The sequence below is a fragment of the Thunnus maccoyii genome, chromosome 15 (genome assembly GCF_910596095.1).
Source record: "Thunnus maccoyii chromosome 15, fThuMac1.1, whole genome shotgun sequence".
Classification (NCBI taxonomy): Eukaryota; Metazoa; Chordata; class Actinopteri; order Scombriformes; family Scombridae; genus Thunnus; species Thunnus maccoyii.
The window spans coordinates 27,513,313-27,619,926 of NC_056547.1; the positions used below are offsets into that span (position 1 = coordinate 27,513,313).

At 40.1% G+C, this 106,614-nt stretch overlaps 4 protein-coding genes across 10 annotated transcripts; 3 read left to right on the forward strand and 1 right to left on the reverse strand.

The window, feature by feature from the left end:
- Positions 1-735: 735 nt before the first annotated feature.
- LOC121912815 (ubiquitin-conjugating enzyme E2 E2-like) lies at positions 736-67,812 on the forward strand. Its single transcript, XM_042435263.1, has 6 exons — positions 736-970; positions 3,774-3,971; positions 11,831-11,881; positions 53,485-53,617; positions 60,839-60,986; positions 67,572-67,812. The coding sequence occupies exons 2-6, from the start codon at positions 3,781-3,783 to the stop codon at positions 67,667-67,669; spliced, it is 621 nt and encodes a 206-aa protein (XP_042291197.1). The 5' UTR covers positions 736-970; positions 3,774-3,780; the 3' UTR covers positions 67,670-67,812.
- Positions 67,813-74,319: 6,507 nt separating this feature from the next.
- Positions 74,320-94,241, forward strand: ube2e1 (ubiquitin-conjugating enzyme E2E 1). 6 transcript variants are annotated; one of them, XM_042434767.1, is made up of 7 exons: positions 74,475-74,748; positions 74,946-74,995; positions 75,671-75,841; positions 76,348-76,398; positions 88,644-88,776; positions 89,313-89,460; positions 93,621-94,241. In XM_042434767.1, the coding sequence occupies exons 1-7, from the start codon at positions 74,509-74,511 to the stop codon at positions 93,716-93,718; spliced, it is 891 nt and encodes a 296-aa protein (XP_042290701.1). In that variant the 5' UTR covers positions 74,475-74,508; the 3' UTR covers positions 93,719-94,241. The 6 variants fall into 6 exon arrangements, with proteins under 6 accessions (XP_042290706.1, XP_042290701.1, XP_042290707.1 ...); XM_042434768.1 differs by lacking the exon at positions 74,475-74,748 and adding an exon at positions 74,781-74,825; XM_042434772.1 differs by lacking the exons at positions 74,475-74,748; positions 74,946-74,995 and adding an exon at positions 74,320-74,425.
- A 137-nt stretch (positions 94,242-94,378) lies between these two features.
- On the reverse strand, positions 94,379-101,489 carry nkiras1 (NFKB inhibitor interacting Ras-like 1). 2 transcript variants are annotated; one of them, XM_042434775.1, is made up of 4 exons: positions 101,400-101,489; positions 98,819-98,919; positions 98,342-98,583; positions 94,379-96,460 (listed from the first exon to the last, which is right to left on the reverse strand). In XM_042434775.1, coding segments are annotated over exons 1-4 (588 nt in total). In that variant the 5' UTR covers positions 101,402-101,489; the 3' UTR covers positions 94,379-96,217. The 2 variants fall into 2 exon arrangements, with proteins under 2 accessions (XP_042290709.1, XP_042290710.1); XM_042434776.1 differs by lacking the exon at positions 101,400-101,489 and adding an exon at positions 99,187-99,296.
- Positions 100,283-104,739, forward strand: rpl15 (ribosomal protein L15). The gene is made up of 4 exons (XM_042434774.1): positions 100,283-100,364; positions 101,424-101,605; positions 101,865-102,001; positions 104,377-104,739. Exons 2-4 carry the CDS (start codon positions 101,434-101,436, stop codon positions 104,680-104,682), a joined length of 615 nt encoding a protein of 204 aa, XP_042290708.1. The 5' UTR covers positions 100,283-100,364; positions 101,424-101,433; the 3' UTR covers positions 104,683-104,739.
- Positions 104,740-106,614: the final 1,875 nt, after the last annotated feature.

A 106,614-nucleotide genomic window follows, 5' to 3' on the forward strand; every position in this document is an offset into this window, starting at 1 on the left:
TATGATAATGTGTTCTTTTGTGGCAAAAAGATTGGATTAAAATGGCACTGTTTGTATATTCATTGGTACAGATTGAATCTTGAATGTGAGTTGTTTTTAATTTCATGAGAATTAAGGCAAGGTGTGCAACTTTTGAGTCCAAATTTGATGCAGTTGTTCTTGTCTCTTCAGGAGCAAAACCTAAAACAAGCAGGAGGTGAACTAGGTTTATTGATAGTTTTCTATTCGCACTGTCAAAAGACTGTCACTTAACAGTCATCGCCATATTATGTTCAATAACAGCTAAAATACTGGTAACCACCATTTTAAATTTTGGTTGCAATAAAGGTTAGGTTATCTGGTGAAATTACTTCCTGTACAATAAACAACATGTTATTTAAGATAAGATGATTGATCCCAAAAGGGGAAATTCACTTGTTACCACAGTACTTAACAGCCTAAAGATGTAGGAAACAGATAAAGAACTATTTAAAAGAACAAATACAACAAAATCAGATATAAATAAAATTGTCAATGACATTCATAAGCTATATTTATAATGTATATTCGCCTTAGCATTGCACTGTATATACACAATGCAAAAATTAGGCCATACACATGATTTTTGCATTGAGCGAATTGCTGTGCAACTATATATAAGCAGAAGTAATGAGTCTGGAGGTGCAACTCCACAGAAGACGCAGTCTTTGACTTTATGTGCAAGGTGTCACCCTGTCTCGTGTCTCTCTTGTCTCGTGCCTCACTCGAAACACGCGGGAGACGACCGTGCTCCCTTCTGCTTGTATTTTGCCAGCTAACATCGGAAGCAGTGCTCGTAGCTTCTGCGGAGCTTGACGGTCTCGGTTCGGCACATTCTCCAGCAGTCAGTCAAAGCCGCGGACAGCCAGCCAGCGTACGGATTACGGAATATACTGCGGAGGACATTCTCACACATTTCTCCTGCCGCCGCGCGTCCAGCCCGCTTAGGAAGGTGAGTCGTTCGTATTATTGTCTAAAAACATTCAACTCCACAGATAGCAGAGAGGTTTGTTATCGCTGTCTCCTCTGAGAGAGAGAGAGAGAGAGGGGCGGTGGGTGGAGGGGTGGCTGGGGGGAGAGTGAGAGAGCGAGAGAGAGAGAGAGAAGAGGGGGGCATCCGCTCCGTCTTTTGTGCTGGAGCTGATTTGGCAGTGGTCAGTGCTTCAGTTTCATCTCGTTCTGCCCTACTGTATGAAGATGTCTCCTAACCGAGGCTGCCTTTCAAACCTACCCCTCACTAAACGTGTGAACACAGCTCACAAGGAGGCCGTAAAATACCATTGAATAGTCGTTAGCAGCCACCGTTTAATTCAGCCACTGCTCAAAACAGCACTCAAGTCCAATAAATGTCAACTTCTATCAACCGAAATACGCGAGCTTAGCTAACAGCGCCAAACAAATAGAAAAGTTGATATTTCATCCCTCACGTAGCTGGTTTGTTTACTAGCAAATAATTAAATTGTGATAAGGTTGTGTCGGAATGTATGTGGCTTCTCTCTCTGGGATGTGATTTTTCTCTGGGCCTGCTCAATAACATACATGTTAGAAAAAGCTTCATGAAGGTATGGCTGAGGTGTTCTGACAGCTTCACACCTGAAGGAGGGGGGGAAAAAACCCCAATCTCTAATGGCAAGAACCTACAGTGATCTGCTGCTCAGTCTACAACTTGAACTTCCAATGTGTTTGTGCTCACCTGACAGCTGGAAACACATCATTTTCTACATTGTGTCAACTCTACCCTGAGAGGCCTCCATTCACCAGAGCATGTACATGTTATAACCCGTGAAATGTTGCCCCTCTGCATTATCCTAACCCATATAATCCCCCAATTATCTCCCGCATCAGCTCACCACAAAATGCAGTTAATTGCATCAGATAGCCTGTGTGTGCACTGGCTGTTTGTCTAATGTCAAATGCCAAGTCAGCTTGCCAAACCCGCTGTCATGTTTATTGAACAATCTGCCCTTACTTCTGTCCAATTTGATATTCATTTCAGCTCTACAGCACGCAGAGAAAGAGCCCTCACACTCATTCATCTGTATCATACATTTTTCATACCAGAACTGGGAATGTAAATAGAGGCATTCACCTTGAGGTTCACACACACACACACACACACACACACACATGCAGGCAGACTGATGGGGGAATTGGATTTAGTGAACATGACCTTGTAGGTGTCTTTTTATTATTGAGACTCGAGGCTTGTGACCAGCAGACGTTCAGCTCGACTGATTCTGAGGATGAGTGTTAAAAGATCTGAGGTCTGTATTTCACTTTTTATCCTCTGCTGCTGCAAATACTCCTCTACAGGGGACCACGGGATAACCTTAGAGGAGGAATAACCTCAGTAAGGATACAACCAAAGATTATTTTCCTTATGGGTTTATTTGCAGACGTTTTTAAATGTCTTGTTTTGTCGGATCATGGAATAGCCTGATCCCCAATCTTTCAGGAATCTCACAATTGGATTTGATTCCCGATTCTCGGCTGTGTGATTGGATTCAGGATGCAGCTAATTTCACAGTTATCCAGTAGTTTTAAAGTAAAGATATAGACTCAAAGATGACCAAAGTCAGTAGGTTATATCGCTACCTAGCATGGCTAAAAAAATCCAACAATACACTGTCAACAGAAAAAAAGACAAACAGTAAATTAAGGACAAAAATGATGATGGTTGATGGTAATCATATTAAGCTTTATTATCCTTTCTTGATGTCGGAAATAGCAGTTTGGAAAAACCTTCTCAACAGAAGGTTCACTTACTTGTTGTTTCCGAAGCTTTAAGCCACAACAGACACTTAAGTCAAAGAACTAGTAGGAAATGTTAGGTCAATAAGAACCACTGCTCATCATTTAATGAAGTCTTTTCCATCAATGGAATAAACACACATCATCCAATGAATGTAGAAATGAATGTTAGATGTGGTTGTAATGCCCCAACTAGAGACTACTACACTAAGTACCTGAGTTTGCTCTAAACCCTGAATATCAGACCAAAGTTGACACTAGTGCTGAAACGATTAGTCAGAACAAAACGACAGAGATGAATTGTTTTAAGTCATGTATCAAGACAAAGTGCCAAACACTCACTAGTTCAGGCTGTTCAAATTGAAAGCTTTGCTGTTCATTCATCATTGTAAATGGAATATTCTCATCCTCTGACAAAACAAGTCATTTGAAGAGGCTAAATTTTGGCTCTGAGAAAATGTGATGGACATTTTTAACACTAAACAATGAGTTGATGAAGCAATCACAGTTCAGTCTTGACACTGGAAATAGTAGTTTGACAGAACAATTCCAGCTCAAGGTCAAATTATGAGCTTTTTCTGGACCCTGGATGAGCCCACTGGACTTTTTTGAAATACTTGTTCTTAGTCTATGCACAATGTTTTTTGTGTTTTGTTGTCTGTGTAAATAAATAAACTGAACTAAAAAATGTAACTCAAAAGTTTTTCATAAAATAGGAACAATAGTCAACAGACTAATAATGGATAATCAAGAAAAATTGTTATTTGCAGCCATATTTGAAATTCATACATCAGGTAGTTGACATCATCCTGCTTTATTACAGTGGATTTGACTGATTACATATTTATTCCATAACCGCAATTCAGAAATAGCAGCATTACAGCATTGGCTGCAGCAAAACCTATTACGTGTGTGTGTGTCTTTGTGTACTCAGTAAGTATGCGTAACAGTGTCTGTGTGTGTGTGTGTGTGTGTGTGTGTGTGTGCGCGCAACCATCCGGCAGTGTCAGCATGTCCAGTGAGGTGCAGCCGAGGCCGGACGACAGCCCCAACACCAGTGGGGGAAGCTCAGATGCTGAGCAGAGGGAGGCGGCTCCTCCGGAGCAGCCGGGCCCCGAGCAGCGGGACCAGACCCAGCCCAAGAAGAAGGAGGCCAAAATCTCCAGCAAGACCGCTGCCAAGCTCTCCACCAGCGCCAAGAGGTAGATCAGTCTCTTTTACTTTGTGTCCCTGGCTGGGTCTTTGCCCACTCTGCCCCGATGGCTCTCTTTAGCTGCTGAAGTGCTCATCTGTCACTCCTTCTATGGTTTTCTCTTTGCTGCTAAGTACTCACTGATATGTTGTTTCCTGACTTTCCACAGATCATCTGTCAGTGAAAACAGCTGGTGACACTTATGTGATTGATCGGTAAAAGTTGAGATGTAATGAAAAATACCTTTTAACACTTTTAGATCACATCCTTGATCATAATGTGCACCTATTTAACAATATATGCCAATGCCTACGTAGGCTTGAGTTTCAACCAATAATATCATGACATCCACCCATCAATCAATCTTCAACTTTTAGCGGCACAGAGCTGTGATTCATTATGACACGCCCACTTTTAAACAGTCAAATCAGATTTCTAACGTTCCGTCCCGCCTGTCTATCCTGAAATATGTCACCACATGGAAGTTAGATACTCTTGAAATGCTGTTTAACAGAAACAACTCCAATAGCCGGTTAATCATTTGAGTCACTTATTAAACAAAAACACCAAACATTCACAGCTTTCAGCCTCTGAAATCTGAGGATTTGCTGTTCATAAACACACAAGAGACAAAGTTCGCAAAATTAAACAGCCTCTCCAGTTTTTGATCATCTTCGGGGTTTTGTCGAACCATTTCATGGAAAATTAGTTTTGTGAAATCATCATCATTTGCACAGAATGAGAGAAAATGGGACTTTCCACTTCACCCTTGTCATGCAGCTCGCACAACTGCTTTTCCTCTCGTTGGTCGGAAGAAAAGCAATATGAGATGTGTTGTGATTAGCATTTGTCATTTTAAGAACAAAACAAAAAATGGTTGAGAGATCGATCAATAATGAAAATAATCACTTGTTACCACCCTAATGAGGCTTGATTTTCTGTGAGTGGTGCTGTTCTCCTTATCTGCTAACTTGTACTTTGTACATTGTTCCTCTATTTATTGAAAACACATCACTAGAGCATCACTTCCCTCCGCTTCCAGAGAAATTCTCAGCAGATACCTAAACTGCCAACTTATGGCTATTTTAGTCATTTCCTGTTGTCCAATTTTAGTACTAGATGATTCACAACAACTCTTCCTTCTTACTGTTGTAACCTGAATGTCTTTAGGTGACATCTGGTGACTTGTGATGGGCATTTGTCACAATTTAATGACACTTTACAGACCAAAACAGAGTTCTGGGTGTCCTCTCTGAGTTACTGACAGGGACTTGTTTAAATATGTGCTCCATGACGTGTTGATAGCTGTTTGGCACTCTGGTTGGGTCACTTCTCTGTTGGGTTTTTATCACCAACATAATGGCTCGAGCCCCTCTGCACACATCCAATCCCATCTTAAAGGCTGCTGGGAAACGATGTGCACAGTTGGGAGTAAACACATCATTCAACAGAAAGGAATGTATTTATGTCAAAGGTCACCACTGTGAAGACCACTTGCAATTGGTCAACTGCACAAATCTGTGTGTCCAAGTTTACTGATCACGGCTATTTCATTGAAATCATTTGAATTGGGTTAGAACTAATAAAAGCTGGACCCTAAGGTTTGTATTGGGGAGAAAAATAAGTTTCTTTATCCCCTTTATTTCAGGAAAAAAAAAAATCAAGGTGTGTTTCCGTGGCGCAAAGCTACATCTAAACTATTGGTTGACAAATTGTTTCAAAGATCAAGAACAAACCCTCAATCTCAACATGGAAGCCAACATGGACAAGGAGTCCTTCAATCTGCATTTATTATTTTTGTGATTAATTTGTGAATCATTTTGTCTGTAAAATGTAAGTTCATGTGGAAAAATGGCTGTTATAATTTTCCACAGCCCAGGGTGACATCCACCAACAAAAAACCTCCAAATATTCAGTTCACTATCATGTATGATAAAGAAAACCAGCAAATTCTTACATTTGAGAAGCTGTAACCAGCAAATGTTTGCCATTTTTGCTATCATCAAGCACATATTGCAGCTTTAATGGTGAAACACCAGTTTATTTACACATCCAGCAGAGCAACATTAGCATTCATTTGGAATTGTATTTCTGGCCACTAAATTTACTCTCCTTTTAGATCTATTTTGGCCTCCACCAACTCCCAATAGAAATATCTGCATCTTAAGCTGCCGAATGTTCACCACAATGTTCACCAGCTAGTTGACTGACAGACTGAAGCGAACAGTAATGCTTTGGGCCCTGAAACGCTCCTTTGGGCTGAGGGGGAACTGCTGAGTTGGAGATAATTGGCTTCATCACTACAGGAAACCATTTTCACATTACACATAGTCATTTGATCCATTGTTAATATAAAAATATTGATTAGTGCAGCTTTAACATGCTCTGCAAAATTAAATATCTGCAATTCAGAGATAACTGAGCAATCTCCGTGCGCTGAGGAAGATTGTGTAATGCGATGAAAAGCTTCCCAATGCATCCCAATCTGGTAACAACTACCATGCCATAACCCCCTGGGATCTATATCTAACTGAAACTGAGAGCCTCCACATGTACGCTCGCAAACAGTCTGGCACCAGGTATTTCCTGGGAAAAACATCCTCTAGCACAAAGGAAGTGAGCACTGTATGCCTGTGACTTCAGCCACCACAGGCAGTTTGAAATAAATCCAGCGATGACTTCTTATCACCAGAGATGGCTACAACATAAAAAATAAGGACCTGGAGGGTTACCACTTTATAGGATGTTTGGCAGGCACCAAGTTTAGTTGCTCTACAGTGATAGTTCTTGTAATAAATCGTCAGTTTGCTGCACACAAGCCAAAGCCGGTGTTTTTCATCATAAAAAGTATGCTCAGATGTTATTGACTTATTTGTGTTTGTTGAGGATGCAGAATGTAATAGTTTAGAGCTCGCAGGGTCTCAAGGGATTATCAAATGCAATGAGCTGTGGAACATTAGAGAAAGTGTTTGCTTTAAAGAGGCCGAGCACGAGCGTGAGGAACTGGCAGTATAATCAGTGTTTTTCCCTTCGGATTGCCCCATCCTTGTTCATTGCACCACTCTCTCACAGGTCCCCAGCTTCAGCCGTCAAAATGTGCCACCTCAGGAAATACTGCAGATAAAATTACACAGCATGCACTCAAGCTGAGAATGAATCCATAACCGTGGAGATTGTATTACAGGCTTCTTTGCAAATATATGTCTTTTTTTTTTTTCCCTCTTTCCCCCGAGTGAGTCGTGTGCAGTCATTTCCCCTCTGAGGAGAGTTTAAAGGAAAATCCCCCCCTTGGATACTCTACCCGGTTATGTATCATCAACCTGTGATGCATAAGCCATTCCAGGAGTTCTTTTATGATTAAGTGTTGACTTCTTTGTACCTTCTTTGTAGCTGACCTCAGACAAAACCCCGCAGAAGAAAATACCAAGTAAACAACAGTTTGTACTGTTTCTATTTTGTGCTGGAGACGACATATGTTTCAAACACTATATACAGTGTCCCGTCACCTCATTCTCACACCCTGTGGCCTTTAATAGCCTGTGACCTCAATTTGGTTAGTAGTGTTGGCCACAGTAGTTCACCAACTAGAGCAACTCATGCTGGGTGTTTGAGGGCAATTCTGGTGTTGATGTTTAAGAGGTTTGATAATCATATACCATATACTTTTCATATACAATCATATACTTTTTTTTTTAGAATTGTTACAAAGATATGTACCAAGTGGGACATTTTCCAGTTGAAAGATAAACTACGTAGTGACAACTCTGATTCTAAATGACCTCAAACATATCTTGATACTCTTGTACAAAGACGTCTTCTTTTTCATCCTCAAGTTCTCACATTTTTTTTCATTCATCAACATACACAGTAATACGATATATCTGCAATAAGCTAATATCTGCCAATATACTGACCTGGACAATTTATCAGTCTCGCTTTTTAGTCACTACATCACTATAAGCTTCCAGCACCATATATTTCGTGAGCATGTCTGACCAGGCCTTGTGAATTCCAGCAGTAGACAGCTCCATCATCTCAACGCCATGCAAAAATCATAACAATTGTCCAAGAAGAAGCTTATGTGGCGAAATCCATCGATGAATAATTCATTTATTCACTGCTGTCAAGCCAGCCAACAAGTTACATTACATTGCATTTGACTCTATGCAAGAATCATCATTAAGTCATAAAATGTTGGCTACAAAGATAGTTTTTCATAATAACTTTTGGCTTTTCAAAATGTGTAGACAGAAGGACCGTCCCAAACCATATGCTTGTAAGTGCTGAGTTCCTTGGGAACACAGATCACAATTTGGATTTGAAAGTCACTACTGTATATTGTGTCTGAAAATGAGGAACCAAAAGATTCCATGGCCAAATTTGACGTGAATTATTTGGTGATTTGGAGAAAGTCTGCACATTGTCTTACATGCAATTGACAGAAATAAAAGAATAAACTCACAAGTGCAGCATGTCATTATCCATAAACGTTAGACCCTTTTATCCTGCAGAGAAATACAGTAGATATTATCTCAGTTGTACAGTAAAGTAGCATTTTAACATGTTTGACAAAGTACATCTCTCAAGCTGAAAAAGAGTTTTAGTGTAATGTAAGTGAGCCTCACGTTGCATCATTTATAGTGTGATTTTGCACATCCATTTATTGCCATGTCATCATGAAATGAATGTTAATTTCGTTCATGAAAACTATGACTAAATATGTTCATCAACAACCTTTTTTTCCATGACTAAGACGAGACAATGATGGGAAGGCCCCAACGTCATTAAACACTGACTGTTGACAAAAAAAGGCAAAACTAAAATGTAGTTTAAACATAAAAACTTTGCCAAAATAAGAAAAAAAGAGAAGACAAAATATTATAGAATCACAGGAGCTGTAGCCTGAGCAGCACGTTAGCAGAGCAGCACATTAGCAGAGCAGCACGTTAGCAGAGCAGCACGCTAGCAGAGCAGCACATTAGCAGAGCAGCACGTTAGCAGAGCAGCACGCTAGCAGAGCAGCACATTAGCAGAGCAGCACGCTAGCAGAGCAGCAGCAGTGAGTGCTCTGTCTCTGTGTCTACAGTGGAGGCGTTCAGGTACAGTGTTGAGTGTAGGTCACCCACGTGTTGGAAACACTCAGGGCCCAATACACTGACTGTAGTTACACACATAAAACAGAGGAAAATAGACTTCAGGTCACGTTTACGTGTATATAGTGTGAGTGAAACGTGAGCCATTATGCAGCCTGTGTAGACAGCTGTATTGATTAAAGTAGCAGTGTATAACGTTACCTTTCCTTATCATGGTTGTTGTTACTCTAGAAAACCTTACCTTGTTTAACCTTTAATACTGATGCCATGTGAACTAGCTTACCAGACAGTTATTTTGTTAACCTTATGTCATTATTAAGTCCATGGGGCACATGTTTCTTTTCTCATTAACACCGACCTCAGATCTATTTAATTTTTTTATTGCAAGCAGATTGCAGTTGGTGTGTGTACAGTATTCTTCTCAATTTTATTAGGTTAACTACTTTTATTTCCGTTGTTCAGAACAGAAAGGTAAGTTTATACATTGGGCAACCAAAACATTGGTTTCAAAACATTTCATTGTCTGAACAGCTCTCCTTGTTTTATAATAGTTTTAAAGAAAGTATCGGGCCCCAGTTGCTGAATCATGCTGGTTCAAAATAAATATGCAAAACAGAGCACGTTCCATGACTGGATGTATTCCTTATATTGATACCATCAGACCAGACACTTCCTGCAAAACTGCATTCTTAATCATTCAACCTGTGTTTTTCATCAGATAACGATAAGATTAAATCTTATGTGAAATAAGTTTGACTTCAGTAAAATGACAAAAAAATTAATGGTTTTGGCTGGACTTTCTTTGATGAAGATAAGACTAGAATGCCCAGACTTTTAGTCAACTAAAACTTGACTATAAAAAATAGGATGAGGTTTGCTAAATATGATAAAAAACTAACACAAACATTTGACACAACACACCAAAAGTTCCAGGTACTTTGGACCCAGAGGAACTAATCTCAAGGACTAAACTTGGAACTTTAAGTCCCTGTTGTGCATCCTGTTTGTGTTTCCACTCTATCTGAGGAACCAGGTAGATCATGCAAATTAGACCCATGAGGAATTAAAAAATGATGGCAGCATTTAGAGACGCAGTATTAACACGAGGAAACAACAACACAGATTTGCCCTTTGTATTTACTGCTGCAGGAGTTGGATGTAATGAATGAATGAAAAGGAGAAATGCAGAGGAGGAGAATGAAACTATGCGTGGCTGTCTTCACTGTAAATCATCTGTTGAGTGTTTGATGGTTATTTATTTCTCCTTCAGAACATAACCGCTGTGAAACAATCAGAAAATAACATTTTATTTCTCTCATTTACTGCTTTGTTCTCACTACCGCCGCTCCCTCTCCCCCGCTCAACCACCACCACGCTGTCTCTCTCTCCCTCTCACTCACTCCTGCTCTCAGCTCGCTCATGCTATCTCTCTCTTTTTCTCTCATCTTTTTTAAAATGAGTCGGGACGCCGACAACAATGCCTTACTTTACTTTTAATATTAAAAAATGAAGAGAAATGTCCTTCCCTTGTCCTAAAAAGTTCCTAAATCGATACTAAAGTACTTCCTTGTTTTATGTGTATGTTTGACCAATCAGCGATGGTCACCTCTGCAAACCCCGCCCCCAAAGTTTACTTTGGAAAGTAACCCCACCCCCCAAAGCAGAGACTTTTTTTGGGGGTTGAGCAATCTCCCTGGAACTTAATTTAGACCCTGATCCCTGTGGTGGAAATGCAGGAAAAGGTTCCTCAAAAGGTTCTTAGTCACTGTGTAAAGTTCCTGCGTTTGAGAGCATTATGTAGAGCAAAATTTCTCAAAGCAAAATAAGATGGCAGGGCATGTCATGCACTATCTAGTAAATATTGAGTGATTTTGGACAAAGCTCAGGTCATTGAATTTCTAGAATATTGCAAAATTTGACAAAACAGACAATAGAAGATGCAGATGTTTCACATATTTAATGCTTTTTGTTGTAGTTGTCAACTAAACTGCATCAGAAAGAGAATATTCAACCCAAAAGAAAGAAAATAAATATTTAATGTCATGGAAGCACATTTACTTACAGTCTGTGGAAAGTCATGGAAAAAGCAAACTGTAGATACATCAACACCTTGGTGGAAAAACCTGGTTTGAAACATTTTCGAGTGTCTCGCATTTAACAAAAGCAGAAATGTAAATGAGGCAGAGGTGGTCTCCTCTGCACAAGAGGGAATAACTGCAGCATTTACAGCTGAGTGAATGACTGTAAAATATAACACCTGGCTGCTGGATCCTTTTAGGCAAATCACTGGCGTAGTTATGTCATGAATACTTAACCAGGGAGAAATCTGACCCCTCTACGGTCTATTCATCAAACCTTTTTTTTTTAATGTGCCCTATGAGGGAAATGCTCCCACCAGCCTCCTGAAAGCGTGAGGGGTGAGACAGGACCATGATCAGCAGCCAAATTAATTTGCTCACATATATCAGATGATGATTCCCTCATCCGACATGGCCTTGTGACATCAATATCAATTTATGCACGCGCAGTTAAAAAAAAAAACGGCAAATATTCAGCCATGCATCCCCGTGTTGATCTTGTGTGACAGGACTTATTCCTGTGTTCAGTCACAGCTCTCAGGAGCTCATTAGAAAATCAATGAGGTATTCAGTGTGTACACTTACAGATTGATTTTTACAGGCAGGATTTATATAACTGTCTGTGTTTTGTGCGTGTGTGTGTGTGTGTGTGTGTTTTCAGAGTGTGATTGTAACACAGATCTTCATCTCGTTTTTAGGATCCAGAAAGAGCTAGCAGAGATAACCTTGGACCCGCCGCCAAATTGCAGGTAGGAGCCTGTTGATTGTGTGTTTTTAAAAGGGCTATCTGCTCTGACACCTGAGGCACTTTTGTGTGTGTGTGTGTGTGTGTGTGTGTGTGTGTGTGAGCCTGCACTGTGTGAGCTGTGTGAATGGATTGTGCCGGCTCAATGAGTCACATGAATTGGTAGATTATTGTGCCGTGTTTGCGCCACTGTTTGCTCTGGCTGAACCGTCGTGAATGGACCTTGTAAGCAGTCTGAGGCATGAATCAGAGTCGCGGGTAAAGAAATAGAATAAATAAATATCTGTACGATTGACCTGATTGGCAGTGTTTACCATGAGGATCACTGTAGCAACACTGTTGTGTTTGCTCACACTCCCAAAGGGTTGGGAAAGGCACTCTGCTGTGGCTCAACTGGATTGCATGGTTTATTTTCCTCCAGAGTCAGAGCGCGGTGAAAGGCAGAGGTACCACGCGTTCCTGCCAATCAAGATCTGCGTAAGAGCTTTCATTGTGTGGGGTTTTGTGAGTCAGCATTCTTCTCAAAACTTTTTGGGAGCAGCGTTTAGAGGGCGAAGGGAAGGTGGAGGTGCAGCCTGTGAGCAACGCAGGCAAGCAAGTCACTGAAGTCCAGGCATTTCCTGTAGGGCTGAAAAACCAGAGAAACTCAACGATGCGAGGACACACTCAGGGTTGTGGGCTGAGAAAACGTTGGCCACAGCTGAGTTTAGACACTCCAAATAACCCGACCTAAAAAGTAGGTATGCACCACTCTGACTCAGAGTGTCTACCAACATCTACAGATGTGGTACCAGTGCTGTCTTTCACTCACATTAACAATCTATAAACCTCACAGAGTGTAATTTATTGGAATACTTCTCATGTAAGCGAACATGAGGCCGTGACAGCCAACTCCACATAGAAGGCATTTGTAGGAGCGTTCCTGACGTCCGTCACTCGCGTGTCTCACGGAACAGATACGCTCCCATTTTTATTAACTGTATCAATCCACACTGAGTCCCAGACAGTCTTATGGAAGACCGCTCGCATTTTTTTACGCTCCCAGTCTATTTCCGTCATGTTTAGTGCAGCGCAATCTGAGCAAGCAGCTGTTTAAATCACACAAATATCCCGCTGTATATGTGTTTTGAACGTATTATCCGTATCTATATTGATTGATCAAGGCTCCCGGTCTTGTCTGTGAGCTGGCTTGTTTCACTGCGGGCAGATTCCCTCTCGCCTGCTACGGTGGTGGGAAATAAAATCACTGAATCAATAAAATACAAACACTGTAGATTTCTTCCCGCGGAGCCGACATGAAAACTGTTTTGGTTCAGTAAATTTGTGCCGTCAGTCAGCCCGGTGAAGGCAGTTTGTCCCCGCAGCCTGTCCTCTCTCGGCTCCACACGAGCTGCAGCTGAGAGATGAACGCGGGTCAGAGTCGCTGTCGGTGTGGATTGAAGAGAACGGTCTCGTTTCACATCTCCTATTTAGATTCCCAGTTAGACATTCATACACCATCATTCTTTTCAGGCTTGTGCATAACTTGATTATATTGTTCTAGACAGTTCAAATAATAATAATAAACTTTATTTATACAGCACTTTTCTTAACACTGTTACAAAGTGCTTCACAAAAAAATAAAATAAATAAAAGCCTGATCAGCCTTAGTCACCAAGCGGACAGTGTACAGCAGAGCAGCTGATCCAGTGCTGTCAGAAGAAGAGAACAGCCACATCCATTGTTTGCATGGAACATAGACTCTGAAGTCATGTTAGTGATTTTATTCTCTGTTGCTGCTCTTGTAACTTTTTAACAAACGCTCAGCACTTTCCGTCTCACTATGTTAACTCATCAAAAAAAAAACATTTTGAAAGGTTTTGAAAAAGCCACTTCTCCGTTCAAACCTTTGTGTCTGAACAATTCATCCACCACCTTGCTTGCGGTGTAAATGCACACTCACAGAGCCGTTTAGCAGGTGAGGAATGATAGAAAATAAGCTCTCTTCATGAAGAGACTATCCGTCAGAGTCGGAGAGATCTCCCCCGCACGTCGCGGTTTGTTTGTCGGCTCTCCGATCTCAAAGACAAGGCTAATCTGGTTGAAGTAAGCCATTATGTTTCCTGACAAAGGGCCAAACAGCAGAGGGGGGAAAAAGAAATTTCATGGGCAGCCATTTGTATAGAAAATTACATTTTTTTTTTCTAAGGGAGGCTTCCTTGAAGAACGTCCTCACTGAAAAGGAGCTCTTGTGACAAATGGATTCAGCACCGGCTGCGGTCGGACTCCTCAGTCATAAGTGAAAAATTAGGCTCAGGCTGCTGGAGCGTAGTTCAGCGGCAGGTAGAGAAATAGGAGCCAGCGGAGGTGCGGCGGCACTACTTGAAATGTAGATTTCTGTATTCATATGCCCCTTGGGGTATTTGCCTCACTCTTAACAGCTCCCAATTCCCCCACAAGGCTGTCACATCCCACGCCGTTTGATTTAGCCTACACCTTTCACCACAACAATCCCCATTCAGGCTGTTCTTTTGTGCGATAAGCGAAGCACAATCGCACATTGTGAACATTAAAACCTTTTTTTTTTTTTTTGCCGGGATAAAATTCTCTTAAAGCGTACTGTACCTCCGCTCACACCGTGTCTTTTTTTTGTGGAACAAAAGGCTCCACATCTCCACAGCCTTTCTTCACCTGCTAATTGATGTGACAGTGTTAAATAGGCTGCGTTCACTGAAAGACATCAGATGTGAGGGGTTATGAACGGACGCTGTGATGCAGCTCATTACCCTACAGGCTTCAGCTCCTTTTTTTTTTTTTTTTTTTTTTTTTCCTCCCTGCCAGAATAAAAGCGCAGCTCATGATCACAGCCACTCCTACAAACATCCTCTCTGGCTCATTTTCTGCATTCCCTTCTGCAATAGCAGGAACGGTACTGTAATCCCTCTGGGGGGAACGAATAGAAAAACACCTTTAAGTTTTCTAAAGACAGCATGCCTTGTTTTAGATATCATTTGGCTTCATTTAAAAGGACTTAGCTGATTTTTTTTTTTTTTTTTTTTTTTTTTTGGGGAGGGATATGAGGAAATATTTTTTCATCATTCTTTTTAATCATCTTTGTCACACTGCCAGAGAGTAATTAATTGAATGTGACAAGCGCTCTGGAAGGGTATGTAAATAGCCCCCACACCAGACACATTATATTAGCCCAGTGCTTGCTCGGCCTTTCTGCCTCTCTCTCTCTCTCTCTCTGTGTGTGTGTGTGTGTGTGTGTGTGTGTGTGTGTTTTCCATAATTACCATATCCTTTCATGATCGTCCTGGCAGCGTTTTGATAAGAATCCCCCATCGGCTGAGGGAAAACAATGTGTGGATTCCAAGGGGGAATTGGCCATGCTCTCTCTCTCTCTCTCTCTCTCTCTCTCTCTCTCTCTCTCTCTCTCTCTCTCTCTTTCTTAATCCCAGTAAGACTGTGCGTTCCAGAGGAATAACAGCGGATATCAGCGAAAGATCTTAAGAAATGAAAGCAATAAGGCAGAAGAAAGTATCAGTGCAGAATGGGTTTGAATGAGAGAAATGTGAATTCATCCATGACTATCAGGCTGGAGATATGATTGACTCAAACATAATTCAGCTTTCACCAAGAGCTGGTTCACTTTCTCAAAGGAAGATAATAGACACTGAGCTCAGCTTTACTCTGACAAAATACTGCCTTTCCATTCAGCTGTCAAAAAAAAAAAACCTCCACCATGTGAATGATGTTTATGTCATTTAGGTTCTGCAAATGATTTGCTTTGTTCACTTTCATAATGATAAGGCTGCACTTCTCCTTCAACAAGTGATGAATGTTGAGTATTGCTGTTTTTCAGTGACATATTCCAACTTAGTATCCAAAGTTGAAAACAAAGAAATGCATAACTGATCTCATCCTAATAATATCATTCACCCTTAGATCAGTCTGTCTACAAGCTAGGTTTCAGCTTTTCCTCCTTGATGAGAGTTCTAGGTGATCATCACAGTCACATTTCCCAAAATAGTGAAAAATGTCAGTCAGCATTATTTGCAGTCCATGGTGATGTCTTCAGATGTCTTCCAAAAGATATTCACTTCACTATCATTTAAGAGCAGAGAAAGCAGCAAATAATCTTTTTTTTTTTTCAAAATTGAATCTTGAACAGCATCAGATTGACCCTGATAAGCCTTCATCAGTCACCCTGATGTGGTGAATAAAGCGTGGTGTTCAGGAGAAGAGGTGAAGCTACACACTGGTCTGAACCTCACTGTTGAAAGTTGCAAATTGCAGCATCAAAGTTGCAACATTTCAGTCTGGGCAATCCATGCAAGCACCAGCTTGTGGTGCTGCGTCAGCATCGATTCTTCCTCTCTGGTGACCTGTGCAGACTTTCCCACAGTGTTTTATGGTGGAGTTTGTCCACCTCCCCTAAAACACAGGCCATCATAAATAATAAATACACATCTATGAACTGAAACATGAACCTTCAGGGGAAAGTGTGCAGATGTGTTTAAAACATCATCTACTTATTAAATTGATAATGAGATGAAATGTGTCAGAATCCAGGGGACTTACCACCTCTGCTAATCATGCACAGGCGCAAATTACCGACCAGGCAAAAGAGGCAACAAGTACTGTATTTCTGCAACGGAGAGCACGATGCAGAGAGAGAGAGAGGAAGGTCTGATGTGATGTTTTCAACAGAGACCCAACAGCAGACTTCTGCCCTGAGGACTCCATGTCTTCATGAAAACAACTGCTGCATTATTTACTGTGACCATCCAGTGATGTCAATACAAACATGCAGCAGCAACAAGAGAATCACATGTCAGTCCAACATTAGCATGAAGCAATGTAAGAGAGTTCAGCGTTACATGCACGTTAATCACACTCCAGTGAGCTATGAAGATGAGGAAATACATTTCCACAATTTAACCAACTCGCATGGTGGTGTCTTTTTGCGTTGTGTGCAGTTTTATTGTGTTAAGAATGGAGGCGGTCAATAACACATGATGCTTCCTGTGGTGAGGGCAGAATCACAAGGAGAAAAATCAATATTTGTCAACTAAATCCCCTGACAGCTGGTATATTTACATTGAACCCTTTTCATATGAAAACAAAAACCAATGTAAATATTAAATCATTTCCAAAAAGGCACATCTGGGTTAGTGCAGCATGTGGTTTTCCTGGTCCTGGTCTGGCCAGCTGGACAGTAGGAAAGTAGTTTGAGTCAAGGATTCCATATCTTTTTTTTTTTTTTTTTTTTTTTTTTCAGGATCAAGCCCATAACAGACTTTTGAGTCAGTAAAAGGAAGAAAAGATGTTTTACTGGCAAGTGTTTCTAGCAATGACTCTTCTCATACATCTGTCTCATAACTCTGTGTTTTACGAGGTATCGGCAGCTGTTACAGTTACAGTATGAGGACTGTAATACACGCATATCAAAGTCAGAAATAACTTCTATATCTTCAGGGCTTTCTAGTCCCCTCAAGTATCTGATGCAAGCACAAGACAGAGTTTAAAGATGTCAGTAAAACGTACATACGACCGAAATCCCCCCACAGCAGTTTCACAATGATTGACAGACAGGAAATTAGTGTTATGTTGCTATTCAGCTCTTTACCAGCCATAGTAAACCAACATAAATGGAGCTTTTACCACAGAGATGATAAATCTACAAACCAACAAAGTGAACATGTCAGAACCAAAGGAGAAACATTTACACACACACTCTGAGACGTCTTCTAACAAACAGCATTTGAAATGATTTTTAAATGGGAACCTAATGGATTATACAACGCCGTAAGCCCAGTCTTTTCAAAAAAAATGTACCTTCACGTTCAACTTGTCTTGGCTGCTGTAAGGATTACCGGTGTCGCGAGCAGATAGAGACCTTACAGACGACGCCAAGCAGCTGCGATCGGAGCCGACGCCGCGCTCGCCGTCCTCGCCGTGTCCACGGGACAGCTGAGGTAAAACGTAGCGTTCAGCTTTATTACACACTTCATCTCCGTTTTTCTTCACCACTAAAACCAAACACCATCTGCCACAACATAGTCTGTCAACAGTAAGGTGTAAATCAGCCCTTGTTTTCTGAGCCATTCTCTATATATCAGGCTTTGTTAAACATGTAGTAGAACTTATTTTCTCCATGCTATTAATCAATCAGATCAACGGAAAAATGAATCTGCGTTGTTTGTGCTATTTTTAGACTAATCAAGGAAAAATGCAGAACATGTGCTGGTTCCAGGATTTGCTGCTTGTCTTTGTCTAATATAGTAAAGTGAATGTCTTTGGGTTTTGTAATGTTCATCAGACAAAACAAGACATTTAAGGAAGTTGCCTTTGGTTCTGGGAAATTGTGATGTACTCTATTACATCACTATGTCTGTCGTTTTAAGTAGTAAAATGACTAATTGAGAATAAAATCATCACATTACTTGATAATGAAAAGAATGAAACAATGTGCTATGTTCAAAAACATCTTTCAGACAAAAAGAGCACTAAATGTTCGAAACAAATTTTTTTGAAAAAACCATATGGAGTTAACTTTTATCCAAACACGGATGCCACTATCACCACTTCTGGTTTTACACAAACGTTATGATGATGTACATGAAGGAAGTGATTTGTAGCATCAGCACATTCTTTACACATCAACATTACCTCAAAGCAGCACATGAACCGAGCCGAACAGAAGACTGTATTTAATGTAGATTGGTCACTTATCTGGTTAAAAGGGTCAGTCTCTGCTGACCCGACAGATCAGATCAGTGGATCCCTATTTCATGTACATTAATGTTGTATTACTGAGGGGAACACGGAATTCAGCAGCCCACCTCTGTTTAATTGGACAACCTCCACAGTCACCATTAAAAATGAGTACATGATATAAAACCTTATTTTAGAGAGGACCTCAGGGCCAATGTTCTCTCCATCTGTCTCACGAAACATCCTGTGTTTGTCTGGGCTCCCCAGCTTGTCATGCAGGGATTATTTTTTTTACTTTTTTACTAGATCCTTTAATATCAGACTCTGAAGAACATACAGGGTGAGGATAAATTGAAAAATGCTTGAGAGACCCTTTAGTTTTTTTCTTCATATGGCCCAATAATTGAATGAGAAAATAGTGCACCCTGAGTCTTTATTTAGAAGGTACATTTGTCAGAGAGCGGTCTAGCCAAGTTCAATATATGAAAGTAGGCGTTTAGATACTAGCGATGAGTCGATTAATCGATTAGTCTATTGACAAAATGAATCAGCATCTATCTTGAGAAGCGATTAATCATTTCAGTCATATTTCAAGAAAAAAAATACAAACACTCAATAGTTCCAGACTCTAAAATGTGAAACTTTCCTTCATCTTCTATGATAATAAACTGAATACAAGGTTGTTTTAGACTGTTGGTTTAATAAAACAAGACATCTAGAGATGCCACCTTATAACTGATAATGAAAACAATGCTATAGAAGTGGATTGGGCGTCAGATACTCTCCAGAACTGCAGCTTCTTTCCTGTGGTAGAGTCCCTTTTCCTCTGGCATGTTCAGGGGGAGGTTGAAACATATGTGTGAAGCGGTCTGGTCTGTAGTTGAGGTCTGCATTTCAGCCCTGCAGCATCTCAGCCAGCTACTGTAGCTGTAGATGTGGTCTTGTCAGATAAATGGGAGGAGGTCCGGTTTGTTATTAGGAAACATCCCGCAGTGAAACAGCCGGCTTGTGGGCACACCAGCTGTTCAGCCAGCAACTCGCTGCTCAGACAAAAAGCTGCATTTGTTCATACAAGAACAGAGACCGAGGGAGGGCGGGACGATACAGTCTAAATGTGATTACAACAACAACTAAAATGATTATTACTATGAACTAACAGCTGTATAAAAAAACAGTATGTATGAAGCAGAATGCTGTGGTGTTGGTGATGACTGTGTAGTTTTGTGTTTTGGTTGATAGGGAACAGTGCTGAGCTTGTGGTTTGCTGTTGAGAAATGAGTGTGTATTTACCATGCCAGTTCACTGGTTATGGGGGAGGATAATGATAATAATAATAGGCTGTTTCATCATTACAGTCTGAAATGATGAAAGAAGATTGCTATATTACTCTACCTCATAGCCATGAATCTTTGTCAATGTATACTGCAATCTTCTTCCTTTCAAATACTTAAAATAGCTGAAATATTTCCACAACACCACTGCCCTATCAGAGATGTCTTCCTCATTCGAGCTCAAGGACTCTCAAGCCCTCGCCTTTGTAATGTTAGAAAGCAGTAGCATGTCACGCTGTGGTTAGTAGTTACAGTTTACTTTGAAACCACACAGTTGACTGTGTGTCACTTGATAGGCTGGTGTCAAAGCAAAAAAAAAAGGACTGTTGATAAGGATTATTATATTTTTTTAAAGAAAAAATCAATATAGCTTGCAATATGTGGACAAAAGTACTTGTCCATATAGATTTTTTTAATCTTTTAGTGGCTTTTGATGAAGGAGAATCTTCAGGCTACAACGTACTATGAGATTTTAGACATAGTCTGATTCCAATTTAACATCAAAACGTTTGTCCCTTCCCTGTTTCAACATGACACTACCTCCCATGCTTAAAGCCAGCTCCATAAAAAAAAAATGCTTCTCTCAGTTTGCTGTGGAACAACTTGACTGGTTTCCACAGAGCCCTGACATCAACCCCACCCAGCACCTTTGAGATGAACTGGACTTAATCACCCAACATCAGTGTCGGACCTCACTAATGGATTGGAGCAAATCCCTGCAGCCAGGTTCCAACATCTGGTAGAAAGACTGAAAGCAGAAGACCGGAGGCTGTTATAGCAGCGGATTAATGTCCATGCTGTCAGATATACATTTGGCCCCAGACTTACTTAGACCTTTTTGTGTATGAACTAAATTGGCTCCCTGAAGGCTAAGGCCATCTGAGACAGCCTGCGCTGTTCTGAAGGACTAATTAAAAGTTGCCAATATGGTGTTATAATTAAACCACCAGTTCATAAGTTGTAACCGTCTCATTTACACCTGTTAATGAGGTAATAGTTCATTGTTCACTTGTACACCTGATGTGAACACATAGCACTGTACATAACACAGTCAGTGATTTATTTAATTGAATGCTGAAATAATGGTACATACCTGCAATACCTGTCTCTATGTCTTATGATCTCTGTAGGGTTTCATAACATTTTACTGAATCCAAATCCACTTTCAAATCTGTGTATCCAAATCCTTTCAAATCCCTTATCAAATCTAATTAGGGGTTTTTTCCCTTCAACACCAGCATGTAACTGAAGTTATGAATAACTAAAAGAGATTCAATTTAGATCTGTGATCATTTTTCTTGGCAGGGAAGGAAGAACCATATGTTCACAACCTGTAACTACAGCCTGAGAACAAGATAAGCAGCAGAAGATATATGCAGTGCTGATTAAATGACACCATGAAATAACAGGTGTAGCGCACTTACATCGCACACCTCATTTTACACAAGCTATTCACTCCAAATACTGAAAGCCCCAATAACAATTAACTTAATGAATATTGACATATGAATGAATGAATTCTCCAAAAAAATGACATGAGGCGATCAGCTGGATCATTTTTGAAAAGTCACCAATCTTTTGGTCTTTTAGATTGATTGTAGAGTGATGATACAATCCAAGCTTGCATCCAAAATTTGCACTCATTTGACATGAAAATCAGCAAAAGTAAATGCGAATTAATGTGCGTTTAGAAGTTTGGTCATTAAGATAAACAGTTGGTGGCACTAAATCTGCAGCCGGTGACAAACTATTGCAGAAGACAAGATGACATCATTAAAAGAAAAGCAGCCAAAGCTCAGTCTGTGTCCACTGCACATTTTCTTTCTATCGATACTCCCCCTCAGCCAAGTGTAAAAAACATAAAAATGCGCATAGAAACAGGTGGATGGAAACACCTGCAGTTATTTTCTTTCCGCTCACTAACAATCTTTGGCTGTGCACAGACACCAGCTTGCAGAGAGCACGATATCATCACGCAACAGCCAAAGGGTTATGGAAATAAAGCTAATTAACTACAGCTGATATCATCTGCTGCGTGTGATGTTTGTCATTTAGCAAAAGGGATGGTCAGTCCTGGCTGAAAATGAGATGCTGATACCTGAATCTTTCCTATATTTGTCTAAAAAAAAGATTTGTTGCTGTCAGAGTTTCACAAATCAGGTATTTTGTCAGCTGGGAAACTGATTGTGAAATGTTTGGATCTCAACCTTAAATCTCTGTAACAAGTGCGAGTTCATGGGAAAGCATGCAGTGTTGTCTTTCACTGATGTTGTGTGCATCTCATTTACTCAATTTAGTTACGTATCCTAAAGTTTCTGGCTCCAATTTGGGGGGTCTAGAAAACCTGAGGTTGAGTAAATCAATGCCATTTGTTGTAACAACAACTAAAAGTGAAATAAAGTGAGTTGGACTTAAGAAATATCCTCAATTCACGTGACCACTGTGATCTCTAGATCTCTTAAACTGAGACTATCTCAATTTTAGTTCCAGTGCAGAATCAGAGTGATACAGACAGCAGACATGCACACAAGCACACACAACTGCTCTATTTATTCCAGTGAGTTTTTCAGAGATTATGTGCTTGTATGTCTAATGGAACATTTGCTACAGTTAAGGAGCTGCTTAAGACCACTTTGTTCTCCTGTAAAAAGATTTCAAGCAAGCTGGAGAAGTCCTGATCTGTCAGATCACTCCAGATCTGTGCAGCGATGCCTGCAAAATGGGTAGAATCCCTGAGAATTCACAAAAAATGTAAAGTTCACTGTTTTAAGGAGGAAAAACAGAGGATAAAGTAGGAAGTTGAGCTGAGAATGACAGAGAGAAATGCACCCATCTGCTCGACAGAGGAGGGAGGAGGAAGATTTGTGCAGCCCCTGCAGAGAGATGGAACTATGGAAATACTGATTTTTCACTTTCTCTTTACCCAGTCCTGCTCTCCCTCCGGCTTCCTGTGAAAGCCTTTTTGACTTTCACACTTTGTACATGTCTTCATCAGCTCTCAGCTGCTTCACACCGCAAAAAAAGCTACTTCTGCTTAACACCAGTCTTTACCCTGTATTTTATCTTCTCATTTAAATAGTATTGATTTTGTTTTTCTGTTTCAGTTTCAGAGGTCAAAGTGACATGCAGCTGAGTGTGAGAAGGTCATTTATCTTTACATATTTACAATGATATCTAAGAATCCTGTGTACATTATGACTTTTTTTTATGAGTGACATATTGTTTGTTCCTGGATACTGTGTAGTTAAAAGATAAAGTGCTGTGTATCAGAGGCAACAAGGCAAGCGATTTCAACCTCAAAGAAAAGCTTTAATATTAAACTTTTCAGATATAATTAAATAGTAAGTGTAGCTACAGACAGGAAACATGGAGAGAGAGAGAGAGAGAGAGAGAGAGAGAGAGAGAGAGAGAGAGAGAGAGAGAGAGAGAGAGAGAGAGAGAGAGAAAGAGTTATGACATGTAACAAATGTCTCTGGCAAGTAGGAGTGGAAATCTTTGGGAATCTCACAATTTGATTTGTTTCCAATTCTTGGTGCATGATTGAATTCAGATTTGATTCTTGATTCCATAAACAGAAAGGGGGGCTGTTGTGCAGCACTGTATCCCAAACTGTTCACTCCTGTCCTTTGTCCACTGAACTGCAACTAACTGGAACTAACTGTTCTTGATGAAGGTCCCCGTCTGACGGGAGGCATTAATTCACCAAACCTGAAGGCAGAACACTGAGCAACAGAAAAAAAAAGCAGAGAAAAGAGTGTGAGAGTGTAACTGAACCGTATTCATTAGGAAGCATCTTTCAGTCGTCTGCCTGTATGAGAATAATGAAACAAAAGTGTCGTTTACTGACCAACATCATTGACTCAATGGTTTTTGTAAGCATTTTCTGTCCATTGAGAGAAAATTAATCTTTTGATAATCAATTAATTGTTACTGTTTCCAGCTTCTTAAATGTGACTATTTTCTGTTTTTTTTAGTTCTCTGACATTTAACTGAATATCTTTGAGTTGTGGACTGTTGGTCAGGACACAACAAGACATTTGTGGTTGCACCTTGGTCTGTGGTGAAAAAGTGGTTGACATTTTTTTTTTTTTTTACCATTTTCTGACATTTTCTATCTTTGTACTTGTGTGTCGAGTAGGATGAGGAGAGTTCTTCCAAAGTGCACCGCAGCAGCAAACACGCTCAGTTTGTGAACTGTTTGGTAAAATCCTCCGTTATTCTTATGATCTGACATTTCAGGTAGTAATAATCATGAGAAAGACAAAGTATTCATTGACTGTTCAGAAAGGAACCTCTCACCTCTTTTCCCTCAACTGCTTCTGCTTCTCCATCCTCATTCATTTCCTCCTTTCTCTTGACTGCAGTTTGCTACAGCTGACTAAGCCTGTCTCTGCAGTGTGTGTGTGTGTGTGTGTGTGTGTGTGTGTGTGTGTGTGTGTGTGTGTGTGTGTGTGTGTGTGTGTGTGTGAATGAGGTCATCATCAGTGTGCGTGTATCAGCTATGCACATCATGTCTCTGTGTTGGATGAATGATTAGCCTCTCATTAGATATGCTGTCCTGTTCTGTAGAGGAAGGACTGCAGTATCCTCTTAGTCTCTTACAGAAATGCACACAGGCAGTTCTCTCTATCCACACACACACACACACACACACACTCACAGTCAGATGCACTATTCAAACAGAAACACAATTGCGCTCACACATAATTGTACCACTTCCTCTCCTGCGCTTAAAGAGGAAACTTCATTCATATCGGATACACAGACACACACTCTCACTTCCTGAGCATTACCCATTAGAACTAGACTGATACATCCAGCCATCAGTGGGCTTTTATTAGAGTATCATCCAGACATGTCCACCATCTCTGATGTGATGGTTCCTCACCGACTGCAGCTATGTACCCACAGTCTGAAAGAACTTAAGAGTCATTCATTTCATTGTTCAGTAATGTTTCTTTAAAATTAAGTCTCATTTGAAGGCTGAAAAGGCTTTTCTAGTCATCAGTCTAGGTTTAAGTGAAGAGCTGAAGTGTCTCTGGATGGTGTGAAAGCTGTTTGAGAGGTTTTTACAGCTTGCAATAATAAATCTACTGTCAGTGAAACTGAAAAGACTTGTATGTGTGAAAATGTTGATATTAAATATGATAATTTGTGACACAGAAATGATTCAGATATAGAAAAACCACACTGGTTGAACCCTGTGCTCTTAGAAATAAAGGTGCTGACTAGAACCATATAGGGTTCTTCGGCTTGTCCCCATAGGAAAAGCCTTTTTGGTTCCTTTTATAAAGGTTCCACCTGGAACCCTTTCAGAGGGTTCTACCAAAACCCAGCATAAAGGGTTCTACCCAGAACTGTCTGTGAAAGGAGACTCTCTGAGGATAAGGCAACAGAAGAGGAGAGGCTGTGTATGTCCCTGAGGTAACAGGTCAAAAGTGAGCATAGGACCAGTGGAATCACTAACACGACAGATAGGACACAAGCCAGGCACATTAGGCTGTTCTCAGCAGGTAAATTCATATAATCTCCAGCAATGGTGACATAGCAGAGAGGGAAGAGCAGCAATCCAAGGCACACTTACTACGCCAGATGAAGCTGTAAGCCATCTACAAACAAAATAACGCATGGTCCAATGAGAGCAATCAGAGTATGGGCACATAATAAGCTCCCAGGCCCCACACACCAAACCCCAGCCTTCCCCTGGGAGACTAGGGTTCAATTCCCGGCTCCAACACCCCTCCACACTGTAGCCTTCCATCCCCCCAGCCCTGCCTCCATCTATAATGAAGGAAAAATAAATGAAGAGGGTCAACTGTCCACTCTCCAAAAAGAAAATAAATTTGGGGTAATTTTTTGGCTCCAGAGCTCCTCCCTCCAGAGGTTGTAGTTACAGTGGTCAAAACAAAACTAACATGGTGACTCAGTAGGTGAGAGCACAGCAGTGTTATTTTGAAGATTGAGGGTTCAAAACATGATCTTCCCAGCAGACAGCACATCATGTAGCTACATTATATATACGCACTGGACTCACTCTTAAAAGCACCAGTTAAGTATTGTACATCATGAATTAGAAGTGATAAAAAAAAATATATCAGAAAAGATGTTCAACAGACAAATGCCCCTCAACTCAACTGTTGTCTCTATGGTCTCTCCACAGCCTACAACACCTATGTTATAGAATACAAGTAAATACAAGTAAAATGAATTAATTAAAGGGATTCCAGATACATCTACATTTAAAAATGCTATTTGAAACATGGGTAAATATTTGAATATATGAGGGTGAGGATCTTCTAACACCCATGCTTTCAACAATCCTCTCAAGAATTGAAGAACTCTTTCTTCCAAAAGGGGTTCTTTGGATCGAAAGGGTTCTTACTGGAACCCTTAGTCTTACAAAGAACCCTTGGAGAACCCTTTGTTCAAAAAAAGGTTTTTCAAAAGCAAATGTTTCTAGTTAGAACCTCAGCCCTTCAAGAAGAACCCTTTTGGAACCGTTACTTCTAAGAGTGAGGTAGCATCATGGTCAAACCACAATACTACTACAAATAACATTCTTACTATATGTAAGCTACTTATAGTGTGTGAACAGTTTTATGTGGGTGCTTTTTCTAGCTCATTGTTGCACTCTTAAATTTCTTCTTTGTTTCTTTCTTCGTTTGACACTAACTTCTTCAAAGTTATTGTAGCCACTTTCCTGGCTTTCTGCAGTAACTAGAGTTCTTAAACATTGTAAACAAGAAACTGGGTTTCCATAATCAGGCTTGGGGAATAGAGAAAGCTGATTTCTACAGCGAGAATTCTCCTGGAGAAAGCCATTTTTTGGTTCAAATTGAGTTTTATACATGTGCATGACAAAGAAAAATTATCTCTGTGGTGAAAGAAACAGACAGAAATTGACACTAAATGGCCTCTGTTCACCTCTGTCATTTCCATTAGAGGTGAAGTGATTACTCAATTGACGAAAAAATTATTTGCAAACTACTTTGATAAGTTCGATTAATTTTTTAAGTAAAAAGGCCAAGCTTTTCAAATGTGAGGATTTGCTGCTTTTCTCTGTTAAAATGGCTAAATCGAGTATCTTTGTTTCCTTATCTGTTTTGTTCAGTTATTTGAAGACATTGTTGTGTTGTATTATTATTATCTGACATTTTGTAGACTAAACGACGAATCGCTTTATCAAAAAAATAATCAGTTGGGTAAACAATAAGGAAAGTAATTAGCGGCAGCCTTAGTTTCTACTGCTGTAGATCTAAATAAACTGAGCTCTTACCACAGAGCCTGTCCTCACACAAAAGAAAAAAATAATCAGGAAGCAGCGTGCCATAGCCTGTATCACTAATATAACGCACTATGAGAATGCTTCACGCTGTTTATACTCAGATGTTGAACTATGTCATTCACTCTGTAAAGGGTTAGGGTTAGGGTTCAAGCTCCCAGTCCCCCTCCCCCTTCCTCTCTGTTGATGTTCGGCTAACGTTGACTGAGCCCACATTGATACACTCTTGCTAGGTTCATTGTTACTGTTACTAATGTTAGCTGGCAGGTGAAACAGTCACCATCCCGTCACATATTTCCAAAGGTGGAAAAAAGCATTTTGACAAACTAAATATTTAAGGTGGTTGTAAAACAGCATGATTCTTCTATTAACCTATGTAACTTGAGTCCACCTTAAACCGCTGCAAGTATCCATCAACAGTGTATGAAAAGCAGAGTCTCTCTCGCTGCTAGTTTACTTTAACATTAGACTCACACAACACGGGTTCAATAGGAGAACTCAACTCTTCTTTCATATCAGAGAGCAGATGAGGTGTAGGTGCTTATGGAAGATGGAGAAGCAGGTAGGTTTTATGTGACCGTTGTTCCTAAATGTACATGGAGGAAATGGGATTTAAATTGTTTTTTTTTCTTGGAGGGAGGACCCCCAGGCTCACCATTTTTATTATGTTGCCCCCACCTCTCACACCAAAGTTACACTCTTGCTGAGGAGCCTGTGTAGCTCACCATCCCCACCTTAGCCAGCCTTCTGCAAACATAATTAAGAAAGCAAGTAAATGTCAGTAAATGAACATCGGCTTCTCTGATCTGCGGAGGAACGGCTGAGTCATATGTGTGTGTGTGTGTGTGTGTGTGTGTGTGTGGCTGGTTAGTAGCCAGGGTCCCCTGTCATCACAGAGATAAAGCGGACAGCTGACAGAAACAGTCCTGGGCGTCTCTTTATCTGCCTGTGTTGTTACAGCTTAACTTGACCAACCAGTTGTGAGAGAGGGAAGATAAGGTGAAGCAGCTCTGCACTGACACCAGTCATCGTGCATACCTGAGGCCCATACTGCTGCAGAAATGTGTGGCCTCAGGAAAGCCTGGCAGATAAGCTGCACAGTCCGTAGCCTGTTTCGTCTCTGGTCAGGTCAATTATTGATGTATTAAAGACAGAGAAAAGAAGAAATGACAAAGAAAGACAAAGAAATGCATAGATGGACATTCAGGTTCCCTTGGCATCTTGTCCACAACAAAGATGATTTGTGTAATTTCTTTCTGTTTGATAGTGATAGTTTCAAGTAACGGACATTTTTACACTGTGTCCATTTATTATTTTCAACCCATTTTCAGCTTAATCTGTCGGGGCTGATGATGTGTCTTCTGATTTACACCTGCATTAACGTGCATTGCACATTCTGCAAATACAAATAGCATGTTAATACCAGCTGTAAATGGGGTGCAGTATAAGTCCAGCTCCGAAACTCGCTGCCAGATAAATGCTCATGTATCAAACTCCCACCACTAGCTTATAACACAGGCTTTCTATTAAAAACTAACCCGGGACTACTCACGTGAAATCAGTATTTTTTTCTCAGACTTGACAAAGCTTCTCCAGTGCCATAGAAGACATTATACAACTGTTTTCACAGGCTCAATAGAGCTCCACATGACTAGCAAATTGGCTCTGACATTTAAAATCAATGGAGTTCCCTTTTCACAATCCAAAACAAACTAAAAGACAGAATCGTTTCAGGCTTTTTGTCCATTTTCTGACAGATATAAGTGCCCTGTCAGGTGTTCTGTTTGGTTTTTAAAGTGAGAGTGTATGAGTCTGTGTGTGGTAACAAAATTGTTTTTAAACTGCAGTACAAAGTGTAACAGTTAATTAAAGGACTTGAACATTTGAAAATGAGAGCTTAGAAAGTGTTTTTTTTTTTCTAAATTAGACTGAATGTTTCTGTAAATAGCTTTTGGACTGCAACCATGAATCTGTATTCTTTAACTGGCTCTTCAATTTCTGTTGCTCTGCTCCCATCGAGCTCCCACAGCTCCCACTCGGTTCTCTCTGTTTATTTTCCATTTCTCATATCCAGCCAATGCTTCTCTAAACTGCAGTGCTGCTGAATCAATAGTGCAGCGAAAGCCAGGCTGCACCCACAGACTCCATTGTAGACTACACCTTAAAATCAGCCTATCATATGTTTCAGTCAGCAGACAACAGCGTTTTCTCCTCTTTGGCGACTTTGATCCCTCTCCGTTCCCTATCTGAAAAGTATCTGTACCCCTTATCATCAACCACGAAGGAGTATTTTCATTCACTGAGTCGCCTCAGCTGTCCTCACGGCACACACGTCTGCCCTTGATAAGATTAATTAACCGCTCAGTGCAAAGATAGTTGAGTTTCAAGGTAGTTGTGCTGCGGTGGGCCGACTGTAGGTCACCTGCACGCCAGATGCAGCACTATGGAGCCTGTGGGAGCCATTCACACTACTATCCTTCCCCATCCTGATACCAGTCACTGCACTGGCAATGCCCAGAGCTACCATTAATCAAAGAGTGTATTACATAGGAGAATGTACAGGAGGAAGCATCAGATTCCACATACCTCGCAGGATCATCCTCCACACAGTAAATCTCTGGTTAATTGTCTGAATGCATGCCTCAGTTGGTTTTCCAGTTGATGTGGCTGCGCTAGCTGTTGAATTCTTAATGTGCCCTTTTGTGGTTGGCTTTCAACAGCTATCACCTTCAAGCCTCAGCCCTTAATGGGGGGTGTCTCCCCTTTTAGTTTTCATGGCAGTTCAGGAGAAAAAAAGGCATTAATGCTGTTTTAAGAGGAGCTAATGGATGAGCGTAAATCATCGCTGGGTGGATCCGTCCTTGCTGAAAGAGCTTCCACTGCACCGTGAGGAGAAGCAACTCTCCTGCAGGGGTGAGAGGTTAGCTCCTACCCGAGGGCTTGTGTGGGTAAATAGTGAAATCTTGGCACCAGGACAAATAACTCCAATGCAGAGCGAGGCCACGGTGAGATTCCATTACTGTTTTGGCAGGGAGCTCAACAGAGACAGCCAGGACGAGCCCCCGGCCTCAGCAGCTACCACCACACACACACACCGAGGATCAGCTTCCCACCAGGGCTTTTCATTTCATTCAGGTGATGAATCCCCAGCAGCTGGCAGTGTGGGGGGGATCTGCAGGACACCACAGTCATGGACACCAACCATGTTGAAGATGGTCTGAAAAAACAAAGTGGGATGTTGATGCCATGATTCAATGATTCAACATCCCCTCAACTGCTGTTGTTTTGACAGTGAACTCAGTATACTATGAATGTAGTTGCTTCAGTTTGGTGCATCATAACCATCATTTTCATTTTATTCTAGGCCTAATTTAAAACTGTTTGTAAGCAACCTAATTAACATATGTCCACAATGTAATGAAATGTTTATGTACATTGACATTGATTGTCTTTGTTGGAATTAGCTTAACTGAGTTATTTAGTTTGATTACCCAAATATTCTTTTAAATGAAGATGTAATTCAGTGAAGCTGCATTTAAATATAATTGCGAAAGATTTGTTTATACAATTTGCAGTCAAGTGAAAACATAAAACATGATTTATTAAGGTGTTTCCAGCTGACAACGCTGTAATGCACAACATCAATAAGAAAGCATTGACAAAGATGTTGAGTGCTAATGGACTCTATCGTCCTCAGTATATAACCTTTATTTGGTATACATTAGACTGTATTTAATTTTTACTACATAGTACTTCGACTAAATAGTTTTGCCTGTTTTGTTTTGGAGGAAACATAATGTCTGCATGTAACACACAAGTGGTATGGAGGTGCTTTGGGAGACTGGGGTTCATGTCTTGCGTCCAGCGTGTGGTTAGATTGAGGCCACAAAAATACTTTGGTCAAGGTTAGTGTAAAGTCATGGTTTTTATTTAGTGCGAGAAATGTCAACACGTCCCATCTGTTGTCACTATTGACTTATTCAATATATAACCAAGACTATGATCTGTTCCCAACCTAAACCAAGAGTTTTGAGTTGATGGTGGTTTTAATGTGGTTTTTAACGTGTTTGCAATTATAAATCAGTAGCATATAATTGTAATTGTCAGGAGACTAGAGATGTGCCGGTATACCGTTTCTACTATATATATATAGAGTACAGTCTAGACCTGCTCAGTGTGAAAAGTGCCCTGATATAACTTGTCTTGTTTTCAGAGTAAACCATGAACACAGAGCAGTGCTCCTGCCTTCATCAAAAGTTTTACTTTGTTTCGCCACAAGTGGCCTGTAAGAGCCCAGTATAACTTTTACACTTACTGTTCTATGTGCGTTTAAACATTTCTCTGCCTTTTAAAGATGTATTTAACTGTTAACATGTTCATGTGGTGTTTTTCACATGCTACAAGACATATCAGGAGTGAAATAAGCAGTCAACACCATGGCTGAGCTTTTCCGCTTTGAAACCGCAGTGTACCAAGGACAGTCTCTAAAACACAGATTCAGTCAGTCAGGATTTCCTACGTAACATATCTAAGGAGCCAATCATTTGTGATTATAGATAATTATATGCAGAGTCTTCCTTCTCGGGTTTTCCCCGACAGCTGATTCCAATCTGCGCAGAAGAGTAGAACCGGTTGAGTTGAAATGCCGAGTCTGGCATATTGCAGTTACTCATCTCCTGGTGAACGCTCAGTCTCAGCCGGATGAGATCCATTTTGTTATCCATTGAGCGAACGTTGACAAGCGAACTCTTGCCTCTGAGCCGTCGTAGTCTACTACACCAGTCTACTGCCGCAGGGCATGGTGTCCTCAGGAGCTGCAGTCTGCTGAGCATTACTCTAAGCCTCAGTGGAAGTGAGGTGGGCGAGTTACTGATAATGTTCAGAAGTTCGGTTGGGCTGAATCTTCTTGACCTAGTTGCACTGGTCGTGTTATCTGCACACTTACTCACGTTAAGAGAAGAGTCCCTAACACTCTTCACACCATAACTGGGAGCAAGAGAAGCCACTGATGAATATATTTGCATATTCATAGATCCTGGAATTTATAATGGAGGAGAAGGAGTAGATGTCTTTTTAAGGATTTTAAAGTGGTAGTTAATACTTTTTTGTAGAAAAACCATATCAGACACATATTACTGTTCCAAGCAGAGTATCGTTATACATCTTAATACATGTCTGGAGAGGATATTCAACACCCAGCAGATAACATTTACTGAAAAGTTCTTGCACTTGATAAATAGATCGACTAATTTCATGAAATTCATGAATTTCCAAAATATGAATGGTAGCATAGAATCTAACACAGACACTGTATTTAAATGTTTTTGATGTTATTTCTTATGCTGAGTCTAACAAAACTGCAATATACTGCACTGTTCAGTGAATAAAATCCAAGGTGAAGTCATTTAACTATAGTTTAGCGCTAATAGTAAGATTTCAGGAAATGTGATTATCGTGATAATACCGTTTACCGTGATATTTGATACTGACACACCCCTACAGGGTTGCTGACAAATGATGAAAATGATTTTGGGATCCACTTGTGAGAAACTGGGGCGAGCTTTCCTTACTTCACAATGTCATTAATTAAGAATTCATCTGCACAATAAGTTTAAAAATCCATCCCTGATGCAGCCTGTGAGAGAACTGAGAACACCTCTTGCATACCAGATGTCAAATATTGCACAAGCTACGTGGTTCTTTCTTTAACAGTCCTGCCATATTTGAACTGAGGCATTAGGGAACATTTATGTAAGCCCCAAAAGCCTTTACTTTCACAGATAGATGAAGCCAGCATTGTTAAAACTTGCATCTCTAAGAAGGGCTTTACACTCTATATCATACCTTGTGTATCTATGTAAATAACCAACCAGAAGAAAAGTCTCCCAAAAACATGCTCCCTTTATATTCAGCACAAAATAGTGTATTTGTATACGTGCTGGCTGGTGACAGATCAGGGGATGAAGGACAGAGTGAATTATAGATAGACTGAATGCTTCTGGTTGTGAGTGATTGCAGTCCATGAGAGCGCATCTCAATAGAAGAGTGACGTGAAATCAATGTTCTGAGTGCAACCTAATCAATGTTGCCATGATGACTATGGGGAGGGCACTGAGAGATTGTTTTATTTGTTTAGCCTAGGGAGGTCACCCTGCGTTTCTTTGATACACCCACACCCTCTCTTTTCACAATAAGCTTGGCAAGGTTTTGTACTTGCTAATGAAATGGTCCTGCAATTTTGACAGCATTGTGTTTGCGCACCCAGACTCCTCATGTTTCTTTTTTTTTTTTTTTTTACAGTAACTTGGCAATTTTCCTCAGTCACTTAATTTTGTCCCCACAGAGAATGTGTTCATTTCTGTGAGAGTGAGCCGCCATCAGCTCTGCATACGATAATGAGAGAGCAGCTAACGGGTAGCTTAGGACATTCACTCACAATAGGGAGCTGAGTCAGCAGGTCTCTGTGACCTTCGTGTGTGTGTGTGTGTGTGTGTGTATGCCTCTTGAGGGCTATGTAATGGCACAGCCAGGTCCTGTAGAGAGGCCAGGGGGAGCGACTATTGAAACAGTATTTTACTTCATCCTAGACTTCATCCTGTAAAGATAATAATTGCTACACTTTACTTAAAGTGGTGCTTACAAGGCATCAGAAGCATATTACACTGTGAGCAAGAAGAAAGTGTGTGGTTATTAATAAAATCAGCATAGTATAAAGCACAGAATCTGCCAAAAGTGAGGTATGGCGGGGGAGTCAGAGTACTTTATGAAGTCTCTTGGGTCACTTTCACACCTATAGTTTAATAGTTTGCAGACTTTCATAGTTCAGCTCTTCAACATCTCTCAACATCTAACTTACTCCCACAGTGCCCATACTTCATAGGCCATTTATGCATCAAAACATTGACACACACTTCCTTTTCTTACACACAACCACATTTTTAACAATAGGACTTTTCAGTGCCTCTGTTTCATCTGAAATTTCAACTACTTTCACCACTCACAGTAGGTGTTAGCTGGCATTTCAGATGCATTCAAATCTTTAAAAAAAAAAAAGAGTTGAATGTTACACTTCAACCGAAATTTCAAGCGCTTTAATCGGTTACATAATGACACTTCAACTATTTTCACCATGTACATTTTGGCTGGCATTTAAACTCAATTGTCTCCTACTCTTCAACCGACAGTTCAACTGCTTTCAGAGCTTCCACTTCATCTGAAATTTCAAGTCCTTTAAACACTTAGAATGACTCACACTTCAACTGCTTTTGCAACCACACGTCAGCTACACAGATTATTATTCTTCACCTGACAGTTCAACTACTTCCATATCTTAAAACTTACATTCACACTGACATTTAAAACTTGACATTCTAATTTCCATTAGTGCACACACACATTTCAACTGCTTACACTGCACACACTTGAAATCTCTTCAACGCTTTCACATTTCAGCTACTTTCACCACTCACATGTCAGCTGGCATGTTTCAACTGCAGTCGTCTCTTTCTCTTCAACGGTGACCTGATTGACATTTCAGCTCCTTTCAGAGTTCACTCTTCAACTGACATTTCAAGCGCTTTCATCACATACACTTCAACTGACATTTGAACTGCTTTCACCTGTTACATGTCAGCTGACATTTCAACTGTTTTCATCTTTCAGTCTTCAACTGCCATTTCAACTACTTTCAGTCGTCACATTTCAACTGACATTTCACCGACAGTTTCACACCTATCATTAGGTTTGGCAAAGACACAAGCACATCACACCTCTGTTTTCACTTCCTGATGGATGAGGGAAAATCCCAGCACTCATCTGCTAAAGCTCATTACAGGTTACCAAAGTAACAACATGATCTTGCATGATTATATTAACCCTTTTTATAGATTGCCTAGGAGATTCCTGTACAGGTCCTACCATTAGCGCATGAATCCAGTAAATGTAATAGTACTTTGAATTCATGCTAAAATTATATACCCATTATCACACAATCTTGTGGTTGGTCCAGCTTGTGTTCACACCACAAACGAACCAGTATTGGTGCGAGACCTTCCTTTTCACACTTGCTTGCTTTCAGTTTTGCATCATCCTAAGTGAATCAAACCAAACTGGCAAACGCACCAAATTTCATTTGAACTGCACCAGGTTAGAGATGTGGTTCAGACAGAACAGATGTGAAAGTACTCTTAAGGCCAGACCCTTAAGCCAATACAACTTGAGGTTGGGATGTTTTATCGCTGTCTTGTGTCGGTTCTATATTCTGCTGTGACACTGTCAGCATTTTGATTGGCTGGCTGTCTATCCTGGATGCACTAGTTGTCAATCACTTTGACATGTTGTCACAGGTAGATTATGTCACCACCTGTCAGATGTTTCAGCAGCATTTTCAACAACAACCTTGTAAAACCAACATTAAGTTTCAAGTTCATGTTAACTTCTTCAACCCTGGTGGACTCACTGCTCGGACCATTATTACAAATAGTAAAAGACAGAAAAAAATAAGACAATAAGCTATTCTTACCATAGATATTATAGTTTTGACTCCATAAAGAAGTGCTGGAGCAGGCAGATACAGAATAAATACACAACATTGTCATACATTATGGATACATTTAATGATGCATTAGGGGAAATTCCAAGTTCTAGAGGTTAATATATTATTAGACTTTATGAAATTACAAAGCCCACCCTGTTCTTAATAGGTCACACTGTTTGTTGGTTTTCACTCTAATGTCTGAATGGTGAACAGGGACTTAAAGATACACCCCACCAATTTTTCAAGTCATGATCTGTTTACTTGTCATTGGGAGTACTACTCAGCTTGTGAAAACAGTTGTGAAACGTCTTCTGTGGTCTGACACAATAACCCTGCAGATGCCACAGTTATGTCATCGGTAGGGGTGGGAATCTCTTTGGTAATGTCTGACTTGAACCAATTTCCAATTCAGACTGATTCTCAGTTCAATAAATAGAAAAAGGGGCACTATTTTCAGCATGTGGTTTGAAAGACCATGTGTCTACCAGGCAGGGAGGGTCTAAGGAAAGACGCTATGGAGCTGCATTGTAGGAGGATTTTTAGAAGTTAAAACCATTCATTTTTAATCTGTCTTTCGCAAGGCCTCCAACTTTATGGAAGTGCAATGTTAGATCTTTGAGTACTTCCTCTAACACAACCGACAATGGAAGAGGTTCTGCTTTATGGGGCAAAGATATGGTTAATGGCATTGTATTGAATAATTGAAGTGTCAGAAGAGAATATATGTTTTCATCTGTCCTATTTGTATGATCAACCTCACCAAAACATTTTTCTCCTCTCATATCTATGGCTGGAATTGGATTATACAGTGTACAAAGAGACCTTAGCAATGACTTAATGAATCAGGTCATCCTCCCGCACAAAATACACTTTGAGTGTCAGATACTATTTTGGCTGAACAGAAGGAGAAAGCTTCATTTGTGTTCAGAAGGATTTCTTGTCACTCCTCGACTTCTCCAGAATTATTTAAAGTGTGAGCGCTCTCACCTCGAGCTCTGTCACAACATTGTCAGTGAAAGCATTCATTGCTTGCAGCATGAAGCTTGAAAGGTGGTGGCAGCGCTGAATTAATTCTGAACAGAAGCTACACCTCCGTTGTGATGCCACTGCTGGATTTACTTACCTTTTCAACAAGAGTAGACACTGCAGACTGCACACGCACACCACCGGCAAATCTCCATCCTCTGCCAGTGTGGAGTTTTATGCCCTCAGTTTTTTTCTTTTTTTTTTTTTTTTTTGAAGAGGATGAAAGAACTTTGACTTAAGACATTTTACAAAAGATGAAAGAGGCCTTTTAGATAAAAGAGCTGCTTTTCTGGGAAAGGCACATCACACTGGCACTGGTCTGATTTTCTAAAGACCACAACTGAGGCCATAAGAAGTGACCTAAAATTCTCTCAGGGGTGATTTCATTTCATAGCTTGTTACTTTTGAAGATTTCATTAGAACCAGATTCAGCAAAAGTTTGGGTGCTAAAGTATATCATCAGAATTCAAAAGTCAGAATACCACGTTTTTTGCAAATCTAGCCTAATGAGTGGAACAAGGGTCAGCCCATGAAAAATTACACTCTCTGAATTGTTATAGTATCAGTCGCTTTGAAAAATCACATTAAAAGTTTGTGTACGTACTGTACTTCAGCTGCTCAGAGTCCTGTGAGACACAGACATCCTACAGCTCACATCAAACCAAAGATGCTGTGCAGTGGAAGGGCTCTGACCTTGATTCATCTCACAGCTGAAGCAACCTACATCAGCTGACGCCTGTAGCACACACCGAATGCATCATTCTGACAGAGGAAGTACTATTCAACATACTATTCATACTAAGTATGACGTCAAATTGAGTATGTAGTGCGTTCCAACTGCATAATATGTGGATTTTAGGTATGTGAGAATGCCAGATTGACCCATTGTCACCGATACCCGATCCAGCTATTTGAGTCAGTATTGGACCAATGTTGATATCCGTATCAGTGCATCTCTGGCACCTATCTGTGCTCCCTGCTGCATTGATGAAAGCTGGGATACCAGACAGCTGCTGGAACCCAGCCCCGATTTCCTCCAGCTCATCCCTGTTGGGGAAGCGGATGTTCCTCCTGAAAACACCTTGGATGCCCTTGCTAATCCGGTGAACTATATCGTGACACGTGGTGTAGGGAATGTCAAAGGCCTCTGACACAACCTTGAAGGATGTGCCATTAGCCAACCAGTACACAGAGACAAGAACCTCAAACGCCTTCCCCCATCCATGGTTGGTGTCCCCCTGTAGACGTATTAGGTTCTCCATTGTTGGCCTTGACAGACAGACGTCCTTCCTGAGGTCACCTTCCCTGAAATAGAGGCGCAACAGGGGAACATTTAGAGGATTTACCCTGCAGTATGGCCCTGTTGTACCAACCTGTAAAAGATATTAATGAAATCATTTAGATTGACTATTCTTATAATTTATTTGTCTATTAAATTATTCACAATTACTATTTATTTTACTTATTGGATACTTACTTGTTTATTTATACATACTGTCTATTGATTATCAAACATATATATCAATTTCTATGATCCTGTAATGAGGCCTTTTTCTCTTTTTGAAATGTGTTTGATGCATGAAGATTAAATGATCACTTTAAAGAATTTATTCATGAGTCTGTCAGTGTTCTGATGCTATAAGAGATTGCAATTTAAGAGATTAAGATTCTCACTTTCTCTCTCATCTCAACTGTTCACATCACATTCATAAACTGACAGCTAGTGAGCTGACTGAAACTAGATAATGTGCTAATACTTATTTCTAAGTGAAATCCAAAATTCATGTACATCTGAATCATGTAACACAGATGACAAGCTGATTGCCTCTGTCGTCTCCGCACTGCAAGTACTCTCACATGGTGGCTGGTGAGAAACATGGTTGGATTAAATAATTAAGAATGATGGTGAGTGGATGTGATCGGTCAAATGTGATCGGTTATCGGTTGACAGTAGTGATGACAGGAAATGTGGTAAGAGAGAGAGATCGGGAACAACATGCAACAAGGTCTCCAATCAGACTTGAACCAGAGACATTTTGGTTCATGCGGGGGTGTAATGTACGGGGAGGCAACAGGGGACATGTCCTAACCCTAACCCTAAGCCTAACCCTAAACCTAACCCTAATCCTAACCCTATGCACACTAGAACCATGTGGAAACAGTACCCGCTCAAGGTCCCAGTCCCCCCTCCAACTCTTTACTTGGGGGTCTAAGGATAAAGCCCCCCTGAGACAAATTTTGTAATCTGTGATTTTGGCTTATATACAATAAACAGAAACTGACTGTGCTAGACTGTCTCCCAAACACAAGCAAAAGCCTCACCACCTAGTTTGTCGGACTGAAAGCAACCTAAGTCGTTTATTTTAAGCAAGGAAATGGACAATTATTGGAAAAGAGCGTGACATCATTGTTTTTATGGCACTTGTAGCTGCGAAGCAAGAATTCCGGTGATTTATTGCAACTGATGGTTGCAGCTGGAAGTATCAGACAATTGAAACATTTGAAATGTAGAAAATAGCACCACATTTTGTGTGTTTTGGCTGTATATGTATAGGAAAAAATAAAGTAACCCATAGCACAATATGACGCCAAAATGAATAATCTCATAATGATAATAATAAATGAATAATTTATCACCATCATCATTGTCACTTTCCAGTTCTTCGTCAGTGGGAGGCAGTGGGATTTGGCATCTTTTAAATATTACGCAGTATTGTCCCCCCTAAGGACATAGAATCATCTCTCCTACTGTGCACTTCCCCTTTCAGCTGCACCCCTTGTTAACTCATGTGCCTACACAGATGGGACAAAAGTCCTGTGAAATACCTCATAACCTTTAACATTATAAACATTTCTTCAAAATATTACACCCCTGCCATCTGTACTTTGAAATGATAAAGCGGTTTGCATGATTGCGGCTTGTTTTTCCATGACTTGACGATCTGCACATTATCTGAAGTCCTGTTTGATTTATGATTCTTGAAATTGGTGGTTGTGACAAACCCAAACCATCACTGTTGTAAAGCTGCATTTGTTGCCAAGAAGTATAAATCTGTGAGGATCTTGGTGTGTGTGTTCTTCTTGTTGGCGGGTTACAAAATGATTCAGTTTTTGTGACTACTGTATCTTTTAATAAGCTCACTGTGTCGTTCCTGAAACATCTCAGTTACCTAATCACAATCTCCTGGCAGCTCCTATCAGGTTAGAACACTTCTGAAGCTCTCCAAATATTGGCAGGAGCCATTCCCTAAATTGAAAAAGTTGAAATAATCTTAATCCTAAAAGAGTCAAATATGATTTCCTATCCCAAGATGCTTGATAAATATCCTGGGAAGTGATAAGTGTCCTGGTGTCTGCAGTGTAAGATTTTCCTTTCATTCCACCGCAGCGTGAAAGCCCCTTTTTCCATCTGCACCATTTATCTGCTGCTCCTTCATGAAGTCCAAGGCCAAACACATAAGAACCTCTGAAGACTATTCAGATTTCCAGCCTCTTTTCATCTCTCACTGCTGAAATGATTGGTGTACACTATCGGAGAGACAAACAGCACGGCAGGAAAAAAAAAAAAGATTCAGTCTAGTCTAGTCTTTGTTTCGGCGTTCAGTCAGCTGCAGTCATTACAAACATAGCTGGTGTATAAAACAAGATTTACTCTCAAGCGTAGTTTGCAAAGGTTATTAGTCAGGATGAAAATAGAATGTAATCCAATTAAATCTTAACATTTGCTCTATGAGATGAAAAGGTTTCTGGCTTTTAGGTCATACATTATGAAAATGTAATTTTATCTTGCATCATTTTATTAAAGGAAAGTGTTCAATATATGATGGTGTGTGACTTAGCGCAGGAGTTCATTAAGTGCTGTCATTTACTTTTATGGTGTGCTCACTTTACCAACCTAATACATCATTTGATTTAGTCTTTTGTGTGATTTTTTTTTTTTTCCCCCTTGAGCTTTCTGGCTTCACAAAGCAAAGCTTTACCAAACCTAACTCTATTCTTGATGTTTTTCCCTCATCTCCCCTCCTCTCCTCTCCTCTCCTTTCTTCTCTCCTCTCCTCTCCTTTCTTCTCTCCTCTCCTCTCCTCTCCTCTCCTCTCCTCTCCTCTCCTCTCCTCTCCTCTCCTCTCCTCTCCTCCTCTCCTCTCTTCTCTTCTCTTCTTTTCTCTCCTCTTCTTTTCTCTCCTCTCCTCTCCTCTCCTCTCCTCTCCTCTCCTCTGTTTTCTCATCTTTGCCATCTACGGCGTTTTATTGGCTGTACTTTCTCGCAGCTACTGGAGGAGAGTTACCATTACCATTTCTGCTCTGTAATGGCAGCCATTAATGGCTACAGCAACAGTAAAGGTCATCATAAACACATTTGCCTCCCTTTAGGGCCTGAATGTGTAAGAAGATGAGGCAGAAATGACTCATATCCAACCTTATCATTTGCTTAAGTTATCACTGTGGATGCAGCGTAATAGACTGCATGGGGGACGTATGCCAAGTAGTTATTGAGAAAACATCAGGAAATCATTGACAAAGTTAACACTGTGATGTCATTTCTCTGAAGTAAAACTGTGAAATATACAAAGGATTGTTGAGGTTTTATACACAACCCAAGTTTATGTTTTCTATGAGAAGGTTTATTTGATAGATATAGAGCTGCTTATTTATTTTGTAACAATTAAAATATGACTGCAGCAGTTTTTATGGCTGCTTTTATTTAGACAACATTTAACATTTGAGAACTTCGGCTTCTTTTGTTACATTTTTAAAAGTGTTTTGTAGAAAATATATGTATTTCTCGTAGAAAGGTATCTGTTTGATAAATCTCAACTCAAAGTCGACTTACTAGTTTTTTCCAGAGCTTTCAACCATATCTCATGGTCTACATCATTGAGCAACTAAGCAAACTCCATGCACTGATGAAGACTATGAGATGCAGTTGCAATCTCAAGAAAACACTTGAGTGGACCTTGATTTTTTTTTTTTTAAAAACTGTTAGAGGTGTTTATCCTTGTCTCTCTCTTGTAGTGACACAATACACTGATTCAGCTGCAGTCAGGATTTGTACAATTGTGACAAAACTAAAGTCTCCATTTGTATTTCAAATACTTTAAGGCATTTTTCCTCTAAAATGCTGTTGACCGGGAATGGTTTGCCTCACTTCTTGAGTCACTATCAGACTCTCTTCCCTTGGTATTTCTGTCTATTCTTTCCTCATAAGCATCCAGTCATGTGTTGCGCACTAACTGAACTGCATCCTTTGTGAAAGGATACTCAGGCTGTCACTGTGCCTCATATAGACGTGAGAGGTAAGTGAGTTGGGGATGATGAGCTTCTCCCATGACTGCACTGTCAGTGCTTGCTATCAAAGCTGATCCTGCACCAAGCCTGAATGGCTTCATTCATTTCCAACTGCTCTATACTGATGCAAATCTCAGTTTTTATTTGAGGCATCATTAGAACAAGCATGCGGGGAGTGTATTAGATTTGATGCCTGCCCATGAACTGTCACTAACATTTAGGAAGTAATATGTATCTTTATTCCTTTCATATGATCTTGTTGGCTAATTAAATAGCTTAATGTGTGTTGATTTGTCCCTGAAGGACCTATCTGGATATTATGAGTCATAAACAAAGATGAATGTTCATTCATCATTCATTCTTTTATTGGCCTTTGTGTTTTATCCACTGGCCAAACAGTTTTTTAGGTGAGCCAAGCAGCACTGTTGTGTCTGCTGGTGCTGCTGCTACAACACACATTTTTGTTTCCATGGAAATTCCTCTTGCAGCACAAAATGCACACGCACATACACACATGCTCAGTCGCTGCAGGGATGTAATGTTGCTAGGCAACATGTTCAAGACAATGGAGAAGTGCAATTGGTTTAGTGCTGATTCAAAGGTTAGAGGGTGTTGGAGTTACACCAGGGTCGACCTCCCTCCAATCAGCCCTTGACACCTCTGCTCCCAGAGAACTCCTGCTTTGTGAATATATAGCTGAACCAAGTAAAGAAGGACAAAGGCCTTACACTTAGTCCTTTTGGCTAAAGCAACAAAGGAATCAAAAGAGCTTTTATCTCAAGGGGATTTAAGCATCTCACCTCTTTCTGGAGCTTTTTCACAGCGGATTATTCCTCAAGACCTTGAACCTGCCCTTAATTAAGAAAACTGACATGAAATCCTGCTACCCAGCAAGGAACGGCTTCCTGAGATTTATGGCTGTAACCAGCTGATGACTGTCAGTCAACCACTACACATGATCAGTGATATGAGCAGTGCTCACTTCAGTATGGAGCGCAGAGTACAGCGCAGAAGCAAAGTGAAGCAAATAAGCCTCAGAAAAAATGAAAAACAAGGCTAGAAAAGAGCTTTTTTTTTGGTCTCTTTCAGGGTGTACCTTGGACAGCTCATTGTTTGTACTCCGAAAAGGTCAACAACAAATGAGGTCAAAGTTGAAACAGATTGAGCTTTGAGCGCAGCAGTGAGATATAAAATGTAAGTAGCGGTAGCGTTGCTGCAAAACACCGTGTCAGTAGCTCATGTCTGAGCAGCTGGCTTAAAAAATGGCATTTTTAGAGATGTTGAGAATGTTGAGAAGCCAACATTTGTCCTTAAAGTCCTCTAAAAAAAAGCATATATTTGAACATCTATTGTTCCATGACAACTTCATCTGCTGAGGAAGTGCGTGTGATATGCTTGAAAGCTCCAGAACAGCAAATAACGGGTGGTTGTGAGATTGTTTTTGTCAAATCCACAGATGTGTTTTTGAAGGCATTGAAGGCCTTTGTAATGTAGCGTGTATTAGGAATGTATTTGAGGCAGTGCAGTGTTGTATCATCGGTCGTCAGGTTTTAATCCAGTTAGTTTGTAATCTGGAATGGGGAGGGAGGATTAGCCATCCGGGCTGAATGTAAGTAGATGGTAATGCTGGCGGGTTGGGTTTCATCCTCTCCTCCTGTCCTCTCCTCTTTGGTCCTGTCTTTTTTTTTTACTGCAGCGAACAGGAGCCGAGGCTGACAATGTCCTGCTGGCTTGTCGTTTCGAATCTCTGCGTTCATGGATATCTATTTGTCTTTTATGAATCACCTGTGCCCTGCTTGTCAAAGCGTGCAATGCGATCTCAATTTAATCAGTTTACCGTTGGAGGGTGAAACGGTTTGCCTGGTAGGGGATGCTCAATCGAGGGGCAAGCATCCCATTTAATCTCACAGGGATTATTGAGTAAAATTTCCTGTCTGGCTGAGATGGTTGACTGAGCAGCAAAGGATGATTTTTTGTTTTTTTCACTACTTTTTATAGTTGAAACCATTTTCGATTTGGCTTATTTGAATTGACACCTCCCAATTAGAGGAAATCCTGACATGCAAATACTAACAAAACACTTTCAGTAAGATGTGTTGGGTGGCGCTTTCACACATATTCAAACACACCCAATACAGTTGAAACAAACAAAACCACTCCCATATGAAGGATGTCTTAAATCCCCTCCCTCCTATCTGACTAGCTGTCTGTGAGCCATATTTCTTTATTTACCTGTTTGTAATGATTTGTGTGTTGTAGCCTCTCTGTACCTTCCCTGGTGAGTCACTGACATTTGTGCAGTGCCCTTGAGCGAAGAAACAAAGCAAAGGTGCTTCTACAATAATAACAGTGTGCTGGTGGGCTAGATGTCGAGGTGTCAAAGGCGTCAAAGACACTGTGAGCAAACATACCGAGAGCCCTGTTAGATTTGTTTCACACTCAGAAAAACAAAGGTTCTGGAGGTTGCGGGGTTCACGGTTAGATAAATTCCAATGGAGAAGAAACATTGAAAGAGTCCTGAAAAGTACACAAAGTCAAGTAAAAGCTAGTGAGGTGGTTACAAGGATATTTTAAATTTGAGGTTTTGTTTTTCATGACCCCAAACGCCCAAGGTTTCCTTAATTAGTGGTGTTTACTTAATTACAAATTTGTTTGGTTATATACACCACTAAAACACAATTAACAAGTTAAAAGGTAAGGGCCCTAAGGCGGCGGCTTCATTTTTTACCCGACCTTGTATCAAAATCTATTTTCAATACCTTAAAATGTTGTGCTTATACAGTGTGGTGCATATCCCTGAACCTGCATTATGTGATTGATTCAATTGGGACACACGGTTTATTTTTGTCCTCCAGCCTGCTAGCCGGTGAATTCAGCCATGGAAATTTCAATATCAAGTCTAGTCAGTAGGCATAGCGGAGGTCCACATTCAACACCTTTTTTCTCTTTTTGCGGTCATGATAGTTCTGGTCACCAACTTGAAAATGGATGAGAAAAAGGAAAAAGGTTTTTCAGACGTATATTTGTGCAACCATCCCTAAACCCCCCCCCCTCCCCTCCCCCAGGATTAAAACCCGTAGTGTATATGACTTGATAGAGATGGACAGTCAGGGCTCCTCTCTGTCACTCAACCTCATTAGTTGAATTGATTAGCTAACGCAATCATTGATACGCCCACAGGGGAAAATGATAAATGATGCCACTTTGAGCGCAGAGGTCACACAGCCGCTGCTTATTGGAGAGAACGCTGCTCTAAGCTGAAATCAAGTGGAGCTGTTGGCTTTGTAGAGCTGAGATTTCAGCTGCTTTCAGGCTAAAAATGACAAGAAGTCAGTGTTCAGATTGTATCGCTAGTTTGTGCAACTAAATGTCAGCATCACTTTTCATAATCCTTTTGCACTTTGGGTTTGACTCTTATCAGCTTTAGGAGGAAAGCTGCTAATAGCTGATGTTTTGTGGTAGCAGTTTCTTTCAATATGACTGATCTGTAACCCCAAATTGATCCTGTAACGTAACCACTGTTTTTATATTTGAGACAACCTTTTTAGCATTGTGGATCAGCTCTAATTATCTTCTATTTCAAGGCAGATCAGTGGAAGGGGTCTCCTTTTTGAAAATGCACAGGTTTGGGAAGACTTTCCACTTTGGACCCCTGAAGACCTCCAGTCCAGCAGACAGCACTGAGTCAGCACCACCGGCCCCATTATCAACACAACAATCCTTGTATTTTTGTTAAGGGTGCCTTTAACAAAATCTGGTTTGTCTTTATTCCACAATCTCTGGTTTCATCACCATTATGGAAAACCAACCAGTCACTTTGATGTTCCGAGTAATAACAAACCATCATTATCTGCGGTGTAGAATGTAGACCAGAGATGAAGATAATGAGAGAACCCAGTGTGTCCTTATAGAGTTCTTTGAAGATGTTGGCGATCGATGCGTGCACACTTCAGTCCCAGGATCCGGGCCTGTTGTCTGTTTGTCAGTCAGGAGCGAAGAGAGGAATGACGAAGCTCAGTACACTTGCTCATCACGTTTTTTTATTTCTGCCGCCACAATGTAAGCATCACTGTATGTGGGTGTGTGTGTGTGGCAGTGGAATGCTGCTCCGCTGGTCTCGGCATGGCACAGAGATTTTTACAAGAGTGTTTATTATTATTATTATTATGCCTTCACAGAGCTGGAATCAGTCCCAGAGGTCTGCCCACCAAAAAAACAGGACAGAGCTGGCAAGGCTGCTTTCACTCAATCTCCTTCATTTCCTTAAAATTCTCTTTTTGTGAAGTGTAGTGTTTGCATTCAGCTGTCAGTATAAGTTTGAAATGCTGCAAAAGACAATTCCATCTGAGGTAAAAAAAAAAAAAAAAAAGAGAAACATGCTTCTGAATGTCAGTGAAAAAAATGAAAGGTCTGCATGAACTGTGTCAACGGGTTAACTGTTATTGTCTTTCGCTGTCGGCTAATATTCTTCATGCTGTGTTGAAACGTTTTTAATCATCAACTGTTGATTTAGCACAGCGGTCTTACAGATCAAGGAAGACAGATGAAATTTCACAACGTCAGTGACATTTTTCAAATATCGGTGACTAATGGTGTTTTCATTCAAGTGTTAATCAGTGATGAAATTGTGATATGAGAGGCAGTTTGTAATAATGATATAATAATGAATGAATACTGTCATTTGATTGAGCTCACAGGGCAGGATATCATATTTTCCCACAGCATAGCCAATATAATACCATAGTTTTGCTACCAATCAACCAATTTTTTCGATACCTTACTTGAGGAATATACTGTAAATTCAAGCTCATTCTAGAGACAGACCTTTATTCTTCATTTCTCTTCTTCCACTTCAATGCAACTCAACAATTCCTCCATGTTTACCTGTTGTTTTAATAAATCCACTATCATGTTTGTTTTCACAGCACTAATTCTACCGGCACATTAACAGAGTGATGTCATATTCTGAGTTTATCTTCTCTGACAGAAATACTGTTGTCATTTACTTTGAAGTTTTTTCAGTCTCTGTTAAGCTACCATCAATAAAACCCAACAGACAGACAGATATTACACATTAAAAGTTCCAGTGGCTCAATGAGTACAATGCCTCTCTTATCTGGTAAGCTTCTATTGTGAAAAATCTGCAAGAAGTGTTGATTTTCATTAATGGTACCTTTAGTATCAATCAATAAAAGATAAAAATAATGAAACTAGTATTTCTGTTAAAAAGAGAAACTCAGAGCAGCAGCGTGGTGACCACTAGGCTGTATATGAGCATTTATTAGCAAGCTTTTATATGTTAGCTGGAGACTGACATTATCTGAATACCAACACACTGACTGGCTACTTTATTGAGCAGGAAAAGGGAGGATTTGCACCAGACTTTGTGCTCAGTGCTGGAGGGGAACAGTAAACCTCAGGAATGAACCAGAGTCCAGAGGCCTCACCTGACAGTCCTTTTGTTTGAGCATAAATACATGATTTTTGCTCAACAAAAATCATGTCAATAAACAAAAATCTCAACAAAAATCATGTCAAATTCAGAAAAACAAGTTTTTTTTATTTGTTGCAGTCCTGCAGAACTACAGCTGAATGCTTCAGTGCCTCAAGATGTTGCCTTTCCCTTTTTTTGACCTCTCCAGGCTCTTTTGGTGGAATCCCTTTGATTACATAAATTACTCACACAATTTGTAATTAACAGTATGCCTAGGATGTAATTTTAGTTCCTGATGTGTGAGTAAGTTTTCTAACAGTGGCTGATGTAGGGGTGAAACTGAGGTCAAATTAACATATTGTGTATCATCTATCAACACCGCTTCAGAAGCATCTGCATGTAAAAGTGTATTTTCACATTATATATATAAAAAAAAAAAAGATTTTAGTTTAGCTCTTTTTAAATAAAAGTTAAAGTCTGAATATTAATGACTGAAGTTGCAAGTCTGTCTTTATCAACAGTTTTTTAGGAATGAACTCATCATTTCTTATACATGCATACTGTATAAGCTTTTACATTATCATTAATTCAGTCATCTGGAATCGGCAGTAGCCTTGAGGTAAGAGAAGCGGAAGATCAATATTTCAAATCCTCAAACATTTCAACAAATCCCCAAACTGGCTGGAAAATGTGTGTGATGAAAAGTGAATGAGTTACGCTCTCTGCTCCCTAATCAACCACTATGGAGGTGCCCTTGAGTGGGACATTGAGCCCCCAGCTGTTGCTGCTGCTGCTGTTGCTGCTGCTGCTACTGCAGTACAAGGCTGTGCTTGTACTGCACTGCTGCTGGTGTGAATGTGTCTGTCTGATTGTGCGGCAGGGAGTTGCTGGAAAAAGAGCACAGAGCTCACTCAGACTTTTTTGTTGATACATAAAGGTTTTTTAAAAGTAATCTGACATATTCACAACCCTAGGTGACTTAGTATTCTGCTGTTTGACTGTGATGTCCTAACAAGCTGTCACAGGAGATTATGGCTACTATCTCAGCCACAACTGACAAACACCCACTCAGTTCAAACATTAGTCACATTCAGCGTTTCGGCACTGAGGCAAGACTGCAGAGAGTTTTTCTGTTAGCTGAGCTCTTCCCTGTGGTTCTGGGCAATGAAACACAGCAGTCTCAAACCTCTCTAGCCACCGGTGGAAGTTCCTGTATTTATGTTGCCATGAGAGAGAGAGAGAGAGAGTGTATGTGTGTGTGTGTGTGTGTGTGTGTGTGTACCCTGCCTGAGAAAAAAAACTGTTTTCAGAAAGAGCTACAAAAAAAGGTGGGAAGGAGGAACGGGTGGGAGACACTCGGAGATGGTGCTGTTGGGTGATGCAAGCAGTGTTAGAAAGGTCTTGGATGGCGGTGCAGTCAATAGTGAGAGTAAGGGAAATAATGGATTTCAAAAGTAGCACAGTACAACATATATATATATATATATATATATATATATATATATATATATATATATGAAACCCATGCTTGAGTTCCTGGAAGAGATTTCAGATTAAAAAAAAAAAGTGCAGCCATAAGCAGATAATGTACAGACTGCTGTAGCATTAAGTGATATAAATCCTGTAGGAGGTCCATAACATCCATGCAGTCTGAATACTAATATATTTACGGTCCATTAGCTCTGAATATGCTTGTTAGTTGTTTCTGTGCAATGATAACATCTTAGTTTAAGGTTTTAATACTTGAAAACCTGATTGATTAATGAATCTCGAGCCAATCCTGATTACATTTATGAAATCTTCTGATAGACTGACATTTTGTTGCTTCACAGCAAAGAGGAAAATACCAGTAAAATAAGTCACCAGATGTTTCTATCAGCAAGATTTTGATGTTTTGTTTTTTTCCATAGGGTTTTCAGTTTATGCAGAAAACAAGGTCTGTGGTTGACATAACCCTGGAACAGTTCACACTTTTTCCTGTGAAATAAACCAGTTAATATCTCAGCTGTGATGTCTCAGGCTGTACAAGGTTCCTCTGTAAAAGGCTGTGAAACATGGCAAAAAAGTGTTTTCATTTGTAAATCATTTAATAAACAAATGGTGTGCGTACCATATGTCTGTAATAGCTGCAGAGATTATTTTCTTCACTCAGTCAGTTCCCAGTCTATTGAAAATATGTAGATAGTTTAGTTGAGCTGATGTCCGTCTGTTTAGTCTGCATAAACACATAACTATCGCCCTGTTTAATGTCTGATTGTGTAATTCATCTTGAGCATGTGAAGTATATGTTAAATACAAGCAAGTGTAAATGCAACCAAGATGCATCTATAATAGATTGAAATCTGATGGCCTAAACCACTTTAGGATGTGGTCTGGACAGTTTGTTATTGGTCAACAGTGCACATTTGCGTGTCAAAGTTCAGTGCAGAAGGGACAGTCCACCTTGTGTTGTTTATGTGGTCAGATTATATTTTTCCAGTGGTCAGTTCCAGGCTATATAAAGGATCACTGTTGCAAGGGAGCTAAAGGATACCGAAAGAGCCTCGTCTTAATTATAGCGCTTCTCTGGCAGGGCTCTCGTAATGCTCCAGGCTCATTATTAATGGCTTACAGTGTGGAAATTAACACCGTGGGAAATAGCCGAGGCCGTCGTTGTCATTCAGCCATCATTATGAAAAGCACTCTTTTTTTCCCTCCTGCAAGAGTTTTGGTATGTTATGAAGCAGCTCTCGGTCCAAAGATTTCAAAGAAAAATCTGCAGCAGTTGAATGGAAATAAAGACAGTCAACTTGCCTTAGATAAATAAGAGAGCATGCACTGAGGTAAATCTTGGAGGTCTGTGTCCTCCATCATTCTGACAGGCCTAGGCAGGTGGTAAAAATATAGATCTTTCTGTACTGGATCCCAAATCTGTCCTCCTGTCAGAGCTGGTTGTACCAGGCTGCAGATACAGAAAAAAGGAGGCAGTACTGGCAGAGCTATAAACATTTCCAGATGCTGCAGACTTAACTGTGGGAACTCAGCTGGGAGAAATATCAGTGGTTAGCCAACCTTAAGAGGCCTAGAGGACGATTTGAAACGTCTACCTTGCAATAGGATTTGACTAATAATTGGTGTTTCAAGGCCGACACTGGTAGTTTGTGGATTGAGCGTACCAACAGTTGTTCTTTTGTGCTGACATTTATTAAAATTAACCAGAGTCAAAGGGTGAAACAAAGTTGACTCTGTGGGTTGTTCACAGAGGGTGCATTAAGCATAATAGAGGAAATTATAAAAATAATCATAATTTAAAAGAAAAGCTGTGTGTTCACCCAGAATTCTTAACTGTGCAGAAAAGCCTGTAAAACAGCAGTTAGACCAATATAAAACACATAAACTGTCCACTGAAACCATTTATTATAATACTACCGATACTACTACTGTTACTACTTCTACTATTACTATTACCACTACTAATAACATGATATGGTAATGCGTTCCAAACTTTAGGGACTGCAAAGGCTGTTTAGATTTGAGTTAAATTTGGGGGAAAGTGTTTTTCGGATGGTCGAACAGTGTCTGAAAACCCCCTCTCCTACACCTTTCCAGTCCAACAATTTCTCTTAACTTTCTGAAACTGACAATCCCGAATTCACACTCACTTCAGACAGTGATTTGTCAGGGGTGTAGAGGTGAAAAAGCAGGCAAGATTTGAACTTCTCTCTTTAACTCTTTTTTTTTTTCATTCTTCACACAACTATTTCAGTCAATTTATCAATGCATAAACAAGTGCAACACTTCCAGGAGAGACTGTCTGAAAATGTGTGTCATTGTACCTGTGCTTGAAGAATTATCACATCTCACGCCCTGCTATGATAGTAGGCTGTTTGGTGTTTCTTAGGAGTTTTGCGGCAGAGTTCTGAACTAGTTGCAGTTGATTAAAGAAATAGATATACCAGAGAAGAATGAGTAACAGTAACCAGGAAGTTCTGAAGGCGTAGATGATTTTCTTGATATCATGAGGTGAGAGGAATATTCTTGCAAATTTCTGTGCTGAAGAAAGCATGACTAAACCGGTTGTGTGATGTGAATGTGAAAACAGACATGAGTCAAAATGACACCCAAATTCTTTCATACTGGCATTACATGGCTAGATAAGCAACCCAAGTAATGTTGAAATGTTCTGACTGTAGGAAGTGGAGCAATACCCCAGTCTTGCCAACATTCCGAAGTTAGATATATTTCTTGATGTCTTGAAGATTCGATAGTCTAAGACTGTAAAGATTAAACTGGAAATCATCTGCATAGAAATGATCGAGAATATTGTACCAGCTGATAATGTGACTCAATGGTAACATATAAATAGAAAACAGTATAGGACCAAGGATGGTGCCTTGGGGAACCTCACAAGACACTAGGAGAACATCAGAGGAATCATTTCCAATCAAGACAGAAAACTGTCAGTGTTTCTGCACCTCTCTAACACACAGAGCCACTGATTCAGTCTGTCAATAAGTATGTATTGTCTCTGGTGTCAAATGCAATAATAACACTGAGCACCTGCCTGAATCTGCTTCAATCAGAATGTCATTAGTGACACGGAGATGTCTGTGATGATGGCAGAGGCCAGGTTGATTGTTTTTCAAATGCATTGCTTGATTGTAAGACCTTTTTCTGAGATTTTGGACACAAAAGGCAGTTAAACCGGGTCTGTAATTGCTTTAAAGTTGTGGGTTGAGGTTTGGTTTCTTTAAAAGCATGATTGAAATGTTCAGGTACAGTGCCAAAGTGAAGAGTTGTTGATAATAGTAATACAGTAATATAAAAAGACCAAAATCGGCACCATATAGTGGTTTAATCTGACAGTGCTGCTCTACAACCTTTTGCATCAAAAAGCTATTTGACACATAAACATACAGTAGATTCCTCGTCGCCCACAGTGTCACATCAGGCTACCGCCTCACGCTGAGCAGAGCAATTTATTGGCCATGTTGTCCCCCGTTGGCCCTGGCACACTATCGCTCTCCGGACTATTTTTATCCATCCAGGGGAACATGTCGGCATCCGTTCCCCTGCCCGCTCCCATAATTCCTCTCTGTGTCCAAACACACGCTGACAAGAAATAGGTCTGCAGCAGCCCGGTGCTTTACAACAGACTGCTGTTTCACATGAACAACCCCACTCACGCTCTCATCTTACATTTATGTGCCTCACACATACTCTCACTCTCTCTGGATCTCTCTCACTCTGGCTTTCTGTGTGTGTGTGTGTGTGTGTGTGTGTGTGTGTGTGTGTGTGTGTGTGTGTGTGTGTGTGTGTGTGTGTGTAAATGATGAAAGTAAAAGTAATACAAGAAACCGACAGGGGCATCTGGCCTAATTCCAATAGAAAATGGAATTGGATTAGTGCCTCTCTTCTCGCAGCTGCGTGTGTGTGTGTGTGTGTGTTCTTGTGTGTGAGTGTGAATATGTATGCGTGCATGCATGCGTGTGTGTCTGTGTGTGTGTGTGTGTGTGTGTGTGTGCGTATCTGTGTGTGGCGAAAATGAAGGTAACAATGGAGCTCGGCAGCAGCCAGCTGCCCAACAGTGAAGTGCTGATGAACAGTGAGGAAACAGAGCCGCTGCTGCTGCTCAACACCTTCCTGTGCGTACGTGTGTATATGTGTGTGTGTGTGTGAGAGAGAGTCTGTGTGTGTGTGTGTGTATCTCATGCTTGCGTGCACATCCCTCACAGATCAGTCAACCACATGACATTGATCATACTCGTCATTTCTTCTGGCTTATAGATGCAGCCTTTGTTATATACACTGTAGTAATGTTGCCTAATCTTCTAATGGATAAGAACTTTAAATGGCAACTCTGTGCGGCTGATTTAACTGCTGATAATCACACACTTTATTTATTCACTCCCATGCTGCTACAGAGAGAGAATTGAGTTAGATGATTAGAGCGTCTCTTCCTCTCCAAACGACTGCGGGTAGATTAAATCTCTCCCCTTTTCTTCCCTCCTCTCTTTATTTTTCGTAAACGCAGCGCCGGTCCTAAAGGAGACAACATCTACGAGTGGAGGTCGACCATCCTGGGCCCTCCAGGCTCCGTGTACGAGGGAGGAGTGTTTTTCCTGGACATCGCCTTCACACCAGACTACCCCTTCAAACCACCCAAGGTGAGTCATGGCCTCCAGCTACACAGCACAACATCCAACCTCCCCCCCCCAACCCCCCCACTTCTCCTTCACCCAGAGCTTTACACAATGCCACCATTGTCACAGCTGGCTGTCAGCTTTCACCCTGTTGTTCAACAACAATGACTTGTTTAAGGCTTGTTCACCTACAGCAAATAATGGATGACAGCAGCACAGAGAGCTGAAGCTAGTCTGGAGATAAATGATGGTCCTATTCTTTTTTTTTCTGCATATTTTTCTATCAGTAATTTCTACAATTTTTAATTGCCCATGAAAAGACCAAAACCAATAATGTGTCTGGAAGAATCAATAAATGAACCATGGTAACTGCATACCAATAATGGCCACATCTGTAGCCTCAGAATGTCTAAAAGACTTCAAGATAAACAGTGCATGACAGAAGGTTTTGAATTTTTTTGAATTTGACAAAAAAACCCATCAAAATCAGGTGTAAAAATGAACACTACTATGGCAAAACAGGCACAAATGTAAAGATTCATTTTTTTAAAACCCTCAGTAATGAACTAAAACAGCTGCTTACTTTACTTTTTAACTCAAACAGGAGGAAGCAGTGCATTTGTTGGGGACTATTTTCAGCTGTGGATTATTCCACATTTGCTGTTTTAGTGAGTATTTCTAGCAACAGGACGGTGTGTGTGTGGGATTGACTCAAAATAAACCACAGTGTGTGTGTGTGTGTTCATGGTAATGAAGGAACATGTCATCCAGTGCAACAGTGTGGCTCACTGATGTGTTTTTAATAGTTTTTGGAACAATGGAGCTCTATGGCACAGAGGAATAAGATATACCAAGCTTTGGAAAACACACACAAAACTTGATTGAAGGATCAATTCAGTTTGGTTTTGGTCTTTTCATTACATTTGTTAACAATAAGAAAAATCTAGAAAATCACCAGACTTACGCTTGAGGTGTTTCTTGTTATTTGTTCCCCTCCTGATATGCATGCAGCTAGCATTCAGCAGCATTTGGCTTCCCTCCAGTGACGCTGTGGGTTTGTGGGTATGTGTGTGTATGTGTATGTGTGTGTGTGTGTGTGTGTGTTCTGCTGATGCAAGTGTGTGTCAGTATTTACACAGTAGACTGGCTGTCAGCGGTTGCCACCTCCCTCAGTTTTTAGTCGTGCTTCTGATTTTACCCTGAGTTTTGGTTTCAAGTCTAGAAATACTCGCTGGTTAACCTCTATCAGCTATTGAGAGAGGCGTGTTTTTAAAAATAAACAGGAAAAGTAAACAGGAGAATATTTTAGGATGCGTGCCATGTTTGGATTCCTTCGGATCATGGTTGAGAAATGAGAGAGAGAGAGAGAGAGTCGGTGAAGAGACAGTCGACAACAGCATCGGGACAGAATTTGCCTGTTAGATTATGAGGTACCTCATATGCAAAGTTCATATTTTGTCCCGAGGGCGACGCTAGAACAAAGGTCAGGTGGTCACGGTAAACATTAGGATTCAACCTCAAATTCATATTTGAATGGAAATCTAGCCATCAATTTGTAAGATACCTGTCACACCTTTGAAAGTTGTGGTCAAAATGGAAATGTGATGTGACTGTGGTGTTCATAGAAAAGGTCAGAGGGACGCAAAAACCATTACCAGTCATCCTGTAGGGAGCAGGAATATCCACGGGGGATTCAGTCCAGTCTGTTCTCTTCTGTAGCTGTTTCACTGCCCATCAAAGTGTTGAAGTTTTATATATTTTTGTCACATTGTTCAGGCAAGTTGATTAAAACTGCAAGTACAGAAAACTGATACTACATGGTCTGTTGCTACCTTCTACCTCCCAACATTCACCACCTCTTGTAACAGTGAGCACTGCATTTTGGGTTATGCATTTTATTCCAGCTGTTGAAATTAAAGAACAGTAGTGTACTTGGCAGGAATGATTATTGAGCCTCAGTACTGAATTCAGGTAGATTCTTTGTCATTTACTCCTTTTATTCATGCAAAGTTTTTATGTCTTTCCTTTTATCCCTTTAAAGTCATTAGTGAATGACTTCCTGATGCTCTCTCAATAACTACTTGTCTCCCATGCAGCCGATTACGCTGCATCCACAGTGATAATTTAAGCAAATGATAAGTTTGGATGTGAGTCATTTCTCCATCATCGTCTCACACATTCAGGCACTAAAGGGAGGCAAATGTGTTTATAAAAACACTGATGAATTTGTGAAGTTCTTTCATTAAATAGAAAAGAAAGTTAATATTCCTTTAAAAAAAAAAAAAACAACTTTATCCATCTGTAAAATTAAAGCTGCAGCCACATATTAAAGTTATTGGCTAATATTTTGCTACAGCCTCAGGTATTTGATCTGCAGTCTAGTGCGAAACACGATTCCAAAGTAGAAACAATGTTCAGGTCGAGCTATGAGCCGACCAGCTGAAACCGCCTCCGTCCTGGCAGTCCACACTGAGGGGGAAACAGAGCTCGTCTAAACTCTTGGCCTCCTGCTGCCTTGTTTTTCCAGTCTGGCTGTGAGTGCTGCCATCCAGCAGCTCACCAGCTCACAGCCACCAATCTGACAGCTGCAGCTGCTCACTACACTGGCTCACTCACTAATGTTAGGATGATAAGGCCAGTTTAGGCTCACACTGATACTCTTAAGATAGAGGTTGAGGATAGCAAGGACGTTGCTTGGGCGTTTTGTTTTGATATGAGGTTTTATATATGTCTAATTCCTTGACCTGTTCAGCAGAGCCACCCAAGGACAGGAGAGATTAGACCGCTCTAACTAACATTATCCCCCTCCATCAACTCTAATTTCCTCATGGCTTTGAACTAAATTCCAACCACACACTTCATCTTCCTCTGCATGGGATCGTTCTCATTTTGGAACTTGTGAAATTGGCTGTTTAACGTGCCATGAAGCGCCATAAAGTCAAGCTTAAGCTTATGGATGATCAGCCATTCAATACATTTTCTCCTTTAAACCCAACCTTTCCATTCTGTCTCATTTGTTAAATATGTCATGATGACTGCCTTGCTATAAAACTATGAATCAGCTCAATTGATTTTCATTCCATTGGCCCCAAAATGACTTAAATGTGAACAGATTTGAGCTCATGATAGAGGAACATGCTCAATCATTGTTAAGCCAAGTGAGGCCCTTTTTATAAATGTTGGAACCTTTGCAACCCGCAAAACCATTAAAAGTCAAACATCTAAAAATGCACTACATCATAATATTTATAGATATTGTGATCTATAATTACATAAACCATGATAGAGGATTTTATCCATGTCTTCCATCCTTAAATCACCATTAACCCATAATTCAACAGTCTCTCTCTGCCAATGAATGTCTTCAAATACTCATGTTCATGATCCATGCAGATGATCCAGGTTTATGTCGACAGTTTTTTCTTTGTTTGTTTTTGTTTGGTGGTTTTTTGGTAAAGGTTTCAAATGGTTTTCCTAAATGCAGTTATTTTTGCTCTGATAGCAGTGGGACTATATCACTTTTGAAAGAAGAACTAACACATTGTTCCCCTTCGAAATGAAAAGTTGAATTCATAAGCAATAAAAAAACACAGCCCTGCTCAATTCAACACACTCAGAGGTTTTGCTGCTACAGTCTTACTTGGTCTGGTATGACTAGTAGCTAATGTTAGCAGCTGTTCCATAGATATTTACTGTATAACTGACATTCTGAGTCCATTTCATGACTTCATGACTCTACTTTCATTACTTTATGCTACAATTTAGCATTTGCCTTACATTATCACTTACACATGTCTTTACATTATTCTGTAATTGAACAGTGGCCCTGCATAAACTGATTTGACTTCTTGGGGACACAACACAAAAAGCTATTAACACAACTCTGACATATTATCACCTTATATAGTCAATATGACAAATGTCTCAACAAACAGTTGCTTAATTACACATTCAGGAGTATTCATGGAATACATGGAGACATTAAAATTCATTTGGAGTTGTGTTTCTGGCCATCTGATGAATGCAAGTTCAACATTCACTCTCCTTTCAGCACAGCTTTGGTCTCCACCAACTGAGAAAAATATGTCTCTTTAGCTGCTAAATGCCCCGACATGTTCACTAGCTAGTCTCTGAAGCTTATGAACCCAAACATTAGGGTGCAAAACCAAATAATGAGCTGAAAGAGGCTAAAACGGGACGTAGGGCTGAGGGGAACTGCAGCAGAGTTGCGTTTGTCACTACAAGCGACACCTTTCTCAAAATCATTTGATTCATTGTTGATATGAAAATATAATAGTGCAGCTTTTATGGATTGAAGTATTGGTCTAATATTTAGATTCAGATTAAGATACTTGTGACTACTGGCCAGACTGGCATGGAATTTAGTTGTGGATATTCATGGCTCCTGAGAAGATGATTCCCAGTGACATTAGTGGCTTCATCATCAGGTCATTAAGTGTACTGAACATTATCATGCTCCCCAGAGGATGAAACCTTTTCATTTTAGATCTTTCTTGAGTTTTCCTATGTTGCCTCCCTCAGGCCAGATTGGAATAAAATATACTGAAAACCAACGGCTGGTTTGCAGTGACATTTGCTGCAGACACTGGTATTGAGGCATTAAAGCTGCATTTACTCTCTAAACACATGGAGATTAATCAGAGCGAGAGACGGGATATAAAATGAGGATGCAGAGGCTGTGTTTGGAGGCTGTGGGATGAAACCATGATACAGAGGGGATGTAGGATTAAACCCGTAGCTTTTGTTACGTGGAGGCAGCATCATAATCTATTAGCATCAGCCATGATGGGATTACAGCCTGTTAATGAGACCACACAGGCTAGCCAGGGATCTGTTTCATGGCTGCTAGGCTGCCAGCATTAGCATGCCACCGCTAACCCGTCTCAGCGGAGGTGTAAGAACAGAAGAGGAGCGACTCAGACACGAGACCAGCCCTCCACCAGTCACCATCAATCACCTCATCTCCTGCCTGCCTTTCTCCTCACATCTCCGGAAATCCTTTCATGTAATGGAAAGCGTCCTGTTTATCGCTGTGTCTGTCTATCACCGAGTCAGCCAGCATCCCCTCAGCGAGACCCAGCGTGGAATGTGAGGAAGGGGGCGGGGGGCTCGAGGGTTGTTTGTTTCTCATAAGATGGAGATGTGAAGGGAGGAATGGAGAGTTAATGAGAGGATAAAAGAGGGCAGGCTGTAGTCACAACGTGAACAGAACAGGGAGACAGGACTCCTAGCATTCCTGGACTGCCAGTCCTGGTCAGCAGCCTCTGTTTTAAAGAAGCAGAGAGGTCAAAGGTCACTCCTTAATGATGTTATGCTCCTTGTGCTGATGTTAGGCTCTGCTGAGTTCCAGATGACTGTCTTCACTTCACTGTTGACTAAAGCAGGATCCCTTCATACTGTACAGAGAGTATCTAGATTGATCTCAACCAGAAAGGTTCTTTCACTGCACTGAACCATACATTAAACTGTGCAATAGCTTTGAGGTTCTCACACTGGGTTAGAATAAACACAGATGTTTATTAACGCATCAGTATATTGGTAGACATCCATTATAAGCCAGCTTGGACTTTGAAAATCATTGAGACTGTGTATGATTTGATGTTAACAGCTTTGTGTCCAGGCAGCCTGGGAGGGCTGTCAGTCAGACCTGAGTAAGGTTTCTAATGACCAAAAATCAATTTATTAGTCGATCAACAGGCAGTTGATTGTCAACAGTTTATATAGTTGATTAATAGTTGTAATTGTCATTTATGAAAGAAAGATGCCAGACATTTGCTGTTTCCAGCTTCTCAAATATGAGGATTTTCAGTCTTTCTGATTTTCATATGTAAATGTAAATGTAAATGTATATGTAAAGTGAATATCTTTGAGAACTGTTGGTTTGTTGCACCATAGTAGTCTACAGGTTAAGATGCATGCTATATAACTGCAACATCCACGGTTAGAATCCAGCAGTGGACCTTTGTTACATGTTGCCCCCTAAACACTCTCTCCCTTCATTTCCTGTCATCTCTCCTCTGTCACTATATGGATATAAAAGCATAAGATGCCCCAAAAATACTGAACTGTTGGACAAAACAAGACATTTGTCACCTTTGGCTCTGGAATATTGTGATTTTATTTTATTGTGACTACTTAAAACAATAACAACAAATTTTAATTAATCAATAATAAAATAACCACAGTTAACAACATGACATAACACGACATGCAATAATAAAAAGGGTTTCAGATAACACTAAAAAGAAAAACAATCTAGTGTGGTTGACTGATGTGGCTGAAAGTGGAAAGCACTTACAGTTCTTACCTCAGTCAAACCAGTATGATCATGTGACTGTATTATTTCAACAATAGAGGCATTTTTGATGTTTAGAAATGTTAATCTAGATTCAGATCTGCTTCAAAATAAATACAGTGATAGACAATCATGGGATACATATGCCAGATTTAGTTTTATTTATTGAACTACAGTAGTGTGTCATAATGTTAAACATTCATTGCCTCATTTTATTAGCAAATTTAAAGGGAAACTCCACCACAATTTTTACACACTTCAATTTGGACCAATCTTTTTCTCTTTTCTTTATACAAGTGCATTTTTACTGGAGTGTTCCTTTAATTGAACCCTGTTAACATGTTTACAGTACATCCTGTTAACTAACAAGCAGACTAAATGATCTCCAACATAGTGGGTGAAGGTACAATGTTACACACAAGCACACCCTGTGCTTTCATCATATTGTTCCATCCATGCAGCCACTGTAAACCTTATTTGTAAGGAAGCTTTACTACATGCAAAGTGTTATTGTTTAGTTCCGGTACATTTTACATAAATTGGAATATCTGTATTTAACTAATCTGACAGAGTGCATGACATCACATCATCTACAGCACAGTATATTGTGCTCATACACCTCTGACATGAGGCAGCAGTTTGAGTTCATGTTTACTGCAGATATGATTGATAATATGTTACCCAGAATTCATTTCAGTGTGACATTTCCTTCAGGTTGCACACAAGCATTCATAAGCATGTCATGTTTAATGCTATTCTGGATTTTAGTGGAGAGTTGTCTGAAAGGTTTTTCATCCAATCAGAAACCCTGATTGCTGTCAGTATAGTCCTGCTCTAAGAGACTGTCTATCAGGATCAAATATTGTCTATACGCAACTTGTAATCAACTCGTGGAACACTGATCTAACTCTCTCACTGGCTGCTTCCAGGTGACGTTCCGTACGAGGATCTACCACTGTAACATCAACAGTCAGGGGGTGATCTGTCTGGACATCCTGAAGGACAACTGGAGTCCTGCCCTCACCATCTCCAAGGTCCTACTGTCCATCTGCTCCCTGCTCACTGACTGCAACCCTGGTGAGAGCTGCAGCACTCACACGCACACACACACACACACACATATGCACACACTCTTGTCCTTGACATACCTCTCTCCAGTTCTAGCTGTGACAGGTTGACTTGACATATCTGTTCTGTATGGATAATGTACAAAGAAATATGTTACTTTTGAAACACTTCACATATTATACTTGTAGATTGATTATTTGTCATAACTGACAAATCAACTAATTGTTGCAGCTCTATGGTTTGACTCTTAAAGTTTCTTTTTCACATTTTTGCCTTTATTCTAAGTTGTGAGTACAGAGAAAGACAGAAAATGAGAGATATGACGCAACAAAGGCCATCTGCTGGAACTGAACTGGGAACATTCGATTCATGTTATTTGCCATTCTGGTAACCATGCAGCTACCAGGACATCCCACCCTCTCAAATATCAATATCAGTATTGGCCTGAAAAATCCATTTGAGCATTAAACTCAGACTTTGCCTTGTTGGAATTGTTACAGAATGTTACCTGTGAAACTAATATTACATTCGTCATAACTTTTACAAAAAAAAAATGTGTCTCAGGTGTCCAATCATACATTAGACTGTAGTAAAATTGATATCTCATATGTGTAATGAAGTGCATGACTGATTCATGGAGTTCCATACAGATCCACCGCAGTGCCTTGCTCAAGAGCGACTGAGTCAAGGCTTCAGTATGTTTTAAACGAACAACACGTTCTCATCGTGACGAATCCTACAAATAGTGCACACGCTACGGGCAAGTCTCTTCTTGAAGGCGTTCACGGTGTTCCACCTCCACACGCCCGGCCAATCGCTGTGAAGTGGATATGATTGTTTCACAAGGGTACAATCATCATCAGCCTCTGCAGGTTCAGCTAAAGGAAATGAGATTTCATCCGCTCTGAGATGATCTGACAAACCCTTCATTTGTAGCAAAACTGAGGCCTTTAGGCAGCGATGGGTAACACTCCTCAACGCAGTAACCACACATTACTACCGTCAGTGTCGGTGAGTGGCGACTGTGGGCGCGAGAGACAGAAAAAAAAGGTGAAGCATTTCCATACTATTTGCATTCATCCTCTTACAATGTTGTGTCATAAATTGTGCTTCTGGGTTTTTCCTTCTCTCTCTCGGTCGCAGCTCAATCAATATTTAACCAGGACCGGCTGACTAAACACAGTCCTGTAAACAGCTGACACCGTTCTCACACAAGACATCAACATTTTTTAAAGCTATTTAGATCCATTATGGTTTAGTTTACCAGCAGCAGGGAGTTCAATCTGTCTTTTATGAACCAGTTAAACCAGTCGTTTCCTAGTTCCACCGCTCCTCTGCTACCAATACGGTTAATGTCTCCAAGTATAAAGTATTAAATTGAGCTAGCAGAGGTGGTAAAAACCTATCTGACATCACAGCGATGAGATCCAGAGTGAAAGAAGCGGGAGAAAACGTGTCAGAGCAAGAAAGGGAGTTAAAAGAGCAGGAGAATGACAGGTGATTTCAGATGTGAATCATGGGGAATGAGATGGCAAGAGAAAAGAAAGAGTGAAGGAGGAGGAGGAGGAGGAGGAGGGGGGTGGGGTGGGGGATGGAAGAGATAGTGCTGATTGTGAAGACCTCTGATGATAGCTTGTGTCCTCTCAGCGGGGGATTGCTCTTTGATAAACGTAGCGGCGGAGATTCTCCCACCGTGGCTGAAAATGAGAATAGCTGTTCCTCTCCTCCTCTTCCTCCTCCGTCCGCCCCTTGCAGCCCGAGTGGCGTTTTTTTTTTTACATGAGACGAGCCAATTCCTTTCAAGCGCCATACAAAAGGGACTTGAATGACACCCTGCACCCGTCCAAAAAAAAAAAAAAAAACAAAAAAAACCCCACCCTCCTCTCCCTGTTACCCACGCACCGTCTATCCCTCTTTCTGCCTCTTGCCTCATCAAAATCGGCCGGCTCGCTACGCTTCTCACCACTCGCTTAAGTGTCTTTTAAAGCCAGCCTCGAGTGCAGAACGAGGGCCCTGGATTTGAAATACCCTAAAAATATCTCCCCACCTCCTTCCTTCTGAAGATTTTCCTCCCACGTGCAGGCGGAGATCATCGGCATGTAGCTCATTAAAGCGAGCAAAGAGGACGGAATGACAGTTAAACAACCCCTCCGAGGGCCGCCGTTCCTCGTCGTCATGCCACGACCGACCCCTGCATCACGGTCCCCCACGAGCACATATCTACCTGGGGCGTCCCGGTGGCTCATTTGGGCTCAGCCACATGCCATGTCAGAGCGTATCTAGGGCTCAAATCCAGCCCAGGGCCTCTGTCGCATGTCATCCCCCCTTTTTTTCTTCTCCTGCCTCAGCCTCTGTGGAACATCAGCCAGAGGGATTCGTCCTCAGTGATTTCTGCTACCACTGTTTGGGTTAGATGGTTTATCTGGCTGATGTACGCAGATATACGGACAGTCTTTTATAATAAAGGCGTCTTCTCTTTTTCCTCCCCGCGGTAGCTTCAGGGGTGTCAGTTTGTCAAACTTGTAATAACACCTGCCGCGCCCTGCCTTTAAGGAGTGCTTTACTATCTGGATGAGTTCCAGGAAATGTGCAATGAAAACAGTTTAGGATTGTGTGTCCTCGGCTTGTGCAGCTCCTGTCTGCCTTCTGTTCAACAATAAAAAAAAAGAAATGGCTGAAAGGTGTTCCAAAAAAAGCTGAAATTACCATAAAATTACAGTGAACAGCTCACTCAGTGTAATCTGTGTTTATATGATTGCACTGTTGATCCAAGAGGTCCGCCGCTCGCCTCATTATCTCCTGGATTCTCCCCAAAATCAGTTTAACTTCATGATTCGTCGTCACCTCTTCAATGGCTCGTTCAAGTATATTGATACTGCGGTAACCGATGGAGAACAAGACAAAGATTTACACTCACTGTGCAGACGCTTCACAACACAACACGAGCTTTTCACCATCATTAAATGCTTTATTTTCTAGCTCTTTACATCTCAAGAGGCTATTTGTACAGCACATTTCATACACAAGGGCGATGCAAAGTGCTTTACATAACGCATTAAAGATATTAATATGCAAATTGAAAGGATAGAAAGCTGTTGAAAGGAAATTAAAAAGTTAAGAATAGAGACATAAATACAGGATAAGTAATAGATCAGAGATTCATTTACAGTGCAGAGTTGCCTCTAATACAACAAAGGAAATGAAGAGTCTTTCATTTGGATTTGATCGTGGTGTAAGTTGAGGCACATGATTAAGAAGTTGGTTCCATCTGTGGGCAGCGTTGTAGCTGAAAATCAGCTTCACCCTGTTTGGTTCTGTACCAGCTGACTACTTCCTAAAGATCTAACGGCCCCACTGGGTTTATATTCTTCAAGGAGATTAGACATTTTGGCCCAATGCTGTTAAGTGATTTATTCACCAGCAGCAGCACTTCCAAATCCATTCTATAAGTAACTAGAAGCCAGGGTAATGTGCTCAGTGCTCCTTGTTAGAACTCTGGTGGCAGCAGCAGCGCTCTCAATGTGCTGAAGTTGTCGGATGGTCTTTTTTTGGGGGGGGGAGACCAGAGAAGAGGCAATAAAATGAAGGAATAAATGAATTGAGTTTCTCTAAAGGCCGTCTGGACATGAGACCAGCTCTTTAAAGTTCTGTTATAGAGAATTTGGAAGCTGCAGACTGAGGCGATCAGTGATTGATCAGTAATTTAAAGCAGCTAAGTGGAGCAGAAAGCATTTCTACTATGTTTTATGTGAGAATCCAAAGCAGCATGATTGGTTGTCACTCCCACATGCCAGCTTTTGTGGTTCATTTTGCAGTGAAAGGTATCTTGTTGCATCTCTAGTATTGTATGGCTGCTACAACTAACTACTTATATAAAGTATCTGACAATGTCTGAAGGTGTTAATACCTGTTCTGAATGAACAGAAGAAAGCAGGATGAAAGTGAGAAGTGTATAAATGTGGACGACAGCGCACACTTTCAGACAGTCTCATAGTCATTCACTTGTTTCTACACACAAAAAGTGATGAAAGCAGTTTTGTAAAGAACTTTCAAACAAATTCTACATACTTTCTTAACTCAAATCATCGGACACAGCTCCACAACTCTGATGTTGGAAAGGTGTGGAGGCGTTTGAAACATACTGTGCAAAGTGTGCTTTACAGAGAACACTTTAGAGCTTGAATCTAAAAAGTCCAGTCTTAGATTTAGTCTTCAAAAGCCCAGATTGGTCAAACAAGTAAAGCATAACATAATACAGTCATAAATAAGCACTGATGTGGTGATTCAGGAAGCCAAAATGCTGCACAAGCTTCCACAAAGAAATAATTCTAACAGGACTTAAGTCTTTGGCTCAAGTTGTCACTTGTGAATTTTGGACTGAAATCTAGAAAAACAACCCGACGTCTTGACTCGGAGCTACAAAGACATGATGTGTAAGGATCCATTCATCCAGAAATATGGGTATAAGCCTGTAAAAACCCCCATCATTGAAACCCTAGCAGGGATTAGTGCGGAGGGGTGTTTGTGCTGCTTGCTCAGCCAAGCTCATCACACTGCTCCGTCAGCAGGCCGAGCCCCGCAGGAGACAGTCTGAAGCCAAGCAGAGTGTGTGTGTGTGTGTGTGTGTGTGAAGCTCGCAGGAGTTTGTTTCTCTCTCTCTCTCTCTGTCACCTCACTGAGAAATTGACCAGCGGCTGAGCGGCAGCGTAGTCGATAGAGGAGCCGGTGGGGAATTCATAATGGTGGCTGTTGACTGACCGGACGTGCGCGGTGTATCAACAGACGGGACGGCACGTCTTCTCAGAGCCTGCTGCCGTCTGCCAGTGCTGCCGGAGCCCACCATGATCACCGCTGATTTACAGCAGCACGCTCGTTTTACCGCGCCGCCGATAAATAAAACTGTCCTCCGCGCTGTACGTCAAGCAATACAAGCTCCACTTCAGACCACAGGAGTGATAGAGCTTCGTTTGTTTGACTTACGGCTTTTCTGTGATTTTTTTTTTCTCTCCGGTTGTAATAAAATTCCCATGCATGCTGATGAGCCGAGGTGGTCTGCTGGAAGTTCATAGACCAATTTTTTAGACTTTGATACATCGGCTCAAGTAATTGGATGTCAAACAGCAGCGCGCAGATGTTGTGATGTGTGTAAACATGCCGCATGTCCCTAATAAATAAAATATCACTCACACAGATGTGGGTTTTTGAAGGCTGCTGCTGATATCACATTTTCCTTCTGAGAAAATCTGTTAGTGAAGGTTTCTATTACAGTGTGACCCTGACAAGCTGCAGTATCTCTACAACTATCCACTGGAAGGCCGCTCGATTTGTTCTGGATATTCTTGGTCCTCCATGGATGAAACCTGTCTTTTCTGACTGACTTTTCCTCCAGTGCCCCCATCAGGCCAAACTTTCCTCTCGTCTATTAGAGTATTAGAATTTCTTGATTGATTTTTTAAAAATTTTCCTTCCATTTTCCCTTTTGTCTTTACTGTACTACCTCCCAGCCTGTCATGCATATTGCAGTATCTTATTTTGAAGTGTTGGTTGGATGCCACCTTGGGTTTTAGGAAGTCCTGATGGGTATTTTGTGCTATTTCCTGACATTTTATAACCTAAATAATGAATCAATTAGTTAAAAAAATAACCAGAAGATCAGTCAGTAATGAAAATAATTGCTAGCTGCCGCCAAACTGTAAACACTTTGAACAATGTATTGTTATGATAAACATGCTTTTACAACAGTCAAGGCAAAGATATTTTAAATGACGGGCCACCATCATATCCATATAAAGATACATCTTGTTATAATATTCAAGGTCAAAATAGAGACTGACACTGGATTTTTGGGGCAGATGCTGATACCGAAAAGGATCAAATACAGATAAAATGCTGCCTATATAATGTCAGCACATATCTGACAATATATACCAATATATACCGATATATCTGGGATGGGCCAATATCGGCTGATAATAACAGCTGATTGATATATCAGTCAGGCTCTAGATCAAAGTATGACCATCCTCATAGCAAAGAAAAAATCCCAATAATGTGGTTGTGCTTGAGTTTTTATTCTTGATGAAGTGGAAGATTCTGAAACAACCTTTTGACTATCATTGTATCATTGAAACAGCAATAACAATATGTGTGTTTATGTTGTGGATGGTGTCCAGTCAAAATGAATTCATCAAGTTAAGATTATTGTTGAACTTATTGATTAAAAGAACGATCGGTGTAGTGTCTGTCAGACAAAATAAGCAATTTGAAGACCCTCACATCAGACTCTAGTGACATGACAGGGATTCATCATTAGGTGTTGACATTTTAAAGTTGCACCAATCAATATTTTTAATGAATCAAATGATTATGTGTGATGTGAAAGGTGTTGCTCATAGTGACAAAACCCACAGAGAATAATCACCTAACTACAGTTAACCCCTCAGCTCTACTGAGCTTTTTAGCTTTTTTAGCCCATTGTTTTGGTTTTACAGCCCGCAACTTTCCTGTTTTCACTTCCAGTTCTCTCATAAAACTCAATAAATACTTTGTCTGTTGTGTGGAGTCTCACTGAGTTCGCTCCTCTTGTGTTTACAGCCGACCCTCTGGTTGGAAGCATCGCCACACAGTACCTGACCAACAGAGCTGAGCACGACAGGATAGCCAAACAGTGGACCAAACGCTACGCCACATAGACCAGCATGACTCATCCAGGACCTGCCCCAACCCACCCATCATATACACACACACACACACACACACACACACACACACAAACACACACCTCCCCTCCTCTGAAATCTATGGAAGCACACCCGCCCCTGTCACCCCCCCCGCCCCCCCCTCCTCCCCCCACCCAACCCCCCCCCACACCCACCCCTGAGAAACGAACTGTTATTTGTTCCATGCTGACTTGAAAAGCTTCTTTTTTATACAAAGAGTCTATTGGGATTGTATTTTCCAATACACTGAATGTTGATATGGTCATGAAAAGCTTTAATACTGTTATTGTTCTTGTTGATGTTGTTGTTCTTATTGTTATTGCATTGTTTATAACATTGTCGCCACCCTCGTCATCTTTATCTAAAAGTGTGCGTGTATTATTCCTGTTTCATGTGATGGTTTTATGTAAAAAAAAAAAAAAAAAAAAAGGATCATACTGAGCGAGTGCATTTAGTTTGTTTTCTTTCAGTGGTTTTTACGGCTCATGGTCAATATTAGTGCATGGCATCAGGATGTGTGTTCATGCAGTGGACATGTAGTCATGGTATTATTTCTGTCCCGGCAGAGTTTTGGCATGGAGCGAGCCCATCACCATGTATGACGATAGTGGTAGTTTGCTGTACATTTAATGCCTTGTGAGAATACATACTCATTGAATACTCAATTAAACACTGGCTGTAATGTGACAGACCCCGTCTCAATCTGTTGCTTCAGGATGAGTGTGTGTGTGTGTCTGTGTGATATTCAGTGTGTGTGTGTGTGTGTGTGTGTGTGTGTGTGTGTGTGTGTGATATTCAGTGTGTGTGTGTGTGTGTGTATACATGCAGGCTCCTCTCTCTCTGACCACTTCCTGTGAGAAATGAGTCGTCACAGGCTCACCGCAGAAAGCGAAATGATTCAAAGTTCAATTCAAAGTGAAAGTTAATTCTCATCTACTCAGCAAAAAAAAAATCAAAAAGTCACGTTATTGTCACATTTAGTTGAATTCTTTTTATTCCGTTTACTGGTAACTTGAAGTGGAGCTGGTTAGACATACAAATATAGTTATATCCTATATTTATATATAACGAAACATGAATTTACCAGTTTATTCACACACTTATCTAATAGTGTTTTTCTAGGAAGTCCAGTTTGAGTAACAGCTAAGTGTGAAGGTTTATCAGACACCAAAACACTGAATAGCGTTTTATAATACGAGACAGAATTTTACAAGTCTGTAAAGTTACCACAGTGACAGTCATCATCCTCCGTCAGAACAGCTGCCAAATAACAGTAGATTTATGCTGTTCACGTTCTTCTGTTTTGGTGCTGGACCTCTCTGCATCAGCACCCCCCGCTGAGCCGACACAGCGGCCTCGAAATGAATGAGGGAGCCGCAGCCTGCAGTGTCTGAACATGTGTTTTAACAACAGCATGAATTCATCTCGTAAAGGATCCTACAAGACAATAAAGCATCCTGTTCAGATGTTCTTCAATAGGTATCAGGCTATAAAAATAAAAACACCATCACACTGCTACTACCAGCCTATAGACACCAAACAAGACTCCTTTTACTTATGTTGCTTTATGTCTTTAAAGCGTCATGCTAAAGGAATGTGGCTTTGTCTGTTCAGACGTCCTGTTTTGATGCTCCTGTGTTAGATTAAAATGCTCTTAAACCGCAACAGCAGCCAAGAATTTTCAAGGTCTTCAGAGGATGAATTCCAGTGATTCTGATCCCCTGACTGACTGACTCTCTATCTAGCGCCACCAGCAGGTTGAAATATCTCCAATCTGCTAAATGCATTAGCACAAGATTTTATAACTTAAGTGACTTTTTCACGTAGTGTCTCCATCATCCAGTGTCTCCAATACTAATAATAATACTAATAATACTTTATGATCAAATAGTTTAAAACTAATGACATTCCTCAACTGTATCTGGTGTGTTTGGTGCTCAAAAACAAACTGTACCTCAACTTTTATCCATCTTACAATTTTTTTATTTTCATTTTTTTTACAATCAGCATCACACCCTCACAGAGCCGCCAGCTTAACTGTGTTGATTCTTTGCTGACATGGTCTTCCACTGATGAAGTGCTTTCACAACTGACTGTTTTCTATGATAAATTTGAATGTGATTTTTCTTTTTTCTTTTTTTTTTTTCCTTCAGGCCTGTTTGTTTGATCTTATTCATTTTCCTTTGACCTCTCTTATCCACAGGATCACCAGTAAGGTCTTTTTTTTTGCTTTTTTCACCGTACTCAATTAACCCTTGCAACATTTGTGTATGAAAAGCCAAAGACAACAGCTGTTTGGGAGATGCATGAACCACTACAGTACACACACCTACAGACACTAATAGAACAATGTAAGTGTGTTGTGATGTGTCTTATAGAAATGTTGGATCAGAAGAGATAAACCAGGATTTCATTCATTAGATCAGCACCAGAGCTCTACTGTGAATCTAATATATGTGTTTAAAATTCCCTCAGTCTGCACTCATGCACTATAACACTGAAAGGCATCACTTAATTGCCCCCCTGCAAAGCAATAGACATAGTGTCAAACACTCCTGTGGACAAACAGTCCAACTTTAATGTGAAAGCATGAAAGCAGTGTGGATGTTAAAGCAGCACTTGGACTGTTAACTGAGGACATAAAAGCCTGAGTGAGACACACACACACACACACACACACACAGAGTGAAGAGGAGAGAACTGTGCTCCTGCTATCAGCAGAATAATCTAATAGTTTCATGTTATTGATGGACAGTGTGATGCGTCATCAACATGATGGAGGTTCGCCGCACATTCAGAGCTGTCAATCTATTCACTGATTCTCTTATTTTCTACAGAATCCCAGAAATCCTGAAAGATATTTTTTTTATCTTGTTTGCCCAAGATAATAACTTGTGTGCACAAGAGGACAATATCATCTCATATCTTGTTCAGATAAGATATGGATCACAAGTGATTATCATGTGCTGAAGATATTAAATCATATCTCACTCATGCAAGATACTTGTGCTCACAAGATTGTCTAATATCTGGTGTATTAACTTATATCTTCTTCGCTCACAAGATATTAGATAATATCTTCTGAGCACAAATTCACACACATTTGCACAAGTAATTACCTCGCGTGAATAAGATATTAGATCTTGTGAACGCAAGTTATTATTTGAAGATATAATTTGTGCAAGCTTGTGTGCATAAGATATCATCTAACATTTTGTTTACAAGACATAATCCCTTTTGCACACTTACAGATATTGATCTTGCTTATGCAAGTTCTTACTTTGTGCAAACAACATTCATATCCATAAGTTAATACACCACTTATTAAATAATATCTTGTGAGCACAAATTTGCAAAAGTTGTCAATAATAATAATTTGTGCACAAAAGATACGATCTGGTTCCCACAAAATCACTTTATATGCACAAAAGTTATTATTTTTGTGGACAAGTATTACAAGATACTTATGAGCACAAATTTGCACAACTGAGTGTATCATCCTGTGCTCATAAAGATATTAGATAAGTTGTGAATAGAAGTTCTTTTGTGAACAAGATATTAAATAATATCCTGTACACACCAGATAATAACTTGTGCATTCAAGTTATTATCTTCTTCCCACAAAATCATTTGTGTGCACAGGTTATTATCTTGTTTGATCAAGATTTAAGATAGCCTGTGAGCACAAGTTCACACGACTTATCTCACACTCATAAAGATAATAGATACTAACTTGTGAGCAGATGTTATTGCGTGAACAAGATATCAGATAACCTGTACACGCGAGATAATCACTGGTACCTTCAAGTTATTATCTTGTTCCCACAAAATCATTTGTGACACATGTTATTATCTTGTTTGAACAAAATATTAGAGCACAAGTGAAGATAACTTAAATCCTGCTTCATTAATCCCTACTTCAATTAGTGATTCCTACATTTCCCAGAATACCTTTTGACAACCCAAAGAGAAAGATGATGAACATGCTGAGAGAAATTGAACTAGCTGGCTAACTAGTAGCTGAATAGTGGGGTGAATCAGTGATTTCACTCTTATAGTGTATTGAAAACAGAGTGAAACACACAAACACTTGTTGACGGGCCTCTTCACAGCCGCTGTGTCCGCCATGTTCTGAGCAGGAGGAGATGCTTTGCTGGGGTTTTAGTCCCTGACTGTGTTACAAAACCAGCAAAGTGGAGCAACAGTGGCAGAGTTAATTACGGTTGACACATCAGGAGCGGGGAGGGGCAGAGCTCGTCCTCCCTCCCTCCCTCCCTCCACCCTCCTCTCCCTTCCTCCTTCACACGCTGCGGGAGGAAGAGTCTTGACAGAAAAGGAGAAGTCACTGATGCATGGATAATAATGTAACATTTGCAGTGAGAGGTAAGTGATCAATAGGAGTGAAAAGGCCAGAGCTGGTCTTGTGAATAAACAAGGGCCTGCTCTGCATTATAATGTATATGATGCAGGTGTAACGTCCCCACCAGACGAGGAGGGTTGGAGTGGAGTTTGTTTGCAGTTAGTATAGACAGCTTCTTATTCCTGCTGCCAAAATGCCAAACAGGTTATTATGTCAAACATACGACCTCTTTCACTCTTCATATGGACACCTGACTGTAAACCTGTCCTTTAAACACGTTACTATGTTTGGAGGTGACATATGAGGTTGAAAAGATCCACATATTGTCTCATGTGAGGCAATGAAGGAAAAATAAAACTTGAGGCCTCAATCTTTGGTCAGTTCTCTAGAAAATTCTCTCTAGAGCTGCTGCGTGTGACTCCGGGAGAGTTTGAAAATTCAATAAAAGTGCTGCTTCATAATTCTAATCCCTTCACTGCAGCCACTTAGTTTAATCTTTATTTAACCTGCAACACATTTCACATGTCAGGCCACTTAATCAAGAGCTATAATGGCCTTTTAAAAGTGTCACTCAACTCTTGGTCATTCTGTTTTAGTGTTAGGTAGTAACTCTAGCTAATGGCTTAACAGTAGCCTCCTTTTATTACATCCCAGTGATGAGTAGCTTAGTAATAAGCAACATGAGTGATGCTTTTTTTTGTTACCACATCCCACACCTTACAGAAATGATTCAGCACCCCTACTGCGTTTTATGTATGTGTGTTTGTGTTACATACACATTTGCTAAAGTGGTTGACAGCTGATAAATGACGTGTAAATGTTCTTATTTACTTTGAGCAAAACGGTGAAAAGTGTTTTAAACATTGCTTGTGTTTAGGAGTCGTATCCTGACACGAGGATGGAGAAGCTAACCATCAGTTTTCAACAGTTAACATGAAGCAGTGATGTATGTAACAGCTGCTGCTAGAGAGTGAAGTAACAGGTAGTTAAGAGGAAGTAAATGAAGTATTAGCCATGCTTGAGAAAGGTCACTAAGTTAATTTCCTTTTTTTTTCTCTTTTTTTTTGAGTAGTGGTCTCCAGCAGCTTGTCTTTCCATTGGACATCATTTAGCTCTTTTGTTTGATGTTGTAACTCGGTTTAAACCACACAGCTGTCACTCTTCGACGTCACTCTTTGACACCGAGGCTGTTATTTATGAAACTGATGAATGTAAATGTCAGGACGTCTGTCTGCTGCTGGACCAACACTTCCGGCGAGGAGAGGCACGCGTCCAGCGGCAGTGTCAAGCTCACTAGTTGTTCACGAGAATACCGGAAAGTTGGCTGCGCACCCTACAAAATAAAGGCGTCGTCAAACCTCAACCTGACGCTTGACGATGGACCATGCGGTCAGGGCTGAAGTTGTATTATTCCATCATAAAAGTACGCTTGTTTTTATGATCAATAACTCTGACAGTTATTTTCTTTATAACTGATTGACGATCGTTATTCCCTGAAGCCCAAGTTATTATGTTAACATTTAACATATTTTGTTCTGTCTAATAAAAACCCAAATATATTGAATTTCTCATTATGGAAAACTGGAAAATTACCAAATATTCACATTTGAGAAGCGGATACCAGTATATATTTGGCATGTTTTCGGAAAAAAAATGACTTAAACAATGAATCATTTATCAAAATTGGTGCCAAGTAATTTTCTGTCAATCAACAAATCATTTTAGCCTTAGAGTACTACCACGTATCGTGGGGTTAACAGGGGTCCTGAAGGAAGTTAATCTGGCCATGGATTTCAGCTGTGGTTCCCCATCATGCTGACATTCAAGCCTGCAGTGATTACTGGTGATAGGTTTTCAAGGCCAACGCTGTTTTTAGACCAAAGGTGTGCTGAGTTCACAAAACTTTACCGCTAAACTGTTTCCAAAAATGTACAATTTTGTAGAATCTTTGCCGGTACAAAAACATGTTAAGCAACATTAAGATTAAACGTAACACTTAATCACAATCATACTACTGCTAATAATAATAATGACAATAATAACAGTGAACACAGCATCTGATTACAACGTGAACTAAAAAATAATATCAATTGGAACAGCAGCTCATTTTATTTCAGTTCAATCAATTACAGCACAAATATGTCATTAAATAGCCTGACATACACTGAATACACGAACTTCAATTAAAACACAGGAAATAAATATTTTTAATGTTTTTTTAAATGTTATAAATGAGATCGCTTATCCTCTGTGCTTTTATTTTTAAAACGTTGACCGGACGTGTGCTTCCTCTTCATTGTAGGTGTTTTGACTGTGCGTCCAGGCGGCTGAGGCACACACACATAGGCTGTGCACACACACAAAGAAAGGTATAAATACTCAATATTTGTGTTCCAGCGCGTACTGTTGTATCAGTGTGTGTAGTGTGTGTGTAGTGTGTGTGTTGTGGAGGATGCTGGGACTGTGCGTGTGTCTCTGTGACCGTCAGAGGAGAGCTGAGGAGTCGGTCCATCCTGTGACTGAGATCAGCTGCATGTCGACGGATATAGCTTTAAAAAATGCGAGGAGAACCTTCAAGTGGATGGCGTGTTGTGTTTGTCCTGAATGGCGGAATGAGGAGCAGTGTGGCAGCGCTGCAGCACGCGCTCACTTGTTCAGGGGAAAGTTTGATTTCGCCTGCAGATTGTTGAGGGTTAGTGTCGGGGCTCCCTGCCCGACTGCAGCGACAGCGCCCCGCCGATGTATGCCTGCTTTCCATTTCGACCTGAGGTCTGGTGTTTGTGTGTGTGTGTGCGCGTGTGCGTATGTGTGTGTGTATGTGTGTGTGTGTGTGTCAGGCAGAGAGGCCTTCACACGAACTATTTCACCAAATGATTTCCTTTGTCGCAGCCCGTCCGTCAAGGCTCCAGAATAACGCCGGGCTGCAAACATGAGCAGAGGTCAGAACTGAGCGTTATGAAAGAGGAAAATGCTGCTCAACAACATCCACACAGCCGTCATTCTCCTGCTGCTCCTGGATCCAGTTAGTTCGGGCCTGGTAGTTTTAAAACGACCGAAGCGTTTATGGAGTCTGGCAGCACCGTGGTATTCATAGATGCGGGCTATACAGCGTCTATATGCACCGTGCACGGAGGTGTAAACGACACGCAAGATTCCGTTTAAAAATAAGACATTTTAAAGTTCACACGCGTATCGCACGGTGCTGCTACTCGATACAACATGATGTGCGACCTCAACGGAATTTGGAGGATCTTCTGATCAATTCGGCATACATGTGGACCACCAGAGAGTTGTCCATGTGAACAAAATCATGGCTTAAATTGGTTCACACAACTCACTGCCACCCACGGGCATGTTGGGTGGAAAAAGACAGTTGGGAGTATATTACAGTGTATTGGATGCATGCCGAATATAAGAGTGCAACCTGAAGATTTATCTAGTGTCAAGTCTTGCAGCTGCTGTACTCATTTGCCCTCCAGCAAGACTCTACAGTTAAATGTCAGATTTCTTTTTGAATGATTTAGATGTGGAGTAAAGATTATTAGGGCTTATGTGCCTTTTTTAAAAAGCTAAAATAAAATCTTGTTACCTTTTTTTTTTTTTTTGTTCCCCAGGCTCGGTATGTCGGATGAAGATTCCCGTGCCAGCACCAGCTCTTCCTCTTCTTCATCCTCAACTCACCATCATCAGCAGCAGCAGCAACAGGAGCCGAACTCCCAGAAGAAACGAGAAAGCAAAGCCAGCATGAGCAAGACCTCCAAACTCCTCTCTACTAGTGCGAAAAGGTGAGTTTAGGGTGTGATGCAGGAGAGAGATTAGTGATGATCAGGACTCCAGGATGTAGTTTTTCATTTTTATCTTACGCTGTCGTTTAAAGGCTCAGCTGAGCTGTACTGCCATTTATTCCCAGGCCTGATGTTCAGTCTCTTTAGGGAGAATTTATCACCTTCCCCAACAGCTGAAAACAAGCCAAGAGTTGATCCGATCTATCGGTGACGAGTTCAGCTGAAGATGGAGGATTAATTGAAGCAAACGGACACAAGATCATTGATCCGAACCCGGACTAGTCTTGGTTGTCTAGTTTCTTAAAGTGACTTTTTTTTTTTTTTTTTTTATGTCAACAAAAGCTTTCTTCTGACTCTCTGAGGTTTTAGTTGAACTGAAGAATTTGCAAAGCAGCTTTTTCTCATTTCCATCAGGCATCCTGCTTTCTATCCAGGCTTTGAGTTTGGATTTGCAGTATTTGATCAGAGCTTAGCTTTTGATGCGTAGCTTCTGTTTGCTCCCGCAGAATTCAGAAAGAATTGGCTGACATTACGTTGGATCCGCCACCAAACTGCAGGTAAGTCAATGACTCTGTAGCATCTTTTTAATGGACCACTTTCAATGTGTCGTTGATATGTGTGTGTGTGTGTCTCCAGTTGAGCTGGGTTTTTTTTTTTTTTAAGTCTGTGGTGAGAATTTGATGTAAGTAGTCCTTTTAGTGGTGCTCATGTAGGCGTCTTGAATATGAAAGTTGAAAAGCCTCTCTTTGTCTGTCTGCCAGAATGGAAGAAGATGCTTTTGCTTCACTTGCCTTGAATGTCGAGTCAATCAAAAGACTCAAAAATATCAAAGTAATGAGAGACTGATGCTCTTCTTTTTCTCCTCTTTTAGACTCTGACAGATGAGATACAAGTTTTTTAGCGTGCGCTGATTATTTATAGAAACCTGACTTAAGGTTAGCTCTTTGTTTCGTGTTGCTCTCCTCACATCGCAGTGGATTATTATTATTATTATTATTATTATTATTATAAAGGCTGAGTACTGAAACGTATCCTTGACATCAAGTATTGACAGCTGGCATCAAACATCTGGACGCATCTGTAGACTTGTTAACGTTCAGCAGAACAAGGTCCTGACTTCCATTCAAATGATTGCCTTTTTTTTTTTTTGCTGAATGAAAACAAGGAATTTGTATAAAACATCTGTTTTCCTCGAAGCAAGGTATCGCAAAAAAAAACATTTTTGATATTTCTACCAAGGACACAGGAAGTATGGAATCATTTGTGTGCGAGAGCTGCAGTTTGAAGCGGTGACCTCGGTGTCTGAAGGGTTTAGTCGGTGAGCGTTGATCTCACTGGTTCTGATGAAAATGTAGCCGAGCAGATTTACTCAGCTGTAGCTAATCAGCGCTGGTTCTGTGTGAGTTGGAAAAACAACAACAAAAAAAAAATGCAGCACTGGTAGAAAAAAAATCACAGTTGTTGTTGAGTCGTGGTTGTTAGCTGCCAGTGCTAACAACAGTGGAGGTCAACACCTTCGCCTGACCCCTAAAGGACCTGATGGTGTTGACATCCAGTGCTCAGGTTTTAACACACTTCCTGTCTGTGATGTTTTCTCTGCATGTTTTTTTTCTGCATTGTTTGCCAAATTTTGCCCGTTTAACCTGTCTCTGGAACAGGCCAGGCAGGTTTAGACACGCGTCATGAAATTGAATTCTCACCATGAGCTGCAGCTACTAGAAGCCTCCTGCTATCACTGAACACTACGGAGATGTTTTACACAACAGATCTGACACACAGACTTGATTCTGGTGATTATTCTTAAATCTGTTTGTTTGTTTTTTTTATTGTAATAAGAAGAGAAGAAAGAACTTAATTAATCTTGAAGGAAATTCTTGTTCCATCAACATGCTGAATGCAGCAGAAACACAGAGTAGAGAAAGTCAAATCTAAACACTATGTACAATAAATACAATGAAGAGAAATAGAGTGATGAACATAGATCTGACAGTTCAAAATAGAACAACAGAGTAGTCAGAGACGTGTTGAAAGAGACAATGTATATTAATATTGACTGATAGAATGATGACCACAGCGCTGTCAGCAGAAGCAAAAAGTGATGGTGTGAAGATACTGCTTCCTCTACAGATATCACACTCAGCGTAAATAGTAAATGACTTATTCTGCATATTTGGCTTCAGCCTGTAGAATGTGATGATATGTTACAAGGTCTTGTCCTCACTGAAAGAGTTTTTAAGGTCGTCCTCCTGCGACGGGAGGAGTTATAGAGTCTGACACATCCGACAGAATCTCTAGTTGGACTCCCAGAACAGAAGCAGCCTTCATAACGGCGCTCCAGTGCTGCTCGCTGAGGTGTCCGAGGAGCAGCTGGACATACTGTGGTCGACCCGTGAGGTAGTTGGTTATCCAGACCAGGAGCTTGTACCAGTAATGATGGTCTGATGGTGTTAAAAGCACTGAGGAGGTCAAAAAACATGACCCTGACAGTGTTTCTGACTGTATCCAGGTGAGAGTAGACCTGTTGCACACCGATGCAGGGCTAATACCTGTGTATCATTACATCATCATGCATGCCTGGGTTACATGAATTGCATTGTGCTGCTGAGATGAAGCCGTTGCTGTGAGTCAAATGCTTGTATCGACACTCCGTCGCTGCAGAGAGGAAAGTTTCAGGATGACGTCTGTTTTTTTTGAAGCAACAGTTCAGGTTTGTCGTGAAGTGACGACAGGTCTCTTGTTGACTGTCGGCGGTAAATCCTGTGAGCCGTGCGTGTGTTTCTGATGAAGGCAGGTGGGAGCAGCAGGTCATGATGTCTAGACCTTAAAGCTGAGCTGATTGCATGGCAGCGAGCTCACACAGCCCAGAACCCAAAACAAGCATTTAGACGGTGACCACAGAGGAGCTTTAGGCTTCATCAGGAGCTGTTTCAACACTCCTCAGTCTGTGTGTCTGACTCTCATAAATCCCAACTTTGAGGAAAACGTACACAATAGCTTTACCTCCAAACCTCCTGCAGTGTTAAAGATTACCTCCTCACAACGGAGGCCGGCTACAACCTGTGATGGCTTAGTGAGGAAGAGATTTGATGAATGCAGGATTGTTGAGTTTTGTCCAACCGATATATTCAGTTTATGATCACATAAATGAAATAAAAGCAGTAATTACTCACAATTGTTGCATGAAAAAATGGCTTTGAATGAGTATTAGATCATGAAAAGAATTGCCAATTAATTTTCTGTCGATCGACTAATCAGTTAATCAACTATTTGTCGTAGCTTCACACAGTGCAGCATGCAGTGAACCTGCTCAGTGGGTGTCTGCAGCTCTCATCTGAAGAGGTCCAATAAACGAGATTAGAGATGTTTGCAACTGATGTTTCTATTTATATCATTTGAGAAACACATGAAGAGAAAAATTGAATTTCAGAAACGGCTGGCAGACCTCAACATCTGTCCTTTTTTTTGTTTTCATATTGTTAGATATTGTTTTGATTTCCCTTTTTTATCAGAGAAAGGACAGTATAGAGTCGACATGAAGCATGAGGGCAGAGAGGTGACAAAGCTCCCCGGCTCCGGTCAAACCGGGAATGTTGCACTTCCAGTCAGACCACCACAAACGCCGCTACTGGAGACGCATCCTTAGACGTCTGTCTGCAGACACCGGAGACGTGTGTCCTCACCTCGCTACACGGAGGAAAGGAGGAAATGCTTGAGATTGGAGATAAAAACAAACACACGCGTGGTGCGACCACACCCTGACTCATTTATCTTTGTATGTCACCACCGGCGTGAAGAAAAGGCCTCGTCTCATATTGTTTACTTCCACTCAGTAGAAAACCTTCTATTCAGCCCCACGTGCAGAGAGGGGGATTTTTTTTTTTTTTTTTTTTTTTTAACTGGATTTCGGTCCTTTCTGCTTCATTTAGCGCAGAATCTGCTCATTAGGGTATGAATGGAGCCGGCCAGCTCGGCCTTGCAGATGCTGTTTAATGGATTATACATCGATGAGTCAGTTGGTTGTCGTCACATTTCTCTGAAGGTTGTTTCGGTCCTGACTAGTTTCCATTATCATCAGTGCCTCTCTCTCTCTCTCTCTCTCTCGTAGCAAACTTTGTTTTATGAGCGCTATACGGCAGTCTTTCATCTGTCATTTATCAAAATCTAATTATACTCCACACAGGGAATGCCATGCAGGGCCTCTTTTATTTTTTTATAGCCTCGTTGCCACTGAAGTGCGAACTGCAGACATCACAGGCCTGCTGCACCCCCTCCCTCCCTCCCTCCCTCCCTCCCTCCCACTCGTCCTGTGTTGCTTTCATTCAACATGTTTTATTCCTTTTTTCCTCTTCGACCAGCTATTTTATTTATTGCTGGCTTCCTGACGCTCGCGCTTTATTCTCTCTGTCTTTCTCCTTTTTGCCCAGTGTCCTCTCGCGCTGTTGTCCACCATATCTCCTCTTTAAGATGTCGCCCTCGGGTGTCAGATTCCTGACATTCTAGGGTCGGGGCTCATGACTGCTAAAGTAAGACATGTACAGTAGGGTAATTGGTGTCAAGTAGGGCTGGAAAGATGTGCTGTTAATGCTATTTTTAGCTTGGACAATTTGGAAATCATATAATTTTTGGATAGTATATCCTGATCATATAACAAAAGCCACTGTTTGTTTGTTTGTTTGTTTGTTTGTGTGTGTGTGAACAAGAGACAGTGAGTCCTGGTGTGAGCCATCTGAGCTGCATGTGATTCCTCCACTCAGCGGCTCTCCACACACCTCTGCAGTGTGTTACCGGCTTGCGTGTTTGCGACTACTGAGGTTTTCTCAACAGCTTCTTCACATCTATAAAAAGCCTCCTCCCTGGAGAGGAAGTGGCTGGCCTGTACAGCGCTGTAACTTCGGAAAGCCCTGAAAGCAGCGCAGAGCTCTGAGCTGCTGCACAGATGGAAGTTTTAAGAAGTTTCCCTTCTGCATGCCAGGCTTTAGTTCGGGCAGCAAAGGGAAGTAGATGATTCATTTTTATCTCCCGTCGGTGTCAGGTAGGGTGTAGAGAGTTTGAATGTCAATACTTGTTTTGGTGCCGAGTGAAATGTTTCTGGGCCACCTCGAAGTCTCGAAAGCTGGCATGAAATGTCAGGTCAGAGTCATAATCTTGTTGACTTATTCTTTGATCAGATAGTTCCTGATTTGAATCTACATTTTGCAGGTGTTGGATTATTTTAGGTTGGTACAGTTTTGCACAGCTGCATGTGAGAAGACAACATTTAATAGAAGTTAAGCTTCTTTTGTTAAAGGGGAAAAAGGGGTAACGGCTCATTTTATGGTTCTGTAAATGCCTCCTTTCCAACAGTTTCCTGGGGAGATTAATGCAATTTGACACAAATTACAGGTAAAACTGACAGTGTTCAAGTGCTGCACTTCAAATTAATTAATTACAATTAATTGCTAAGTAATGTAACTTTGATTATTTAGTCAGTGCACAGCAGGTCAGCTAGACATGCCAAAAATGAACAATAATGTCTTCAACACATAATAAAGTTTTCAACAATAAGTGAATAATGAATACATTTGAATGGATGGCTGGGTTTGAATGGAGCAGTTCTTTATAGACTTCCTCTGGATATTAACGACTGCTTTTAAACTCACCACAACTAAACTTACTAAAATAAGAGTGCTGTTAAAAAGAACAGAAAAGAATCTAGAAATGACAAACCTGTAATGTCAAACTTTTATGGGTTTTGCATAAAAGACATAAGCTATAAAAAAAAAAAAGTGTCATTTGGGTATAAACATCAGTCTGTTGTATCTGTACAAGCAGCGACAGGCGTCTGACAATGGCAATGTTTGTCTGGCCTTTTTTTTTTTTTTTTTTTTTTTTTTCCCCTCTGCATAACTCCCTGATCTTTCCACCAGCTCCACCATCAGGCCACAGTTTCCAACTGTACACTATCATGGTATAAATGGGGAAATGATTGTGACATATGGCTACAAAGGTTTAAACCATGTGATCTTAATGACCTCATGACATTTACTCTTGCGCCACCTCCAGGACAAACTTTACAACATTAATAGAAAAGCTTTAAAACAGAAAACTCATCAGTATGACGTTGGTTCAGCCTGCACTGTGTTAAGGCTGGTGCATACTTAGTCACATCTGCTTCTACATTATCTCCAATATTCAAACCATATTGTGTCTGTTCACAACAACTATAAACACATTTGATTTTTAATGAGGTCGACATGTTGTACAAATAACTTGGAGCACAACCCGCTGTAAAGAACATCCTCTGTTCTTTACAATACAATCAACTGTAAAATTATCATTTTATGCTGATGATGTGAGTATGTCCGTTTTAATATATCACTGCTATAATTAATCAACTGTCAGTAGAATCATGCAGTAATTATATGATCATACTGTGTTGTCTTTTATGAAATGGAAACAGCTGAACACATTTGATTGTGATGAACATCAATTTAATAGTTTTATATGAGATTTTACTGTCATGGAATACATTTCTTATTAGCATCATATTGATTTCAGCCATTGTTCCCAGCTGTAATAACATCAAGCTACTTTTATATGCCTACTACTCATCAGTCTGACACTTTGGTTTCAGAGGAGGAATATGAATGCTGCCGTGTGATATTCATCCAGCACTGAAAAACATTTACAGGCTGATTGCCATTGTATTAAATTGGCGGGGTGGGAAGAGGCGGGTGTGTGTGTGTGTGTGTGTGTGTGTGTGTGTGTGTGTGTGTGTGTGTGTGTGTGTGTGTGTGTGTGTGTGTGTGTGTGTGTGTGTGTGTGTGTGTGTGTGTGTGTGTGTGTGTGTGTGTGTGTGTGTGTGTGTGTGTGTGTGTGTGTGTGTGTGTGTGTGTGTGTGTGGCGCTGCTGCGTGGAGTCTCCTCACCATTCAAGTGAAGTAGAGTCATTATATTGTCTCAGTCAGGCAGCTTATTACAGTGTTTCTGCTTGTCATCACAATACCATTGCAGGCAAGATAGTGGTGATTGAAAATGAGCCCAGTGTGTGTTGATGGAAGTGTGGATATTAAGGTCTACAGAGATGAGACTCGCACAGCGGCGGTTTGAGTTAAAAAAAAAAAATTTAAAAAAAAGTCATGAAACAAAACAGTGTTGAGATGGAGGAAAATATGAGGAGTGATAACAAGAGTGTGCTTAGTACAGAGAGAAGAATATTAAGAGAACAGATTTTCATCTCATCATCGTTTGAGGCTTTTACACTCAAACAGAAATTCAAATGAGTTTTTGCTCAGAAATCAATATGTATCTCCTTGATGTTACTTGTGTACTTATTCAATCAGAATCTTGATTACTAAAAAGAAGAAGTTTTAATTTTCACTTCTTCTAAGAGGTCAATTTCGGAAACATTTAAACATGTAACCCATGAGGCATAATACTACACTATAGGATCAACATTATGCTGACTCATTTCAGTCACAAGCTTCTTTACTGAAAGGCAGTTTTATTGTTGCGGCTTCACCTTTTTATCCAAAACTTTTCCATCTGTGTATGCTGTTGAATCCCAAATGCTTTGGTTTGCTGTCAGGATTATTAATTCAGCACGGCCTCTCTGGTTTACTTCATTTTGCGTTAGCAAGAAGAAGGATAGCTTCATTCACTGAGGTCATCAGGGCATGTAGCGGCTGTATTTTAAGCTCATGCTGGAGTAAAAAAGCCACAGCTCACTGCATTGATATGCTGAGAGGTTGAACTTGGAGCAGATGATTGCAGAGCTGACTTTTTGTTTGTTACCTGTTGCTTAGTCTCATCTGTAATTGCAGCGCTTTCTACCTTACTGTGGGGTCATGATTTGAGTCATAGAGTTAATGTATGGAGCGCAAGGTTACAGGACTTTTTTTCTCTTTTTTTGGCAATGACTCAGCAGGTGTTAAGATAACATGATATGCATGAAAGGATGTCTTGGGGGGGGGGGGGGGCTCTGCTTTACAAATCTGGAATAGTGGAAGCAGAATAATGTGGTTCTCTCACATTTTAAATGTTCTAAAGGGACAAACAGCTTTACATTTTTAACAGTCAGTTGCTAATGTTATGTGGACTTAAAGAAGTTGAGTTTGCATCTCTTAGAACTCAGTTGTCATTTAACCCCTGCCATGGAAAACAGTACAGACACTCTGTCAATATATATACAATATGTCAAATAGTTTTATCCTCTTTTGATAACTGATTTCTTTCTGATAACTGAACATATTCATCTACTGTTCTCCTCTGCTGTGTGTCACTTCTGGGTAAACCGCCTTGTGTCTGTTTGAAAGGTTAAAGGCTTAAAAAAAAAAAAAAAAAAAGAAACGCTGAAATGTCAGCACTCCTCCTCCAGTGCATGTGTACACAGAGGTCGCAGAAGAGGCTCCCCTGATATTGAAGTGAATGACAACAGTGATAGCATGGCATATTACTGCCTCACACAAAGCACTGGGTGGCCTTTGTGTGTGTGTGTCGTCGGGGGCAGGCGGGGAAGAAGCCCCCGCGCTCTTTCTGTGGCTGGCCTCTTGAATGTGAGACGCCTCTGTTGTCAAGCGAAAGAAACCTCAGTCTGGTTGATTCAGTGGGAAAAGATACAATATCTATTCTTGGCAGAGCAGCGGGTCCTGACTTGAGGTCTTGTGGTGTGACCAGTTACATGTATATTAACATCCTCATCCTCGGTCAGGCCTCGCTGCAGGAATGTTGCTAACACACACACTGTACATGAGCATTCCTCTAGGGGACGTGTGGTATTTTTTTTATACCAGAGGGGTGCACTCTGCTGTTATTTTCACATCTGGATAGCACACTGCGGCTGTTAGATTAAATCTGAATAGTACAATGTCGTCTCGTCTCTGTGTTTTCAGCGTTATTTAAAGAAATGTGCCGCAATTGGTCAACATCCACTTGTTCCTGGTAGACTTCATGCTGACACTTGAGCACACATACAACACATGTTTTTGGAAAAAACAGGTACATCACAGTATAGTCACATACTCACAATGGTCAGAATGATTTTCTCCAGCAATCAGCATTTTTGTCTGTTTTGTCTTTTTTTGAGCTCCTCGTCTGTGACGGTGGTGATCGGCAGCTTGACAGATTCAGCCAGTTTCTGTAGTAAAGACGTTAAAAGACGCTTTGACTCGTTTTCACAATTTATGTCCTCTGTGGCAGACAAACTGAGCTAAGCAAACACTCTAACATAGTCACTATAAACAGACTGGAAGGAACTCACTAGCATAACAACATTAAAGCTACAAACAACCCAGAATGCAACACTCTCTGTAGACTGTCTGCTTTTAAAAAGAATATCTGATGTGGTGAACAGGTAACTGTCTATTCCTCAAATATAAAATGACTCCCATGTAATTGTCAGAATAAAATATCATCTTATATTTGGGCAAACATGGTATCATCTTTATATATTTCACAAGTTCCCAAACTGGAGGTCACGACCCCTAAAAGAGGTTTCAAGATAAAGCTGGAAAAAACATTTCTTTTTTTTTTTTTTTTTAAATTGTCCTAAATCTTAGTTTGTTTCTTGTAAAACTTTAAATTCAAAACTACTAAAAATATGAAACAATCATGTGACAGGGCTAACAAATAGACTTTTCTTGCCTATAAGGAGTCACCAGGACTCTCACCAGGACTCAGTAGTGTATTTAGTGTATTAGATGCTGCCAGGTTTATTTTTGGAACTGTTTCAGATCTGTAGCTGCACCTACAAGCTTCACTTCCTATGACAACAAACAACATCTCTGTTTGTACAAAACTGACACCAGGTTTCAGATTTGCCCCCAAGTTCTAAATTTCCATCAGTTTTGATTATGAGAAGTTAATTATTTTCCTTTTTATGCCTCCGTGCCAGCGACAGCCGTGAACACAATGTTACAGGAACACCTTGAGGGAATTTCTTCAAATTTGGCACAAACATCCACTGGGACTCAAGGATGAACTGATTAGAATTTGGTGGTCAAAGGTCACCTTCACTGTAACGTCATAATGTTCTGCAAAAACTCTTTATTAATAACATTATTCAACACCATAACTCAGGAACAGAAGGGGAGATTGTGAATTGGTGACAGTAATCTTGGTTCCCACCTTGAAACTGTGGTGATTGTTTAGATCTTCTGTGCTGCAGGGTTGAAGATGTGTGTGAAGCCTCCATGTTTTAGAATCTGTAGCTTCTTTGCAGCAACATCATATCTGAAGCATCGTCTGCTGTCATGGCTACAACTTTGTCTTCTATCAGAATCAGCTTCACTGGCCGAGACACAGATGTAAAGTGAAACCTGACTGGTTAGCGGAGGCAGTATTTCTAGTTCTGATTATACTCCCCCCGAAGTTTCACTCACTCACTCTCTGCTTATGTGTTTGCATGGAACAAAGCAGCCAGCAGTGCAGAATATACAGCTGCATTATATACTGAAAATATGCAGCGTGTGTTACATTAGTTTGAGTCTGGTACAGCACAGACTGTATAGAGTGTCATGAAATGATTACTTGCGTAACTTAACCGATGAATCACATAATGTCCTACATATTGATTTAATGAACATTTAGTAGTTTCTTATATTAATTCACCAAACAAACAGCACTTTAAACAAATCTACTTCTAGACCAACTTTAATCAAGCAGTAATCACTTACGTAAAGCCTTCCTGTACCTGCAGGCATCTGCCCCCGGGGCCCCCACACTGTCAGTCGGGCCCCGAACGCTCCTCCTCTTCACTGTGGTGCAATTTGTTTAATTGGAATTTGGTCTAGTAAAGCACAGTGTAAACTAAAATGATAGAGGCCTTGAGGTGATGCCTAAATTATCACCTTTACTTCAAGGCCACATGTTGTAGAGAGGTCTATATTAAAATCTAGTCTAAAAGCTTTTATTTTGTTAGTTTATATTGTGCATAAATGATGCATACCCCTAAGTCCCCACACACTAACTTCTAACTAATGCATCAACTGTGCACGGTGATGTGGAGGAACAGGGGCCCACCATTTTTGCCTGAGGGCCCACCAAGGTGTTGTAGTCTGCTTTGATCCCTCCACTCATTTACTGCAGAAATTCACATGACAGCAACAATAAAAACATTTAGCAGCTTGGTGATTTTTTTGTCTGTTGCGTGGACTAGTATGAAGGTCAGGATCCTGCCTGGTGTTTTCTATGTGTCGGCCTCCTCGTGCGTGTTGATGAAGAGCAGGCAGAGTGGAGCGTCTGCTTCAGAAAGTGAGATTATTGTCTGACATTTAGCTCTCTTGTCATTACTCAGAACAGGCAGCATACAGGAACTACTTATTACACAAGCACCGCACAGAGAACGGGAGAATTATTCTTGTACTGAATAATGGATTATTTTATGTTTGTCATTTTTAGCAGCCTGTTTATTAAAAGAATTATCTGTCTCCGCTCTAGTTCCCACTGAAAACAAGTCTTTTATTTTTTTTCACTCCACAAACACGCTTTAAAGAGCCCTACTTATCATTTTAAAAACTGCAAAGTGTATTCTGGAGCGCTTCATCAAGCAGTCAATTATGTGAAAACATCTCCCGACATTAAAACAGTAACAGAAGCTGCTGTTGACTTACTGCTGTTGCTGCTGTTGAATCAAGGCTCTGGTGAAGCAGCAGCAGCAGTCAGCTCTGCTCCTCTTCAGCTTTATCTCACAGGCAAATTAAGTCGTGTTGATCTTTCTCTTTTTTATCACTTCCCACTCCGCTGGTACCAGCAGACTCACATGGGCGATTGTGCTTGATTTTTGTTTTTTAATGAATTTCCAACAAGATGACATGGAGTAGATGTTTGGAAGGCTTTCTGACAGCGCGACATCAGAAAAGCTGTTAATTACAGAGATGTTCTAGTGGTTTAGCAGATGTGGAAGTGAGCCGGAGCAAAAGATAAAGAGTCAAAGAAATGCAGATGTTGAAGTTGAGGCAGGGATTACAGACTAGGATTAAAATCTGGATCCAGAAATGGACAAAGAGTTGACAATAAATTAGGGCTGCAAATAACAATTATTATCAATTAATCTGCTGATTATTTTCTTGATTATCTATAAGTTGTTGTCCATAAAATGTCAGAAAAGAGTGAAAATGTTGATCACTGTTTCTCAAAGCTATTATATCTCAAATATATTCAGTTTACTGTCATAGAAGACTAAAGAAACCAGAAAATCTTCACATTTGATGAGCTGGAATGAGAGAATTTGGACTTTTTTTCTTAAAAAATGACTGAAAAGTCACTAAAGTTGGTGATTAATTTAATAGTTGGCAAAGAGACAAGTAGTAAAAAGCTAAAGATACATATATGAATCACTGTAGGAAATAATAAGAGAAATGAATCACTCTTGACTACTGAATATGCTGAAAATGACAACTGTATATAAAAGGTCCACTTACTTCCAGCCTTACTCGTAGTATTTGGAAGTGATTCCTACTGTTTAAACAGCTTCTTGTTCTATTCTAGATGTGTAGACATATTGTTTATATTTAATCTGGCTCAACATCACTTTCTGCTGTTTTGATGTTCCTGTGGGTTTCACAGTCTCATCTCATGTAATATTAAATACTCTCCTCATGGTTTTGCATGTGTTTAGCTTGTAATTAAGAACTTTTAATCATTAAAGCACTCTTAGCTGGATTTTTAGAAGGTTAGGAGGTATAAAGTGCACCAAGCTGTAGAACTCACTTTCTGATACAGACGCCACCATACATATACATGCAAGATATAGATATGAAAACTCTGTCTGGTTTTGCAGCATCCAAATATGAATCCTAACAAAACTGTTTCCTGTGTACCAACAGCGCCGGTCCTAAAGGAGACAACATCTATGAGTGGAGGTCGACCATCCTGGGCCCTCCAGGCTCCGTGTACGAGGGAGGAGTGTTTTTCCTGGACATCGCCTTCACACCAGACTACCCCTTCAAACCACCCAAGGTGAAATCCTTGTCTTGAACGCTCGTTCTCAAGGCGGCAAAGCCTGCTCTGAACAATATTGCAGTGACAGCTTCAGTTTGGAGAAGGTGTCATTTTCATATCTTCCACTAGACGGCAGCCCTGCACTTTGGAACGCAGCTGAATGAAATCAGCTCCTACTTCTCATCCTCCATTCCCAGGCCTCTTGATATATGGGATCACTCTGTCCTAATTCTCTCCTTTTAAGGAGGAGCTGTCTCACACGGACTGCTTTTTGAAATATGACGTGAGAAATGTTCTGAATCATTAGGCTGTCAGATCATCATACGCGCAATCTATCATCTAGCACGTTTAAAGCTGGTGATGTTTGCCAAATTGAAGTGTTGATGCTGCCAATTCAGATAAAGACTGAAAAGATAGCATGTAGATGTTTTGATGAGAGTCATTATAAAAGTGTTGATTTTATTTTTTATTTTTAATGGACTTTGGCCTAGAGAAACAAAATGTGTTAAAGCTGTGTGGATTAGACTCTTATGTGTGTGTGTGTGTGTGTCCAGGTGACGTTCCGTACGAGGATCTACCACTGTAACATCAACAGTCAGGGGGTGATCTGTCTGGACATCCTGAAGGACAACTGGAGTCCTGCCCTCACCATCTCCAAGGTCCTACTGTCCATCTGCTCCCTGCTCACTGACTGCAACCCTGGTGAGAGCTGCAGCACACACACACACACACACACATACACACACACACACATAAGCAGGGATGAAGGCCTGGTTAAACCAACTCAATCTGCTGACACACTTTAATATTTAAAAATGTTTTTTTCCCCTCAGACAAGTCAAAAAGTCTTATTTTAGATGCAGTTACTTCTCATCCTTTTCTTTTTCTGGCGTTTGAGAAGTAGTCATGGTAACTCGGTATTCTTGCTTAAAACACAAAGGTCTTATCCGCAGTTGTTCCTCTTTGATATTGGATGTTTAGAGGCAAGATCATAAAACTCTTTATTTAGTGACTCTTACTTGCTTTACAGGACTTTACATAAAGGATTTTAAGCTTTAAATTCACTACCCTTCAATCTGTTTTCTGACTCCAGCTCGTATTACACAGACTTAAAGCTGGTTTTCTGACATCTCTATTGAGTTAAAGTAGTTTTTTATTGTTTTTTTTTAAAGATTTACTGCAGACTTATGACTCTCTACATGTAAGCAGTATACTGTAGTTTCTGATGTTTACGAGCAAGCTTTACTTCAACTCTAAAATTAACAGCGCATGTCATCCTTTTATTTTAGTTGATGGTACCTTTCATGTCATATCACTTCTTACCTTTAACACAGACGCTGTGTTCTTGTATAGTTATGAATGTCGACATTTGATAGATGAAACCATTATGACCTCTGTGAGCAGGGGTTGGGCTGTAATTACATACACCGTGAATCAAGAGATCTAACCATACTGTTTATATCATGTAGCTCTCCCTTTAATATCGCTGGCTGGATGAGGCCATTGTGGGCAATCTTGCAAATAAATAAGGACTGTTTGATGGCAGTATTGGATTTGCAGGATTTTTTAAATCCATTCAATGAAGCACCGTTATTTATCATGTGTGTAATATACAGGTTTAACCAAATACAGACATTCTCTTGTGGTTCTTTAACTATAAAAATGGGTCTCAGTTGAATTCCCAGAAAATGTACTGTAGTATAATACAATTAACATATTGTTATTGTGATATAAAAAGATATACAGGATTTTATCCATATTGCCTGCAGCAGATGATAATGACAAAATTCATTATATAACATCCACAACACAACACATTAGAACTGATTTGAACAGTAAAAGTAATTAGGATTAATACTGTGTGTGTGTGTGTGTGTGTGTGTGTGTGTGTGTGTTTGTGTGTATGTGTGAGACACACTTTGAAAAATGCACAAAAGGAAATGTTTTCAGTAGAATGTCTGCATTTGTGTTCTGGTGTTCATATGAGCTGTCTCACCTCAAGACTTGTGTTTAATCAGATATTTGCAGATTGGTAACTCATGTACACAATGTGTACACTTGTGTGTGTGAACATTATTAGCTGCTCATATTAGCAAAACTACAATATGATATAAAACCACATGTAAAGAAACAGTATGTCAGTGCAGTTAGTATTACTGTAAACTAAAACAAAATCTGTGTTGTTGAACCCTCATTTTCACAAACTTCTTCTGCTTTGACCTCATTTGGAGGCTAAAATCTGTCCATCTTGAACTTGACATGTCATTTGGTCTTCTGAATACATCTTGCTAACTGAGTCTTGGTAGCATTGCTTTATTGCCCCCCCCCCCCAAAAAAAAATCAGATTAATTGACTTTTTTTCACAGCAGACACTTTGACTTGTCATAGCAAGAAAAGCACAAGTGAAACTAATAACATCGACTACATTCTAGAAACAACTGCACTCCAGTACCAGTTAGTAGTAAGTTGATACTTACACCTGTATTTCATAAGTCAAAATGTCTGTACTGTGAAAAATATTTATTCAACTTGAGCTTTACCGCACATGTTCCTCATCCCTGTGTGGCCTCCTGCAACACATGATATCTTATTTATTCAATCTGTCTACTAAAGGAAAGAATCTCAGTCTGTGTGTCTGTGTGTTTGTATGTCCTTTGCGTATCTCTTGAACCGTTCATCGGATTGACTGCACACTTGGTGGGTGCATTGCTGGGGAACAAAGAGAGTGTCGTGTCAAATTAGGTGCAATTTGGACATGCGATACATTTAATATTAATAAACTTTGAATAAACCAGCAACCAGTGAGCCTCTCTGTTCTGTGCAGGGGCAGAGCAAGTACATGGATGAGTGCGGGTCACCCACAAACATACCCACTCAAATCTGAACTAAAGGCACAGAAAATAAGAATGATCTAAGAGCCCAATATGATCCAATATGACCCAAAACAATCTATCCACTTTATTTTAGGATGCACATTATTTTCATTTTAAATTAATCCCTTATTTTTAGACTACTTAAAGTGAGAAAAGAACATTTATGTACTATTAGAATATTTACTATTTATAACTTATTAATAACTATATGTTAGTTTCTCTCATATTGTTGGTGTATATACTCATTCACACCTCACATCAACTGTATTAATTTTTCTATGTGTTGAAGTGGCAGCTGGAGGCCAAGCAATCAGCAGTTTCTAAACAGGCACATTTTGAACAGGCACTGCACTAGTTAGTACCAAAACAAGAGGTCACTGCTCCTGGCCAAGAAATAGTCCCCGAACATAACCTGCCCTAAAAGCACATTTTATTATCCTATGATTTTTATACACATTTAAGTCCATGTAATGCAACAATAAATGTGTTTTGAGTTTGTCAGACCACAGAAATGTGTGTAATTAACCACCCAGCCAACCTTGAATGATTAAAAAAATCGCCAAATACATAAAATTAGGTTTTAAAATCACGGAAAAATAAGCAGTATTTTCTTCTCTGAAATGCTGGAGATGTGTCTGCTGAAGACGCTGAAAGCACAGCCCAACTGAACTGCCTCTGAGTTAATAACACACATATCAAACTCCCGTATAAAAATACACAATTCAAAATAGGCCTTGTTTGTAGGTGTTAGGCAAGCAACATGGATGATATTTTAACAATAAAGTAATGTTAGGAGCTACTGTTTAATTGGGCACATATTTTGTAGGTAAATGTTTCAGTAAAACTGTAACTTAATGACCAGTTAAAAGCGATCCATCACCAATCATCATTATAAATTGACATTTTTTTTTCAGTGTAGTCCGCTGTTAACATTACTCACTTCTCTGCTTTAAAGTCCTTGGCAGCTTCATTGTGGCCGTCACCCTTGGAGCTATTGCCTGTCACACCGTGCTTTTTGATGAAGTGCTGGCTGACAAATGCCCTCCCTCTGGCCGGGAACCTCCCAGCCGCACAGCCGGTGCTGAAGCCGAAGCTGCTGGCGGCTCCACCCGTCAACAGACGCTTCAGCTGGGTTTAAAATAACTCCTTGAGAGCTAACGTTGTCCGAAAATGGCTCCAGTCACTAGTAACAGCGGATTATCAGAAGTGAATCCCAGTTGTCTCCCATGAAAGTTTGTAGAACTACCTGGTGTAAACATACTAAATATGTGTATGTGTGCTCTAGCGTTTATATAGTAAAAACCGTAAATGGTGTAAAACCGTTGAACCCTCTAACTCAACAATTCACTTCCACATAGTTCAGTCTTTTAACATATTTTCAGCAATTATTTTCTAATATTTATAATGTGTTTAAAAAGAAATCTCTGATTTTCCTTTACACAGACTTTAAACAAACAAGATACAGAAAATTAATTAGTGAACTTTAGAAGTGCTAATAGGCATATTATTTGTTACCTTTGAACAGAGTCAGACTAGCTGTTTCCCTGTTACTAGCCTTTATGCTAAGCTAAGCTAAGCTAAGCTAACTGACTGCTGGCTTCAGCTTCAAGTTTCAAATTGTTCAGACTGACATGAGAGTGATATGGATTTTCTCGTCATATTTTTGGCATGAAAGCAAATAACCGTATTTCCACCAATGTTAAACTATTTCTTTACATACAGTAACAGACAAGGTTGTTCAAACCGATGGATATAAACTGATGGATATTGGTTATTTGTACAGTCAAAAGTTGCCCAAACTTTAAACTGGTGCTGTATATATTTGAATTGAAATGTTTTCATCATCTTTTCATATCACTTTTTCAAACTTCTGTAAAAAATTAAGACTTTATTCAAATCTCCAACTAACAAAACCCCCAGAACATATTGTAAGTGGAACAAACAAGCATATAGAAATATTCATGTCATGTTGCGTTTGTGTGTTTACAGCTGACCCGCTGGTTGGAAGCATCGCCACACAGTACACAACAAACAGACCAGAACACGACAGGATAGCCAAACAGTGGACCAAACGCTACGCCACATAATCACCAGAGGAGCTGCTGGTTGGACGACTTGGGGATGTGGGGCGTCGACTCGGGTGGGGCGTGGCTCCCAGCGGAGGAGGGAGGCGGGGCAGGTAGAGGGGCGGGTGGATTTTTATCTCGGAATTGAAATCTTAACTCCTGACATTTTTGTTGTTTATTGTATTTTTTTTTTTTTTAAGTTATCTCCGGCCCAACTATAATCAAATCTGGCAATAATGCATTCTCTGTTTTCTCTTTTGAATTTTTAGTTCATGCTTGAAGATGGAAATTAATACTAAACTGCTAGATGAAACATGTCACAGCATGAATCCCAGTCAATTATGTCAGTGTAAATTTTCACATATTAAAAACTCCAGTTGGTGTTTGCTCCCCCCCCTCCCCCTCCAAACTCCTGGTCTTTGAAAAGGTGTTTTACACATGTAGACATGTTTAGATATGGATGGATATTGGTTGTGATTTGTGTTCTGTATTGATGAAAAGCTGTTTTGTTTCTCCCTTAAAGAATTAAACATGACCAACTGAAGCATTCTGGTTTTGTTGGATCATTTTGTAATGCACATTTTCAAGCTCTTCAGGAATGTTCTTTTAATATGAAGAAGCTACAATTTATTCAGTGGATCTTAAGACAGAGTTACAGAGCAGAGAATAATTTAGAGTTAGCATGATTACTCTGTTCTATTAGCAGCACATTAAACGTTTATTACTCTTGAAACATTAAGGACAGAAACCGGCGTAGATCATCCTTCACATTGTTTAACCATTTTCAAAAGTCAAGGAATGTGGCTCATTAAAGTGACGAAAATAAATTAGTTTAAAAAATAAATATTTCCTCTCAACACTGACATTTCTACTGTTAAAAAGGCATACACACAGCTTTAACTAGTAGCCCTATTAGATTACACAGGCTGGACGACACACACAGGAGTGCAACTAACGTCAGACAGACATTATGAAATCATACATCACAAGTAAAGGCAGTACCATGAACGTTATTGCTGCCAGGCCATACTTGATATATGAGATGGACTGGACAAAGGCTAGCTGAGTCCTGCCAGAGGACAAAGATAAATGCTGCATTCACATCAGCTGGGAAATAAGGGTTTTTAAAAGCCATTTTAAAATACGATTAGACTGTAGCTTTTGTGAGCTGCTTGAGAAGTCAAGGGTTGTAGGAATGAAGTGAAAAGAGTCAAACGTAACATTTTACATGCACTATTCAGAAGTGTAAATGTAGATCTGTGTTTGGGTTGTCTCAAATCTTTGGTACTAAAGCTCTGGCCCGTGCTACACACTGAACAGCATATGAAAACATTTTCATTGACTGGCTGGAGACAGATGTTTTGCTGTGTGATAAAATAGCGTCATGTATTTTGTTAAATGGGAAAATGTCAGGTTTGCATTTTTGGTTTGTGGTTGATACTTTAATGTTTAGTTTGCTGTAAAAGATGAGCTAATAGAAGCGTAGTCATTGGAATAGTTGAGCATTTTGAGAATTTTTCTTATTAACTAAGAGCAAGATGAGAATCATCAACATGTCTGTGTTAAGGACAGAGCTGGAGTCAGGACTAGCTAACCTAGCTTAGCATAAAGACATGAAGCTGGGGGAAACAGCTAGCCTGGCTCTGTACAAAATTAAGGTATATGAATAACAACACCTCTAAAGCTTATAATTAACACATTGTATCTAATTTGTTTTACTTACACAAACAGAAATGTAAAAAAGTTTTAGTTTTGGAGGGAGTTTCATGTTGGAACTATTTCATGACAAACAACACTTTATCCATCCGCCCACCACTTCTGTGTGGCTATATCACAGGTTGTCGGATATGGTTTATGTAAAGGCAAGTTGGTATCAAACTTGGCAATATCACTGTGACAAGACTTTGACAGGCTGTGTGCAGTCACTGAGCACAGATGTTTTTCCTCAATGTAAAGTAACAACTTGAAACTCCCTCAAGTGCGACAAATTTTCATTTCCAACTGAACTACAGCTGAGAGCAACTTCCTGAAGTCTTATCATCAGCTGGAGACTGCACAGTAGTGCTGGGAAGATGGATAAACTGTCAAGAAACAATCCAGCATGCAACTCCCGCTATAACCACACATATTTAAATTCCTGTTAACGTGTGGGTTAAACACGGGAGATACTATGTGTTAATTAGCCAGCTTTAGAGGTGTTGGTAGGTGTATTTTTGCACTTTGGACAAGCTGTTTCCCCCTGCTTCCAGTCTTTATGCTAAGCTAAGATAACCACATCCTGATTCCAGCTGTGTATTTAACACACAGACATGAGGTTGGTATCAATCTCATCTCTGAAAGAAAGCAAATAAGGGAATGATTTGAATGTGTGTAAAATAGTAATAATCTACACAGAAGCAACCAAACTGTGGATTATGGACGGTTAAGCCTGTATAAATTCTCCTGCTGGTTATTCCCACATGAGGTGAATGCAGACTATCATTAACGGGAGCAGGAAGGAGTGAGTGTATCATCAGAGTTTCACATGTCGTTGGACGGGGTGCCTTTACTCTTGCGTCCCGGCAGAGGGAAGGAAGACTTGCTCTGAGGCTGCGTGAGGCGGCTGGTCAGCTGGGTGAAGGGTTCGATGAGGGAGTTGCGTTCGGCGACGCTCACCTCCCACAGCTTCACCTTCTCGCCTCGCGCCCACTGCTGCGCCACCTCCTGGTCCACCTGACGCCGCTCCCGCAGGTCTGTCTTGTTCCCAAGCACTATGACGGTCACCTGTTGACACAACAGACACACCTGAGCTCAGTTATACCCAGTCAGGTCTTGAGGGATTGTTATTTAAATGAATGCTCTATGTTTAAGTTGTCACTTTTCTATATGGAGAGAAATGATACAAAAACACAATATACAATCAAAATTGTGATGTAATGTTGCCTTGATTTTCAACCAGCATGTCATTACTGTATCTCAGAACTTGCTCCTCTAGGATTAAACACATTTATAGAGTTAAAACATCTAGTAGATTAACAGAATATTTTGATGAATAGTTTAATTATTATAATCACTTTTTAAGCAAAAAATGGAATTAATTCACTCCCTGTCACTTATTAAATTTGCTGGTTTTCTTGGTCCTCTATGACAGAAAACAAAAGTATTTTTGGGGTTTTGGACTGTTAGTCAGACAAAACAATGTATATGAGTATGTCAACTTAGGCTTGAAGACATTGTGATGCACATTTTCACTATTTTCTGACATTTTAAAGAGGATATAGGAGCAGTTTAACGATCAGTCAGGAAATCGTTTACCCGAGGTGGAAAGCTAAACACGTCTTGACGAATCTCATCCCATGATCAGTTTAGTTAGTAGGTGACAGCCTAAACAACAGCCATAGTCATTAAATATACAGTATGGCATTTGCTTTGTGAAATAGCTTTCTGCTCTCTTCCCCAAAATGTTCATAAAAGTGTATTAACTTTAATGATGTTAGTGGAGATAGTCTTTGTTTCAAGTGAGGTGACCCCAGAGAACACTATCAACACTTGGCTATAAACACTGTGGGGAACACTGGATTCATCAATAATGAAAATAGTTGGAGCCCGAGAAGTGTTTCCTTCTTTTTGGCCTCATAATCACTTTTTAGCCTCTGATAAAACACATACATTCATTTAATTTTATCATATTAAAAAAACTGGTTCACTCAAATTACTAACATAAAAAATGAAGAAACAAACAAACAAAACATATGTTTCTAGTGGTATCTAGCCATCTACATTTTGGTTTCATTTGTTTTCAGATGTCTGTTTCTGAGATCTCTGCCTCCATCCGAACACAACAGAGGTGAATGGATTTCAACCCAATTTTTTAACTGATTGATTAAAACCGTGTCTTTCCAGAATGTCCCTGTTACTCTGGAAAATTCACTGAACACACTGTCAACATTTATCAGAGGGACTATTTCTTTGGTAGAAAGTAGTTCCAATTAAAACAGTTGACAGCCAGCTCTTTATTATCAACAGTTTCTGGAGGACACACTGATGTCATTGTTACAGTTGAAGAAATTAGAAGTTAGTAATGTAATATATCTTTTTTTTTCCCTCTAGGCAAATAAAAGCAATACTATCTGTGTGGCCTTTAGAGGTAAGAGAGAAGATGAATGGACCCTTTAAAATGTTTGGGTTCTCTTCCATTCAGTGAAACTGATGAAGCCTGATATGTCAAACAAAACATCTTTTTTGTTTGAACACTTTATGAGCAAAAAGTCAAACTTTACTAAAAAAAAAAAAGCATGAACTGAGTCTGTACCTCTTGAGCTAGTTTCCCATATAATTAGTGTGCATGCACATAAATGCAAAGGAGCCTACATGCCCACATGAATCAAAGTATATCCCAACTTCACAAACATTCCCTTCAACTCTTAAGATGTATTCAGGTGGAGAAGTACTGTACAGACTTACAACTGGAAATGGGGACCAGCTGAAATGGAATTACTACCATGAGAATGAATTATGCTGCACATTTCAAATGCTTTCAATAATGTTCTACATGCTATAAATGTCTGCTAATGTGAAAGGCAGCATAACATTTTCTGAACGCAGCTTAGTAACACATTCACAAATTATGAACGGTCATTAAAGTGTACTTTGAACCAGCCGCACCTCTTTTTTATCTCTGGACTTATCTATTTCCTTCTTCAGGACGTCTACCCTCTTGAAAGACTCCAAGCTGTCTACGCTGTAGACGAGCACGAAGCCGTCTGCCACTGAGTAGTAGTGCTTGGGGAGGTCTTGTCCGTCATGGAGGCCTTTGGTATCATAGAGTCTCAGCTGTTCCTTCACGCCACGGTCAGTTTCCACCGAGGCCACGTACACATCTTCCTGGGTCTCACTAGACTCAGAGCCTGGAAAACACAGGAACAACAAATTCAGCAAATACACTCTCAGCCAATCAGTGACGTTACATTTAAATTCGTGCAAGGGGATAATGCACCAGTATGGAAATGCTATTATAAATCAAAGGGTAATCTAATTTAGAGACTGACAACATTGATTCTATATGAATCCAAATGTAACCTGCGTGTAAATACAACAGTGCTATTTAATTATGATTCATATAATTTCAAGTGTAATACTTACCTACAGTGTGATTGCCGTACAGCAACTGTTCCAGTATTGCAGTTTTTCCTACAGCTGCCTGGCCACACACCACAACTTTACAGCCTTTTCCCATTTCGAGCCTACAATGCATGAACACAAAACGTTACATATTTCATAATTTGATCTGGCACAGGTGAGACATGTTATAATAACCATAGACTGTTAACACGGTTGAAAAAGCTAATCTCAAACTGTTTAACGTAGCTAACGTTAACATTAGCTAATAGGTTTTCTGTAGCACCTTATTCTGCGTCATGTAACGTACACATAACAATAACAGTCTGGCTGCGAACACACTTTATGTTAATAACTGGTACGTTTAAGGAAAACACCTGTCCGATACATACCGATAACTTGCTGTCTATCAAGTCTTTAGGTGTAACATGACAACCAGAGCATCCATTCTGCTTTGCGATACAGGACTTATTCTCTCAGCGCGCATGCGCGACTGACGGAGTCACCACCATCAAAACGTAATAATAAACATTCAACCCTTTTAAAAATATATATTTATTTTTCCTCTTCCTATGTATTATTTTGTTTTTATTGCACAGTCCTTTTTTTTATCATGTCATAACTCAATTCCCTGGCACTTTGTTCTTTATAATTTAAAAAATGTTCTTGTTTTTTCCTACACTACATTTTAATGTTATTTAAAACCTAATGATTTTTTGATTTGTCTGTTTTATTTCTGTTGCCTTTTTGAAGCCCTTTGTAACGTGGATTTTGAAAAGTGCTCTATAAATAAAGATTATTATTATTAGTAGTAGCAGTAGTAGTAGTAACATTTTTTTATTTAACGGTTTTCAATAAAGTTGAAAATAATAACAATAAAAAATACATAATAATAATAATTATTATAATGATATGAATATGTGATAATATATTAAATTACTGTTTTATTTATATTATATATGATACACAATGTGTGTAGTCGCATCGGACAGATAAATAAATCAAAAAATCAGTACACCGTCAATACACTAATAGCATGCCTAACAATAAAATCTAGTATATCTTACATACCTAACATCTATTACGCCGCGAGAGTTGCATGAGTCTTGGCAACGTAATAGATGTCATAGTCTTGGCACAAGACTATATGGCAGCGCTAGCTCGAGTTTCTGTTATTTGTCTACATTTTTCAACATTTAAAAAAAAAAAAAAGAAATCGTCACTTACAACACTTGTGATAATAATACAATAACAGAGAACATTTAGGCTTGATAATGAAATAAAGATAACATAGAGGACATGACTTCACTTTCAGTTTGTTGATATAGTCAACATGGTAACACGACAAATGGTCAAAGTAATAATAATAAATAAATAGAAAATAAAAAATAACTTAACAGAAAAGGTAGGCAATAAAATCAGATTTCTTAAAAAAAGAATCTTGGAATAGACTAACTGCAGTAATTTGACTACGTTTCCCATGAGCACAACAAAGGAAATACGTCACTGTCGTTTTCATAAGGCACGCTGGGATACGTACGCTCTCTCTTTCCGGCTGGTACGCCATCATGTAAGCGAGTATTTCTATGCTTTTGTACAACACGCAATCCATTAAAATCGTCTATTATAGGCTTTCATCCATTTGTTTGGCACAGGACGATGTGTAGTTACTTAATAATTATGTATACGCCGTGAAGATTTTTTGACTAACAGTGTTATAAATACCGATTAAAAGCCATTTTATCCGGCGCTGAGATGCTGTCGATCCGGGAGCCGCTATACTGAAAAAATAACGTGTTACTAAGCAGAGTCGACACTTCTATTAAATTAGTACCCTGTTGGCAGCTTTAAATATGTGAAACCCGGCTCAGGGAATATGTTTGTCTTTTTAATAATGTTGAATGCCGAGTAAGCTACTATGCTAATGTTAGCATGCTAGCTGTAGTTCAAGTTGTATATCTGCGGTGTAACTATTAGATTTTGACGTTATCTTCATGATACCTGTGTCGCTGTACTATGTGATAATCGTATATAAATGATCTGTTGTGAATGAATGCATGTGAAGTCCAAGTTGTTTGTATAGAGACAGAATGGCCTCTCTTCTGAATGCACTGTATCGTAGCAGCTTCGGGCCATGTGTTGCTGTTAGCCTGCAGTTGCAGATTTCAGCATTTTGAAGCAAATGGCTTTACATTAACTTTCATTTGCGCTATGCTGGAATGAATTATGGCTGTGTTGTTTTGGTTTTTAAGAACCTGCTGGCTCTAAGATGCCAACGACTGAAATAGGGCTTAGAGGTATTAGACACCATGCCTGATTTCAAGCATAGAGCACTTTTAAGTTAATATAATTAATTCAACACAATGTACACATTTTCTCCTGGACGACTTTTCAGACTGCCAAATATTTTCTTGTTTCAATTCCTGCTTACTGCTTTGAAACTTGTTAAAATGTAGCTCAGCTGAACAGACATGAGTTTGTTTCAGATAGAAACATAGATGCTGGCTGTATGTCGTCCAATATCAAACTAGCAATGATGGGTCACCCCACATGTTTGCATCATGTTGGATAAAGAGCTTTGAAATGTTATGATGCGTTCACTTACATGACACATGTTTCTCTTCCTCAGATAAGTCAACATGGGAGCATATAGGTATATGCAGGAGCTATGGCGCAAGAAGCAGTCCGATGTGATGCGCTTCCTGCTCCGTGTCCGCTGCTGGCAGTACCGTCAGCTGTCCAACCTCCACCGTGCTCCTAGACCCACCAGACCTGACAAGGCCCGTAGGCTGGGCTACAAGGCCAAGCAGGGTGAGTGCAGAGCCAGGATTGAGTCTCCTCCCGATAACACCTGTGTAAATGTGATCTTTCACCATCTGTCTACCATGCACATCACTTTTATTTAAGTGAAACTGGTCAAAACAGAACAGTTGTAATGTTAATGTCATGTTTTAGTCTTATAATGGGATAACTTACCTTGGATGACACAGTTCTAACTGGTTAATATGAGAGATTCAAGTAATTTTGCGTTTGTATTCAATATCTAACAGTATGTTTTTAATTCAAACAGGTTACGTAATCTACCGCATCCGTGTGCGCCGTGGTGGCCGTAAACGCCCTGTGCCCAAGGGTGCTACCTATGGCAAGCCAGTGCATCATGGCGTCAACCAGATCAAGTTTGCCCGCAGCTTGCAGTCCACCGCTGAGGTATGTTCATCTTCACTACTGAGACTGTGGCTTTAAGGCCAGAACCAACAACGTTCTGTTTCGTCACACCATCGTTTCCCTTGGTGGCGTTTGGTGAAAAGAGCTGTTGGTGGCCTTCATTAAAAAGATTTCAGCATAACACTTAATCTGATTGTAAATCATAACAGAACGATCAGGGTATTAGCTATGTTAAAGTTAGCATTGATTAAAAGCTACAGTTGGTGGCTTGTGAATAAGTCACACAGATTTGCATATATTTTTCAGAATAATGATCCCAAATGAGATGCAGGATTTGCTTCAATTTAAAGTGATACTCCATCTGAAACTGCTTACATATGAAACACACCTCCTGTAAAGATGGTTCTTAGGTTTGTTATTTAGTCCGTCATGGAGGATGATGCTGTAATCCTTTTAGATTAATAATGATTTCAGTAGATATGCAAGGATGACTGTTCAGCATATCCCCTTTATTCATTCAATTATGAGCACCACTGCTAAAATTTTACATGATGATTAATATCAATGGGCTGCTACTGTGCTGCTGTGGCTTGTTTTCCTCACAGGAAACCAGAAGTTTTGTGGTGTAAAAAGTCTCAAATTTAAATACAGCGGCTCAAATACCCTGCCAAGAATGATTGTTTTTTATAAAGTTGCAATAAACGATATTTAGCCATATTAGTTGTCATAAAACAACTATTTGCGATGTCAAAGAAGGGCTCGTGCATGTTAGTTCATGTGAGTTCCTCTGTGTCCTCCGCGTCCGTTTCCAAGATGGCGGCAATGTCACAAACTTTCTCAAATTACAGCTAAACAGTACATTAAAATATGTTTATGAAAGCATTTTAGCTCTGCCTAGTTTGACAGTTTGATCTGAGTTTCGTGAGCTGTCGGCTTTCTTTTTTTCTTTTTTTTTTCCAACTCGTTTGGATTAAGATAAATCTGGAGGTGAAAATCATTACAGAAATTTGGACTGAGTCATTTGTGGGGTTTGTTTCTGCAACATGTAGGGGTGACTTTACTCCATCTCCATGTGGAGCTGATATTGAAATGCCCGTCACAGGTCACTCAGAAGTCTCTTTCTAAATGCAAACATTACGGTTTGTCAAACACAGGTGTGACTAACAACATCAGGGCTGAAAAATGTATCAATTTTACTGAAATCACAATATGACCTACTGTCATTTTCAAATCGTCTGAGGCGCAATATTTGTTAAAGGCAAAATGAGTCAAAATATCATTTTAAATTAAATATTGTCATGCTGCAGACATGTCCTGGCCTACATGTCATATTCTATAGACTTAAGAAAATTAATTAAAATAATCATGTAAAATGATCATTCCCTATCATATCGCAAGTGCATTATCAGTCAAAATAATCACAATTAGATATTTTTCCACAATCATTCCTCTCTAAATGAAGTGAATGCGTTGTGTTTAGTTGGTATTGTGTTTGCTGGCTCACTGACAGGAGTTAATGGACACTTGATTGGAAAAGAGCAGTTGTTAAGGTTATAAGACGTGTTTCTTGCTGTGACGAGTCAAAATATCTACTGTGAACAACGTCTCACTCGTATCCACATCAGTAATGAAAGCTATAATTGGCATCATTTCTCTTCACGCCTGTATTTGTGAGTGTTGTGCTTGCGTTCATGTAGCTGTAGCAGTCCACTTGAGCCATGAAAATTGTATTTCAGACAATCCAAGAAGACATTGTAACTACATAACTATGTATGATTAAGATACTCTGGTATAAGAAAGTTGCATGTAATGACTTTCCCCCCCCCGCAGTCTTTCAGTTCAATTTGTTGTAGATGCTATTTGACAAAGATCTGCAACAGTATTTGTAGTTAGTAGACTGGCATTGACTTGTAATACTGTATATACTGTATCTCGCCAGCTGCATTCACACAAGCAGTGTCACAAGTGTCAAGTCACCACAGATTGGGAAGTTGTTGTTTCATATTCGCCCAAATAATTAAGTTAATTTTTTCACTGTAGCTACTGGTGTTGGATGTGAAGCGTCCATGTTTTTGGTTACTGTCACTGAAACTTTTGAGGTGGAGTTGAAGGTATCGCCTTCTCGGTAGTGAACATGTGTTGCTTCCAAAGAACACTGGATTTGTCATTGTTAAATTGAGCTTCTTTTATGTGATATGATCACAGAGCAGCAGCGTTGGTAAATACAAGCATGCGTACAGTTAATTGGTGTCAGCTTGTAGGATTACAGTGTTACAGTTGAAACATCTTGCTGCCACTTGGAGCTGCCAAAGCAGAGTTGCCTGTTTATGTATTGATTTAATTATCATACAGGATTTGTTTTTAATACTGACATGTCAAGTCTGAATCATTCACTCACTCTTTATTCCTTTTTGTAGGAGCGCGCTGGACGTCACTGCGGAGCCCTGCGAGTTCTGAACTCCTACTGGGTGGGCGAGGACTCCACCTACAAGTTCTTCGAGGTGATTCTGGTCGACACCTTCCACAAGGCCATCAGACGCAACCCAGACACCCAATGGATCACAAAGGCTGTGCACAAGCACAGAGAGATGCGTGGCCTGACATCTGCAGGAAAGAAGAGCCGCGGCCTGGGCAAGGGCCACAAGTTCCACCTGACCATCGGAGGCTCTCGCCGTGCAGCCTGGAAGAGGCGCAACACCCTGCAGCTGCACCGCTACCGTTAAGGCACGCCACACATGTCTGTACATTCAAACAAATAAATGCCCTTTTTATGGTGACAATCCTGTCTGCTGTTTGTTTCATTCAGTTGATGTGAAGATATGAACAATTGTTCTTTTTGGGATTTGACCAACAGAGGGTCTGAAACCTCGTACTATTAATGTAAACATGGTTTTAAAAAATCAAGTTCAGTTGAATGAATATTGCTTCTGTTTTCACTTATGCCTAATAAGACTTGTTATCAGGACTGGTAGTGTTTAAACCATGTTTGATCACTCTCCTGTGTCCTTGTATTAAGTCTCAATCAGCTTGAAGTGAAATAGGTGTTGGATGAATATGGCATATTATGACAAACTAAACAATCCAGTCTGTTTAAACTGGGTTTCTGAATGGCTTATTAAGATTTTTGTACTAATTAAGTCATAATGCCTAAATGAAGATTGTTTACACATCATTAAATTTCAAGTATTTAAATTGACCCAGTGTGATTAAAAACATGATGATTGAGTGATGAGGGCTAGTGAGAAACATTCTAGACAAAATGGTCTTAAAGTTAGAGCCAGTAAGTGACTAAATCCTTCACCTGCAAAGTCTCAGTGTTACTACTGTCCAACCAAAATAAAAGTGCAGCTTCTTGTCATGGTACTAAACCATATAATGGGACTAAAACAGTGAAAGACAACTGCATTTAACACCACTCTTCCAGGTTATACTCTGCCTTTGTTTGGTCAGTATTGGGGATCAATGGATATTTGTTCAGGTTTCAGGTTGTTGCTCTGCTACTGCAGACGTGATCGTAGATATGCTAGAAGTCTCGTAGCATTTTGAGCTCCTTAGTGTTTATTTGCAGTAATGAAACTCTTTATGGTGTTCTGGTCGAACTACACCTAAAATTGAGTAACAGTAATTTGTTGCTACTACTCCCACTGAACATTTACAAAGTTAAATAAATAGTCTAGGTAATAATTTTGATAGTACATGACATTTGGCTCAAATAAATGGCTCATGAGTACATCCAGTCTATTAAGGGACGATTCTGAACAGCTAAATATAAGTGGAAGTGCCATCAATTTACATTCTCAACCATACAATTTACAGCCTCACCCTAAAAGTTTCCTAAATGTTAGGGGGAAATGATTTAAACCAGGACATCAAAGCCTTAATCTAAGCTGCTGCCTATAACCTGCCACACTGAGCTGCTTCCAACTAATTACAGATTTTGAGAGCAAATATTCCTCATGTGAAATCCTCATGCTGTACACTTGGATTTATCCCCCCCCCACTCATCTCCTGGTTCTCCTCCAGGCTTAATCATGCAACCACTTAAAGAAACCCAATCTGGACCCCCTTTGTTCTCTTTCAATACTGACCTATTTCCAAACTGCGCCCATATCTAACCTGTTTAAAAAAAGTAGTCTGAAATGTAGTCATGTATAAGAAGAACATTAAAAAAAAGTGCACAGCAAGGACACTCCATACTGCACACAAGAATGACTCCTCTGTATTAATTATAATGATATTAGCACAGACCTTTAACTCCATATGAGCTCAAATACTTCCTCAGAGCTTATGACAGAGCACTATATTGAAAACAAAGCTGACCTTCTCTGTGCTGTGGAACATATAATTTGCTATCAGAGTCCTATTTTAAAGTCACTGGCTCGTGAAAATGTATTATTAAGCATTTGTGTCTGCCATTGACCGAACTATGAAGAACCACTGCCAACCCACAATGTCTGTTCATGGTGTGTGAGTGTTATAGTGTAGGTGACTGTGGCTGTTGGGGAGGTGGGGGTGTGAGTTCATGTGAAGTCTGGGAAAGGTGTAATTCAAGATGTATTTGGGTGTGAAGTGTTTCAGACTTGCATTTGTGTCGCTTGGGATACTATCAGCTCTTTATACATAAAAGAAAAGGCAGGTGTTATTCTATATTTTAT

What these genes read in the sequence shown, in the direction of transcription:
- rpl15 (XM_042434774.1), top strand. Translation starts at nt 101,434, where the DNA reads ATGGGAGCATATAGGTATATGCAGGAGCTATGGCGCAAGAAGCAGTCC. An exon ending in GGGCTACAAGGCCAAGCAGG is followed by an intron (nt 101,606 to 101,864) that starts GTGAGTGCAGAG and finishes TAATTCAAACAG; the next exon opens with GTTACGTAATCTACCGCATC. An exon ending in GCTTGCAGTCCACCGCTGAG is followed by an intron (nt 102,002 to 104,376) that starts GTATGTTCATCT and finishes TCCTTTTTGTAG; the next exon opens with GAGCGCGCTGGACGTCACTG.
- LOC121912815 (XM_042435263.1), top strand. Translation starts at nt 3,781, where the DNA reads ATGTCCAGTGAGGTGCAGCCGAGGCCGGACGACAGCCCCAACACCAGT. An exon ending in GACCCGCCGCCAAATTGCAG is followed by an intron (nt 11,882 to 53,484) that starts GTAGGAGCCTGT and finishes TCGTAAACGCAG; the next exon opens with CGCCGGTCCTAAAGGAGACA. An exon ending in ACCCCTTCAAACCACCCAAG is followed by an intron (nt 53,618 to 60,838) that starts GTGAGTCATGGC and finishes GGCTGCTTCCAG; the next exon opens with GTGACGTTCCGTACGAGGAT.
- nkiras1 (XM_042434775.1), bottom strand. An exon ending in GTACGGCAATCACACTGTAG is followed by an intron (nt 98,584 to 98,818) that starts GTAAGTATTACA and finishes TGTGTTTTCCAG; the next exon opens with GCTCTGAGTCTAGTGAGACC. An exon ending in AGTCCAGAGATAAAAAAGAG is followed by an intron (nt 96,461 to 98,341) that starts GTGCGGCTGGTT and finishes TTGTGTCAACAG; the next exon opens with GTGACCGTCATAGTGCTTGG.
- ube2e1 (XM_042434767.1), top strand. Translation starts at nt 74,509, where the DNA reads ATGCTGGGACTGTGCGTGTGTCTCTGTGACCGTCAGAGGAGAGCTGAG. An exon ending in GGCTGCAAACATGAGCAGAG is followed by an intron (nt 74,996 to 75,670) that starts GTCAGAACTGAG and finishes TTTGTTCCCCAG; the next exon opens with GCTCGGTATGTCGGATGAAG. An exon ending in ACCCCTTCAAACCACCCAAG is followed by an intron (nt 88,777 to 89,312) that starts GTGAAATCCTTG and finishes GTGTGTGTCCAG; the next exon opens with GTGACGTTCCGTACGAGGAT.